The sequence below is a fragment of the Primulina tabacum genome, chromosome 15 (genome assembly GCF_025594145.1).
Source record: "Primulina tabacum isolate GXHZ01 chromosome 15, ASM2559414v2, whole genome shotgun sequence".
NCBI lineage: Eukaryota > Viridiplantae > Streptophyta > Magnoliopsida > Lamiales > Gesneriaceae > Primulina > Primulina tabacum.
The window spans coordinates 4,131,818-4,262,271 of record NC_134564.1 but is presented as its reverse complement, the minus strand read 5'-3'; the positions used below and the strand labels follow the sequence as shown (position 1 = coordinate 4,262,271).

At 36.2% G+C, this 130,454-nt stretch overlaps 11 protein-coding genes and 2 pseudogenes across 16 annotated transcripts; 8 read left to right on the top strand and 5 right to left on the bottom strand.

Annotated features, from left to right (window-relative positions):
* Window positions 1–528: 528 nt before the first annotated feature.
* On the top strand, window positions 529–1,305 carry LOC142525802 (uncharacterized). Its single transcript, XM_075630093.1, has one exon. It carries the CDS (start codon window positions 529–531, stop codon window positions 1,303–1,305), a length of 777 nt encoding a protein of 258 aa, XP_075486208.1.
* An 18,000-nt stretch (window positions 1,306–19,305) lies between these two features.
* On the top strand, window positions 19,306–21,914 carry LOC142526591 (protein CASPARIAN STRIP INTEGRITY FACTOR 1-like). Of its 2 annotated transcripts, XM_075631087.1 has the most exons (4): window positions 19,306–19,439; window positions 19,983–20,035; window positions 21,137–21,235; window positions 21,468–21,914. In XM_075631087.1, exons 1-4 carry the CDS (start codon window positions 19,361–19,363, stop codon window positions 21,588–21,590), a joined length of 354 nt encoding a protein of 117 aa, XP_075487202.1. In that variant the 5' UTR covers window positions 19,306–19,360; the 3' UTR covers window positions 21,591–21,914. The 2 variants fall into 2 exon arrangements, with proteins under 2 accessions (XP_075487202.1, XP_075487203.1); XM_075631088.1 differs by lacking the exon at window positions 21,137–21,235.
* Window positions 21,915–68,129: 46,215 nt separating this feature from the next.
* On the top strand, window positions 68,130–69,921 carry LOC142526593 (protein CASPARIAN STRIP INTEGRITY FACTOR 1-like). The gene is made up of 3 exons (XM_075631089.1): window positions 68,130–68,439; window positions 68,983–69,035; window positions 69,636–69,921. Exons 1-3 carry the CDS (start codon window positions 68,361–68,363, stop codon window positions 69,807–69,809), a joined length of 306 nt encoding a protein of 101 aa, XP_075487204.1. The 5' UTR covers window positions 68,130–68,360; the 3' UTR covers window positions 69,810–69,921.
* Window positions 69,922–72,767: 2,846 nt separating this feature from the next.
* On the top strand, window positions 72,768–76,874 carry LOC142526734 (uncharacterized). Of its 2 annotated transcripts, XM_075631293.1 has the most exons (5): window positions 72,768–72,934; window positions 73,811–74,236; window positions 75,175–75,203; window positions 75,306–76,291; window positions 76,592–76,874. In XM_075631293.1, the coding sequence occupies exons 2-4, from the start codon at window positions 73,906–73,908 to the stop codon at window positions 76,269–76,271; spliced, it is 1,326 nt and encodes a 441-aa protein (XP_075487408.1). In that variant the 5' UTR covers window positions 72,768–72,934; window positions 73,811–73,905; the 3' UTR covers window positions 76,272–76,291; window positions 76,592–76,874. The 2 variants fall into 2 exon arrangements, with proteins under 2 accessions (XP_075487408.1, XP_075487407.1); XM_075631292.1 differs by having other exon boundaries at window positions 75,306–76,874.
* Window positions 76,875–78,530: 1,656 nt separating this feature from the next.
* LOC142526314 (bifunctional phosphatase IMPL2, chloroplastic-like) lies at window positions 78,531–82,567 on the top strand. 2 transcript variants are annotated; one of them, XM_075630611.1, is made up of 9 exons: window positions 78,531–79,019; window positions 79,121–79,199; window positions 79,903–79,997; window positions 80,085–80,134; window positions 80,249–80,373; window positions 80,531–80,597; window positions 81,186–81,275; window positions 81,898–82,009; window positions 82,161–82,567. In XM_075630611.1, the coding sequence occupies exons 1-9, from the start codon at window positions 78,656–78,658 to the stop codon at window positions 82,229–82,231; spliced, it is 1,053 nt and encodes a 350-aa protein (XP_075486726.1). In that variant the 5' UTR covers window positions 78,531–78,655; the 3' UTR covers window positions 82,232–82,567. The 2 variants fall into 2 exon arrangements, with proteins under 2 accessions (XP_075486726.1, XP_075486725.1); XM_075630610.1 differs by having other exon boundaries at window positions 80,249–80,415.
* A 126-nt stretch (window positions 82,568–82,693) lies between these two features.
* On the bottom strand, window positions 82,694–85,008 carry LOC142526315 (26S proteasome regulatory subunit S10B homolog B-like). Of its 3 annotated transcripts, none has more exons than XR_012815221.1 (3): window positions 84,798–85,008; window positions 83,530–83,658; window positions 82,694–83,257 (listed from the first exon to the last, which is right to left on the bottom strand). XR_012815221.1 is itself a non-coding variant. In XM_075630612.1 (3 exons), exons 1-3 carry the CDS (start codon window positions 84,898–84,900, stop codon window positions 82,714–82,716), a joined length of 555 nt encoding a protein of 184 aa, XP_075486727.1. In that variant the 5' UTR covers window positions 84,901–85,008; the 3' UTR covers window positions 82,694–82,713. The 3 variants fall into 3 exon arrangements, 1 of the variants encoding a protein (XP_075486727.1); XM_075630612.1 differs by lacking the exon at window positions 83,530–83,658 and having other exon boundaries at window positions 82,694–83,028; window positions 83,121–83,257; XR_012815220.1 differs by having other exon boundaries at window positions 83,530–85,008.
* Window positions 85,009–85,592: 584 nt separating this feature from the next.
* LOC142526313 (putative receptor-like protein kinase At2g21480) lies at window positions 85,593–89,486 on the top strand. Its single transcript, XM_075630609.1, has 2 exons — window positions 85,593–86,789; window positions 87,660–89,486. Exons 1-2 carry the CDS (start codon window positions 85,851–85,853, stop codon window positions 89,367–89,369), a joined length of 2,649 nt encoding a protein of 882 aa, XP_075486724.1. The 5' UTR covers window positions 85,593–85,850; the 3' UTR covers window positions 89,370–89,486.
* Window positions 89,487–90,172: 686 nt separating this feature from the next.
* On the top strand, window positions 90,173–94,471 carry LOC142527007 (chromatin remodeling protein SHL-like). Its single transcript, XM_075631714.1, has 5 exons — window positions 90,173–90,329; window positions 90,549–90,894; window positions 91,614–91,682; window positions 93,571–93,706; window positions 94,126–94,471. The coding sequence occupies exons 1-5, from the start codon at window positions 90,257–90,259 to the stop codon at window positions 94,150–94,152; spliced, it is 651 nt and encodes a 216-aa protein (XP_075487829.1). The 5' UTR covers window positions 90,173–90,256; the 3' UTR covers window positions 94,153–94,471.
* Window positions 94,472–95,639: 1,168 nt separating this feature from the next.
* LOC142526479 (uncharacterized) lies at window positions 95,640–103,026 on the bottom strand (annotated as a pseudogene).
* Window positions 103,027–113,821: 10,795 nt separating this feature from the next.
* On the top strand, window positions 113,822–115,543 carry LOC142526480 (B-box zinc finger protein 21-like). Its single transcript, XM_075630903.1, has 2 exons — window positions 113,822–114,609; window positions 115,018–115,543. The coding sequence occupies exons 1-2, from the start codon at window positions 114,424–114,426 to the stop codon at window positions 115,540–115,542; spliced, it is 711 nt and encodes a 236-aa protein (XP_075487018.1). The 5' UTR covers window positions 113,822–114,423; the 3' UTR covers window position 115,543.
* An 820-nt stretch (window positions 115,544–116,363) lies between these two features.
* LOC142526481 (mitochondrial import inner membrane translocase subunit TIM14-1-like) lies at window positions 116,364–118,286 on the bottom strand (annotated as a pseudogene).
* An 828-nt stretch (window positions 118,287–119,114) lies between these two features.
* LOC142526590 (protein IQ-DOMAIN 2-like) lies at window positions 119,115–122,619 on the bottom strand. The gene is made up of 6 exons (XM_075631086.1): window positions 122,340–122,619; window positions 121,932–122,031; window positions 121,530–121,835; window positions 120,847–121,068; window positions 120,197–120,316; window positions 119,115–120,082 (listed from the first exon to the last, which is right to left on the bottom strand). Exons 2-6 carry the CDS (start codon window positions 122,004–122,006, stop codon window positions 119,378–119,380), a joined length of 1,428 nt encoding a protein of 475 aa, XP_075487201.1. The 5' UTR covers window positions 122,007–122,031; window positions 122,340–122,619; the 3' UTR covers window positions 119,115–119,377.
* Window positions 122,620–128,399: 5,780 nt separating this feature from the next.
* On the bottom strand, window positions 128,400–130,318 carry LOC142527895 (kinesin-like protein KIN-7M, chloroplastic). Its single transcript, XM_075632889.1, has 4 exons — window positions 129,558–130,318; window positions 129,027–129,154; window positions 128,837–128,937; window positions 128,400–128,684 (listed from the first exon to the last, which is right to left on the bottom strand). Exons 1-2 carry the CDS (start codon window positions 129,912–129,914, stop codon window positions 129,083–129,085), a joined length of 429 nt encoding a protein of 142 aa, XP_075489004.1. The 5' UTR covers window positions 129,915–130,318; the 3' UTR covers window positions 128,400–128,684; window positions 128,837–128,937; window positions 129,027–129,082.
* Window positions 130,319–130,454: the final 136 nt, after the last annotated feature.

The window sequence follows — 130,454 nt, the reverse complement described above, 5'->3', positions numbered from 1 at the left end:
GACCCACAGGGAAGAGATTGCTGAATTGGAATCGGAAAATCAGAGTCTTCAGATGCAGCTTGCAGAGTTCTTAGACCCAGAGATGCCTGAAGATCCCGAAGAGGAAGAAGCCCCACCTGACGTGGCCATGGGGAATGGAGAGATAGCGGATTAGAGCATTTTAGTGAACCATTCTTAGTAGTCTATTTCCATGGTTGCTACATTTTCTTTTCTTCAGTACGATTTGTTCATTCAGTTGTTTCCTTACGTTCGAAAATTAATAAAAGTATGATTATTTATTTATCTCAGTCGTTCATCTATATTCAAGTTATGCGTACTTATTAACTTCAGTTGTGCTAGCATAACTCATTTATCCAATCTTGTCGTTATGCACGTCAAATTCTTAGAAGCGTTTAACTTGTAGGAAATGGCCGGTAGACCACCAAGACAAATCGCAACCCCCGTTACGCTAACAACAACAACAACAACAATGCCAACGAAGAAGGCAACGTACCTCCACCTCAGTTCAGTCTTAATCAAGCAGACTTGATGGCCATAGCCACGATCGTGGCAACAACACTGCAAGGGTTAGTGAACCCGAATGCCAATCAACCACCACCACCTCCACCACACCATGGAGTCAAGTTCCACTATGAATCCCTCCGCAAAAACAGGTGTCCAACCTTCAGTGGGGATGCCGACCCCGAAATTAGCCAAAGCTGGCTAAAAAGCGTGGAGACTCAGTTGCGACTGTTGGAAGTCCCGGATGCACTGAAAGTGGACGTGATAGTGCCTTTCCTGGAAGATCGAGCAGGCAAGTGGTGGGAAGCAATCTCGCCAACCGTGACAGCTGCAGGACCAATCACGTGGCAACGTTTTAAGGAAGCTTTCCTGAAACAGTATTATCCCGCCGAGTTCAGACTGCAGAAACTAAGTGAGTTTGAGAATTTCAGTCAAGCTCCCGACATGTCAGTTGTAGAATATACCTCCCAGTTCAACGCCTTAGGATCTTATGCTCCGGCAATCATGGCGGACGAAGTTCTGAAATTACACTGCTTCAAAAAGGGTTTGAACAGCAGAATACAGTCGGCTTTGGCAGTCTACCTACCTGCGAACTTCTCAGACCTGATGGGCGCAGCTATCCGAGCTGAAGCTGATATCCAGCGCAGAGAGAAGGAGATTAAGAACAAAAGGCCTATGAATGATCAGTCCTCTCATGGCAGTCAGCCGTTCAAAAAACCGAACCATTTCGGTGAACCATCTAAAGGGCCTTTGCCTGCCTCAGGCTACCAGGCCATTAAGCCTTGCCCAACTTGCCACTTATGACACCTGTGAGAATGTCGTAGAGCCAGCGGCGTCTGCTTTGGATGCGGAAAACCAGGACACCGTATGGCAGATTGTCCAGCCGCCAGCAACAAAACAACTGGACCAGGTAAAAGAGACGGATCGAGCTCAGGGGCGAATGCCAATAAACCACGGGAGAACAAACCAAATACCAGGGTGTTTGCCATAACGCAGGAGGAGGCAGATGATGCAAGCGATGTTGTGACAGGTACCATATTTTTTCAGCAAGTGCCTGTTTATGTGTTATTTGACTGTGGCGCTACGCATTCTTGTATATCTAAGAGATTTGGTAAGAATTTAGGACGTAAGCCCGATAAGCTAACCGAACCTTTCCAACTAGCCACACCTACTAGTAGAGCCATTGAGACTGACGAAATTACAGAGATTGAAAGAAAAAAATCAGTATTGGTAATTAGATTTTTAGAGCCGACCTGATACAGTTGATCATGGTCGATTTCGGTATCATCTTAGGAATGGATTGGTTAGGAAGAAACAATGCGGTAGTAGATTGTAAGGGAAAAGAATATCCCTACCTATTTGGAGACCAGGCCAACTCCAGTTTCGAGGACGAAACTTCTCATAAGGAGGGAGGGATGTAAGAACCGATTTTTTTGCATGCAATCAAGAACTATATGGAAATTTTAAGATTTGATTTATTGTATTAAACAAGATATACATATGGGAAAATAATTGATTTTTGGAATCTTAAGTCAATCCAATTAGGACCAAGGCATGCAAATTTCGAAATTTTGGGAAGGGGATTTGCAAGATTGAGATATCCCTCAAAATCTAGAAGATTGAAGCATTATATTACAAGCATTTTCGAAATCCTACAAGATTATATGACTAAATATTGTGATGGGTAGATACATGATAAAAAGGAAGCAAATCATCAAGGGTTGCTCAAAATCCTTCCCATCAAGCAACCATATTTTTAGCCAAATCAAGAGCAATGGATTAGGGAATAAAAAACCTCACAACCTAGTTAACTCAATTTTCGAAATTGGGCAAGGATTTAGAGTCAAATTTGTGAGATATGGCATGAATTATGGTATGATTTGAGTGCCAAATTTAGACCTTTTTCCTCACCTATAAATACTCCATCATCCCTACTCATTCTCTACTCAAGATTTTTGAAATTCCCTTGCTGAAATCTCGAAATTCAGCAGCCTCTCTATAGCCAGACTCTGCCCAAATATCGCCCCAACATTAGCCTTAAAGTCGAACCGAAGCGCTGCCCGGACAAGGAGCGAGGAGCGATCTAAATCCCGAAGCCAATCATCCACGTTTTTAGCAAGAAAATACACTGTAAGTGGGCTGTTTTAAAAATTATAATTTCGGTTTATGCATATGTGAAAATTTTCGGTTTTGTTGTTTTAAAAATACGGTCGAGCACCGTCGTTCCGTCTATACGTTTTTACAAAAATTGTTACGTTATGTGGACACTGTGAGGATTCCCTGAAAATGGGTGGAATTCCAACATATGGCCCTTAACAGTGGGATATAACTGTTTTATGGCCTCGCTCCCTTAGAGGATCAAAACTTAGGGACTGACGTCAGTAAACCGTTAAAGGTGAAAAATCGCAGTGTTATTACGTTATGGAATTTATGTTATGATTATGAAAAGCATGCTGTACGTTTATGATATGTTTCGAAAATGTTATTAAATTGGTTATGTTGTGTTCAAAGTCCCCAATTTACTGAGTATTCCCAAATACTCACCCCCCTTACAACCCTTCCCAGATAATTCCGAAGAACAGATTGAGGAGGAAGAATCCGAGCAGTTTTGGGGATGGTGAATGTTCAAGGAAATCGATTATGTTTAAGTTGTTATTAGTTAGATTTACGTTTCCGCATTAAAACTCTGTCGTCTTATTTAATTCGGCATTGTAAAGACAATTGTTATTTCATTGAGATTATGATATATAAACTTGTTTCGGTTTATACTGTGCTACGAAAGGCTTGTTGTTTTCAATTGTGTGATTGCTAAACGACGCCGGTGTCAATCCCGAGTTTCGGGGTGTGACAGTTTGTGTAAACCAATATCTTCATTGTTATTTATAAGCATCTTAAGCTTCAATTCAAACTTTGACTTCTGAAGATGATTTGTAGATCATCGTCTTATCTTTCCAACGCATACTGAATCGCTTCATTCCAATAATTGAGCTAAGATATATGGCCACAATACCGCAACTATTCATATTTAACTGATTGCTGTTTTCGTGCAATCAGTTTGGTCATTCAGTGATCAGTTTGTCCTAGATAACATCCAATTTGTTCAACTGACGCGAAGTATGACTTGTTTCAAATTGAATTTTCTGGTAAGTCAATTTGTTGAATTGTCATTTGAATCATCCAGCTGAGAGTATCATCAAAACACCAAAGCTCGTCAGAAATCCAATTTGGCTAAATTCAGTTTTAGTTTTCTTCTTGTATTTGCAACTTGACACGTGAGTAAATATGTTAGAAATAAAATAACAAGTTTTGTTAACACCAAAATCAAGATTGCGAACATGGAATATTCCAAAACTGTCTCTGCTGGGGACAACAAATAATATTGAGTTGTTTCATGATTCATCTACCATTGAGTTGTTTCATGATTCAACTACTATTTAATATATTTACAGGTCTCGAGCTGGTTTCCCTGGAATCAAGCTGCATTGCCTTTTAGTCAAGACTTTAGCTAAACTGTATCTTTTTCTAGCTAGCAATCCCAAGGTCAAGTTGGAAGATCTTCAAAAAGATCAAGCCGTTTCCAAAACTCGAGCTTGATTTTTTAAGAGTGATCAAGCTACATATTGGTCTCCAGCTACTATGTTTGTGCATCAAGTTATTCTTTATGCCTACAAGAAAAAAATATTTGGACAAATTATGCACAACAACCAATGTCTACCAGTGATTCAAGAATATCTTCTAATTAGACAAGGATACACGCAAGTATTTCTTTATCATAAATCAACTTTATGAAAGCAGTTAGTTGTCATATTTGAATAGATGCAAAGGTGTATCATGACAGAAAATGAAACAAAAAACACATTGCTTTTATGTCAGCTAAAAATAATATTTGATCGTGAAAGAGATTTGAATCTTAGAAATGTTCAACTATTTAAAGACAAGACTGACCATATAACCAAAGCAATTTACAATTTGTCTTAAAGAAGATTTCGAGTACTATTATCATTTTATCATCTAAGCTACTCAACCTAGCACATGCATAAATCTATATTTGATTATTAAGGATCACTTCGTACTACACAACAACTCAAGTTGTTCAGTTAAAGATGTTTGTTAGAGTGTTGTGTTGTTTTTGTCTAAACTTAGAGTTCAATAGACATTTGATATTGTATTATATTTGTGTTGAAGAGGATAATAAGAGTTTCATTGTAGGCAGTAGATAAATTATAGCTGAAGTGAGTTGTTACAAATTGTTGTAAAAACAAAGACTTATAGTGAAATTCTTTCATTGATCGGAAGGAGAGATAACATCTAAGGATTTTGTCTTTGAACTTCCATTTTATATCACTAATATCAGCTGACTCTTTCCGCACTTTGAAAAACCCTTATCTAGTAGCCCGTTGTGTCCAATTGGTTGAGTAACAGATATTAATAACTAACAACTGGTAAGATCAACTCGAGTTTAGATCAAAATTTTATAAAAATTTATTCATCTCCTCTAAAAATTATCTTCCATCTTAACATTTTATATTTTATGATATATATCATCTAGTAATTAATAACATTTTTTAATTAAAAGATCTTATTTTGTGTCTATTTACATTATATAGATTAAAAAAATATGTTAAAAAATTCATTTATGTATATTTTGTTTTTTTATTTTTTATTTTTTAATTCGAAGAACTGTCATATATAAATCTATCAATCATGAATTTGATAAATAATATTCTATTTAATAAATATTTTTTTCAATAATTATACCTCTTTTAATGAGATATTACAATTATTTTAAAAAAGTTAATTTTTAAATTATAATAAAAATTATGTACATATGGAATAAAAAAAATTGAAAATGTAAGAATGAAACATAACTTCTTTAAAAAAATTAAAATAAAGCTAAAATGAAATAAAAATAATAACTAGTGTCTAATATTTTTTGTGTCTCTTTTTATGTATATTGATATTAACAAATTTTAATATAAATTTTTAAGTAATTACTGTTTTGGATAGGTTATTTTAAGAATTGAAGCTACTAATGAATTTAAAAATAAAAATAAAAAAAAATCATTAAAGGGTATCATTGTTAATTTTTAATATAAAATTTAAAGATATATAACGACTTTAGACATAGAAGTTGTAGCTTAAAAAATATTTAAATAAGCTCAGCTTTTTTAAGTGATTTTATTTTTTTTTAAAAAAAAAAAACCAGAACTGGTTTTGATGATAGAATAAATGTGAAAAATAATGTTATTTTTTTTTTTTAACAAAACAATGTATTTCTTAAAAAGACTTTTTTAAAAAGTGGAGTTTAATGCATGCGCGTGGCATTACCAAATTGCTCGTCTTATCAAATTATATATCATTCACTAAAAATACTGCCTTAATCTTTAATTAATCAATGTTAATCTAGGTAATTAATTATGCTTCGCCAGGTTCAAAGAAAGAAAAAGTATTTGCAAAAGATTAACCAATAATTCGTACAAATTAACCAATAATTGTATCGAACGATCGAATTGTGGTACTTGTACTGTTATACGGTTTAAAATATTTGAGTTGTATCATTTCTATTAGGTATAGAATAATAATGAAAAATTAATAATAATTTGTGTTGTAAATATTTAATTTGTGTGTTGTAAATCTGGTAGTCCTGAGAAAAAAGGATCATGTTTTACAGTACGAAAGTGCCTAGAGATTATTGCTAATTTTTCTAACCTAAAACCTTAATTTATTTGGAATTATACACACACACACACAATCTTAAATCGTTTAATGATTCAATGGTATAAACTAACCATTAAATGGTATTATCCGGTGTAATTCGCAAGATACCCCTAAAATTAAAATGAGTAGGTACGATAGTCTCAACAATGCTCATATTTATAATAAAAAATAATATTTTTTCGTGATTGACCCAAATAAGATATCTGTCTCACAAAATTGATCTGTGAAACCGTCTCACATGAGTTTTTGTAAATTAAAATTGTTGCATTGACTCGCAGAGAACACTAACTTTCTCATATTAATTAAAGTAAAGTAGGTTAGATTAGTTGAGATAATTATGGTTTAGTAGGTCTTCTTTAGAGACTAATTTAGTTCACTTGGTTCCATTAAAGTATGTCCTAACATCACTTTTTCCTATAGCTATCCAAAGACATAAAAGAAAAACGAGATTAAAAATAAATTATTATTTAATCTATATAATTGCAAAAGGTATTGATCGTAGTGCTTCTAAACTTTATTCTCCGCAATTGTCATTTCGTGTGGCGTTTGGTGTATTGTCTTTGTCGTTTTGGATGGTTGAAAGCACCACTTGTCCATAATACCTATTTTAGTGCAACCTAATTTCTCCAGAAAGCGTGTATATAGACAAATATAGCCCGCTTATGTGGGAGATTAAAAATTCATCGTGATATGAACTGGTTTAAGTTTATCCTTCTATTGTCAATCCTACTTTATCAATATGTTCATGAGGCATCGGATATTGTTAGCGAAAATGCTAATAACAAAATCTTGGAAGTGAACTCGTGAAGACAAAACAGTAACCGAAGTAAGTGCACTGTTTATAATATCAGTATCGTGCTAGGAAAAGCGAAACCAAATCGAGGTCTGTAGCAACTAAAGTTTCCTTAAAACAGATTCCTCTCCTCCGGTATGAACTTCGAGGTTTCAACCGGACATTTGTTTCCCAGGATATAACGGACAGACCCGCAATGATGTTGCACAAATCACTACACCGACAAACGAAGTAGTACCTAAACTTTATCAGCAGAACAAGCAGGAGCAGAAGCAGAAAGGCATTCTGGCACTAGCAGAAAGACAGAATAAGCAAAGGAGAGTGGATGGTTGGTGTTCTGTTTTCTGGCCTTGACACATCCCCTATTTATACACCCTGATATAAGCCACACGAAAGGCCAACAGTTGCCATCAAGAGGGCAGCTGAAACACCAAAGTTCGCCATCAATAGGACAGTCGAAGAACCAACAGACAGGCAGATGGAGCACCAATAGTCAAGCCATGTGAAAGGTCTCAAGGGCATATGAAAGGTCTCTTCCGGAAAAAAATTATAAAAGGTTGCATAGACTAGCTAGGCAATTTTTGCCTTGATTGGTCCGACATTCGGCTGAAAGTCCAACAGTTGCCATCAATAGGGCAGCCAAAGCACCAAAGGTCGCCATCAATAGGGTCGTCGAAACATCAAAAGCCAGGCAGATGGAGCATCAACAGTCAGACCATGTGAAAGGTCTCTTTCGGAAAAAAAATGTAAAACGTGGCATATAGTAGCTAGGCGATTTTTGCCTTGATCTGTCTGACATTCGACACATCCTAGGTCGCGCTCGTACGCTTGCATACAATTCAAGCCTTTTCCAATTAAAATCGGGTCCATGATTCGCACCTCCCCTTGCGCCGGCGTGCACGAGAGAAAGCTTCTTGACCAATCTTTCTTACACTTCCATAAAGTGTAACATAATATAAGCTCATTTATACCGGACACTTTATTTTTTTGATGTGCGACAAACTCATCATCTCTTGATTTCCATTCACACATAAAGAAAGCCCCTTAACACACAACCCAATATATCACACACACACACAATCCAACAATCCTTCACATGAATGGAAATTGAAAGTATACGAGAGGGTTTTCTGATAAAGTTCAACAGTTGAGTCTTGCAAAAGATAGGTAGGTGTTACCCTTTGACCATTCCATTTGAAAGTATATTAATTCACTGGTTGACAGTAGACGTGATGTCATTGAACTGTACATCCGTTTGTGTAAACTGTGATATACTTCACATAAGACTCTCCTTGATAATATTAAGTTATCATGATTGTGTTCATTTGGCCATTAACGCATTCCTAATTCTGCAAAAGGGTCTAGAAATGAGAACTGCAATTCCTTCGAAGCAGCCCCACTTTTCTCTCAAATAGGTGATTCTATATTGTTTCTCATCAGAAAAAAAGTCGTAAGCTAATCCTCCACATTCAACGTTTCACAATAAGAATGGACTAGGGATAACTCCCACAAAGATTCTCCAAATTAGTGCGATTAGGTTGTCCCATTGAACTTAGTTCTTAGGATCTCCAGTCAGCATAGGTTGGGTGTTTCTTCACACCAATTTATTTTATAGGCTTGAGCCACATTCTCCTTGACGATTTCGCAACTAACTCTCTGCTTAATACATTGGTTAGCGGATCCGCTATATTATCCTTTGACTTTAGATAGTCAACAGACATTACTCCAGTAGAGAGTAGTTGTCTAATAATATTGTGTCTACGACGTATATGCCTAGATTTACCATTATACATATTATTTTGTGACATTCCAATAGCAGATTAACTATCACAATGTATGCATATAGCTAGCACATGTTTTTCCCATCCTGGAACATCTTATAAGAATTGACGCAACCATTCATCCTTTTCAACACACTTGTCAATAGCTATAAACTCAGATTCCATCGTAGATCTGTTTATTACAGTATGTTTAGAAGATTTCCATGCAATTGTTGTACTTCCTAAAGTGAATACAAATCCACTTGTAGATTTTGAGTCTTTCATATCAGATTCTAGTATGCATCACTGTATCCTTCAATAACAGCAGGATATCTGGTATAATGTAGTCCATGATCACGAGTGTACCTTAAGTATCTTAGCAACCTGATAATTGCTTTCCAGTGTTCAACTCCTAGATTACTCGTGAATCTACTCAATTTGCTTACAACATAGGCTATGTCTGGTCTTGTACTACTCATTAAGTACATCACACTTCCAATTACTCGAGAGTATTCTAATTGAGACATACTCTCACCTCGATTCTTTGATAGATGTTGACTGATATCTATCGGGTTTATAGACAATGCAGAGTCATCCTTTCTGAATTTCTCAAGGATTTTGTACACATAATGTGACTGACTTAGAACTATCCTTTCTGATATTCTATGAATTTGAATTTCAAGGATCACATCGGCTAAGCCCAAATCTTTCATGTCAAATATTGAGTTCAATAACTTCTTGGTTGATTTAATCATATTATCATTACTACCAATGATTAATATGTCATTTACGTAAAGACATAAAATGACATATCAATTTTCAGTGTTCGTTATGTATACACATTTGTCACATTCACTAAATTTAAATCTACTTTCTATCATGGCTTTATCAAATTTTTTGTGCCATTGATTTGGTTCTTGTTTTAAGCCATATAGAGACATCATCAATTTACAAACTTTATTTTCTTGCTCAGTCGCAGAAAATCCCTCAAGATTTCGCAATGCAGCAATCGCAATTATCACACGAATAGAGGTTATTCTCGATACAGGAGAATACGTGTCAAAGTAATCAAGCCATTCACGTCGATACTAACCTTTGATTACCAATCTAACTTTATGCTTATCTATGGTTCCATCTGATTTCATTTTCTGTTTGAAAATCCATTTATAGCCTAGTGGTTTGCTTCCATGCGGAGGATTCACTAATTCCCATGTGTGGTTTTGTAAAATGGATTACATTTCGGAATTGATAGTCTCTTTCCATAAAGGTCTCTCAGATGAACTCACTGCTTCCTTGAAGCTTTGAGGTTCACTTTCCATCATGAAAATGATGAAATCCAGACCAAAGAATTTCTCAGTTGTAGCTCTCTTGTTACGTCTAAATTCAATATCTTGGTTAAGCTCTTGTTATTTTTCAATTGTCTCATATAATATTTTGGATGAACTTGATTCTTCCTTAAATTTTAGTGGAAACATATGTTCAAAGAACAATGCATTTCTTGATTTCATTATCGTATTCTTGTGAATATCAGGTATTTGAGATTCGTGTACAAGAAAACGATAAGAGCTACTGTTTTGAGCATATTCAATGAAAATGCAATCAACAGATTTTGGTCATATATTTACTTTCTTTGGAGTGGGTACTGCCTTGGCAAGACACCCCCACACTCACAAGTATTGGTAGGAAGGACTTCTACCTTTCCATAACTCGTATGGACTTTAATCTTGCTTCTTTTGAGGCACCTTATTTGAAAGATAATTTGCTGTGAGAACAGCTTCTCCCCATATGTTCTGTGGTAAACCAGAACTTAAAAACAATGCATTCTTAATTTCTTTCAATGTGCGATTCTTTCTATCTGCAATGCCATTTTGCTGAAGAGAATAAAGTGAAGTTCTTTCATGTTTGATATCGTATTGAGCACAAAACTCAACAAATGGTGATTCATATTCATCTTTACGATAACTTCTTAGCGCCTTAATTTTCTTGCAAAGTTGGTTTTCAACTTCATTCTTGTAGTTGACAAATTTCTCAATTGTTTCATCTTTACTTTTAAGAAGATAGAGATAACAAAATTTTGTGCTATCGTCAACAAAAATAGAGTATTTATTTCCACCACGTTTTTGCACACTTTTTAAATCAAATACATCACTGTGAATTAGATTAAGTGGTTCACTATTTCTTTCAATTGTTAAAAAAGATGATCTCGTTAGTTTTGCCTCAACACAAGTTTCCCATTTTTGTTGTTTATCAATTTGAAATGCATAATTTGGAATTCATGAAGGCTTTTCATGTTAATTAGTCTAAGAATTATATCGGAATTAACGTGTCCAAGTCTATCACGCCATAAACAAAAGATTCAAGCAAGTAAGCAAAAGTATTAACTTTATTAATCAGAGGCTTAATAGCCATTACATTGAGTTTGAACAAACAATTGCTAACATCGCCTTTGCCTACAAACATTCCTCACTTTTTGACAAAACAACCTTATCTGAATCAAAGACAATGCAGAAACTATGCTCGTTAAGAAGCGACAAGGACACCAAATTCTTACAGATGTCTAACACATACAACACATTGTTAAGAGTCAGCTCTTTTCCGGAAGTCATCTTTAGAGCAATCTTTCCTTGACCCTTGATCTCGGAAGTAGCGGAGTTTCATGTGAACAATTTTTCCCCATTCTCGGATTTCTCAAGATTTGCAAACATTTCCTTGTCAGAGCAAATATGGAGAGTGGCACCAGTGTGGATTCACCACTCCCTTGGGTTAGAACCCACCAGATTAACTTCTGATATTACATCATAGAGATTCATGTTCGAAACCTCCTGAGAAATGTTCTCTGCCACATTTGCCTCTCGGTTTCTCTTTGGTTTCTTGCACTCAGAGGCCTTGTGACCCATACCATCACAGTTGTAGCATTTTTCAGAGAACTTTTTCTTTAAAATGCCTTTTTTAGGTCCCATGTTCAAAATTTTTTTGGAGGAAAAAGTTCTTCTTTTCGAGCTTTGATCATTCTCGACAACATTTACCTCGACAGCAACAGGAGAAAACAGTCGTATTTCCGTACTCTTGTTGTCTTCCTCAATGCGAAGTCGAACAATGAGCTCTTCAACATTCATCTCCTTGCGCTCGTGTTTCAAATAATTTTTGAAATCCTTCTAAGCTAGTGGTAGCTTATCAACAATAGCAGCCACTTGGAAAGATTCGTTCAAAGTCATCCTCTCACCATGAATCTCGTGAAGAATCACTTGATGTTCTTGAACTTGGCTGATAACTGGCTTTGAATCCACCATTTTAAAATCCAGAAAGCGGACTACAAGAAACTTCTTGACCCTGGCATCCTCGATTTTGTACTTTCTGTCAAGGGATTCCCGTAGCTTTTTAGTTGTTTTCTTTTCGCAAAAGACATTGTAGAGCGAATCGACCAATCCGTTCAATACATAGTTTCGGCATAAGAAATCAGAATGGTTCCACGCCTCCACAACACTGACAGATTCAACATCTCCCTCACCCTCTTTGAGTCTAGGAGCATCCTCAGATGAGAATCTGGCCAGGTTCAGCATCGTCAAGTAGGACAGTATCTTCTGTTGCCACCTTTTGTAGTCCATACAAGTGAATTTCACATGTTTTTCACCGTGACGGGCTGACATAGCAACCATAGCAGAACGTGAGGTAACATGAGGGACCACTTGAGACTGCACAGTAGGGACAATATGACCAGCTTTTATTTGCACGTTGGTTTCAGTAGCCATATCTGAAAAAAACCACGTAATGAGTAAAATCTGTTTTAAGCATGTTAGCGAAAATGCTAATAACAAAATCGTAGAAGTGAACTCGTGAAGACAAAACAGTAACCAAAGTAAGTGCACTGTTTACATATTAGTATCGTGTAAGGAAAAACAAAATCAAACCGAAGCCTGTAGCAACTAAAGTTTCCTTAAAATAGATTCCTGTCCTCCGGTATGTGCTTCGAGGTTTCAACCGGACGTCCGTTTTCAGGATACAACGAGCAAACCCGCAGTGCCAGTTATGTTGCACAAATCACTACAACGACGAACAAAGTAGTACCTGCACTTTATCAGCAGAACGAGCAGGGGCAGAAGCAGAAAGGAACTAGTAGAAAGACAGAAGAAGCGCATGAGAGTGGATGGTTGGTTGTGTGTTTTCTGGTCTTGACACATCCCCTATTTATACACGCTGATATAAGCCACACGAAAGGCCAAGAGTTGCCATTAAAAAGGTAGCCGAAGCACCAAAGGTTGCCATCAATAGGGCAGCCAAAGCACCAACAACCAAGCAGATGGAACACCAACAGCCAGGTCATGTGAAAGGTTTTAAGGACATGTGAAAGGTCTCTTCCGAAAAAAAAATTTTAAAAGGTGGCATGGACTAGCTAGGAAATTTTTGTCTTGATTGGTCCGAAATTCGACTGAAAGGCCAACAATTGCCATCAAGAGGGCAGCTGAAGCACCAAAGGTCGCCATCAAAAGGGCAGCTGAAGTACCAACAGCCAGGCAGATGGAGCACCAACATTCAGGTAATGTGAAAGGTTTCAAGAGCATGTGATAGGTCTCTTCCGGAAGAAAAATTTGTAAAAGGTGGCATAGACTAGCTAGGCGATTTTTGCCTTGATCGATCTGACATTCGACGCACTCAGGTCACACTCGTACGCTTGCACACAAGTCAAGCATTTTCTAGTTCAAATCAGCTCATGATTTGTACCCCCCTCCGTCGGCGTACGCGAGAGAGAGTCTCTTGACTAATCTTTCTTATACTTCCATAAAGTGTAACACAATATAAGCTCATTTATATCAATTTATTTTTTCGATGTGAGACAAACCCACCATTCCTTGATTTCAATTGACACATAAAAGAAAGTTCTTTAACACACAACCCAATATATTTATATATATATATATATATATATATAGACACACACACACAATCCAATAGATATATCGATGATATGTTACTGAATATTGCAGATATGATGTCGAGTATTGTTTATGTGCATGACGTCACATCAGGAAGAAAAAAATAAAAAAATTTGGAATAAGATCGAACTAAAGAAAATCAGCTTACTATACGGACAAACGGATTTTTTGATTTTTTCGCAACATTGTCCTCCCCATTTATTTGTATGTCCATTACATCATTTGAATGAACCTTGACTAATCTATGGCCTTGCTTTAATTTTAAATTATTATAATTTGGAAACCCCGTCTTAAATCTTTTTCAGCAAACCTCAACTAATCTATGGCTTTGCTTTAATTTTAAATTATTAGTTTGCATTTGCTGAAAACGATCTAAGATGGGGTTTCCAAATTAAGAAGATGATGTAATACGAAGTGTGTATATATATATATATATATATATATATATATATACAGGGAATTAAGTTATAAGAGATGAAATCACAAATTTTTATATGAATACACAAACTATTAATTTATATTTTCATTGTAGTTATAATTTATACGTCATAGACTGTAAGTGGGGTGGTAATCACATTTTAATTGCATGTATGAACAATTCGCATTAGATGAAATAATATAATTACATAATTAAAATTTTCTTGTATTGCTTATAAATTGTACATAAATTAAGTGTCTGAAATTACATTTCCCTTTTTTCCGTACAAACTACTGAATATTATTGTATTGGGTGCACGTATGATTTTCTTAATCATGTTGAATTGGGTCACACGGTGGCCACTAATATGTATATATACATATATATATATATATATATATATAGTTTAAAGCAACTATATCCTTAAATTCTTTTGACTTGTGTCTCCTTATCATAATTTCTAGGTCTTTGGACCAATATGTCGGGAATCGGAAATCTCATAATAAGATCAGTGTATTTTGCAATTGATTTTGTTTTTTGGTTAATGAGATGCTACAATAGGTTGACAATCATGTACACAACACAAAAAATTCAGTGAGACGAGCTCATAAGTCAATTTTGTGATACAGATATCCTATTTGGGTAACTCATGAAAAAATATTAGTTTCATGTCAAAAACATTACTTATTATTGTAAATATGAGTAGAGTTGATCCGTCTCCCGGATAAAGCTCTGCGAGACCGTTTCTCAATATACCTGCTATGTGCACAATATACAACGATCATCACTGGTTAAAACATTTTAGATTCATGCTTGATTCCACATTATTAGTTTAACAAAAAAATGGATCGACGATGATCATTAGATCTACCAAGGGCATTATGCAATCTTGTTTTTTAATGATAAAAAAAGATGTAACTAGGTAAACGTAAATCAACGATTAATTATTGATTAAATTAGTGCATAATCCTATACGAAATCTTATGCATTGAATAAAAAGACTGGGTACGAAAGACAAGCAAACTAGGGTATCAAGAATCAGTGCACAACGATTCTTTAATCTCATAATAACAATAACTATTTTTATATGATATATAATGTAACAAAAATTCATATCAGAAGCTCTCGTGAGTCAATTTTATGAGACAAATATTTTATTTGGATCATTAATGAAAAATTATTATTTTTGCGCTTTATAAATTTTTTACATAGAATATTGACGTAGTTAACTCATAACAAGTAGAGAATTTATTTTTGGTGACTTTTGTTATATGTTGTTTTTGCATCAAGTATGAGGCATCGGGCCTGAAAGATTGCCGAGGCCATTAGTTAGTGGGTGATGACGAGGACTTCAATTAATACAAAAACTCATGTGAGATGATTTTATTGATCAATTTTGTGCGATATATCTCATATTTGCGTCATCCACCAAAAAATAATATTTTTAACCTAAAAAATATTACCTTTTATGTTAAAAATATTATTTTTTATTGTAAATATGAGCAGTGTTGACACGTCTCACGGACAAAAATCCATTAGACTGTCTCACATGAGACTTATTGTAAGGATCGTGTATCGTATTATCGTAAATCTCATATGATTATCGATAATTCAGGAATTTGATATGTGATTATACATTTGATGTATATTATGATAATGAAATTGAGAAAATGAATATTGAATATGAGTTGACGTGGTAAGAGCTCGAGTAGAAAAGCCAGACGCCAATATTTGTACAGAAGATGTGGCGCCCAGGCGGTAGAAAGTGATCGCCCGAGCGCCAAGGTAGTAATTTTGAGTATTCGGGCAGAAGACATCGCGCCCGAGCGGTAGTTTGCGACACCCCGAGCGCGATGCAAGTGATAATCGGACAGAACATGCCGCGCCCGAGCGGTAGTTTTTGACCGCCCGAGCGCGATGCATTTTAAACTCGGGGGCAGAACCTCTCGCGCTCGGGCGCGAGAAGTCTACCGCCCGAGCACCGAAACGGTGGAAGGATAAGAATGATTTTGCTATTCGATTTCTTCATTGTATCTTTTCATAACTTCGAAGGAACGAGAGATTTCGATTTTCTTTCTTCCAAATCGACTTCAAAACGCTGTCTAAACGCGAAACAAATTATATATTTGTGATCTTCGCGTCGAGGGCTTCTGACTGAGGTAATTTTCTTCTAGTTCCAGCAGCTCTAAATATCAAAGTGCTGGAATAGCATGTATTTGAAGTTGAATTTCCTATATGTAGTAGAATAACCGACAAGAAACTTATATTCGAAGTCAGAATTGAATTATGATCTGATTTTAATTTGATATGAATTTTTGAAGTTTCAAATGATATTTGAAACTCATATTAATGATTTTGGAGTATGTTATTGATTGAAATGAGTATGTAATTGATGTAGATAAAGTGTAATATCAATATCTTCAGGCTACATCAACTGGAAACGAAGAATTGAGGTATGTTGCGACCGGGTAACATACGACAGGTATCTGTATTATATGATATATGTCGGATTGATTTGATTGATTGGAATGAGATTATGTGTCTATATGCCTTATTTGTCGATTGATGTGGCATACATGACATTGAGATTGAGATATCGGTGTATAAAATAAATGTTTTGTTAACACACATCATTTTATGCATACATCGATACATGACATGCACGTTGAGCTATGATCCTTGGATACCCTGATATGATTTGATTTGATTCCGGGGTTTGTGAACACAATCGCTATGCCGGTATTATATGACCCGTAAAACATAGACAATTGTGGCCCCATATGATTGGATATGAGATTTGGGATTTGATGGCGCTTTGCCGACGCTATTATACGAGTATCCCATATTGGCCGGTGTGCCAGCTCGAGCATTGATTTGATAGCGATTCGATTGATTCTGACATGTGCTCAGTGGATGGGCATTTGACCTGATACCTCCACGATACATGCATTGCATACCATATATCATTGTTTAGATACTTGTGGTATATATGATTGGTTGTTCCATACGGAGCTTTGCTCACCCCCAAGAGGGGCTGTTGTTGTCTTTGTGTGTGGAAAATGGCAGGTACTCCAGGATATCAGGAGACCGGAGAGGGTACTTCTGGAGGGAGCCACAGCTTGGGCTGAGATTTTATGTTTATGTCTTGTTCCCAATACATATGTATATGTATCTATATACCGGGGCATGTCCTGAGGATATGAGTTGTTTGTATGTGATTGGTTTTGATTACGTGTGGGCATGTTTTATGATTTGAGATAAATACTATTTTCAGTATTTAAGTTATAGAGGAGATATTTTGGGCTCATTGTAAAGAAATTTTAAACTTGTTTTCCGCTGTAATTAGTCAACCCTAATCAGATTGCATTGTAATAACGATTAGGAGCTAAGGGCCCCACACTTATTCTTCAATTAATTGGTTAAGTATTTGTTTATTATTATTCCTATCATAACTTTACTATAAATTTCATTGAATATATATTTCTCTTTATTTTATTTTAATTGTAATTAAAATAAACAATATAATAGCGTTTATCCAGCTTAAATGTCATACCGTAGCAAATTATTTCATTTTTAAATCTAACACTTACCCAAAAGGACCATTATGAACTACTTGGCCTAATTATTGTACTCACTATCATTAATTTGTATAACAAACACGAGTTCACATAAGCTAATTCTTTTGGTTTTAATTGGACTTGTGGACAGATCCCTTTTCTAGAAAATCCAGCATGAGTTCATTAATTTTCGAATTTTATGTCAACCATGAATGTAAGTTCAATGCTAATTAGAGACAAATTTTTGGGTGTTTCAAACAATAGTAGATCGTGAGAGACGGTCTGTGAAACGGATCGATCGTGTCTATATTTACAATAATAAGTAATATTTTGACATAAAAAAAACGATATTTTTTCATGAATAACTTAAATAGAATATCTGTATTACAAAATTGACTCATGAGACTGTCTCACGAAAATTTCTATGTTCAATCAATCCCATATCAAATATTGTATATCGTGAAGGGGACTGTTCTTGATATGATTTGATGATGATCGAGTAGTCACATTTCTCTAAAGAAAATTAGTGTTTCATTAATTAATGAATTAATCCACTAACTACTTAGACTTGGTGCATGCTCCAACAACGATAAAGCATTGTCCATCACCTTTACATTTTGAAAATTTAAATTCATATATTATATAGACAACACCATCTTCAGAGATTTCCCATATATTCCCAAAGGTTTAAAATTTGAATCTCGTCTAACTTTCCTAACATTTATAGACGATAGTTAACATACAAATCAAATCTTTTATACTGTACAGTACACTATAGATGTCATGTCCCGATTTCGATTTCCATGTATTTATTGGCTTGAAATTTCTTTATTTGGAAATTAGTTGATAAAAAAAGTCAGTATACCTAAAAAATTAAATGTGTACTAAATATATATAAGTTGTCCTATCATATCATATCGTGGAAAAAAAATTATAAAAAATAACAAAAAATATGGGTAATTTGGGTCAACTTACTATGTATGAATGTCATAAAATCGATTGGAAGGTTATAAAAATATCTCGAAAATTGAAGCCAATTTTATATATATATATATATATATATATATATATAAAAGAGAATCGAAGAAATCAATGGAATGTTAACAATATTCCATAATAATACAAGATATGTAATAAATAATAAGAATGGTCAATGATTACCGATATTAAATTGATAAATAATAAGATTGGTCAATGATTACCGATAATAAATTGACTAAAATTACGATAATTCAAATACCATGTATTATTTAATATTTTCGAATTTATTATAAATCGAAAATAAATTCTTATACATATCTATATTTAATTAATTAGATACCCAAAAATTTGGGTTCTCACAATACATGATGACACGCTTAATTACTTATTCAAAAATTAAACTTGGGACGAATAACTTAATTATATCAATATAGCAAAATATCTTGAAAAAAAATCCCATTATCTTATTTTATATTTTCGTAATATCTAATAATTGTCCACTTTTAGATCAATATATAAACTTCTCCCTACAGGTAAATGATCGTGGCCTGTCACATTGAAAAATATTGTTGTTTAGTTGCAAACAACATAAGCTTTTCTAGTGCTACATAATAGAAAGAATCCAATTTCTTTCTTTTTTACAGTACTGAGCTACCCTTCTAAAATCTTTGGAGGAATCTTTTCCTTTGGTGAAGAAGAAAATGAAAATCATTCTTATCAAGAAAATCAGCCTCCTCCTCCTCCTTCTATCTGCAGCTCTCTTTTCGACTTCGTTAGCAGGTACGATTTTATTACAGTAACTGCTCAAGAAATTAGCTTATTTATTGTTAAAGAAGAGACCGAGATATACGATAATAATCTTTCATGTATTTTCACTAACATGCAGCAAAATATTAAACGTTTTTTGAACTTTCCTGTTAAATTTTGTTCTACAAATCGATATTCGCCACGCATAGGCCGCGGAAATAAACTTCATTCACACAAGCAGTTCGCATGAAGTTGGTTATATGTATGTGTGTGTAAATACATATGTCGATAGGACATTTTTCGGGATGTAATTGTGTCACTGGTTTTGAAATTTTTAACCATATAATTTGATATGGCTTGAATCTGATACAGCACCACTGAAGTACTAATTATCAATGATCATGGTTGGCAGGGGTATCATCTATATATATAATTTTGATATGTTAGACGTCTGGGCGCCACAAAATACTCATAAATATCTTCTGAGCATCTAATACAATATATTTCTCCAGGTTGAAGGACTTCTTCCGTTGCTTCGCAAGTTTTATCCAAATTAAGTGAATTTTTTTCATGCAGGGCGACTGCGTAAATCAGGGGAGTCGAAGAAAGTGAGCACGACAGATGATGAGGTACTATGACACTGGTAGATTTACTTTACGTAATCAAACTTGGTGTCTATGTCTTCTTCATCAAATGGATAATAACCTCAGAATCTCTACCAAACAATGACGGAAAATGCCTTGTTAGCACATCGCATGTTAACGTCTCAAATTTGGGACGAGATATCGGGTCTCCAATTCAAAAATATATAAAAAAAAGTAAGGGATCCGTTACCATATTTATGATGCGGTGACATAAAATTCTAGTGACATACCTGATTCAGATTATAGTGAAAAAAACTCTGATCATCATCGTGTAGTTGAAAAAATAAGCAAGGTGGACTTCCTAAAGTTTCTTAGTTGGAAAAAATAATTAAAACTTTTGTATAGTTTCCCAACCAAAATTCAGTGTCCGCAGTACTGCTACGAGGTAACCTGCTCTTTTTGCTCACGATTGCCCCTGCGTTGGAAAATCCTTTGTTTTTTTTACACTTTGGGATCAAACGTTAATTCGAGGCTGCTTGAAGGGGTTTACACTTAGAGCCGTAAATCTTGCCACCTGCCACCAGAAGAATAGGTCGAACCCTTTGGGTAGCACTGAAGATATAATTATTATGCATTTTATATATAATTAAGACTGAGATTTAAAATTAACTCAATCCCTAAAATTAGTTCAAAGCGGAGGATAATTGTCTGATTTTATATATATAACTCTCAAGTATTTAATACAAATAATGTGTGACATTTAACACTTAACACATATTCTTCACGTCTAAGAATAAACAACTAGAGCGTGAAATTTACAATAAATTATCGGATGACTCATAGAGCAGTCCAACACATATATAAAAGCGGGTCTTGGTTCTAATACCATGTTAAGATTGAGACTTGGATTTAACTCAACCCATTGAACTAGCTTTAGGGTTGAGTTAGATCCAAATTCCAAATCTTAACGATTTAGTCTAACTAATGTGACACATTTAGCGGTTAGTCGCTAGCACCCACCCTACAACTTGACTGGAAAAATATTTATTTGAATTTTTAGAAATAATAATGTCTTATAAATGTTGAATTTTTGCTTTTATTTTCGTTGAAAATAAATTGATGCATCTCTCTCTTTTCATACCACAGCTAATGAATTATGGTGCTCTATCACACCAAAATTTAAGTCAACCCCCCAAAGAAAGCTTACCCATGGAGACGAAAACAAAAACATCACAAAATTTTCAAGTACAAAGGGGCGAATATATATTTTATTACATATTTATAAAGGAGAAAAAACTTACTTGATTATAATAATAATAAAAAAAACACTTTATCCCGAGTGGCTACCCACTAACCCATTATCTCTTACTATATATATGTTTTTTATACCTTTATTATTAATATATATATATATATATATATATAATATATATTTAATTACTTTTTATAATTTTTTTATTTTTTAATTTGTTGGCAGGAGATGAAATCATGGGGGCAACTACGCAAAGAAAGAATTCTTAAAGTGAAAACAAACGACTATGGCAAATACGATCCGGCTCCCGCACTCGTCAAGCCTCCTTTCAAACTTATTCCCAATTAATTGTCATTATATATATAAATCACCCCCTTTTAATATTAAAATCATCATATAATATATATTTAAATATATATATTATATATATATATATATAAATAAAATACCTTGTGTAAAATTAAATATGTCGGTGTCGTTTCTTCGTATATATAGTAACGTAATATATTTAATATGCTGAGTTTTTGTGTGTTATAAATAATGTTTGTAACTCATTTTTATTTTTAAGTATTTTACATAAATTAGGTCCATGTTGCGGCTTGAAATGAAATAAAGAAATATAGATATTGGACTATATATTTGGAAAGAATGAAATTAAAAAGAAATACAATCTTTATATATGGGAAGGAGAGTATGGAGACATACAATGAAAGGGAAATAATAATTACAACTCAAACCAATATGTAATTTGCATTAACCAATATTTTTCAAACTTTAATTATGTATTGTTGACTCCATAGTGATTTAATGTGGCAACCTCCTTGCAATAATGAACAATTTAATTTGCAGTAAATTTAAGGGTTTCAAACTTTTAAGTTTCCCATTTAATAATGGACAAAAAAATTTGTGTGAGACGGTCTCACAGGTCATATTTTTTGAGACATATATCTTATTTGAGTCATCCATGAAAAAATATTACTTTTACGTTAAAAATATTACTTTTTATTGTGAATATCGATAGGGTTGATCCGTCTCACAGATAAAGATTCATGAGACCGTTTCATAAGAGACCGTTTCACAAGAGACCTACTCTTAATAATCACCCAGATTCAGAGTCAGTTAATCACTTAATTTGTTTTTTTCCCACATGTTTTAAATATGGCTACGCAAATTCTCAGGGAATTTAATTTAAAGCTTCATAAATTTTTGGATAGATTTTCCTTTTTTTTACATTTAGTTTATAAAATAAAGAGCCGTGGTACAGTTCAAATTAATTCAAGAATATTTTTTTTTTTTCACACGTTGTTTTGAACAATTTGCATTTTATTTTTTGTCACGTAATTAAACTGGATCACATATAATACATATTTTTAAAAATTTCAGGAAAAAAAACATACTGATACATACAATTACAAATATAAAAAAATTTATTCGTCATTTAAAATTTAAATATTATAATTTCAAAAATATTGTTTTAAAAATAATTAAATTAACGACGATGTTTGAAAATCATATTATAACAACGATGTTTGAAAATCATATTATAACGACGAATTTTCAAAAACCGTAGCATAATTAGAGACGATTTTTCAATAATCGTCACTAATGGTCAACGACCGAAATTAGCGACGATTTTAACGATGACGGTTTTAACAACGGATTTTACCGTCACAAACCTTTTTTTAGTGGAAAATTCACAAGCTCTCAAGACAGGATTTTCGCCTTGATCTGTCTGACATTCGACGCACCTAGGTCGCGCTCGTACGCTTGCACACAATTCAAGCCTTTTTCAATTAAAATCGGGTCCATGATTTGCACCTCCCCTTGCGCCGGCGTGCACGAGAGAAAGCTTCTTGACCAATCTTTCTTACACTTCCATAAAGTGTAACATAATATAAGCTCATTTATATCGGACACTTTATTTTTTTGATGTGCGACAAACTCATCATCTCTTGATTTCCATTCACACATAAAGAAAGCCCCTTAACACACAACCCAATATATCACACACACACACACACACAATCCAACAATCTCTCACATGAATGAAAATTGAAAGTTATACGAGAGGGTTTTCTGATAAAGTTCAACGGTTGAGTCTTGCAAAAGATAGGTAGGTGTTACCCTTTGACCATTCCCGGTTGAAAGTATATTAATTCACTGGTTGACAGTAGACGTGATGTCATTGAACTGTACATCCGTTTGTGTAAACTGTGATATACTTCACATAAGACTCTCCTTGATAATATTAAGTTATCATGATTGTGTTCATTTTGGCCATGAACGCATTCCTAATTCAGCAAAAGGGTCTAGAAATGAGCCATGCAATTCCTTCGAAGCAGTCCCACTTTTATCTCACATAGGTGATTCTATATTGTTTCTCATCAGAAAAAGTCGTAAGCTAATCCTCCACATTCAACGTTTCACAATAAGAATGGACTAGGGATAACTCCCACAAAGATTATCCAAATTAGTGCGATTAGGTTGTCTCATTGAACTTAGTTCTTAGGATCTCCAGTTAGCATAGGTTGGGTGTTTCTTCATACCAATTTATTTTATAGGCTTGAGCCACATTCTCCTTGACGATTTCGCAACTAACTCTTTGCTTAATCCATTGGTTAGCGGATCCGCTATATTATCCTTTGACTTTAGATAGTCAACAGACATTACTCCAGTAGAGAGTAGTTGTCTAATAATATTGTGTCTACGACGTATATGCCTAGACTTACCATTATACATATTATTTTGTGAAATTCCAATAGCAGATTGACTATCAGAATGTATGCATATAGCTAGCACATGTTTTTCCCATCCTGGAACATCTTCTAAGAATTGACACAACCATTCATCCTTTTCAACACACTTGTCAATAGGTATAAACTCAGATTCCATCCTGGATCTGTTTATTACAGTATGTTTATAAGATTTCCATACAATTGTTGTACCTCCTAAAGTGAATACAAATTCACTTGTAGATTTTGAGTCTTTCATATCAGATTCTAGTATGCATCACTTTATCCTTCAATAACAGCAGGATATTTGGTATAGTGTAGTCCATGATCACGAGTGTACCTTAAGTATCTTAGCAATCTGATAATTGCTTTCCAGTGTTCAACTCCTAGATTACTCGTGAATCTACTCAATTTTCTTACAACATAGGCTATGTCTGGTCTTGTACAACTCATTAAGTACATCAAACTTCCAATGACTCAAGAGTATTCTAATTGAGACATACTCTCACCTCGATTCTTTTATAGATGTTGACTGATATCTATCGGGTTTATAGCCAATGCAGAGTCATCCTTTCTGAATTTCTCAAGGATTTTGTAACATAATGTGACTGACTTAGAACTATCATTTCTTATATTCTATGAATTTGAATTTCAAGGATCACATAGGCTAAGCCCAAATCTTTCATGTCAAATATTGAGTTCAATAACTTCTTGGTGGATTTAATCATATTATCATTACTACCAATGATAAATATATCATTTACGTAAAGACATAAAATGACATATCAATTTTCAGTGTTCGTTATGTATACACTTTTGTCACATTCACTAAATTTAAATCTACTTTCTATCATGGCTTTATCAAATTTTTTGTGTCATTGATTTGGTTCTTGTTTTAAGCCATATAGAGATTTCACCAATTTACAAACTTTATTTTCTTCCTCAGTCGCATAAAATCCCTCAAGATTTCGTAATGCGGCAATCGCAATTATCACACGAATAGAGGTTATTCTCGATACAGGAGAATACGTGTCAAAGTAATCAAGCCATTCACGTTGATAGTAACCTTTGATTACCAATCTAACTTTATACTTATCTATGGTTCCATCTGATTTCATTTTCTGTTTGAAAATCTATTTATAGCCTAGTGGTTTGCTTCCATGCGGAGGATTCACTAATTCCCATGTGTGGTTTTGTAAAATGGATTACATTTCGGAATTGATAGTCTCTTTCCATAAAGGTCCCTCAGATGAACTCACTGCTTCCTTGAAGCTTTGAGGTTCACTTTCCATCATGAAAATGATGAAATCCAGACCAAAGGATTTCTCAGTTGTAGCTCTCTTGTTACGTCTAAATTCAATATCTTGGTTAAGCTCTTGTTATTTTTCAATTGTCTCATATAATCTTTTGGATGAACTTGATTCTTCCTTAAATTTTCGTGGAAACATATGTTCAAAGAACAATGCATTTCTTGATTTCATTATCGTATTCTTGTGAATATCAGGTATTTGAGATTCGTGTACAAGAAAACGATAAGAGCTACTTTTTTGAGCATATTCAATGAAAATGCAATCAACAGGTTTTGGTCATATATTTACTTTCTTTGGAGTGGGTACTGCCTTGGCAAGACACCCCCACACTCACAAGTATTGGTAGGAAGGACTTCTACCTTTCCATAACTCGTATGGACTTTAATCTTGCTTCTTTTGAGGCACCTTATTTGAAAGATAATTTGCTGTGAGAACAGCTTCTCCCCATATGTTCTGTGGTAAACCAGAACTTAAAAACAATGCATTCTTAATTTCTTTCAATGTGCGATTCTTTCTATCTGCAATGCCATTTTGCTGAAGAGAATAAAGTGAAGTTCTTTCATGTTTGATATCGTATTGAGCACAAAACTCAACAAATGGTGATTCATATTCATCTTTACGATAACTTCTTAGCGCCTTAATTTTCTTGCAAAGTTGGTTTTCAACTTCATTCTTGTAGTTGACAAATTTCTCAATTGTTTCATCTTTACTTTTAAGAAGATAGAGATAACAAAATTTTGTGCTATCGTCAACAAAAATAGAGTATTTATTTCCACCACGTTTTTGCACACTTTTTAAATCAAATACATCACTGTGAATTAGATTAAGTGGTTCACTATTTCTTTCAATTGTTAAAAAAGATGATCTCGTTAGTTTTGCCTCAACACAAGTTTCCCATTTTTGTTGTTTATCAATTTGAAATGCATAATTTGGAATTCATGAATGCTTTTCATGTTAATTAGTCTAAGAATTATATCGGAATTAACGTGTCCAAGTCTATCACGCCATAAACAAAAAGATTCAAGCAAGTAAGCAAAAGTATTAACTTTATTAATCAGAGGCTTAATAGCCATTACATTGATTTTGAACAAACAATTGCTAACATCGCCTGTGGGGACCCGGACGCTAATGCATTCCTTAATCGTCTTTAGGAATAATTCAAACAATTATAATAAACAGGGTCTAAATTTTTTTTTAAAATACAAAGCGGAAACGTAATGTAATTCAATTCAAATTACATATTAAATATAACATACAATTCTTGTATTATCTACAAGAATTCAACTAGGTTCAACTATATCTCAGTGCTGAATCCTAAGTTGCTTCGAAGCCCGGATCTCCACGCTATCTAGTCCAGCCTCTTTCTCTTCTTGACCCTGATCCTATCCCACCTGTTGCCATGCACACATACAAACAAGACAACAGCCGGATAACTCCGGTGAGAATTACATTCTCAGTATAAATCATGTATACATGCAATCATAAAGACAATATAAAAGCATATAACAGATATTTCTAACATGTATTCAAATCAGAATATAAATCCATATCAAGAATGAATCCTATTCTAAACATGTACCATTATCAGGAACATAAATCGATATGTACAATATTCAGGAACATAATCAACATAAATCAATATAACCTGTCAATTAGACTCATGACTCCAAATTTAAGACTAGACTCAATCCTAGTCTAGGGATCCCGGTTCCAGATGTTAGCATTCCCATATCGACCAACAGTAATAGAAAAGACTCTAGTTCTATCCACGTCGATAGGGTATCGATCACCAGTAATAGAAGAAGCTCTGATTCTATCCACATCGATATAGTATCGATCACCAGTAATAGAAGAAACTCCAATTCTATCCACATCGATATGATATCGATCATCAGTAATAGAAGAGTTACATTCTATCCACATCAATACAGTACCGATCACCAGTAATAGAAGAAGCCACATTTCTATCCACATCGATAGCCAATCATCCGATGACAGATTTGGCACTATCGCCAATACACTATCTTGTGACATCGTGTAATGTGCCCGTGGCGATCCCACCACTATCAGGCACTTCTGTCTCAAGATACTCGTCTAATACCTGCTATCTATCAATCAAGAGAACAAGTATATCAATCAAATCAATACAATAAGGTAAAGTATGTGATTTAGAGAAACTCGAGCCAAACCTCACTCGAGTTGTGCAATACCAACTCAACATTAATTTATACCTTTATCTTCTCGGTCCGACGAAGACGAAGTATTGAAGTCAACTATGTTCATACCCAATCTGATAATGACAATCGAATAGATACAATATCAGTATATAACTCAGTTCAAAACCTGTTCTGATCAATACTCAAATCAAAACATAATCGGATCAATGCCAATCGACATACGATACCACAATAAAATCTCAACCAATACTGAATCTGATCAATATCAATTTACGGATGTTTCGACGGCATAACAATACAGTCTCGATAACCCCGTCAATTCCAACACCACAGATATAATATCAGAACTCATAATCAATATCGGTGCAACTCATAATTTCAAAAACAATACAAATCTGATATCGAATCTCAATTAATCAATTCCAAAAATCATAACAATTACATAATCAGTCCGTTTCTTAATCTGATTTCGATTCTATGATGTCTAACATGTCAAGAACATCATATATGACATGTATTCAATTCCAACAACATCATAATTTCAGAACATGTCAAAACGTAACAAAACTTGCGTCCAGTTGTAGCCTGCGTTAATAGGAACACAGTACTGAAGTCGGATTACAATTCGGACAGACGGATTTTGAACGATTGTAATTTGAAGCACCAAAATCAATTTCCTTCGGTTTCCTCTTATTTCAATTCTGAGGATTAACGTTTGTTATATATATATATATATATATATATATATATATATATATATATATATATATATATATATATCATATGTTGCATGCCAAAGAAACGTGGCGACTCCTCAATCTGCATGTCTCGCGCATATGCGCGACTCCGAATGGCGCATATGCGCGAGACCTACTAGTCTCAATGCTCGGCTTCGCAACTACTGCGGCGCATATGCGCCAAAGCTTCTGTTTCAAACGTTGGCTACTGGACTGCTCGCGCATATGCGCGCACCCAAGTCGCGCATATGCTCGAGACCTACTGTCTCGGCATTTCAGTACTCGCGCATATGCGCTCCTTCCGTCGCGCATGTGCGCCGAACTCTCTGGACGTTCCGCGCATGTGCGCGCATTCAAGCCGCGCATGGTTCTGTCTTCCTCGCGCATGTGCGCCCATACACGTCGCGCATATGCGTCGAACTCTTTTTGCACAAAATGTCAAATCTTCTTTCGGCTCTCCCGGTCTGATCCGTTTTATCCATAATCATCTCAATTAATCAATAAATCATTTCAGATTAATCTCGGATTACGGTAATTAAAATCTCAGGCCTTACATCGCCTTTGCCTACAAACATTCCACACTTTTTGACAAAACAATCTTATCTGAATCAAAGACAATGCAGAAACTATGCTCGTTAAGAAGCTACAAGGACACCAAATTCTTACAGATGTCTAACACATACAACACATTGTTAAGAGTCAGCTCTTTTCCGGAAGTCATCTTTAGAGCAATCTTTCCTTGACCCTTGATCTCAGAAGTAGCGGAGTTTCCTGTGAACAATTTTTCCCCATTCTCGGATTCCTCAAGATTTGCAAACATTTCCTTGTCATAGTAAATATGGAGAGTGGCACCAGTGTGGATTCACCACTCCCTTGTGTTAGAACCCACCAGATTAACTTTTGATACTACATCATAGAGATTCATGTTCGAAACCTCCTGAGAAATGTTCTCTGCCACATTCGTCTCTCGGTTTCTTTTTGGTTTCTTGCACTCAGAGGCCTTGTGACCCATACCATCACAGTTGTAGCATTTTTCAGAGAACTTTTTCTTTGAAATGCCTTTTTTAGGTCCCATGTTCAAACTTTTTTTGGAGGAAAAAGTTCTTCTTTTCGAGCTTTGATCATTCTCGACAACATTTACCTCGACAGCAACAGGAGAAAACAGTCGTATTTCCGAACTCTTGTTGTCTTCTTCAATGCGAAGTCAAACAATGAGCTCTTCAACATTCATCTCCTTGCGCTCGTGTTTCAAATAATTTTTGAAATCCTTCTAAGCTAGTGGTAGCTTATCAACAATAGCAGCCACTTGGAAAGATTCGTTCAAAGTCATCCTCTCACCATGAATCTCGTGAAGAATCACTTGATGTTCTTGAACTTGGCTGATAACTGGCTTTGAATCCACCATTTTAAAATCCAGAAAGCGGACTACAAGAAACTTCTTGACCCTGGAATCCTCGATTTTGTACATTCTGTCAAGGGATTCCCGTAGCTTTTTAGTTGTTTTCTTTTCGCAAAAGACATTGTAGAGCGAATCGACCAATCCGTTCAGTACATAGTTTCGGCATAAGAAATCAAAATGGTTCCACGCCTCCACAACACTGACAGATTCAACATCTCCCTCACCCTCTTTGAGTCTAGGAGAATCCTCACAAGGAATATGGCTAGGTTCAGCATCGTCAAGTAGAACAGCATCTTCTGTTTCCACCTTTTGAAGTCCACACCAGTGAATTTCACATGTTTTTCACCATGACGGGATGACATAGCAACCATAGCAGAACGTGAGGTAACATGAGGGACCACTTGAGACTGCACAGTAGGGACATTATGACCAGCTTTTATTTGCACGTTGGTTTCAATAGCCATATCTGAAACAAACCACGTAATGAGTAAAATCTGTTTTAAGCATGTTAGCGAAAATGCTAATAACAAAATCGTAGAAATGAACTCGTGAAGACAAAACAATAACCGAAGTAAGTGCACTGTTTACATATTAGTATCGTGAAAGGAAAAACAAAATCAAACCGATGCCTGTAGCAACTAAAGTTTCCTTAAAATAGATTCCTGTCCTCCGGTATGTGCTTCGGGGTTTCAACCGGACGTCTGTTTCCCAGGATACAACGAGCAAACCCGCAGTGCCAGTGATGTTGCACAAATCACTACACCGGCGAACGAAGTAGTACCTGAACTTTATCAGCAGAACGAGCAGGAGCAGAAGCAGAAAGGCACTAGCAGAAAGACAGAAGAAACGAAGGACAGTGGATGGTTGGTGGTGTGTTTTCTGGCCTTGGCACATCCCCTATTTATACATGGTGATATAAGCCACACGAAAGGCCAACAGTTTCCATCAAGAGGGCAACCGAAGCACCAAAGGTCGCCATCAATAGGACAGCCAAAACACCAACAGCCAGGCAGATGGAACATCAACAGTCAGGTCATGTGAAAAGTCTCAAGAGCATGTGAGAGGTCTTTTCTCGAAAAAAATTGTAAAATGTAGCATAGACTAGCTAGGCAATTTTTGTCTTGATTGGTCCAAAATTCGGCTGAAAGGCCAACAATTGCCATCAAGAGGGCAGCTGAAGCACCAAAGGTTGCCATCAAAAGGGCAGCTGAAGCACCAATAGCCAGGCAGATGGAGCACCAACATTCAGGTCATGTGAAAGGTTTCAAGGGCATGTGATAGGTCTATTCCGGAAGAAAAATTTGTAAAAGTTGGCATAGACTAGCTAGGCGATTTTTGCCTTGATCGATCTGACATTCGACGTACTCAGGTCACACTCGTACGCTTGCACACAAGCCAAGCATTTTCTAGTTCAAATGAAGATCAAGACACGTTCTAAACAATTCAGGATTATGGCTTCAGGTACGCTTCCGCTTAAGTTTTCAGTAAAATTCTTGATGATTTATCATGATGGATTCCGCGGTTTATGGGTTTTACCCAACAAGTGGTATCAGAGCCATTCATGTTTGAATCATTGAGATTTGTGTAAAGTTTTGGATACTATTTGGATCCAGATCTGAAAAATAAAATTTTGATTAAAATTTTTTTGATATGGCTTCAGATCTGAAAAATATATTGATATGTTTTCAGATCTGAAAATATTTTGATATGGTTTCAGATCTGAAAATTAATTTGGTTTAGATCTGAAAATTTTTTTGATCTGGTTTCAGATCTGAAAAATATTTTGGTTGAAAACCAAATCTTTTAAAGTTTCAGTTTTGGTAAAAAGATTTGGTTGAAAATTTTTAAGGATTTGGCATAAGATTTCGATTTTCCTTCCAGTTTTGTTCAACAAAATATTTTAGATGAAAATCGAAAATTTGGATTAAAATGTTTTTTTAAAAAAATCCATTACGGTTTCGGGTAGGGTCGTACGGACCCGGGTTGACCCGACCCATACGGAACCGGGTCGAACCGACCCATACGGAATTTCCGAAAATTTTAAAAAAAAAATTTCGGTTCAGTTTTATTCGGTTAATGTTAAATATTCATTAATTCAAATAATGATAAGGTTATATGTATTTTTAAAATTGATTAATTGAAATAAAATGTCATCAAAGTGACCTCTTTTATGGAAATTAATTTTATTTTGAATTACAAAAGGATTTTGGGTATATGTGATTTATATGAATATTGATCGGCCCAAAGAAAGGTTGATATTTAATATAATCACATATGCAATTGTGGTGGTAAACATGTGATAGTTGTTCGGTTTTCATGTGAATAATAAATCGGCCCAAAGGAAGGTTGTTATTTGACATGATAGTTACTATCAGTGTTTGACTGCTGCGCCAGGATATCACTTACAAGTTAATCTTTTGTCCAAAGATGAAACATTAATGGAGTGCTCGATATTCTGTTTATGGGGGTTTACATTATTTTAATTTATTGATTATTTTTATTTGGATATTTGGTTGAGCTTGTATATTTGGTTTTTTGTTCTCTGTTCAGATTTGACTCATGCAAATATTCATTTCAACATAAATTCTATTCCTATGTTAAATGGCTCGAATTTTAAATCATGGCAAGAGAATTTATTGATAGTTCTCGGAGTCATGGATTTGGACCTTGCGATAAGGGTTGACTCTCCTCCCGCCATTACGGATAAGAGTACCTCTGATGAAAAGAGGGAGTTTGAAAGGTGGGAGAGATCGAATCGTGTATGATGATCATGAAGAGGGCCATTCCAGAAACATTCAGGGTCACAATGTCTAGCGACATTGCTACGGCTAAGGCTTTCCTTCAAGACCTCGAAAAGAGGTTTGCTAAAAGTAAAAAGTCTGAAATTGGTATACTTTTGGCAAGCCTCGTTTCAATGAGGTACAGGGGTAAGGGCAATATCAGGGAGTACATTATGGAAATGTCTCATATTGCTTCAAGGTTGAAAGCACTGAAGCTTGACCTCTCTGAGGACTTGCTGGTGCATCTGGTTTTGATATCTCTTCCTCCTCAGTTTAACCAGTTCAAGGTGAGCTATAACTGTCAGAAAGAGACTTGGTCTCTGAATGAGCTCATCTCGCACTGTGTCCAGGAAGAGGAAAGGTTGAAGCAAGACAAGACAGAAAGTGCTCATTATGCCTCTACCTCGAAGGATAAAGGAAAGAAACGAAAGGATAAGGAAGCTGCGGATACACAGCCTCCGAAGAAACAACAGAAAAATCCTAGTGATTCTCAAAGTTCTAGTTTTTTTTTCTGTGACAGTGATGTGCATATGAAGAATCAGTGCAGTAATTATCACGCTTGGCGTGCTAAGAAAGGTATGCTTCTGAATATGGTTTGTTCTGAGGTTAATTTAACTTCAGTGCGTAGACACACGTGGTGGATAGATTCTGGTGCAACAACTCACATCAGTGTGTCTATGCAGGGTTGCATGGATTGCCAAAAACCAAGTGATGCTGAAAGATTCATCTATGTTGGTGACGGAAACAAAGTTGAAGTTGAGGCAATAGGAAAATTTAGATTATTGTTAAAGACTGGAATATATTTGGATCTTTATGAAATATTTGTTGTGCCGTCTTTTAGACGGAATTTGATTTCCATTTCTGCATTGGACAAATTTGGTTATTCTTGTTCTTTTGGAAATGGAATATTCAGTTTGTTTCTCGATTCAAAATTGGTTGGTTCTGGTTCTTTATCAGGATACGACAATCTTTATTCTTTGGATGTTATTGCTTCATTTAATGAATCCCTGCAAACAAGTAGAGGCACTAAAAGAAAATTAACCAGTGAGAATTCAACTACGTTATGGCACAAAAGATTGGGTCATATCTCTGAAAAGAGAATAAGGAGACTCGTGTCAGACGAAATTCTCGAACCTTTAGATTACACAGATTTTAATAATTGTGTTAATTGTATAAAGGGAAAACAAACCAACAAAAGGAGATTTGAAGCCAACAGGTGTTCAGGCGTCTTAGAACTTATACATACTGATATTTGTGGACCATTCCCTTCGGCTTCTTGGAATGGTCAACAGTATTTTATAACGTCCACAGACGATCTTTCAAGATATGGTTTCATTTATCTCATTCATGAAAAGACACAGTCATTGGATGTGTTCAAAAACTATAAAGCTGAAGTTGAAAATCAACTTGGCTTAAAGGTTAAAAGCGTTAGATCTGACCGTGGTGGTGAATACTATGGTAGATATGACGGTTCAGGTGAACAACGTCCAGGACCTTTTGCTAGATTCCTGGAGGAATGCGGTATCGTCCTACAGTACACTATGCCGGGTTCGCCCACTATGAATGGTGTTGCTGAAAGACGAAACAGAACGCTTAAGGACATGGTGAGGAGTATGATCAGTCATTCTACCTTATCAGAATCACTCTGGGGAGAAGCACTAAAGACCGCAGCATATATCCTTAACAGGGTTCCAACTAAGGCAGCGACCAAAACCCCTTATGAACTTTGGACGGGTAAAAAGCCAAGTCTTAAGCATCTGCACGTTTGGGGATGTCCAGCTGAGGCAAGGCCTTACAAGTCTAATGAAAAGAAACTGGACTCAAGGACGGTTAGTTGTTATTTTATTGGATACTCTGAAAGATCCAGGGGGTACAAGTTTTATGATCCCACGAGTAAGTCGATTTTTGAGTCAGGAAATGCCAGCTTCTTTGAGGATGTTGAGTTTGCGGGGGGGAGATAAAGTAAGGGATATTGTCTTTGAAGAGGAATATGTAAATATTCCCACATGTGTCTTGGACATTGATCAGGATCATATTCCTCACTTTGACCGAGACACAATACAGGAAGACAATATTAGAGATTCTCTCATTCCAGATGAACAAACTCAAGCACCTCCAGAACCTATGCCATTAAAGAGATCCACTAGAGAGCGGAGAAATGCAGTGCCAGATGATTATATTGTATTTGTAAGGACCGTGTGTCGTATTATCGTAAATCCTGTGTGATTATCGATAATTTATGAAATTGTCATGTGATTATGTATTTGATGTATATCGTGACAATGGAATTGAGAAAATGAATAGTGAATATGAATTGACATTGTAAGAGCTCGAGTGGAGAAGCCGGACGCCAATATAGTACAAAAAATTTATATTTGTACAGAACGTGTGGCGCCCGGGCGGTAGAAAATGACCGCCCGAGCGCCAGAGTATATTGAAATAATATTCAGGCAGAACACTCCGCACCCGAGCGGTAATGTTTGACCGCCCGAGCGCGGCACAACTCAACTCGGGGACAGAATGTCTCGCACTCGGGCGCGAGAATTCTACCGCCCGAGCGCGAGTGCGGTTGTGATAAGAATGAAATTTTCTTTCTTTCCTCAATTCTTCACTACAAATTCGAGAGAAAGGAAAGGAATTTGATTTCTTTCGTCCGAATCGACTTCGAAACGCTGTATAAACGCGAAACAAATTATATTTTTGGGATCGTCGCGCCGAGGGCTTCTGACTGAGGTAAATTTCTTCTGGTTCCAGCAGTTCTAAATATCAAAGTGCTGGAATAGCATGTATTTGAAGTTGAAATTCCTATATGTAGTAGAATAACCGACAATAAACTCATATTCGAAGTCGGAATTGAATTATGATATGATTTGGATTTGATATGAATTTTTGAAGTTTCAAATGATATTTGAAACTCATATTAATGATTTTGGATTATGTTATTGATTGGAATGAGTATGTTATTGATGTAGATAAAGTATTATACCGATATCTTCAGGCTACATCAAATGGAAACGAAGAATTGAAGTATGTTGCGATCGGGTAACATACGACATGTATCTGTATTATATGATATATGTTGGATTGGTTTGATTGATTGGAATGAGAATACATGTCTATATGCCTTATTTGTTGAGTTTATGTGGCATACATGACATTGTGATTGGAATATCGATGTATAAAATAAATGTTTTTTAACACACATCGTTTGATGCATACAACGATACATGACATGCACGTTGAGCTATGATCCTTGGATACCCTGATATGATTTGATTGGATTCTAGGGTTTGTGAACACAATGCTATGTTTGGTATTATATGACCCTTAAAATATAGACATTTGTGGCCCCGACTATTGATATGAGATTTGGGATTTGATGGCGCTTCGTCGACGCTATCATACGAGTATCCCTTATTGAGGCCGGTGTGCCAACTCGAGCATTGATTTGATAGCGATTCGTTTGATTCTGACATGTGCTCAGTGGATGGGCATTTGACCTGATACCTCCACGACATACATGCATTGCATACCATATATCATTGTTTAGATACTTGTGATATATATGATGGTTGTTCCATACGGAGCTTTGCTCACCCCCAAGGGGGGCTGTTGTTGTCTTTGTGTGTGGACAATGGCAGGTACTCCAGGATATCAGGAGGCCGGAGAGGGTACTTCTGGAGGGAGTCATGGTTGATTTGAGGTTTTGTGGTCTTTTCCAGTATATATGTATATGTATTTATATACCGGGGTATGTCCCGAGGATATAAGTTTGTTTGTATGTATTTGATCTGAATTATGTGTGGGCTTGGTTTATATTGTGACGTGTTGAGACGAGACTATATTATATACTATTTTAGTATTATAATTACAGTTGACACGTTTTGGGCTCATTGTAAAGAAATTTTAAACTCGTTTTCCGCTGTAATTAGTTAATCCTAATCAAAGTGCATTGTAATAAACGATTAGGAGCTAAGGGCCCCATATTATTTCTTCAAGAACATGAGGCAGACATTGGATTAATGGAGGATGATCCCATTAACTTCCGTCAAGCCATGGAAAGTTTTAACTCTCAAAAGTGGAATGATACCATGAATGAGGAGATAAAGTCCATGAAGGACAATGACGTATGGGATCTTGTCCCATTGCCTAAAGGTACGAAGCCCATTGGTTGCAAATGAATATTTAAAACCAAGAGGGATTCGAAAGGCAATGTGGAAAGATATAAGGCTCGTCTTGTCGCTAAAGGCTTTACACAGAAAGAAGGCATTGATTATAAAGAGACTTTCTCTCCGGTTTCTTCGAAAGACTCTTTAAGGATTATAATGGCTTTGGTGGAGCATTTCGATCTTGAGCTTCATCAGATGGATGTAAAGACTGCGTTTCTAAATGGTGACATTGATGAAACGATTTATATGGTGCAGCCAAAAAATTTTGAGTCCAAAGACACAAATAATATGGTTACCAATTAAAGAAATCCATCTATGGGCTCAAGCAAGAATCTCGGCAATGGTATTTCAAATGTCATCAAGTGATCATCTCGTTTGGTTTTGAGATGAGTTTGGTCGATGATTGTGTGTACCATAAGTTCAGTGGGAGTAAGCATATTTTTCTGGTTTTATATGTTGATGACATTCTGCTCGCTAGCAACGATATAGATTTGTTGCATGAAACCAAGAGATCTTTAGCTAAGAATTTTGAGATGAAGGATTCTGGGGTTTATGAACACAATGCTATGTTTGGTATTATATGACCCTTAAAATATAGACATTTGTGGCCCCGACGATTGATATGAGATTTGGAATTTGATGGCCCTTCGTCGACGCTATCATACGAGTATCCCTTATTGAGGCCGGTGTGCCAACTCGAGCATTGATTTGATAGCGATTCGTTTGATTCTGACATGTGCTCAGTGGATGGACATTTGACCTGATACCTCCACGACATACATGCATTGCATACCATATATCATTGTTTAGATACTTTTGATATATATGATGGTTGTTCCATACGGAGCTTTGCTCACCCCTAAGGGGGGCTGTTGTTGTCTTTGTGTGTGGACAATGGCAGGTACTCCAGGATATCAGGAGGCCGGAGAGGGTACTTCTGGAGGGAGTCATGGTTGATTTGAGGTTTTGTGGTCTTTCCCAGTATATATGTATATGTATCTATATACCGGGGTATGTCCCGAGGATATAAGTTTGTTTGTATGTATTTGATCTGAATTATGTGTGGGCTTGGTTTATATTGTGACGTGTTGAGACGAGATTATATTATATACTATTTTAGTATTATAATTACAGTTGACACGTTTTGGGCTCATTGTAAAGAAATTTTAAACTCGTTTTCCGCTGTAATTAGTTAACCCTAATCAAAGTGCATTGTAATAAACGATTAGGAGCTAAGGGCCCCATATTATTTCTTCAAGAACATGAGGCAGACATTGGATTAATGGAGGATGATCCCATTAACTTCCGTCAAGCCATGGAAAGTTCTAACTCTCAAAAGTGGAATGATACCATGAATTAGGAGATAAAGTCCATGAAGGACAATGACGTATGGGATCTTGTCCCATTGCCTAAAGGTACGAAGCCCATTGGTTGCAAATGAATATTTAAAACCAAGAGGGATTCGAAAGGCAATGTGGAAAGATATAAGGCTCGTCTTGTCGCTAAAAGCTTTACACAGAAAGAAGGTATTGATTATAAAGAGACTTTCTCTCCGGTTTCTTTGAAAGACTCTTTAAGGATTATAATGGCTTTGGTGGAGCATTTCGATCTTGAGCTTCATCAGATGGATGTAAAGACTACGTTTCTAAATGGTGACATTGATGAAACGATTTATATGGTGCAGCCAGAAAATTTTGTGTCCAAAGACACAAATAATATGGTTACCAATTAAAGAAATCCATCTATGGGCTCAAGCAAGCATCTCGGCAATGGTATTTCAAATGTCATCATGTGATCATCTCGTTTGGTTTTGAGATGAATTTGGTCGATGATTGTGTGTACCATAAGTTCAGTGGGAGTAAGCATATTTTTCTGGTTTTATATGTTGATGAAATTCTGCTCGCTAGCAACGATATATATTTGTTGCATGAAACCAAGAGATCTTTAGCTAAGAATTTTGGGATGAAGGATTCTGGGGTTTGTGAACACAATGCTATGTTTGGTATTATATGACCCTTAAAATATAGACATTTGTGGCCCCGACGATTGATATGAGATTTGGAATTTGATGGCGCTTCGTCGACGCTATCATACGAGTATCCCTTATTGAGGCCGGTGTGCCAACTCGAGCATTGATTTGATAGCGATTCGTTTGATTCTGACATGTGCTCAGTGGATGGGCATTTGACCCGATACCTCCACGACTTACATGCATTGCATACCATATACCATTGTTTAGATACTTGTGGTATATATGATGGTTGTTCCATACGGAGCTTTGCTCACCCCCAAGGGGGGCTGTTGTTGTCTTTGTGTGAGGACAATGGCAGGTACTCCAGGATATCAGGAGGCCGGAGAGGATACTTCTGGAGGGAGTCATGGTTGATTTGAGGTTTTGTGGTCTTTCCCAGTATATATGTATATGTATCTATATACCGGGGTATGTCCCGAGGATATGAGTTTGTTTGTATGTATTTGATCTGAATTATGTGTGGGCTTGGTTTATATTGTAACGTGTTGAGATGAGACTATATTATATACTATTTTAGTATTATAATTACAGTTGACACGTTTTGGGCTCATTGTAAAGAAATTTTAAACTCGTTTTTCGCTGTAATTAGTTAACCAAATCAAAGTGCATTGTAATAAACGATTAGGAGCTAAGGGCCACACATTATTTGTTCAAGAACATGAGGCAGACATTGGATTAATGGAGGATGATCCTATTAACTTCCGTCAAGCCATGGAAAGTTCTAACTCTCAAAAGTGGAATGATGCCATGAATGAGGAGATAAAGTCCATGAAGGACAATGACGTATGGGATCTTGTCCCATTGCCTAAAGGTACGAAGCCCATTGGTTTCAAATGAATATTTAAAACCAAGAGGGATTCGAAAGGCAATGTGGAAAGATATAAGGCTCGTCTTGTCGCTAAAGGCTTTACACAGAAAGAAGGCATTGATTATAAAGAGACTTTCTCTCCGGTTTCTTCGAAAGACTCTTTAAGGATTATAATGGCTTTGGTGGAGCATTTCGATCTTGAGCTTCATCAGATGGATGTAAATACTGCGTTTCTAAATGGTGACATTGATGAAACGATTTATATGGTGCAGCCAGAAAATTTTGTGTCCAAAGACACAAATAATATGGTTACCAATTAAAGAAATCCATCTATGGGCTCAAGCAAGAATCTCGGCAATGGTATTTCAAATGTCATCAAGTGATCATCTCGTTTGGTTTTGAGATGAATTTGGTCGATGATTGAGTGTACCATAAGTTCAGTGGGAGTAAGCATATTTTTCTGGTTTTGTATGTTGATGACATTCTACTCGCTAGCAACGATATAGAGTTGTTGCATGAAACCAAGAGATTTCTAGCTAAGAATTTTGAGATGAAGGATCTTGGTGATGCATCTTTTGTACTGGGTATTCAGATACATCGGGATCGTTCTCGGGGTATTCTTGGATTATCTCAGAAAGGCTATATCGAGAAAGTTCTCAAGCTATACGGGATGCAAGATTGTAAACCAACAGATACCCATGTGGCTAAGGGAGACAAATTTAGTCTCGAACAATGCCCAAAGAATGATTTTGAGGGAAAAAAATGCAGAAGGTTCCCTATGCATCTGCAGTGGGGAGTCTGATGTATGCTCAGGTTTGTACACGTCCAGATATTGCGTACGTGACAGGAATGTTGGGGCGATATTTAAGTAATCCAAGAGTGGAACATTGGAAAGCAGTCAAAAGGGTTTTACGGTACCTACAGAGAACAAAAGATTACATGCTCATATATCGGAGGTTCGATCAGCTTGAGATCATTGGGTATACTGACTCCGATTTTGCTGGATGCCAAGATAGTATGAAATCTACGTCGGGCTACATCTATCTCCTTGCTGGAGGTGCGATTTCCTGGAAGAGTGCTAAACAGTCACTTATAGCCTCTTCCACCATGGCAGCTGAGTTTGTAGCGTGTTATGAGGCATCCAATCATGGAATATGGCTGCAAAATTTTGTCACGGGACTGCGCATTGTTGATGGCATTGAAAGGCTACTAAGATTACATTGTGACAATAAATCAGCAGTTATGTATTCCAATAACAACAGGATCTCTGCGAGACCGTTTCTCAAGATACCTGCTATGTGCACAATATACAACGATCATCACTGGTTAAAACATTTTAGATCCATGCTTGATTCCACATTATTAGTTTAACAAAAAAATGGATCGACGATGATCATTAGATCTACCAAGGGAATTATGCAATCTTGTTTTTTAATGATAAAAAAAGATGTAACTAGGTAAAGCGTAAATCAACGATTAATTATTGATTAAATTAGTGCATAATCCTATACGAAATCTTATGCATTGAATAAAAAGACTGGGTACGAAAGACAAGCAAACTAGGGTATCAAGAATCAGTGCACAACGATTCTTTAATCTCATAATAACAATAACTATTTTTATATGATATATAATGTAACAAAAATTCATTCCAGAAGCTCTCGTGAGTCAATTTTGTGAGACAAATATTTTATTTGGGTCACTAATGAAAAATTATTACTTTTTCGCTTTTTAAATTTTTTTACATAGAATGTTGACATAGTTAACTCATAAAAAGTAGAGAATTTATTTTTGGTGACTCTTGTTATATGTTGTTTTTGCATCAAGTATGAGGCATCGGGCCTGAAAGATTGCCGAGGCCATTAGTTAGTTGGTGATGACAAGGATTTCAATTAATACAAAAACTCACGTGAAATGATTTTATTGATCAATTTTGTTCGATATATCTCATATTTGCGTCATCCACCAAAAAATAATATTTTTAACCTAAAAAATATTACCTTTTATGTTAAAAATATTATTTTTTATTGTAAATATGAGCAGTGTTGACACGTCTCCAGAGCCGTACCTGTGTTGAATGAGGCTTGAAACGAAAACTGAAAAATGGGCCCTCTTGTTGCAGTAATAAATATAAAATTCAATTTGCATATAACAAATATATTAATTGTTAGAATTAAATTTATTGTGGAGATGCTAAGAAAAAACCAGTAGATGTTGGATTAGGTACAAAACCAGTAGAAACCAGTAGATGTTGGATTAGTACAAAACCAGCAGAACCAGTAGATGTTGTAAACCAGAAGTACTTGTATCGTGCTAAAACCTGCTTAAATAATTTATTAGCTAAAACCAGAACTAGAAAGATACAAAATTCGAAATATACACTAACAGAATCTTGCGTATCTAAAAGTCTCTAAATATTATCGTTGATCTATTAACGTGATACCAGCATTTATTGCTTCATTAAATGCCATTAAATACTATACAAGAACATTTAAAACGGTATACCATTTTTGGTTTGAACTGCGACTGATTACTTTTAATGTATTCTGCAGGGTCCATTTTTGGCAATAAAGCTGAACCACTGAAAAGTCAAAAGAGCCGTTCAGATTTTAACGTTGGATAAAGTCTATATATATGGAGATGAAGCACTTTTCAAGAGAGAGAAGTGGAATGAATCTAAATCAAAGAATATCATTTGAGCATCGCTAGAACTTTCAGTCAACCCAAAAGCTCAATACTGAAAAAGCAGCACACGCTTCATTGCATACTCTTGATCATTGAGATCATATTATGCTAGCTATTTTCGTTATATCTTCTCAAGCTATTCACTTTATTATTTCATTGATAGAAGAATTTGTAACTGGAAAAGAGGTCTTTTCCAGAACTTAAGATCATTCAAGAAGTTGAGTTGTAAAACTAAGAGTTTCGATAGGCGAAGGGTAAGTCCTGTTGAAGTGGGTGTGTACAATTGTTGTGCTGTATTCACCAAAGTCTTTTAGTGATACCTTCTGGAAACAGAAGAAGGGGAGACGTAGAAGATTCATCTTCGAACTTCGAGAAACAAACCTTGTGCTATCTACTGCTTTTCGGCTTTATCATTTTTCACCCACTAACCAACAGATCGTTTTTCGCACATTATCTTGTGATCTGCTGGTCTTTATACTTGAACAAGAATCGTTAAAATCTCTAACCGGATTTTAGCACATCATTCGAAAAGAATTTAATAAGTTGGCCATTGAGTTTATTCAACCCCCCCTTCTAAACTCAACCCGATCCTCAACAAGTGGTATCAGAGCAAAGTTATTCTTGTTCTGAAAAATATTTAATAGACATGGCTCATTTCAGCAAAGTTCCAATGTTCTCAAAAGAAGATTTCGATGATTGGAAAATCAGAATGCAAGCTCATCTTGCGGCTCAAGATGATGACATGTGGTATGTCATCACTGATGGTCCATTAAAGATCTTAAAGCCAAATCCAGCTATTGCTATCACCGAAGGTGCACCTCAGATGCTTGAAAAACCAAGATATGAATGGACAAGTGAGGACAAGAAGAAAGCCAATCTTGACAACGTTGCGAAGGACATTTTATACAAGACACTCGACAAAAATACCTTCAGCAAAATCAAGATGTGCCATACTGCCAAGGAAATCTGGGAAAAATTAATTCAGATCTATGAAGGAAACGAAGAAACAAAGGAAAACAAACTGTCTGTAGCCATGCAGAAGTTTGAGAATATGAAGATGAGGGCTTGAGAAACTATGAATGAATTTGATGAACGATTCAGCAGTCTCGTCAATGAACTCTCAGCTCTTGGAAAAGACTTTGGAAATAGAGAAATTGCATTAAAGGTAATGAGAGGCCTACCCAGAGAATGGCACGTCAAAACAATGGCAATGAGAGCTTCCAAGAATCTCAACAAGTTAGAACTACATGACTTGTTCTCGGATTTAAAGGCATATGATTTTGTACTTGAAGTTCGAAGTGGAGAAGAGCCCTTAGCAAATCCACCAACCAAAGCTCTCGCAGCTACTGTTAACTCTACTACTACAGTTGCTCCAAGCTCATCTTCTGCTACTGCTTTAGAGAACACTTCTGAGAGAAGTGCTGAACAAATAAGCAATGACGCAATGTCATTATTTGTTAAGAAGTTTTCCAGATTCACGAGAAAGAATCATAGAACATTTCAAAGTCCCAACCGCAATTTCAAAAAGGAATCATCACCTAGTGATATGGCATGCTTTAACTGTGGAAAAGTTGGACACTTCATTGCTGATTGTCCAAAACCAAAGAAGGATGACCAGAGGAAGAAGGGTGTCAAACGCAATGATAAAAAAACCAGAAGAGACAGGAAGGCAATGGTTGCAGAAGAAAGTAAGTCCAAATGGGCATACTCAAGTTCTGAATCTTCTGGTTCTGAAAGCCATTCGAGTGAAAGTGATGAAGATGAGATCAAATGTCTGATGGCAAATACTGATTCAACCTCGACATATGGAGAGGTATTTGACTTTGATTCTGATGAATTTACACGCAATGAGTTAGTCAAAGCATTACACGACATGGTAGAAGAGTATTCTAGACTTTCTCAATCATTCGAGGAAGTTAAGATCGAAAATCAGGACTTAAAAGATCAGAACAGTAAGTTAACTTGCTTGCAAGTAGACAGCTGTAATGATTTACAAGTTGAGATGAGTAAATTAAAAACGGATAATGAAAGAGCAAAAGCAGAATACCAGAAGATGCTTTCTGAAAACCGGAAGTTATCACTACTGGTAAATGTTTGGAACAAGTCCTCTATTTCACTGGAAAAGATGCAAGAATTACAAAAACAATCTGGAGACAGGAGTGGTCTCGGATTTTGTAATAATGAAGGCACTTCTGAAACGAATACTAAGCCAAAACTGGATATGTGCAAAGGGAAGTATATTCATTTTGTAAAATCCAGTGTGGTATAGAAACCGGAAGTACCTACTGCTTCAGTAGAAAGGAATGTAAATCAGATGAACAAAAGGATGCATTATGGTCTGGGTTATGTTGAACCTAAGGAAAAAGTTGACCAGAGTTTTAGAATCAGAAGAGGATTCAACTCAGGAAGACAACCTCCTATGAAGGTTAAAAACTACCAATACTACAATTCTAGACCTGTTCAGAAGAGATACAGGCTAGACAACAGAAACAGAAGGGAAGAACAACATACTAAGATGCAAAATGTTAGAAACAACAGACCCTCTGTTGCACACACCTCCATGGATACCCGAAGTATAAAAATTGTACAAATGTGGGTTCCAAAAGGACTAATAAGGCTTGGACCCAAATAGATTGGGTACCAGATACTAAAATTTGTGCTTGCAGGAACAGGTGAAGAAAACCAAGATCAGTAGCTCAACATGGTATTTGGACAGTGGATGTTCAAGACATATGACTGGACAGAAAAGTCTACTATCAGAAGTAGTAAGTTGTGCTGGACCAGAGATAACCTTTGGGGATAACTCAAAAGGTAAAACCGTGGGTAAGGGTAAGATTATCCATGGTAACATCACTATTAAGGATGTGCTCTTAGTTGAAAATCTTTGTTATAACTTGATCAGTATTAGTCAATTATGTGATAATGGATTTTCAGTAGCATTCCAGAAGCACACTTGCACAGTTAAAAATGCTGATGATTCTACTGTTATAACCAGAGTAAGAAAAGGCAACACCTATAAAATCTCATGGAACATAGATCATATCATTGCTCCTACATGTTTAGTTGCATCTCTAAGTAATAAACACTGGTTGTGGCACAAAAGATTGAATCATCTAAATTTTAAGTCTATCAACAATCTCAAAAAGCAGAACTTAGTCGATGGATTGCCAGACATAAAATTTATTAAGAATCATGTATGTTCTGCATGTCAACTTGGTAAGCAAGTAAGATCTAGCTTCAAAAATAAAGGCAGCAAATCATCTTCAAGATGTTTAGAATTATTACATATGGACTTATTTGGTCCAATCCCTATCATAAGCTTAGGGGGAATGAGATACACCCTTGTTGTTGTTGATGATTTCTCTAGATTTACTTGGGTAATTTTTCTTGCTGGAAAAGATCAAACCAGTAACCTCCTGATCAAACTTCTGAAAAAGATTCAAAATGAAAAATCAGTTTCTGTCATTAGAATCAAAAGTGATCGAGGTACTGAATTTACTAACAAGATTCTTGAGATATATCTAGATGAACAGGGCATTCATCATGAATATTCAGCTGCCAGGACGCCTCAACAAAATGGAGTAGCTGAGAGGAGAAATAGAACACTTAAAGAAGCTGCTAGAACAATGCTAGCAGATGCAGACATCTCTCAGCGCTTCTGGGCAGAAGCTATTAATACAGCTTGCTACACACAAAACAGAACGATGATCAACAAGAGAAACAATCAGACTCCGTATGAAATATGGAAAGGAAGTAAACCGAACGTATCTTACTTTCATGTTTTCGGTTGTAGATGTTTTGTGCACAATAATGGAAAAAATCATTTAGCTGCTTTTGATTCAAAATCTGACACTGGTTTATTTCTTGGATATTCAGCAGTTAGTAAGGCTTTTAGAATTTTCAATAATAAAACTCTTAATGTTGAAGAATCTATTCATGTTGTCTTTGATGAAGACAGCAGTGTTCCCGAAATTACTAACATATCTAATTTAAGTAAAAGATTAGACAGGGTTTATCTGGAATTAGACAGTGAAGATGATGCAGAAGCAAGTGTCAAGGATATTCAAAATCCAGAACCAGACATTCACATTCCAGAACCAGCAGCTGATACTCCAGAACCAGCAGTTGATACTCTAGAACCAGCAGCTGACATTCCAGAACCAGCAGTCGATACTCCAAAACAATCTACTGCCTTATATGAAGACAATCTAAATCCTTTTATTTGGAGAAAATCTCATCCTCCATCTTTGGTAATTGGAAATCCAGCAGCTCCACTAAGGACTAGAAATGCAAGAAGAGCTGAATCAATTTGAGAGGAATAAAGTTTGGTTTCTAGTACCTAGACCTTCTCACCAAGCTGTCATTGGAACTCGGTGGGTATTCAGAAACAAACTAAATGAGGAAGGAACAGTTGTAAGAAACAAAGCAAGACTGGTTGCACAAGGATTCAGACAAGAAAAAAGAATAGACTATGATGAAACCTTTGCACCAGTAGCTAGGCTCGAAGCTATCAGAATATTCTTAGTCTTTGCTGCTTTCAAAAACTTCAAAGTATATCAAATGGATGTAAAGAGTGCGTTTCTTAATGGTCTACTACAAGAGGAAGTCTATGTTGAACAGCCTCCAGGTTTTTCTAATCATTTGTTACCAAATCATGTTTATAAATTATATAAAGCATTGTATGGTCTGAAACAAGCATCTAGGGCTTGGTACGACACACTTTCACAATTTCTCATTAATCATGGTTTCACCATTGGTACTGTAGATAAGACTTTGTTTACCTTAGCCAAAAACAAACACATATTGTTAGTTCAGATTTATGTTGATGATATCATATTTGGGTCAACTAACCCCAAATTATGTGCAAAGTTTGCTAAGTTAATGCAGGACCAGTTCGAGATGAGCATGATGGGAGAATTAACATTTTTCTTAGGACTTCAAATCAAGCAACTTGATACTGGAATCTTCATAAACCAAACTAAGTATACAAAGGAACTACTGAAAAAGTTTGGGATGGAAACATGTTCTGCTGCTACCACTCCTATGAGCTCATCTACTAAACTTGATAAAGATGAAGGGGGGATTTCAGTAGAGGTAACTCAGTATCGTGGTTTGATTGGTTCATCGTTATACCTTACTGCCAGCAGACCAGATATCATGTTTGCTGTTTGCATTTGTGCTAGATTTCAATCAAACCCTAAACAATCACATTACATTGCTGGTAAAAGAATTTTAAAATATCTTAAGGATACTCAAAATGTAGGCCTCTGGTATCCCAAGGACTCGTCGTTTAATCTTATTGGATACTCAGATGCTGATTATGCAGGATGTAAACTGGATAGAAAAAGCACAAGTGGTTTTTGTCAATTTCTTGGTGATAGGTTGATCTCCTGGTTTAGCAAAAAGCAGACTTCCATAGCCATGTCTACTGCAGAAGCTGAATATCTTGCTGCTGGAAGCTGTTGTTCTCAAATACTTTGGATACAGCAACAACTCAAAGACTATGGAGTTCAAGCCTCTGAATCACCAATATTTTGTGACAATACCAGTGCAATTGCTATATCACATAATCCAGTACTCCATTCCAGAACTAAGCACATTGATATCAGACATCATTTTATCAGAGATCATGTGCAAAAGAAGAACATTCGTCTTGAATACATTCCTACTGATCAGCAAGCAGCATACATTTTTACAAAACCTCTGCCTGAGAATAAGTTTTCTTATTTTCAAAATACACTTGGATTAATAGATTTAACTTGATTATTTATTATCATCTGATATTATGGCTTAACTTTTCCTCTGTGATTATTCAGTTTTTAATTTTGCAGAAGGTAAAAGCTGAACGATAGAGATAATCAGTAGACATAAAATTTCATTAAAAATAATAGAAGCGGAGGCGTACATTTCTCACTTCTGTTTTAACGTAAACTCTCCAGAATGCCAACCAAGTGGTCAGCTCTCCAGTAGAGGTACGTAGAAACTCCTCTGAAAAAGCAATCTTTTTCAGAGTCTTTTGCTTCTTTAAGAGAATGAGAAGGTAGACGCCATCATCAGAGACGACGTCTGCACTATCATCACTATGGAGACGTCGATAATATTTTTTCATCATTAACAACTCCTTGGTGGAAGATGCTCGCCCACTCTCGAAGGTGGACTTAAGCTCCTGGATTTTAGTCCAGGTAGCAAGTGTCTTCTTCAGCACTTTGTCTTCTAGTGCTTTCTTTCTTGCAGCGGTCACCTCCCTCATGAACTCATCAGCCAAATTAGGACTATTATCTCTTGCCATTTCTCTTAAAGAATGATTATCTGGTTTACCCCATGTTCATATTTATAGATGAAAATCTGTTGCGTATTTTCATTACCGCAAGTATACGGTGTCAAGTTTTAGTACTGGTTTAGTACAGATATCGATCCCACGAAGAGTAATTATTTAAAATTGTATATTAATTACCATGATTGACATAGCTCAACTTTATTTAGACAAATCAAATGGTTGGTTTATGATCAATTCAAATAAAATAACAAATCCTGTAACTCTAGCACGCAGTAGAAATTCACTGAGTAAATAAATCTAGAGATATGATTTCGTCTGGTTTCCCCTACCCTAAATCAAAATTAACTAACATGTTATTTAATTGCATCATGTTTACTAACCAATAACTCACAATAATTTCTATTCCCTTTTTCAAGTGATAACTAGAACTGTATTACTCATTACCGATTTTAATATGTCTATTCAAAATCAAGTAACACGTAATAAATGCAACCAAGGTTCTCTTATGGATTCACCAAGGTTATACGTCTTTTGCACGTTATAAACATCTGACGATGCGATTTCCCCTGTCCTAATTTTGATCACCTCTCTCGAGTGTTAGATCTCAATTATTAGATCAGTCGAATTATAGCAGTAATTCAAAAGCATTAATGACAAGAAATCACAAATAAACACGATGAATTAATTCATGAAAGTTCAAAACGTAAATAACATAGGATCAACCAAGACTACATCAATCTCTAGAAAATAGAATTAGTTCATACTCGAATTTAAATCAATACAAAACCTGTTTGTAATCATTAAAAACGTAAAAGTAAGAAACCGAATTAAGAACGTGTTGGCGAGAGATGAAAGTGCGTCTCCGTGTCCGGATCCAACGTCTTTTATCTCTGTTCTTCGCGTCCCGTGCTCTGTGCGCTCTCACTTTTTCTCCTCTTCTCGAATGATATGACGGTTGTGCCAAGAATATTCAGAACCCCTAAAAAAAACACGCCGAGACCTATTTAATTCTGAAAATTCGCGCCGCGCGCATATGCGCGACAAAAACTCGCGCATATGCGCGGGTCCTTCTGTGCGTGCCTTCTTCTTGCGCGCCCTGAGCGGCGCATATGCGCGCTGCTCACTGGTCTCGCCTGTTCTCTCTCTCGCGCATATGCGCTACTGTAGTTCACTCGCTTCGGGGCATTGCTCGCACTTCTTCTCCTAGGCGCCATTTTAGCTCGTTTTCACGCACATGTTGTAGCCGCACCTAGATTCCTGCATTCACACCAAAAAAACAACAAAAGCGCGTAATTCTGCCCCAGAAAACTAACAATCCGTATGAATTATAAGGACAATTTAAGTGCACAAAGTGCACTTATCAAATCCCCCCAACTTAAACTTTTGCTAGTCCCGAGCAAAATAAAATAAATAAAACATTAGCTAGACTCGACTAAACACATCCTAAAGAAAGTAACTAAACGAACAAGAATTTTGGAATAAAGGGTAACCACTAGCCTCAGATATTACAGTTTCCATGATATTGAATCTATCACATGCCACATTACTCACAGTTCACGTGCGTGTGTGTTCTGCTATTCTCGTTTACCCACTCCAAATTCCAAGATAAGTTCATAACTTTTCATCTCATAAAATTTTGGACTCCTCGACACACATGTAATTAGCAAAATCATTGAGACCCACATTTACCTTCACAAATCAACAGAACTTATAGGGTAACATTTGGCTAAACAAAGTGGTAGTATGAAGACAACAATTAACCAAATAAAATCCAATATCATGAGATGCGCACATGTACACAATCAAATTCTGTATTTATCGACGGCATTTTTCAAGTGTCCATAGGCTTAACTTTGACAACTCTTCTCCACTAGTATATTGGGTACGTGTGACTCGGTTAATAGGTCTTTTAAGCTTATAACGTTAGGCTACGGCTAATGGCTACAAATGAAGATAGGGAATCAAAAGTGAGAGAAAACAAACCAGTTTATTTTTCAACATGTGTCTCCTTCCTTTTTGTTTCACTTCCACTTGTCTTGCCACAACATATTCACCATTTTGTCCTCTTTTTCACATCACATGTCATACTCTTTTACTCTTTATTCAACTTTTTCTTTCCCCCCTTTTTTTTCAACATCTCGTCTTTTTTTTTTTTAATAGACATTTCTTTCTTTCTTTTCATCTTTTCATCTTTTTCTTTTCGATGATATTCTTATATGCACACAAGGGAGAAGAACTTTTGTAGTGATACACAGGTTCGTTTTCTCTCAGTTTTCGGTAGGTACTAGTGTATATGCTCAAAAGTTGGTAGTTGACGTAGGAGTTTAGAATTGATACGAATGGGGGCTTTTGTGTGCCTTGGCACACTCCATTCGATTTTCATTAAGTTCAAACATGGGACACTAGGGTGTAAATGATGTTATGGGTAGGCTTGAAAGGCTCAAACGTTCCAAGAATCGCCTAAATCATCTCTAAGTCACACAATACCCGTATCTCGCCTCGAAGAGTGCCAAACCAAGTTCTAGACTACTTTCAATTTACCAATCAACAAACACAGACAGATCATGTTTTCGGGTATTCAAACAGAACAAATCACACATCTCATTCTCATTTAGGCTCAAAGGGCTAACAAATGACAATTTTTTCAAGGAAAAACAGGCCCAACATAAATCAAGACTGTCTGAATCATTTTTGTGTTAGTGAACATGTAACTCAACAACAAGTAATCAACATGCAGGTTTTGGAGTCCATTCATACAATTCAAATCACAAACCACATGAACACTCTCTTGACATCGGGTGTATCAACAATCATAGCAATCGTGAATTAATGTGTAAACGGTTAAGTAAAGATAGCATGCATTCGGATTCGTAATCAAGGAACAACATGAATTTCTGGTCAACTCTCCTCATTGTTTGATTATCACCTTAATTCCACAATTCTAAAAAAAAAAAATTAACGACTGCGAAAAACATAAAGACTAAATTAAATATATTTTTTTTAAAATTAAATAAACATCAAAGCATCAGATCGAATCAACTCAAAAAAATCAAATCACCCCCCCAAACTTAAAACATGCATTGTCCTCAATGTATAAACAAGAAAGAACGGGACAATCGTACCTCCCACGACAAGCGTCAGTGCTCGCCGTCATCATCATCGAGATCTTCATCCATGTGCTGGGTTGGGGCCTGTGGAAGAGGTCCTGGATACTGTGGTGGCCAGGCAGGTGGCTGGGGAAACATAGGATCCTCTGGACCTATAGGCGGGAACCGCATAGCAAGAACGGACGTGAAGTCCATCATGTATCCCATGAAATGGTCCGTGCGGTGCTGAAGCGAATCCAGCACCTAGCGCTGCTCAACTAGTAACCTCCTCTGCTCGCCCATCTCTGTCTCAAATCTGTGAAGTCGGTCTCCCCTGCGCTGTCGGGCTCCCTCAGGTGGTGGTGGTGGTGGAAGCTGTGCCTGTGGCAGGTCCTCGTCATCTGGATCATCGAGGGGCCTATAGGAAGCAATGATGGGAGCCTTCGGCTTAAGCACTGGCTCATCAGGCGACCAGGAGACGCCGGCCTGTCTGCATAGTTCGGTAACAATGTGAGGGCATGGAAGGGCGACCGTGGCTAATCCTGTGCCGGCTCTCATGATCGATCCATATATTATTCTTCCCAAGTTAACAGATTTGCCCATCAAAATAGCAAAGACAAGCGCAACTTTGTCTTTGGTTACATCGTGGTAATGCGAGGATGGGAGAACCCGAGCCAACACGAACGATGTCCACGCACTTGCATTAGGGTTCATCTCGGATTTCTTCAGCGAGATTGGACCACTCGAGCTCATTTTCCATACGGCGCCTGCCTGACACACGGTCCGAATGACCTCTGAATAATCAACCCCATCTTCTAAGAATTCACTGTACTCGTCTTCTTCGATGCTTGGCATCTGATAGATCATATTTATCGTCTGAGAATCAAACGATACCAATTTACCTCGCACCAGTACTTTTGACTCGTCATGCCGTTATCCGCAGATTGGCATAGAACTCTCGCACAACAGAAATCACAGCATCTAGAGGAGGTTGAGCAAATTCAACCCATTGTCTTCTTTCCAGTTCACGCTTAATAATACCACGTATTGTTGATAAATTAAATCCCCTCTCTGGGATGATAGACCGAGTCATCGAGCTCTCATACACCTGTTGGGCCTCCTCATTCCAGAATTGGTGAGAATCGAAGCTTGAAGAGGAAGAGGCACCCTTTTTTGACCTTTTTTTCGGCGCCATATCAACTCAATAATCCAATATCACAATCAACACCGACTAAATTTAACAATGAAGAGCCAAAAAAAATCTGGTAATCACACCCCAATGTACGTAACGATTATAATTTCACCAAACCACTTAATCCGGTTAGCAATACGATATATGCCCCAATCACAAACTGATTTAGAACAAAACGAAGTACCCACGTCACAATAACAGAAGTTCCTCTAAAAATCGAACACCAATTCTCAAGATTTGAGAAAATTTCGAAATAAAGCCTTTAACTTCACGAGAGAGTTACTAGAAATCGGAGTGTTGAAGGAGGGAGGTGCTGTGATGTGTGAGGGAGAGTGGGTTTTTGAATTCTGAAGTCGCGATCCCCTTTTTTTTTTTCTTTAACTGAGTCCCGCGCATATGCGCGCCTTGAAGTGGCGCATATGCGCGTCAGCTACTGGCCGGCATGCTGGAATGTGGCGCATATGCGCGCCAGGATTGGCGCATATGCGCCGACCTCTCTGTAAGTTTCGCGCATGTGCGCTCCAGGATTGGCGCATATGCGCCGATCTCTCTGTAAGTTTCGCGCATGTGCGCGCCAGGATTGGCGCATATGCGCCGAGCCCTCTGCCAATATCGCGCATGTGCGCGGAAATTCGTCGCGCATGTGCGCGGGGCACACTGTCCATAACCTTCTCAATTTTTTTTTTTAATTCATGAATAAATAACCTGCAAAAAAATGAAATGATTCAAATTAATACTTGAATAGAGATTATTAAAATTAATAAACTAAATAATTGAAATAAAATAATAAAGGCAAAACGAATGCAAAAATAAATAAATATGGGTTGCCTCCCACACAGCGCTTGGTTTAACGTCATCAGCCTGACTTTCTCCTGTCTACTTTTGTTCTAAAGTGGGATGTTGTCCATGTGTCGCACTTCATTTCCAAAGTAATGCTTGATCCTTTGACCATTGACTTTAAATGTCTGCCCATTGGTGCACTTTAACTCAATTGCACCATGTGGATACACTGTTTCTACTGTGAACGGTCCAGCCCATCGTGATTTTAACTTACCAGGAAACAACCTCAGTCGAGAATTGAATAATAACACCTGTTGCCCTGGTTCGAAATCTCGTCGAAGAATCTGCTTGTCGTGCCATCTCTTGGTCTTTTCTTTGTATATATTTGCATTTTCGTATGCATCATTCCTGAATTCCTCCATCTCATTCAGCTGCAGCAGTCATTGCTCGCCAGATGCTCCCATAGCAAAATTTAGCTTTTTGACAGCCCAAAATGCTTTGTGCTCCAGTTCCAAAGGTAGATGGCAAGCTTTCTCAAAGACCAACCTATAAGGCGACATCCCGATAGGTGCCTTGTATGCAGTCCTGTATGCCCATAATGCATCATCTAGCTTGATCGCCCAATCCTTCCAGTTTGTCTTCACTGTTTTTTCTAATATTTGCTTAATCTCCCGGTTGGATATCTCTGCTTGCCCATTAGCTTGCGGATGGTATGCCAGTGTCACCCTGTGCTTCACATCATACTTAGCCAACAGTGAGTTAAAAATTTTGTTACAGAAATGCGTACCTTCATCACTGATAATGGCTCTAGGCGTTCCAAATCTTGTGAAGATGTTCCGGTGGACAAACTTAACAACAACTCGAGCATCATTAGTACTGGTGGCAATGGCTTCCACCCATTTGGACACATAATCAACAGCAAGTAAAATGTAAGATTGACCAAAAGAGGATGGGAATGGACCCATAAAGTCAATACCCCAGACATCAAAGAGTTCCACCTCCAAAATATTTGTTAGTGTTAATTCATGTCGTCTATAAATATTGCCAACTCTTTGGCATTTATCACATGACTTAACTAACGTATAACTGTCCTTAAACAGATTAGGCCAATAAAAACCTGACTACAATACCTTAGCTGCTATTCTAGATGCTCCAAAGTGTCCACCGTAGGGTGAGGAATGACACTGCTCTAGAATCGTACCCGCTTCTTCCTCTGCTACACATCGTCTAATTATCTGATCAGCGCATCTCTTGAACAAGAAGGGGTCGTCCCACAGATAAAACTTGGCATCATGAAGAAATTTCTTCTTTTGGTGATAAGTTAAATCTGAAGGTAATTCCCCTGCAGCCAGAAAATTAGCTATATCTGCAAACCAAGGATGTGTAACATTTACCTTGAAGAGTTGTTCGTCTGGGAACGGCTCATTGATAACTCCACCTTCAGTTCTTTCTTCCAGCTCTAGTCGTGACATGTGATCAGCCACCTGGTTCTCACAACCTTTCTTGTCTTTGACTTCAAAGTCAAATTCTTGTAATATGAGTATTCATCGTATCTACATGGGCTTGGCATCCTTTTTGGCAAACAAGTAGCGAAGAGCTGCATGGTCAGTGAAAACAGTTACCTTGGTGCCAATTAGATATGTTCTGAACTTGTCGAATGCAAACACCACTGCTAGCATTTCTTTCTCAGTAGTTGTGTAATTCTGTTGGGCTGCATTGAGTGTACGACTTGCATAGTAGATAGCTTTGAACACCTTGTCTCGTCTTTGTCCCAATGCTGCTCCCACAGCATAGTCGCTAGCATCGCACATGAGCTCAAAGGGCTCCTTCCAATCAGGCACTATCATGATGGGTGCGGAAATCAGTGCTGCCTTGATCCTGTTAAACGCCTGCAAACAATCATCGTCAAAAATAAATGTAGAATCTTTCTCTAATAAATTACATAAAGGTCTAGTAATTTTAGAGAAATCTTTAATATAACGACGATAGAACCCGGCATGTCCCAAGAAACTTCTGATCCCTTTTACATTCCTCGGCGGTGGGAGATTTTCGATTGCCACCACTTTGGCCCTGTCCACTTCTATCCCTCTAGCCGAAATTTTGTGCCCAAGCACAATACCTTCTGGGACCATGAAATGACATTTTTCCCAATTCAGCACTAGATTCTTTGCCTGACATCTCTGCAAAACGAGCGTTAGATTCTGCAAACAATGATCAAAAGATGAACCAAACACAGAGATATCATCCATAAAAACTTCCATTATTTCCTCGACCATGTCAGAAAATATGGCCATCATACACCTCTGAAAAGTAGCAGATGCATTGCAGAGACCAAATGGCATTCTCCTGAAAGCAAATGTACCGTAGGGGCAAGTGAAGGTAGTCTTCTCCTGATCCTCCGGTGCTATGAAAATCTGATTATAACCTGAATAACCATCTAGAAAGCAATAATAATGATAACCACCTACTCTATCAAGCATCTGGTCAATAAAGGGAAGGGGGAAGTGATCTTTCCTAGTCGCATCATTCAATTTCCTGTAGTCTATACACACTCGCCAACCAGTCACTGGACGAGTTGAAATCAATTCGTTATTCTCATTTCTTACTACAGTTATACCTCCCTTTTTAGGCACTACTTGTACTGGTGAAATCCAAGAACTGTCAGATATAGCATAAATAACACCAGCATTTAACAATTTTAATACCTCAGCCCTCACAACTTCTTTCATGGTTGGATTAAGCCTCCTCTGATGATCAACATAGGGGGAATAGGACTCCTGCATCAATATTTTATGCATACAAACAGTAGGGCTAATCCCCTTTATATCAGCAATTTTCTATCCCAAAGCATACTTAAATTCTCGCAACACCCTCAACAACCTATCCCTTTCATCAATAGTAAGAGCAGAAGATATAATTACCGGATGTGATGAACTCTCGTCTAAGAATGCATAGCACAAATGACTCGGTAATTCCTTCAATGCAGGGGATGCTTTTGGTACCTCTTTACTTGCATCCTCAAGTAACTCTTCATGTTGGGCATTAATCTTTTCTTTAGGTAGCGTATTAAGAGCAAGTAAATCCTCTCGCACATCCCAGTCCTCTTCATCCACTGTGGAAGCTGACTCCAACAAGCACCTCTCTAAAGAGTCTTTTGTCATCCTACCTGCACTAACATGAGATACACATGAATCAATTATATCAATGCTATTACAAGTACTTACCTCATTTGGTCCTTTGATGGTGTTGTAGATGTTGAACACGACTTCTTCTCCACCTACTCTCAATGTGAGCTCGCCCTTGTGCACATCAATCAAGGCTTTCCCGGTGGCCAAGAATGGCCTTCCAAAGATAAGCGGAGTCTCCTGGTCTTCTTCCATATCTAAGATGACAAAATCAGCAGAAAATATGAATTTGTCTACCTTTACCAGCACATCCTCTACTATCCCTCGTGGATAGGTGAGTGATCTGTCCGCCAGCTGCAAAGTAATAGTGCTAGGTTTCACCTCGCCAAGCTCCAAAGTCCTGTAAATAGAAAAAAGGCATTAAATTTATACTAGCACCCAAATCACATAAAGCTCTATTTACTCTAGAGCCACCAATAACACAAGGAATAGTAAAACCCCCTGGATCTTTGAGTTTCTGTGGTAGTTTCCTCTGGAGTATGGCACTGCACTCTTCGGTCAGCTTTACGGTCTCAAATTCTTGAATTTTCCTCTTCTTGGACATCACATCCTTAATGAACTTAGCATAGTTGGGCATTTGCTCCAATGCATCGGCAAATGGGATGTTAATGTGTATTTTCTTGAAAATTTCCAGGAACTTCGCAAACTGATCATCTAGTCCTTTCTTCTTGAACCTCTGTGGATATGGAAGATTCACCTTTGGTAAGGGCTGCTGTTTAAGTACTTTCTCATGTTCCTCTACTTTCTCTTCTCCAACACTTGCACTCTTTCCCTCATCTTCCTCAACTGTAATCTCTACACTTTCTTCAGCAGGCTTTGGGATTCCGACTTCCTTGCCACTCCTCAGTGTGACAGCTTTGCACTGTTCCCTAGGATTCACCTCGGTATTGCTGGGAAACTGTCCTCGATTCTGGTCTTTTAAAGCATTGGCTAGTTGCCCAATCTGTGTTTCCAAGGATTTCATCGTGGCACCCATATTGCCAATGTGTGTCTCCATGTTATCAAGACGAGACTCAGTTCTCGCCATTCTTTTCCCAGACTCAGTCACAAACGTCCCAACTAGATCTTCAAAAGATGGCTTTCCTTCCCCTTTCTGTGTATTGAACCCCGGTGGAGGATTCAACACGTTCTTGTTGTTTGCATAGGAGAAATTCTCGTGATTCCTCAAACCTGATGATAAGTATTAGGGGGAGGATTACCTCGATAACCTCCAAAACCGCGATTGTTGATGTACTGAGCTTCCTCCACAACTGGCTCTTCCTCAGCAGTCACCAATGCTACATCAGACGTAGATTGTCCTGGCTTGTTCATCGCTGCTATCTGTGCGGTTAATGCCGAAACCTGTGCAGTAAGTGATGTGATCGGGTCTACAGCATACACTCCAGCAGGTTTCCTTGATCCAGATCTCTCACTCGGCCACTGATAACTGTTAATGGTCATCTGTTCAAGCAATTCATATGCCTCATCAGGTGTTTTAGAAAAATTAGTACCTCCGGCGGCTGCATCCACATTCCCTCTAGTCGGCCCATCCAAACCATTGTAAAATAACTCGATTTGTACCCAATCTGCATATCCATGATTCGGACACTTCCTGAGTAATTCTTTGTATCGCTCCCACGCCTCATATAATACTTCAAATTCTCTCTGCCTGAAGTTGGTGATATCTATTTTCAGCTGAGCAGATTTAGCAGGAGGAAAGTACTTTGACAGAAACTTCGTAACCAAATCTGCCCAAGTAGTAACACTTCCCAGCGGTAGAGATTGGAGCCAACTCCTTGCGTGATCCCTAAGAGAAAACGGAAACAGGCGCAATCGAATAATTTCGTCAGAAACACCGTTAATTTTTACCGTATCCGTGATCTCCAGAAAAGTTCTGAGGTGAAGATGGGGATCTGCGGTGGCTGCTCCTCCAAATTGGTTCTGTTGAACCATGTTGATGAGTGCGGGCTTTAGCTCGAAATTATTAGCAGCAATAGTTCCACGAGCTATTCCAGAGTAGTGAGCGTTGATGACTGAGCGGAAATGTTCCCGGATTGGCACCTCTCTAGGGAGCTCATTCTGATTATCTCTGTTTTCAGTCATTGCTTTAATTTCGTCTCTCATTGCTTTCATTAATCTCCTGGCAGTTCTTTCGATTTTTCCGGATCAAAAATCAGCAAGTCGGGATTTTGAAATCTTCGCATGCACTGCAAAACAGAGAAGATTATCAATTAACATAATAAATAAGTAAAATAAAATAAATTCTAAATTAAAGTAAAGACTACTTAGTAATGATATCAATATGCAATTAAATAGTTTACTCCCCGGCAACGACGCCAAAAACTTGTTGCGTATTTTCACTACCGCAAGTATACGGTGTCAAGTTTTAGTACTGGTTTAGTACAGATATCGATCCCACGAAGAGTAATTATTTAAAATTGTATATTAATTACCATGATTGACATAGCTCAACTTTATTTAGACAAATCAAATGGTTGGTTTATGATCAATTCAAATAAAATAACAAATCCTGTAACTCTAGCACGCAGTAGAAATTCACTGAGTAAATAAATCTAGAGATATGATTTCGTCTGGTTTCCCCTACGCTAAATCAAAATTAACTAACATGTTATTTAATTGCATCGTGTTTACTAACCAATAACTCACAATAATTTCTATTCCCTTTTTCAAGTGATAACTAGAACTGTATTACTCATTACCGATTTTAATATGTCTATTCAAAATCAAGTAACACGTAATAAATGCAACCAAGGTTCTCTTATGGATTCACCAAGGTTATACGTCTTTTGCACGTTATAAACATCTGACGATGCGATTTCCCCTGTCCTAATTTTGATCACCTCTCTCGAGTGTTAGATCTCAATTATTAGATCAGTCGAATTATAGCAGTAATTCAAAAGCATTAATGACAAGAAATCACAAATAAACACGATGAATTAATTCATGAAAGTTCAAAACGTAAATAACATAGGATCAACTAAAACTACATCAATCTCTAGAAAATAGAATTAGTTCATACTCGAATTTAAATCAATACAAAACCTGTTTGTAATCATTAAAAACGTAAAAGTAAGAAACCGAATTAAGAACGTGTTGGCGAGAGATGAAAGTGCGTCTCCGTGTCCGGATCCAACGTCTTTTATCTCTGTTCTTCACGTCCCGTGCTCTGTGCGCTCTCACTTTTTCTCCTCTTCTCGAATGATATGACGGTTGTGCCAAGAATATTCAGAACCCCTAAAAAAAACACGCCGAGACCTATTTAATTCTGAAAATTCGCGCCGCGCGCATATGCGCGACAAAAACTCGCGCATATGCGCGGGTCCTTCTGTGCGTGCCTTCTTCTTGCGCGCCCTGAGCGGCGCATATGCGCGCTGCTCACTGGTCTCGCCTGTTCTCTCTCTCGCGCATATGCGCTACTGTAGTTCACTCGCTTCGGGGCATTGCTCGCACTTCTTCTCCTAGGCGCCATTTTAGCTCGTTTTCACGCACATGTTGTAGCCGCACCTAGATTCCTGCATTCACATCAAAAAAACAACAAAAACGCGTAATTCTGCCCCAGAAAACTAACAATCTATATGAATTATAAGGACAATTTAAGTGCACAAAGTGTACTTATCAAAATCAGGCACCAAAGCTCGAGAAAGTCTTGACTACAGTAGATATATATATGAAACATCCCATATCAAGCTATCATCGGTTCAGTTACCAAGTATTTTCATTTAATAATTGCACTAATTTAGGTAGAACTTTATTCTGATCTTCTGTGATTTTGTGTCAGATGCAGAAGGTATTTTTTCTCATTAACAAAACAAGGCTTTCTTTAGTTTCCAGTAGAAGCTATCATAAGACGACTTACTTCCTTCTGAACTTAATCATTTATTCATTTTATTCTTCTAACATTGAGTTGTTTGCAGAAAGGAATAAAGGAACATCAAGTACTTCAACTGAAATTTTATTAGAAATTTTCCAGTACATTAAACAAAGCGAAAGTTACAGAAATCTCAAGACAATCGAAACGTCTTCTGAAATTCTAGACTAATCAAGCTTATGTCTTCAGTAATATCAGCAGCTTGTAGTATTTTTGCAAAGTACTTCAGCAGAAGAAGGAGAGTCTTTTTCGAAAAGAATCTAGCAAGCTTAGGTCTTGCAAAGAATCTAGCAAGCTTGGGTCTTGTCAGCACTAATGTATAATCAGATACTTTACAGGGCATTATAGATGATATTAGCATTATCGATCCACCAGCACTCTCTTATTGCATTAGCATGCTTCTGGAAGGGATCGATGCTACATATCAATCTCAATGAAAGCAAACAATCTTTTTGATTGTTAATATTACAACTCCAGGAGTATGATCCAAGGATCATTATGTGCAGAACGACTTTTTTCCAACATCTTCTTAGAAATCGCAGCAAGCTGTCTTCTGAACATTCTTGCTTCTGCTTCCGGATCAGTTGTTACCTCTTCTTTCATTTGATTTTTATGTTTACTTAACCTTGTTTAACCCTTGCAGGTATTTATAGTGATATTTAAAGGAGATAAGGATCCTTGCGACTGTTCAAATTCAACGGTTTAAATTGAAAGATTGCCAAGAGTCGTTTAGTATTTAATATCCATTACTACTGCATTAATTGAGGGGGAACATCTTTATGGCATTTATATTAGAAACTGATTTGTCCTTTCGATAAAACAGTATACCTACCAGAAGTTGTTGAAGTGCTGCATTTGTTTCAGCATCTTATCCACTTCCAGTAGATATTATCATAAAATGACAAATCAGCTTCTGTTTATTTAGCAACCGCCTCGGACAGCCCGCCAATTTTTAAAATATTTTAAAATGAGTAGAGTAACTGACACTTTTGCCTCTCTCTCTTCTAACACATCGACACGTGTCCCTATGTTCAATGACGGCTGTATATTTTGCTTTAACCGTTCATTTTTTTTTTCACTACGCTTTACGAACTCGGATTATTTCCTTGTCTCTACTGCTTTTTCGCATCTACTGCTAACATACTTCTATTCTCTTTCAAATTTAGAAATGGCCGCAGCATATACGTTGAATGCTTATCAGGTGAATTTTGCTTCTGTTCTCACTATTAAGGATGAGAATCTTGTCAAGATGTTCAAATCATTGAAAAAGTCTGGGCTTCGAATATTCTTGGAATCGTCTGCTGTTATTTACAAGTCTGTTCTTCTGGATTTCTATGCCAAAGCAGAAGTTGTGGAAGGCAAGATTACCTATACACAGGGAGATGCATCGATCTCTATTGATGCTGCACTTCTGGGTTTCACTTTCTTCCTACCGATTTCTGGCCTTTCCGAGCTCTCGGACATTTCAAAGGAAGACATGTCCATCGCCTTGACAAATTTTTCAGCCACTGGAGAAGAACTTTCACCCTCTTGCTTCAAAAAGCTACTGAAAATTGAGTACCAGGTACTCGCTGATATAGTAGCAAAAGCCTTGTTAGTTAAGGCTGGAACCTTTGACAAACTAACAAAAGAAAATGTTCAAGTGATGGTGGCCATCACATCAGAAAAGAAAGTGGATTGGGGACGTTTTCTGTTTCGCATTATGAAGGATATGATTCTCAGGAAAAGTACTGGATTTGCTATACAAATCAGTACAATGTTGAAAGATGCTGGTTTTCCTGGAACAGCAGAAGAGGATGGCTCTTCGGTAACAATGACTGATGCTGATAGCGTGCTTGCTTTAAGGCCAAAGCTAACCGTTGGTGAGTTTGTGGCCATTAAGAAGGAGATTGAAGAATCTCAAATTGAGGGGCAGAAGAAAATTAAACGAAAAAGAGTTGTGGTCTTGTCTGATTCTGACAAAACAGAATCTGGAGAATCAGCAGCACTCACTCAGCAAGCTTCACTGCCTCCCACCCCAGCTAAGAAGAAGCCTCGCACAACAATCCGCATCAAGAAAACAGCGGTTCTTTCTGAACTGGAGAATGTTCCTCTCCGCCAAGTTTTTCCATCTGTTGTTTCATCCACCAAAGCCAAACCTATTGAATCAGGGCCCTCACCTGCTCAAAGCTTCAGACCAACTTCTAGTTTGGTCATTCGAGAATCAGCTACTGGTTCTTCTGCTTTTAAACCAGTAGTCTCTGCCTCTTCTGGAAAAGGGAAAGGTAAGATTACTGAGTTGTTTGAATCACCGGTGGCTCCCTCCTCAATCCAAACAGCAATAAATCTACATCTGGAAGAAGTTGAGATCTCAACCAGAGAAGATATGAAATTTTTTGACGATTGGCTTAAGGTACGAGTCTACCACCCAATCACATTTTTGAAAACTACTGGTGTTTATGCTCAAACAGTAGAAAATGAGAAAAAGGTTTTTGATGCTGCCGGGACACGAAATGTGATAGAAGCTATAAATCGTCGCAATTACATTCTGGAAAAATTCAAAATGCAGAAGATGGACACTGTTCTGAAAACCTTAAAGTCAAATTTTGACTCTGCAAGTCCTACTGCTTTTCATGACCAGAATGTCATTCAAATTTTGTCGGAGCAGCTGACAATTCTTTCTGAACAAATTGCTGATAAGGAAAAGGCCTTTTCTCGGCCTCCAAAGTTCAGTCTCACTTCTGTCTCCGCAATTTTGAAGAATCAGACAGTTGAGGAACCGACCAAAGCTTCTCCTGAAGTCAAGGTCTCTAGTACTCCTGTACCAGTAGAAGTTCCTACTCAATCTTCATCTCTGATCTCTGTACATGATCTGGCCTCTGTTGATGAGGTAATCGAATCGATTATGCCGACCCAAACAACACAAGATGAATTGCTTCAAGCTATTCCTACTACTACTGATCCTTCTCCAGAATCTGCTACTGCTACTGCAACTGCTACTGCCAGTGCTACTGTTATGACTACTGCTTCATCGTCTCTTCCAGCACTTGAGCATTTTTCAGAAGCTCACCAAGCTGATATGGCAATTTTGTTGCATACTTCACCCTCTGTTGTTGAGCCACAAGCTGTATCTGTACCTGCTGCTGTTTTGCAGCAACCAGACGAAGGGCCAATAGAACAGTCTACTGCTTCAGAAGGACCTTCTGCTGAACCAGAACCAGCTGTTACGACTCAAGCAGAAGCTTCACCATTCTCTATTCCTTCTTTGCAGTCTCCTGAGTGCATTGCTCGAATGGAGGAAATTAGACAAAGATTGCAAGCAAGGACTCCTTCCCCAGCTATGGAACCATTTGATCTAGAATTCCAAATTGATGCTCTCCAAAGGGATCTTGTAAATCTTTCAGACTTAGTCAAGCGGATATCTTATGAAAATGCCGCCGAATTTCATGATGCTCAATTCTTCCGAGAACGCATTTCTAAGGAAATACAGAACACTGCGGAATCTCTGAGTAAAATGCATGCTGAGACCATCGTCTTTCGACAGGCCATATCCAGAAGTTCCAGTCAAATCGCGCTTGCTCAATCTGATATATTTACCAGGATCACCGAGCATGATGAAATGTTTTGATCAATCTCCACCACCATGGACCTGATGGATGCCAAGATTGATTCTCAATCTCAAACGCTCACTGCTATTAATGATCGAGTTTCTAATCAGACTCCTTATTTGGAGATGCTGACAAATGGCATTCACAACTTATCTGGGAGAATGGATGAATTACTTGCTAGGGTCCTTCTTGATGATGCCAAAAAGGGGGAAGACGATAGAACTGGAGCAAGTAGCAGCAGACCAACTGGAAGGGATCAAAATCCAGATGAAGCCATCTTCAGGGATATTGGAACAAACTAATTTTTCTTTGTGTCTCTTTTATATTTATGTTTAATGTGATTTTCTCTGGATATAAATTGTTTTGATTATCTAATCCGTTCTTATCTCTATTTTACTAACACAGAACATCTAGGTTTTGGCATCACCACAAAGGGGGAAATTGTTAGAATTAAATTTATTGTGGAGATGCTAAGGAAAAACCAGTAGATGTTGGATTAAGTACAAAATCAGTAGAACCAGTAGATGTTGGATTAGTACAAAACCAGTAGAACCAGTAGATGTTGTAAACCAGAAGTACTTGTATCGCGCTAAAACCTGCTTAAATAATTTCTTAGCTAAAACCTGAACTAGAAGGATACAAAATTCGAAATATACACTAACAGAATCTTGCGTATCTCAAAGTCTCTAAATATTACCGTTGATCTATTAACGTGATACCAACATTTATTGCTTCATTAAATGCCATTAAATGCTATACAAGAACATTTAAGACGGTATACCATTTTGGTATGAACTGCGACTGATTACTTTTAATGTATTCTGCAGGGTCCATTTTCGGCAATAAAGCTGAACCACTGAAAAGTCAAAAGAGCCGTTCAGATTTTAACGTTGGATAAAGTCTATATATATGGAGACGAAGCACTTTTCAAGAGAGAGAAGTGGAACGAATCTAAATCAAAGAATATCATTTGAGCATCGCTAGAACTTTCAGTCATCCCAAAAGCTCAACACTGAAAAAGCAGCACACGCTTCATTGCATACTCTTGATCATTGAGATCATATTGTGCTAGCTATTTTCGTTATATCTTCTCAAGCTATTCACTTCATTATTTCATTGATAGAAGAATTTGTAACTAGAAAAGAGGTCTTTTCCAGAACTTATGATCATTCAAGAAGTTGAGTTGTAAAACTAAGAGTTTCGATAGGCGAAGGGTAAGTCCTATTGAAGTGGGTGTGTACAATTGTTGTGCTGTATTCACCAAAGTCTTTTAGTGATACCTTCTGGAAATAGAAGAAGGGGAGACGTAGAAGATTCATCTTCGAACTTCCAGAAACAAACCTTGTGCTATGTACTGCTTTTCGGCTTTATCATTTTTCACCCACTAACCAACAGATCGTTTTTCGCACATTATCTTGTGGTCTGCTGGTCTTTATACTTGAACAAGAATCGTTAAAATCTCCAACATGATTTTAGCACATCATTCGAAAAGAATTTAATAAGTTGGCCATTGAGTTTATTCAACCCCCCCTTCTAAACTCAACCCGATCCTCAACATTAATAAATACATAAATATATCAAAACCAATATATTACATCAATAACAACTTAATAAATATTTAAAATAACTACATAAATACTACTCGTGTAGTTTTCTAGGTGCGAAAATATTTATCAAATCTATGTAATCCAATTGTCATACTATTTCTTTCTCAATCGACAACATAGTTGGCTCATTTAGTCTATCTTACGATATCGTTGATTGAAGATAATTCTTGTAGAAACTATATTTTTAGTCTTTATGATGTAGAAATTACAAAATCAAATAATTCTTTTAGTCGAAATAACAAACCATAAAATGAAAAGACAAAAAAATCCCAAAAAACAATGAATTTCATCTTTCAACGGTCCACACATTCAAGCTCTATTCACAATTTATTTTATTTTTTTAGACTATTCACTTATTAATTACACAAGTCGCACATTAAATTTATATAAAACTCATAATTCAATTATAAATCATTAAAGAATTTAAATAATGTGATTTGTGCTTCAGTTATATATTTAATTAATATGATCTCTAAGCACATTACACTGCCCATATCGCAAGTAAATTTCATTTTCAATGAGTATCCTTTGATAGATTAATCTACAAATATAAATATAAATTTGTATTTATAAAGAAGATTTGAAATAGAAATAAAGCATAATTCATGAAGAAAATTACTTACCTTCAAGCTTAATAGAGAAGTAGGGGACCATAAACTTTTTCGTTGAATGAGAACAAAAATTAGGGTTGAGATTTTGAGTGATTTAAAGAATAAATAACATATACTATATATATTTATGTATATAAAGGGCCCCTTATTAGGCTAGGCCCTGAGGCAACCGCTTGGTTGGCCTCATAAAAGGTACGGCTCTGCACGTCTCACGGACAAAAAATCCATTAGACTGTCTCACATGAGACTTATTCTTCAATTAATTGGTTAAGTATTTGTTTATTATTATTCCTATCATAGCTTTACTATAAATTTCATTGAATATATTTCTCTTTATTTTATTTTAATTGTAATTAAAATAAACAATATAATCTCGTTTATCCAGCTTAAATGTCATACCGTAGCAAATTATTTCATTTTTAAATCTAACACTTACCCAAAAGGACCATTATGAACTACTTGGCCTAATTATTGTACTCACTATCATTAATTTGTATAACAAACACGAGTTCACATAAGCTAATTCTTTTGGTTTTAATTGGACTTGTGGACAGATCCCTTTTCTAGAAAATCCAGCATGAGTTCATTAATTTTCGAATTTTATGTCAACCATGAATGTAAGTTCAATGCTAATTAGAGACAAATTTTTGGGTGTTTCAAACAATAGTAGATCGTGAGAGACGGTCTGTGAAACGGATCGATCGTGTCTATATTTACAATAATAAGTAATATTTTGACATAAAAAAAACGATATTTTTTCATGAATAACTTAAATAGAATATCTGTATTACAAAATTGACTCATGAGACTGTCTCACGAAAATTTCTATGTTCAATCAATCCCATATCAAATATTGTATATCCTGAAGGGGACTGTTCTTGATATGATTTGATGATGATCGAGTAGTCACATTTCTCTATAGAAAATTAGTGTTTCATTAATTAATGAATTAATCCACTAACTACTTAGACTTGGTGCATGCTCCAACAACGATAAAGCATTGTCCATCACCTTTACATTTTGAAAATTTAAATTCATATATTATATAGACAACGCCATCTTCAGAGATTTCCCATATATTCCCAAAGGTTTAAAATTTGAATCTCGTCTAACTTTCCTAACATTTATAGACGATAGTTAACATATAAATCAAATCTTTTATACTGTACGGTACACTATAGATGTCATGTCCCGATTTCGATTTCCATGTATTTATTGACTTGAAATTTCTTTCTTTGGAAATTAGTTGATAAAAAAAGTCCATATAAATATATGGAGTATACCTAAAAAATTAAATGTGTACTAAATATATATAAGTTGTCCTATCATATCATATCGTGGAAAAAAAATTATAAAAAATAACAAAAAATATGGGTAATTTGGGTCAACTTACTATGTATGAATGTCATAAAATCGATTGGAAGGTAATAAAAATATCTCGAAAATTGAAGCCAATTTCCTATATATATATATATATATATATATATAAGAGAATCGAAGAAATCAATGAAATGTTAACAATATTCCATAATAATACAAGATATGTAATAAATAATAAGAATAGTCAATGATTACCGATATTAAATTGATAAATAATAAGATTGGTCAATGATTACCGATAATAAATTGACTAAAATTACGATAATTCAAATACCATGTATTATTTAATATTTTCGAATTTATTATAAATCGAAAATAAATTCTTATACATATCTATATTTAATTAATTAGATACCCAAAAATTTGGGTTCTCACAATACATGATGACACGCTTAATTACTTATTCAAAAATTAAACTTGGGACGAATAACTTAATTATATCAATATAGCAAAATATCTTGAAAAAAAATCCCATTATCTTATTTTATATTTTCGTAATATCTAATAATTGTCCACTTTTAGATCAATATATAAACTTCTCCCTACAGGTAAATGATCGTGGCCTGTCACATTGAAAAATATTGTTGTTTAGTTGCAAACAACATAAGCTTTTCTAGTGCTACATAATAGAAAGAATCCAATTTCTTTCTTTTTTACAGTACTGAGCTACCCTTCTAAAATCTTTGGAGGAATCTTTTCCTTTGGTGAAGAAGAAAATGAAAATCATTCTTATCAAGAAAATCAGCCTCCTCCTCCTCCTTCTATCTGCAGCTCTCTTTTCGACTTCGTTAGCAGGTACGATTTTATTACAGTAACTGCTCAAGAAATTAGCTTATTTATTGTTAAAGAAGAGACCGAGATATACGATAATAATCTTTCATGTATTTTCACTAACATGCAGCAAAATATTAAACGTTTTTTGAACTTTCCTGTTAAATTTTGTTCTACAAATCGATATTCGCCACGCATAGGCCGCGGAAATAAACTTCATTCACACAAGCAGTTCGCATGAAGTTGGTTATATGTATGTGTGTGTAAATACATATGTCGATAGGACATTTTTCGGGATGTAATTGTGTCACTGGTTTTGAAATTTTTAACCATATAATTTGATATGGCTTGAATCTGATACAGCACCACTGAAGTACTAATTATCAATGATCATGGTTGGCACGGGTATCATCTATATATATAATTTTGATATGTTAGACGTTCGGGCGCCACAAAATACTCATAAACATCTTCTGAGCATCTAATACAATATGTTTCTCCAGGTTGACGGACTTCTTCCGTTGCTTCGCAAGTTTTATCCAAATTAAGTGAATTTTTTTCATGCAGGGCGACTGCGTAAATCAGGGGAGTCGAAGAAAGTGAGCACGACAGATGATGAGGTACTATGACACTGGTAGATTTACTTTACGTAATCAAACTTGGTGTCTATGTCTTCTTCATCAAATGGATAATAACCTCAGAATCTCTACCAAACAATGACGGAAAATGCCTTGTTAGCACATCGCATGTTAACGTCTCAAATTTGGGACGAGATATCGGGTCTCCAATTCAAAAATATATAAAAAAAAGTAAGGGATCCGTTACCATATTTATGATGCGGTGACATAAAATTCTAGTGACATACCTGATTCAGATTATAGTGAAAAAAACTCTGATCATCATCGTGTAGTTGAAAAAATAAGCAAGGTGGACTTCCTAAAGTTTCTTAGTTGGAAAAAATAATTAAAACTTTTGTATAGTTTCCCAACCAAAATTCAGTGTCCGCAGTACTGCTACGAGGTAACCTGCTCTTTTTGCTCACGATTGCCCCTACGTTGGAAAATCCTTTGTTTTTTTTACACTTTGGGATCAAACGTTAATTCGAGTGGCTACCCACTAACCCATTATCTATTACTATATATATGTTTTTATACCTTTATTATTAATATATATATTTATTTACTTTTTATAATTTTTTTTATTTTTTAATTTATTGGCAGGAAATGAAATCATGGGGGCAACTACGCAAAGAGAGAATTCTTAAAGTGAAAACAAACGACTATGGCATATACGATCCGGCTCCCGCACTCGTCAAGCCTCCTTTCAAACTCATTCCCCATAATCGTCATTATTTATATAAATCACCCCCTTTTAATATTAAACTCATCATATAATATATATTAAATATATAGTAATATATTTAATATGCTGAGTTTTTGTGTGTTATAAATAATATTTGTAACTCATTTTTATTTTAAGTATTTTATATAAATTAGGTCCATGTTGCGTCTTGAAAAGAAATAAAAAAATATAGATATTGGACTATATATTTGGAAAGAATGAAATTAAAAAGAAATACAATCTTTATATTTGGGTGGGAGAAAATATAATGTAGAGACATACAATAAAAGGGAAATAATAATTACAACTCTAACCAATATGTAATTTGCATTAACCAATTTTTTTTCAAACTTTAATTATGGGTTGTTGACTCCATAGTGATTTAATGTGTCAACCTCCTTGCAATAATGAACAATTTAATATGCATTAAATTTAAGGGTTTCAAACTTTTAAGTTTCCCATTTAAAAATAGACAAAAACTTGTGTGAGACGGTCTTATTTGTGAGAATGATCCAAATTTGTGAGACGGCTCTCTTATTTGAGTCATTCATGAAAAAATACTATTTTTTATGTTATGAATATTACTTTTTATTGTGAATATGATGGGCATGATAGAATAATCCAAATTTTGAATTAATGGGATAGAATTATCCAAATTTTGAAGCCAAATAATTAATGGCCAACAAGAATTTAGAAAATTTAAATAGATATGAAATTAATTAGAGACAAAAAAAGACAAAAATTAATTTTTTTAACATTAAAACTTGTAACCTTTATTCATGATAAATTATACAAAGCTACTAGCCAACGCAGATGTATATTAGTTTGCTGAGTTTAATGTTTTTTTTAGAACAATTTAATTTAATTTATTTTGTTTGATAAATATTCAAAAACATTATAAAAAATTTCAGGAAAAAAAACATATTGATGCATACAATTAAAAATATAAAAAAATGTATTCATCCTTTAAAATTCAAATATTATAATTTCAAAAATATTATTTTAAAAATAATTAAATTAACCACGGTGTTTGGAAATTATATTATAGCGGAGATTTTTGAAAAACCGTAGCATAATTATAGACGATTTTAAAAAAATCGTCGTTAACGGTCAACGACGACCGAAATCCGCAAACCTTTTTTTAAGTGGAAAATTCACAGGCTCCCAAGACAAATTTTGTTTTTAAACTTCTGTTGTTGACCACATAAATAATATTTTATATTTGTCTCCTAAATTGGGCTCAATTTTCGATGACGTATAGGTCAAATCTGGCCTAACAAAACCCTAACCCTAGAAATGGAATGTGTGGAGTAGGAAGAGTGATGCTGATAGCTTTCCAACAAACCGTGGACTTCCAATACTTGGACTACGATTTTTATTCTTAATAAGTATTTCAATATTTTGTTTAGTTTATACGCATAAATAAATTACTCTAAACTTAAAAAAATATAGGAAAATAAAGCATATAGTATCACTATAATAAAATTTTAGAAAAATGATTACGAAATTATAAATCCGATTAGTAGCTATATAACTATATAAATATTAAATATTTCATCCCGTAAATTTTAAAGTAAATTATATCGTAAAAAAAACATTAAATTTAATTTATCTCCGCGATGTGAATCGAATGGGAGCCACGCCGCGTACCCCGTACGAATTCCACTGCTTCCACATATGAACATATTTGGAGCAAAGGTGCGTCGGTCCACTATATACGTATCCAACAGGTCACTCTATATGCTAATTTTAGACATTATGCGCATAAAGCGAGGCATCAAAATTTGATTACGTTTGTAATAGATATTGATATTCACTAGAAATATAAGATTCGTTTTCAATAGGTGATGCTAGTTCGAATACAGATTTCGAATTCACTCTAGGCCTGAAATCATGAAAGAGGCCGTTAGAAGAGCGTTGGGAGGATGTCCCGACGTAACCGCTTCTACGCTCAAGTCAAATACTATGAATAAAATGAGATAGGAGTTAAGGGTGCTGCTGAAAACTAATATAATAAATGCCTGAAATGGACACTCAAACTTGATATTTATATGAGAGTATTTGGGCTTGTCATGACCACCTACCTTGATTAAGAATGGACCGAGGGTCCAAAGTCTGGTTTGATCATGATCTCGATGGCTCCATTCATGAGATATCAAATATCAAGATTATTATTTTAGTTATGAGGTTTACATAATACATATCAATATAGGAAAAAGGTTTTATTTTGTGGGCTTGTTTCATTTCCAAATTTGCATGCGCAACAAACCAACCACTGCAATCAAAATATTCATAAAACGTATTTTCTTCTACCATCTTATTAATACGAAGTATGTCTTTTGTTAGATAGTTTCATTTACAATAAAAAATAATAATATTTCATGTGCGACCAATATAGAATATTCGTTTTATAAAATTGACTTGTGAGACCGTCTCACATAATGTTTGTGTTAATGGTACATTGACGTAACTCTTTTCATCAAGAGAACGATATTGATTAGAACCGATTTTAAATAAATAATAAAAGCATCCCAATTTAATAATAATCAAAATAAATAAAATAATAAGTAAATAAATGAAATAACTAAAACAAATCGTTTTTATATGCTTCATACGAAATTAAATAAATAAATTCAAATAATCTCTCACTTTATAATGTTAAAACGTGCGAACTTATAAAGAATCTTAAAAATAAAAGAAATCCAGTTATTAATAATTTAATCAAATACTTTACAAATTTTTTTTACAAAAGATCAATCGTTCGAAATTTAATAAATATAAAATGAAAGGGAAAATAATAACTAAATCAATGGAAACACTTTTTTAATTTTTAAAAATACATTAATAATTAATTTAGTTTAACCAAACGTTTCTTATTGACGCCGTTAGAATTTGAGGCCCACCACCGTTTGAAAATGTAGACGGTAAACAACCAACGTCGTCAAATCAACCGTCATCTCCCTCTTTATGGAAAACTAGTACTGCAGTCGAAAGAAACATACCCCTTTTCACTCTGTACGTACACATTGTATGTATATATTTCAATTGCATACAAATATTTATACATAGACTCCATAAATTAAACAAGCGTTCACGCACTCCAAAGTCTTAACACGTATACTCTCTCTGCTATTTTTCTAGGGTTTGGAAGCGGTGAGACAATTTTGACCGATCTTCGGTAAGTTGCTTATGTTTTTTATTTGGATGTTCGATGTATAATTGCTATTTTTGCGATTAGATGGATTGCATCGTGTTTTATTTCGTGAAAATATGATTGTCAGATGATAGTGCAATTTTTTTTGGATCAGAGGTGTTTAGATTGATGCCAAATGTTTGGACTGTGACTTTCAGCTGTTTAGGCCCGAATTTCGGATCTATGTTGACCTCTGTGTTGTCAGACCCTTCGTGTTTTTAGTTTTTTTTACCTGTATTCTCCTTCAAATATAGAGTCACTTTTGAATCGAGTGTTCAATTTTGTTTGTCATGACTTTGTAAAGTCTATTGATTAAGGTATTCATTTAACGGTGAATATTCTTGTTACTTTATGTGAATGTTATGAAGAATTTTAGCTGCAAAAGAGTTGAGCGAGCTGTTTTATATGATTTTCAAGAGATTTTGCATAGATTCGAATTGATAGGAGATCTGGAACTCGGGAAATTCCTTACTCCGAGTAGGTGTGGGCAGTTTGCAAAATTAATAGTGCGATTATTCTTGATTTAGATTATGTCAAATCCTGTTTGTGGGTACTTACATTCTTGTGCTAAGAATTTATTTCTGTTTGGATTATTTAAAGATTATTGTAAATTAATTTACTTGCAGTGTAGTAGTAAGATGGTGAAGGTGATTGTCGATATCATTCAGTTATTTATTGTCTATTTAACTGATGAGATGAAACCTTTGAAATTGTAGACTTGTGGAGTGATAATTGCTGTTCAATGATTTAGAAATCAGACAGATTGATAAATGTTAAATTTTGTTGTTAACATATATGAAGTGAGGGGTTCTCATTGAATCACTGCATGGATGATGGTTTACCATAACTTTACAATTGCAGGTAACTTAAGTTGTGTTCTTTTTTGTGAGATGATTGATGTGAAAGGGGTCCGTTAACCATAAGTTATCGAGTCCTTGGCGTGTGACTGAGGAAGAATGGGGGCAGTTTGTTGTGTTGCAGCTAAGAGTAGAACTATAACGAATGGACCTTCAAGTGAAACTGTGCAGAGGCATGCTCGCTATTCACCATCCTGGAGTTTTCGACGTGATAATCGTGGACGGGTGGCTGGGGAAGAGATACCTGCGAATTGTTTACATGGTGGAGGTGGTGGAAACAGTCGAGTGGATGTCAAATCTGGTACACCTGTCGAAACTGCATTTGCTTCTGATGAGGGCAGTCCGTTGGATAGTTTTCGATCACCTGCGTGGCAAAACCACCCCGCAGTTACTGGAGGAAATACCGTGGTTTTAAGGTTTCCATCTTCTGGTAAGTAACTCTATGGATTTCTTATGTCTTCATTCTTTTCAGCGGTGTAGTTGCTTGTAAACTACCTCATGTTTCTCAAGAGTACTTAGGTGTGCAAATAGTAACAATTTAGGAATGGACAGTAAAGTTTCCTGATTTTGTTGGTGTTGGATTTGTTTGGGAATTTTCTAAAATCAGCCTGGGAAAGAAATTTTCTACTATCTGACACGAGGGCACTTATCATTAACGGGCCTGTAATTTAAATTCATGGTGGACCTCACTCATGTCGATTGTCGATCATAATGTGATCGGTCGTATTTCCTATACTTCTGATGGCTCAAAGTATACATGCACATATCGAAAAGTCGGAGAAGTTGTCATGCAGCATATTAGGATGTAGAGGAGAGTGTGTGTGTGAGAGAGAGAGAGACATGGAGGGATGCTGGAGGCTTGAAAAGTTTGATATGCCAGTGTAGAACTTGAAGTTAAATTATTTAGGATGACATATTTGTTTAAGAGGAGACCAATTCGCATAGAATTTGAGATTAGAGTGCTTTATCCTCACTTGGTGCGTATTGTTTGGTTGAGAAACAACATCTTTATGCACAGTTATTTTATTGATCAAGGAATGTAAATCCCTTAGATCACTCTCTTTTTGAGAAACACAACCCAATGATGAAGATATTTGGCTTTAGAGTGTCTTATTTAACCCGCTTTAGTTAAAAATCTGCCATCAGTGCTTTCTGTTTCTCTTAAATTTTGTGGGTTTTGACGATTATGTAGTAAATTTTAGTTCAAGTGTTATCTGCCTTTTCTATTAAATATCAGCTCTCATTTTGGTAGCATTTGAGTAGAAAAATAGTGGGTGTTCAGTTTCATGTTGCTCTTTTCCTATTCATCATTGTTGCTAAGATGAGATTGGTATTTACTTTCATTCTGTATTTCGATTCTTTTTGTAGATCAAGCTATCTCACGTGGTCTGGTGGAGGTATGTGGGGAGTATTGATGAAGTTAGTTTTTTTTTTAAAAGTCGATCCATGTACTTTTTTGAAGCTTGACTTTGTTTCCATTCCGCTTGTTCACTATTCAGGTGAAGGAGCCAACAGAATCCCCATCTATTTCATGTACATCACCTATTAAGTTCTCTCCTGCGGCACCTTCCGTCTCATCTCTTTCAACATCTCCTTTGTCTTCCCAAGGTCATGTTGTTCCTCCGAACTTGACTCCTTCCAGATGGCATAACCGTTCTCCTGGACGTCTGCTATTACGCCAAGTATCTGATAGCCGAATTCCAGAATACAAATCACCAACATTCTCAATTTCAGAAGAGGCATCTTCTTTTATTCCCCCTGCTTGGGGTAATGATTCGAACCGGGGCTCTAATGGCGGGTCATCCGACAGTTGGTCAATCCCTGGCTTCTCTGAGCTCATGACTAATCGGAAAGAAAGGTTGTCTTTTGATAGTGAAACCTCAGGATTCGGTCGAGACAAAAATACCCGTTCTGTTGGGCATTCAGGATCTCCTTCTTTGGATCTCCAAACTTGTGGTGTTTGTTCGAAACTTTTAACCGAGAGATCTTCATTTCGGTGGAGCAGCCATATATCCTCCAACGAACTAGCTGTTGTTTCTGTATTAACTTGTGGACATGTTTACCATTCTGAATGCCTGGAAAATATGACTCCTGAAATCAACAAATATGACCCAGATTGCCCAGTGTGTATTTTCGGGGAGAAACGTGTCATGAAGATGTCTGAAAAGGCATTGAAAGCTGAACTAGGTTCAAAGGCTAGAAAGCGTTTGAAAAAACTTGTTGTCGACAGTGATCTCAACCGTAATTTTATATTTGATCGGCATAGAAATAGTGAAGTTGAAGGAAGGAGTCCCAAGATGAGCTCAAGTTCGAGCATGAAGAGCTCACAAGGAAAGCCTTTTCTCAGGCGACCTTTCTCATTCAACTTCAAGATCCCTCGATTCATGTCTGAAAATCAATCTACTCGAAAAAAGGTTTTTTTCTGGGGAAGATCGATGTCTGAAAATCAATCCATCAAGAACTGAGCCTTCTTTATGGATTAAGAGTGAGTGTCCATCCTATCTCTAAGGAACTAAATATTTAGATTCTCGTATTCGCACATCACTACTGGAGGCGGGACCAAGTTGGGTAATCGCCCCTCTGCCAAAAAATTTATAATTTCATTTTTAGTTGTTTAAATTGGTAGTTTTCCCCCTCGAAATCCATTGTGTCGACCTTCGTCCTGCCTCACCTTCAACAACATGAATCTCTGGTCTGCCTCTGATCTCTTGCTACTTTGATGTATTGTTTGTAATGAAGATTTATATTCCAGTCTTGATATATCTGGGTTGCGGTGTTTTTGTAGCCTCGATCCGTCGGTTTGATTCCCCTCCTCCATTGTATCGGTATTGGGTTATGTACATGAAGGAGAAACCAGGCAGGGGTCGTCACTTCATTTGAGAAGACCTTCATAGGATAGCTGCTGCAGAAATATACTGTAAAGAATGGGGATAATACTGAATGAAGTTAAATTCCTTATATAATTATATAGGAAGAGGGAGATTTTTAGTATGAGAGTGACTAATTTGTTCTGTTGTGATACAAACTTCTTGTTTAAGCTGGAAATGCAAGGTTACACTTCAGATTGAGCTGCATTTAGTCGTCTATGGGCCTGCTCAAGACCTGGGACTGGGCCATTATAGGCCTCCATGAAAGAACAATAATGAATTGTCATTGGTGCATGTGAAAGATCAATTTTTTTTAATGGAGTTGCTTTTAAATTCAGAACTTGAGTTGTCTGATATCAGTAAAATAGCAACACATCAAGTCAATTGTGGTTAATTCCAAGTGTTGGGTTCACGTGAATGATGATTTTGTTTGGCCCCAAATGAGGAGGGAGTTACGTGTGGGTGTGACTCTGCAAAAGAGACGCACTAAACTGAAAAGCTACACACTGTAATGGCACTTGCACGAAGCATCATCAGGCGATAAAGCATCGGAAAGCAGAAGCAGATTATGAAAGCAAGCCGAAGTGGAAGAAAACCCCTAAAAACAACTTGTATTTTGTCACTAAGTACCTGGTTGCATCATGCCTTCTCTGATTACATCGCTATCTTTCCCAAGCATTATTAGACGATAAAGTATCGGAAAGCAGAAGCAGATCATGAAAGCAAGCCAAAGTGGAAGAAACCCCTAAAAACAACTTGTATTTTGTCACTACCTGGTTGCATCATGCCTTCTCCAATTACATTCCTATCTTTCGATTTCTCTTTTTAGTTGAAGGAATGAATTTTGAAGATTGGATTTAAATAACTTATAGAATTAAGGATTTAAAATACTAAGTTTGAAGTTGAAGGATTTTATTATATGGTTTTTAGTTTAAAACTCACGTATCAAATCTTTTGTATCTATTTCAGCCAATGAATGATTCGAAGTCTTTTGTGTTGTCGATGAGCTTGTTTAGATATAGAAGTTGTATCTTAAAAAACACATTTAAATAAGTCAAGTTTTTTAAAATGATTTTATTAAAAAAAAAGATTTTGATGTTTGGATAAACATTGAAAAGTGGTTTTGTTTTTGTTTTTAAAGAGAATCAACTTCTAACATATTTTGCAACAAAACAATATCTTTTTTAAGGAATTTTTTTTTAAAATATGTTTTGAATTCATTAACTTCTCCAACAAAACAAACTCTCGACACATATTATTTTGGTTCAATTCAAATTCACTCTTCAATCTAATCATTTGAAATATCATTTGATTGCAATTCTCTGGCAATCTAAACCATTCCATCCAAATATTATATAAGATTGTTTTTGTATCTGAGAAATCATGCGTGGAAAATTTTAAAAAACTTTAATGTTATAAAGAATTTAAAATCCATTAAAATGATTCAAAAATATATATTTTATAGATTTAAAATCAATTGCCAAATTGTTTTACTCGAACAAATTTGAATGGAGAAGGTCTCTTGTGGGACGGTCTCATGAATCTTTATCTATGAGATGAGTCAATTCTACCGACATTTACAATAAAAATTAATATTTTTAGCATAAAAAAATAATATTTTTTCATAGATGACCCAAATCATAGATCGTCTTATAAAATGCGACCGGTGAGATCGTCTCACACAAGTTTTTGACATTAGAAGAGTATAGATTTTGAGGAAGAGATTTAAAATTATAAATTCGTGTATTTAATTTCCAGTTCGATCCAAACATTGGATTCTAATTTCTGAATCACTTTCTGATTGGTTTAAACTTTGAATTTAATTTATCAATCTTTCAATTTCTTTTATTAGTTCAATTTGCACTAATTACATCGCTGCCTTTTTCCCCACCTCCACGCAGAATCTTACGTCACACACACTCAGCGTGTTCGTGCGTGAGATCAGAACCCCATTATCGCTACGCAACTATATAAACCCCTCAATGCACACTCATCTTCTTCAAATGCTCTCGTACTCTAATTTACTCTCTTTACACCATTCTGCAAACAATAATACCTTCACCCTTCGCGCATTTCCGCAATTTCTGGTCTCTCGTCGTGATTTTTCCCTAAATTTTGGCTCGATTGGGGTGAATTCAAGTAAAATGTCGTCATTTGATGCTGTTTCCGTTGATTCCTATGTTTGTAGGAATCATAGTTATGGCGTTCAGAGTGCGGGTATTGAATTCGACAGTTTTGACCTGGATCGCTTCGCTGACGTCGGCAATCAGCTTGCTGACGCCGCAGGGGATGTCATCCGCAAATATTTTCGGAAAAGCTTTGACATTCTGGACAAAGAGGATTTGAGTAAGTTTTTTTTTTTTGTTTTTGAATGGTGGTGTTAAGTTTTGATCAATCGAAGTTCCTGTGGTCTGTGTTTTCTAAGTGATTGATAACTTGTAAATTAGGTCCTGTGACGATTGCTGATCAAGCTGCAGAGGAGTCTATGGTTCAAATTATTCAAGAGAAATTTCCTTCTCATGCAATGTGAGTTTCTGGGCTGGCTGTTTGGCTTGGATGAGATTACATTTATTAGATTTTCGGTAATCATCATTCTGAGTAAACATTCGGGTTCTACCTCCAAGTTAGTTAAACTGTCAACAATAACTTCGTATCAAGTTTTCTCTTCTTTTTTTACCTGCTATTCATTGTGTCTCCTTTAATTTCCTGGCTTAACGTGTTTAATCGGACCTCGACTTCAATCATGATCCGAATATGTTAAAGTTTAATAGCTTGACACCTGCTGCAATATTGCATTGCACGATAGCCTGCTGAAATCTAAATAACTGAATCTTTAAGGAATCCTGGAGTCGCACGAAACTATGGATGGATTCTTCCTATCATCTTACGAAGTTGGTCCAATGAGCTACACGTTCTCAAGCATCCCTTCCTTTTGTAATCACATTCCAAGATTTCAGAATTCCTTACATTTAAGTTCAAATAAATATAAGATTCTTTCCCCCTTATATATAGTGCTGCTAAATTGGCCCTTGAAATTTGGCGACCTTGTGATATATCAAGGGAGTGAAATTTATGCACTAATTTTATTTTAAAAATATATATGTTCAAATTTCACTGCCTTTTTATCAAAATAATGGTCAATATACCCAGAACCTTTCTGTTTTCATAAAATTTAAGCTGGCTGGTTTAGTTTCTTAGAAAAAAAAGGACAAATGGTTCTGATTTTCAGATATGGAGAGGAGAAAGGATGGAGGTGCAAAGAAGAGGTTGCGGACTATGTTTGGGTTTTGGATCCGATAGATGGAACAAAAAGTTTTATAACTGGTATCAATTTCTATGGTCTTTGTCGCTCTTGGATTGAAGAAGTTTTGCTCATCAGCTGATTGATTTTTCTTATTAATTATTTTATAGGTAAACCCTTATTTGGAACTTTAATTGCTCTACTCCATGAAGGTAGACCGGTAAGGATCCCAAGATAGCTGTTTCATTCAGGAAGGCTTTGCATGGTCTTTCCAATTAGAAATTTCCCCAGTGGTTGTTGCTTTGTGTTTTGAAATATTATTTTTCCTTATCAGATCCTCGGCATTATTGACCAACCCGTTCTGAGAGAGAGATGGATTGGCTTAAGAGGAAGGAAATCTACTTTGAATGGGCAGGAAATCTCCACTCGCAACTGTTTACAGCTCTCAAAGGCCTACTTGTCTGTCCATCCTTTTTCCTTAACTGATCTTTATTCGCTAAAGTATTTCATAATTGAAGATTTCATGAGAGCTCAAGTTAAAACATATATGACTCTGGTATTTATTATTCTAACCGACCTGTTTTTTTGTTGCGTAACATTTCTTACTCATTATCAGGTACACAACTAGCCCACATTTATTCAGTGGAGATGCTGAAGTGGCCTTTACTCGAGTAAGGAGTAAGGTCTGTCCTTTTAGCTGGCTATGGTTTGGACATATCTAGCCCTTTTGCTTAAGATTATGGCAAAAAAGAATCACATGCACTGTTTTATTGATTCCGAGTTGTCATGAATAGTCTGTTACATCATTTATTCTCGTAGATTCACGCGATTATGTGTCCAAAAACACACACTGACAAACTTCAAAACACAATCAAAGAATTGTGGCAATCTGTTTCAATGATTTTTGCATCCACACATCCAGTGGTCCGTTTTTCCATGTCCGTTAGTTTTGGTTTCTTGGACTCGGCTGACCTCTCAGATTTCTGGGATCTCCAAATTTCTTGTCGACGAAGTTGCATTCTTTGAAGACCCTTTCTCAGATTATATTTATCAATTCACTGTTGAAGAAGTGAAAAACTTTATTTTGATCTGAATTTTACTCCAGTGTTCCTTTTGGTACTCGTGGCTCTGTCATATTCCTATCGTAACATGTTCTTTTTAGTAGTTTTTATCTGTTCGGAATCCCGAGTTCAAATTTACTTTTGTTACTTTATATTGACGAAGTTGTGCTTTTAGTTCTGTTGTTCAGTTTGTGTGTTTATGTTTTACAGGTGAAAGTGCCTCTATATGGCTGTGATTGTTATGCCTATGCCTTGTTATCCTCAGGTTACGTAGATTTAGTGATAGAGTCGGGTCTCAAGGTACGTTTTATAATCTAAATTCTATCATATTTTCGTAGATATATTCAATTATGCCTTCAACCATTGGGTCCTTTTGGAATTCACACATCTTATTTAAATTTTGGAAAAACAGGATCAATATATCCTTAATCACAAGCTAACCCTTTTTTAAAATTCAATTTGGAGTTTTAGATGGCAAGGTTTGAATTTTCCCAAAACTGGATTCACATACTCTGTTTCAAGTTTCAAACTTTAGTTTTAGGCCAATTGGAGACATTTAACAAACAAATTAGCTCTTTAAGAATCGGAAAAAGATTATCTTTTGAATTAATAATACACAGTTAACAGGATCAAAATGTGTCGGTTCAAGATTAATTATGAAATTATCATTAGATAAAAGAGTGGATTGCAAGGATAAAACGGCAACCTCTTATAGCTAGATATGGAAAAAATGCAATTTTGCCTCAGTTATGCTTATGGTTCTCTATCCCTTCTCTTCAGTCATCTACTGCAAATACTAAATATTACGGTTCCTTAGCTATATTGCCTTGTGCGTATACTTGTGATGAAAGCTAAACTGCCGGTAGAATTTATAGTTTGTAACATGGACAGACTACTTGATATTGAGCTTCTTTTTTTCCAGCCATACGATTTCCTTCCCCTGATACCTGTGATTGAAGGTGCTGGTGGAGTTATAACTGATTGGAAAGGCAATCAACTTCACTGGGAAGCTTCTGCAAACTCACATGCCACGAGTATGTAGTCATGTGGATTCAACTGCTTTTGTTCATAATCTGATTTTGCAACTATTTAAATCTGGGGACAATGTATGATTTATTTATAATAGTACTCAATCGTGCTATAAGATCTGTAGTTCTATCACGTGTACCATCCATTTTTTGGCAGGTTTTAATGTAGTGGCAGCAGGGGATAAAAAGGTTCATCAAGAATCTCTGGACGTTCTACAGTGGCACTAATGGGGGCATTGCCTCTGCTCATTGGATATTATTTAATTTCCTGTTGATTAAAGTTGTTTGGGACGAGAAACTCAGCTTGCTTAGTCGCTGCAATTTAGAAAATATCACCGTGGTTCAACACCCAGTGATAGAAACATGGGAGTAGGAACGACAACAGGACAACAGCCAACAGGAATAAAGCTTAGACCCTTATTTCTAAAAAAATTCTAAAAAATTGTGACTGTGTTTTATTATTTATCCAACTGTTTAATTAGTCGATAGTCAGATATTTTGTTTGGTTTTTGTTTTTGAAAAGAGACAGCTATTTTGTTATATATTAGAAACATATGTTTCGAACGTTGTATTGTGATAGATAAATTTTATCTCCGTATCCATGCAAGCTACATTCTCTAAATTTTTGTTATTGGTTGATGGTTTGAAGAGAGAAACATCCATTGCGAGATACCAGAATCTTTTGTGAATGCGGACAACCTTTATTAATACTAGAAAAATATGCACACGCATTGAACATTAATTTCAATGCTCTGGCCAACAATGTCTTTCCAGTTCCAGGAGGTCCATATAGAAGTACACCCTATAATTATCCATGTGATGGACGAACTCAAAATCCAAATAAACATGAAAGTCATCCACAGCGTCACAACAGTCAACAGGTAGTTAGTTGCCTTTGGAGGTTTAATGCCAACCCTCAGAAATAGTTCAGGGTTCATTAAAGGTAATTCTATAGATTCTCTTCGTTCTCGGATTTGATCTGAAAGACCACCCACAACAGAATAACTCACATTTCCAGGATCAACCTGAGCCACACAAAGTCGAGTCGACTAATCAACCTGAAACATAGCCTGCAGCCAGCCAAAAACAAGCACTTGCATAGAGCACGTCCATGGACCTCACGAGGAAGCGCTCGCATGATTGTGAGCGTGGTCATATCAAGAACAACCCTCGTGCCTGCAGTAAGTTTCTCTCTATCAACCTTATTGCGGCAGCCCACCACATACCTTGGTCCGCTGCTGGCTTTCACTATAACTGAATGGATAACAAACAATGTCTATGAGTAGTCCAAATAAGAAAATAACAAAAAAAAGGCCAAACAATCCTGATAATAAAAAGAATCGGTTGAATTCCAGAGCAAACTCTGAAATAAGAACCATTCGCAATCGTTAACAAAGAATTCAGTCGTTACAGCACCAACAAATGGGTGAAAAACATCAAGAAGATAGAATGGCATTGGGCTATGAGAATAAAATTTGAAAGCAGCAATCGTTTCCAAAAAATTAGATAAAAGATAGAGATCCCACATTCCCACCCAGCGTTCATTGTCCAAAGGCCTTAGAACTTCGCCTATGATCTGCCCGACACTCTGGAGTGACTTCAATCATCTTCTGTTTGGGTATATTCCTTCTTTGTAGATCTCAAATTCTCCCGTACTACAGAAATGACAATGGTCATTTAGTAAGTGTTTTTCTAAAACAATCTTTAATACAAACAGAGACTTTATAAAATACGGCCAAACTCGCAGATAAGCTAGTTCAACATCTGATCTATCATAAGTAATTAAGTACTTCTCTCATAAATTGAGATATATGAAACTCCAACTGCATGAAGCACCAGATAAATACAGATGGGATAAACACCCCTCCCACCCAAAGCCAAACTCACACGTCCCAACCAACAATTAAAATCAACGAAAAAACTTAAAGAAATTTTTTGCTGAGTGAATATGACATTTTGATCTAGTAATTACAAAACTTGCTCCTGGAAAGCCGATGAAATCGTGGGCCACAGTAGTAAGAAAATCTCAATGGAGGTAGAGATTTACATAAATGAACTACGATTACAGACCCAATTATATTTAAGTTTCATGACTAATGAGTGAGAATCCTCAATCTAGCTCAGCAGCATCAAAAGGGAAAAACCTACAGCTTACTGTGTTAAGATTTGGACATGTGTTTTGGAGTCAAGAAAATTGTGCCTATGTTCACATTGCATTCCAACGCGAATGTTCGCACTACCGTCCATATGGTGGCTAGCAAAGTTTGAATCTGAAGAGTTTGCTATATATAGAGCTCATTTGCTCATTTTCTAGACATCTCATCCTAGCTTTCTAAGCATCCCAAGTTCAAGAGAGTAACTCAAGTGAGAAGAAAAAAAATTGAGTGTTATTCTTGGATGAGATAGAGAAAATATTTTCCCGATTATACTCGGGATTGAGCCTTTGAGAGATTGAGTGTTGTATATGCTAGTAATATTTTCTCACTGTAATAAAAACTTATGCTAGCTCCGTGGACGTAGTCTATCTTGGTTCTTGCTGATTATTTTATTCAGCATATTTTTTATCATCACGATCAACATGGCTTCCGTGTAAAGTGTAATTTCCCAACCTACTGAATATTTTACACATCATGTCATTGAAAATAAACCCTAACACTGCAGCATTAGATTGCACCTCTTAAAATTTCAGAATAGCAAAATACTAAATAAATCAATAAAAAAATCAGCTCTACCCAAACGAAATGATGTTAAATTACAAAAAAACGCAGCAAATTAAGTTTTAAGAGAGCGAAACCGGATCGAACGCGGCCTTCGAGTTCTTTATGATGAAGAAGCTTCTTCCGGTAATCCGCTATCGCCGATTTCCGGCTTCCTCCGTCGTCGCTCTCGCTTGCCATTGCCGCTCTCTTCTTTCCACCTTTTTTTGGGATACAAACTTTTCTCCTGAAGACGATTCAGCTTGGTGCGCAAGTAAGGTGTTATTTTCTGATGATTAGTTTTGGGAATTTGGGCCTAAATTAGACGAAGCCCATTAGAAGGCCCAATGAAAGATTGGTTAAATCGACCAAGACCCAAATACTGACGAGAAGCAGAATGCAATCTGACCAACCTAAGTTGAATTAGAAATAAACATTAGATAAATTATCATGAATATGTGTGATGCTATTGATTACGTAAGTCGATCTATTTGTTTTTTGATCATGTAAGTATTTAAACGGCTTTGTGTTTTTATTATTATATCACAAAGATTTTTACATAATGTCAGATATAGTTGACGTGACATCAAAATATTGTTTATTTGTTAGATGTCATGTCATCATTCCGATTAATATCTGAACAAAGTTTGTATTGATAAAAAAAATGTCGATTCATATATTTTTGCGAGTTAATCTATAATGATCTATCTAATTATATATATGATAAATGATGTAGTTGGTTCCATTTTCTTATACTTTTTAGACATGGTTCAATTTTTTAATAAAAGAATCCATGTAAGATAGGAGGAAAATGAATTAACCATGGGTTAGTTTTTATATACTGAGAGAATTTCTTTCAGTATTTTAATATCATTACAATATGTGAATCATTCGTATATCTGCTAACCAAGAATAGGCACCAAAAGCTCAAACTAAGCCTTCTTCTCCCTCCACCCCAGAATCATCCGACAACATTGGATATCACAAAATGATTTCGATTTGAACATTAATTTCCTGAAAAAAACATTAAAAAGTTAATTAAAAAAAATAAAAAAAAGGTTCAGAATCAACACAATGCCGATAACTTTCTCCCGATTTCTTCCATAGTCATCCTTCCAAAATTTCATCCTCCCAGGAGGGCAGCTGCAGATATGGAAAATGCATATCCACGGCGGTGTATCGCCGATCTCCGCCACTCGCCACTGTATTCCGCCGTGGCAATCCTCCTGGTTCTTTCAACATTCGTTTCAAACGCTGTCGTCTCAACCCACGCCGCAAGAATCAACGCCCCTGCGAAATCAGACTCGTTCACCCCACCGGACAATTACCTCCTAGACTGCGGCAGCTCCGCCGCCACAACCCTTCCCGGAAAACGAGTTTTCCTCGGCGATTTAGAAACCAGCAACTACTTATCCAACAACGGCCTCGATCTCAAAGTCTCCGCCCCGGCCACAGCTTTCCCCACCGCCCCCTCTCCGATTTACCTCTCCGCTAAAGTCTTCGAGACCGAAGCCACCTACACTTTCCATGTCGCCCGACCCGGCTGGCATTGGATCCGGCTCCACTTCGCCCCCGTCCCAAACAACGAAAAGGACCTGCAAAACGCAAAATTCAAAGTAAAAACCAGCAACAACCTCGTATTGGTCCACGAATTCCAGCTCCCCGAAAATCGAACGTGGGAATTCAGAGAATACCTCGTCAATGTAACCACGGAGCGTTTCTCTTTAACCTTCGAGCCTTCTCAAGGCGGCTTGGCTTACATAAACGCTATCGAGTTCGTTTCAGCGCCTGACATATTGATCGGAGATGTGGCCACCGCTGTATCTCCCAAGGGCGATTACTCGGGGCTGATGAAAAACGCATATCAGACGGTGTATCGGCTCAATGTCGGCGGCCCCGTGATCACGGCTCAAAACGACACGTTAGGAAGAGCATGGGACTCGGATGAGCCGTACCTAGAGCCGAAAGTCGTCGGGAGCGACGTATCTGTGGACCCGAGCGTGATAACGTATCCTGAGGGTGAGTCACCGCTGATAGCACCGCCGGTGGTTTACGCCACCGCTACCCAGATGGCCGACGCCAATGTTCAGGTGAGTGAAGCTGATTTTCTTACAAGAACTGATTTTGCTCTTTGAATAGTTGGGAAAATATTTCGAACCACGGTTTAAAAATGAAAAATATTGCAAACGTGAGCAATTTGCCAAATGAATATTCTTTAAATTTTTTATGCAAATTTATTAAAATATAATTTCAACATCATATGTTAGATTATGGTAAAATTCCATATATAATTAATAACTTTTATTTAACAAATATTATAAAACAACATTAAATTGATATACGCATGAATGATAATAAATTTGATATATATATTTGATTAAATATTATAAAATAATAAGGAATTTTTGGCAGGTGTAGAAAAGTTGAATCAGATATGTATTTAATTATATATTTAAATATATCTAATGTAATGTTGGTAAAAATTGGTTTTTGAGATATTTTTTTTTTCAAAATTTGGTATTGATAGCTAGCTAGTTTTATTTTCGGAATGAAGAATAAATTCTAGAAATTAGTACAAACATTGCACAGTAGGTCTCTAGTGAGACGGTCTCATGAATCTTTATTAACTGTGAGACGATTTAACCCTACCGATATTCACAATAAAAAGTAATACTCTTAGCATAAAAAGTAATAGTTTTTCATAGATGATCCAAATAAGATATCCGTCTCACAAAATACGACCCGTGAGACCGTCTCACATAAGTTTTTTCAACTTTGCATTAGTTTTTTTACGTCAATGTTAACGGAGTAATGTTACACAAACAACTAAATTTTTAAACATAAAAAATTCAATACAAAATCTAACGATATAATTGTTGTAGGATTAAATATAATTTTTTTTTGGCATCTTTATCATTATTCATGTTATTCTACGTATCTAACAAAAATGCCATATCCAGGTTCCCAATTTCAACATCACATGGAAAATGAAGATTGATACTTCGTTCCAATATCTCGTTCGACTACACTTTGCAGACATAGTGAGCAAATCTCCTAATGACCTGTACTTTAATGTATATATTAATGGTAAGCCGAGCATCACCGGGCTCGATTTATCCACGGAAGCAGGCGGATTAACAGCAGCCTATTATGCTGATTTTGTCCTAAACTCATCCATGGTCACGGGTTTGGACCCATTGACAGTTCAAGTCGGACCGATGGGAGAAAATGCCGGTACCAAAAACGCGCTTCTCAATGGCCTAGAGGTCTTGAAGATGAACAATTCTGTTGGAAGTCTTGATGGAGAATTTGGTGTCAATGGGGAAAAGGCAGATGGTAATAACCAAGTTAAAGGAACAGTAGCAGCCGTTGGATTTGCTATGATGTTTGGTGCGTTCGTTGGATTGGGTGCAATGGCTGTGAAATGGCAAAAAAGACCTCAAGATTGGCAGAAAAGGAACAGTTTCTCTTCTTGGTTGTTACCAGTTCATGCAGGGGATACAAGCTTTATGTCGAGTAGTAAGACTTCATTAGGGTCTCGAAAAAGCCAGTTCTTTTCATCTACTACTGGTTTAGGCAGGTACTTTTCTTTTTATGAGTTGCAAGAAGCCACCAAGAATTGGGATCCCAGTGCGATTATAGGCGTTGGAGGATTCGGGAATGTTTATCTTGGAGTGATCGACGATGGCACGAAAGTCGCGGTGAAACGAGGCAACCCGCAATCAGAGCAAGGGCTCAACGAGTTCCAGACTGAGATTCAGATGCTTTCGAAACTAAGGCATCGTCATCTGGTCTCGTTGATTGGTTATTGCGACGAAAACTCGGAGATGATTCTCGTGTACGAGTTCATGTCGAATGGACCATTCAGAGATCACCTGTACGGTAAGAACTTGCCCCCTATATCATGGAAACAGAGACTCGAAATCTGTATTGGGGCAGCTAGGGGATTACATTACCTTCACACCGGTGCCGCACAAGGGATCATTCACCGCGATGTGAAAACTACCAATATTTTGTTGGACGACAACTTCATCGCCAAGATGGCTGATTTCGGGCTGTCTAAGGACGTAAACACGGAGCAAACGCACGTGAGCACGGCAGTGAAGGGTAGTTTCGGGTACTTGGACCCCGAGTACTTCCGGAAGCAGCAGCTTACGGATAAATCAGATGTGTACTCATTTGGCGTTGTCCTCTTGGAGGCGTTGTGCACACGTCCCGCCATCGACCCTTCCTTACCCAGAGAGCAAGTGAACTTAGCAGAGTGGGCGATGCAGTGGAAGAGAAAAGGGCTATTAGAGAAGATCATCGATCCAACATTGGTCGGTCATATCAATCCCGAGTCGATGGACAAACTTGCTGAAGCTGCCGAGAAATGCTTGGCGGAATACGGGGTCGACAGGCCGACTATGGGGGATGTGCTGTGGAATTTGGAGTCAGCTTTGCAGCTGCAAGAGAACTGGTCACATGGTAAAAATGGCGAAGAAAACGGGTCTTTTTCGACCCCAGCTTCTCCTCCTATTGTTATGCCTACTCCTCCTGCTGTTTCTGCCTCAGATAACAGGTCAAATTCTACACCGGAGGTTGGAAAAAGCTCTGCTGAAGTTCAAGTCATCGATGAACATTCTGGAACAGCTATGTTTGCCCAATTTGCTGCACTGAATGGCCGTTAAATCACTTGTTCAAAAAAAAAAAATGGATTGATGCAAAAAAATCTTGCATCATCCTTGTGTATCCATAAGCACACCTCTCTGTTTTGGTGTGTGTATCACCACTGTTCAATACGTACTGGAAATTTTTATAGTATAATTACTGAATGTCTATGAAACTTATTTTCTTTTCTCTGGTTACAAGTAATATTATAATTAGTGGTTCCACATTTTGTCAAATCTTTTTTTAATTATGTGAGCATTTTACCATGTTTCGCGGATCATATCATATAACTAACCATATAATTGGCCATTATTAAACGTGTCCAATTACTTCGTATCCAAGTTATTAGGAGTAGATGAGTATTTGATGAATTGTGGAGAGTTCAATCATCAACATTTTCTCGAGTGATCTTGTCGCATAAGATTTGTCCAACGTGAATCATCTGGATGACGTAATTTACAAACTATTGACATTAATTCAAAGATTTACCAAGTCCGCAATTTAAAAAAAATAGAAAAAAGAAAAAAGCAGCGGTCCTAATATATATATGAGTAAGTCTTTTGTGAGACGGTCTCACGAATTTTTATCCGTGAGATCTGTCAACCCTACTGATATTCACATTAAAAAGTAATATTCTTAGCATTAAAAGTAATATTTTTTCATGAATAACATAAATAAGAGATACGTCTCACAAGATACGACACATGATTATCCAATCATGCATCCGTACAATTTTGTCCCAAATTGACCTCTAATCTTCTTTCAATTCACAAAAATCCCAAAAATCAATCGTGACCGTATTGCGCGAAGCATTAAAACACATCTCCTATATTATTAAAATTAAAGGAAAATACAATTAAAAGCGGCGTTCTATCATTCTCTCCGCCACTTCTCCGCCGTATCGGACATGACTAAACCCAAATATGTGCGCCATACTCTCGATTCCATCACCGTCAAGCACATCGGGAAAACTATTCGCCGTTAGTTTTCTGATATTCCTCTATTTATCATCTGAATTTGGTCTTAGCTGAGCTGCTTATCTGTCTGCTTCGTTCAATTTCAAATTGGAGCTGTTCTTGAATTGATCGTTTCAATTTTTTCACGAATCGCAAGTCGTTAGCTCTGTTGTTTTTCTACCTTCGTGTCTGATGCCGAAATTGGTGTTACTTACTTGTACGGTTATTTGTTTGTTTGTCCAGCTGGCGACTGTGTTTTAATGAGGCCTTCGGACACATCAAAGCCGTCGTACGTCGCGCGTGTGGAGAGGATCGAGGCGGACAGCCGCGGCGCGAATGTGAGGATCTATGTGAGGTGGTATTACCGGCCGGAGGAGTCTATCGGAGGCCGGCGACAATTCCACAGCTTAAAAGAGGTGTTCTTGTCTGATCACTTTGATTATCAGAGCGTCGATACTGTTGAGGGGAAGTGCACGGTGCACAACTTCAAGAGCTACACTAAGCTGGATGCCGTTGGGAATGATGACTTCTTCTGCCGATTCGAGTACAATTCTTCTACCGGTGCCTTTAATCCCGACAGAGTTGCAGTGTAGGTTTATTCTTAGAGTACATCTTGTTTTGCCTGAGTTAAACTGTTGAAATTAAGGGGCTCCTGGTGAATTTTTTGTAAATTTGGACTGTATGTGAATCGAACGATAGTACTGGTTTCTTAGAATTGATATTGGAACACTGAAGTTAATGTTTTTAAAATTTTTGTCATCACCTAATCTACACTAGGGGAAGTTTTAGATATTTTGAATAATACCTGCTTTAATTGATAAAAAAAATTGTTTTTGTCAAGAATCTATAATTCTTCTGGCTCGATTCTAAATCCATGCTGTAGTCATCACCTTATATAAAGATTCTTAGTGGGTCAGAAAGTTTCTTCTTTTGGCTGCTTTAAACGATTATCTGGTGTGAAAAAAGAAACAGGAGTGATAACTGGGAAGAGATAAATTTATATAGTTGACTCGTTGATTTTAATCATGAATTGAGTAACCGAAAATATACTTCAGGGGAGCAATTAGGATGGTTCAGCACCTCCAATCGTTACATTTGTCCAAAATTATGGCTTTGTGTTGCTAAGTTCAATTGTACTGTGAGTAAAAACTTTGATTTCGGGGAATACTGGACTCCAATATTTATTTTCCTATGTGCACTAAATAAGGTAGCATTTTTGGTTTCTAGTATGTTAGTTTTAGTTATCGATCCATGGCTCAGGTTTTTGCATTATGTTATTTCATTTTCCATCTCATTAAATGGCTGCAGCTACTGTAAATGTGAGATGCCTTACAATCCCGACGATCTCATGGTTCAGTGTGAAGAGTGCAGTGATTGGTGAGTTCACATACCCCTCAGAATCAGTTGATGTTGGTTATTTGGCATACACTTGTACTATATAATATGCTGATCGGCTTCATGCAGTGGAAAGAGTCATGATACAACAATATTATTTATGTGGATCTTCCTTAAGCTTTTAGTGTCACATTCTACTCGTTCTAGCTTCAGTTCTATTGTGTTGAGCTAAAAACTATATTGTATGCATTTTTTTATGTTACGCTATTTTCAAAATGCACCTGTTCATGTAAAACTGGTATATTGTTCTGCTATGCTGGTTCCTCTCCTTCTGGAATTTGTTTGACGGGTTATCTCATCTCCATAGCTATATGGCAGGTTGTGTTCGTTTTTAAATGTTTCCAAAGCGAGACATGCATGTACGTGTGTCTTGTATATATACAGACGACATGTGTAGAATAGGAAATTATATGGAAACTAAATGTTTCCAAAATGAGATAAGTAGGTTGTACTAATAGAAAGTGCCTGTACCATGGGAGCATGGGGGTGACTTGCCGCACCTAAAGGCGAAGGAATTCGTTCCACTCCAGCTATGAGCTATGTATGTGTACTCTCTTTGTGCTTTGTGAAGTGACTTATCTGATATTCAAGAGCTAATGAGAAGGCGCTGTAATGTTTTTCCTCAATCTTAGTTTAGGCATGAAAATTTAGTTGACTGTTCTCTAACTTCATAGAGTAAGACTCTGTCTTATACCTGTTTAGATGAAGCTCTCGATTACTTTATTTCCAGTTATTCAGCTTTTGTCTCTTTTTTTAAGAGTTCACTTTCTGAATGACTCTCTTGGACATTAAATTTTTTGGTTGGCATCGCACTTTTTGATTATCCATTTTGGTTGCACCGTTACTTTTCCTATGAGCGTTTGATGTCGATCTAGTTTGTTCATTTCAAAGTTGTTTCATCATTTTACTCTCAGCTTTTTAATAAATTGTGGTTGAGCGACGGTAACTCCTGTTAGTTCCTAAGAAGCATGGCTTTCCTAATTCACAAACAAATTTTTTGTCACATCCCATTCGTAATGTGAGGAAAAAAACGAAAGACTAAGTATGCTTGACAGTTTTAAACATATGACCTACACAAATAAATCCTTGGCAGCTCCATTAGGAATCAACGGTTTTTAACATGAGTGAAATATAAATAGAGCTACTTTATGGTGGGGATGTAACTTGAAAGCTCATAACAGATTGCATTGTTGTTTCCACTAGTTAATACATTCACGTGCATCCTCATCTACAAGGAAAATCTATCCCTCATAATATGTGGAAACAGGGTGTGCCCAATCAAGTACAAATATAATTCTCTGTTGCTAGCTACTAAACATTGGGATTCCTGTGTATGACTTCTGAACTTGGGTATCGAACTGCATGGGACGAAAAGCTGGTTTTAAAAATTTTCAGAATATATGTGGGATCATAGAGGTAGATGATTATCCCTTGTGATGCTCCTAAGCAATTCTTGGGATCCTGTTAGGTAATGGATTTACATAGTGTTTCTTCTAAGATTAACTGTTTTTTCCCCATAAGAGGACTCGAATATTCATGGTCTCAGACGTGAGGTGTTAAATTAGAAATTGCTGAAGTGGAAATGCATATTTTTTTACCTTTAAGACCATGCTACAACCCGGTTTATTAGAGCTATCTTAGTTGCCGACTGGAATGGTGAACGCAAATTATTACCATAGTTGTGAGGCCTGAGGGGAAAGAATTTGGTCTTAACATTAGATATTTATTGCATTGGACTGTAACAATAAAAAGTAAAAACTTATGCCATGGGGGCCAAAATTTGTTTCGAATTTAGTGTCTAAATTGAGAGGATCTATCATTTGATTGTTTCATACATGGCAGTGAAATAAGCATCCGTGATCTTGTTCAGGTTCCATCCAATTTGTATAGACATGACGCCTGAGGAAGCCAAAAGGCTTGACCACTTTTTCTGTCATAATTGTTCGTCCGAGGATCAGAAGAAATTACATAACTCTCATGTTTCTACCAGACTTGCTGATGCAAAGGTAATTCAATCACTGCTGCAATCTTTGATCCCCTTGTAATTCTCGTTTTCAAAATCCAGTCTTGATTGATCTCCGCAGTTATGAATAATTAAACTTGAGGGTTTAGCCTAGAGTGAACAAGATGAGTTTATCTGGAGTAGAAGTTGTAGACACTACCTCGTCTTGCCAGTAAAATACATTTTGGGATGATTTCAAGTTAAAATGCAATCCATCTTAATTGCAAGATCGTTTGGATTCTGTAGGCGTAAAATAGTGAAATATTTTGATCTTTGAAGTCGATAAAACCTATTTGTATTACTTATTCCCGGACAGACATCTTCTCAACACACAGCAAAACATGCTTAGATCCTCAAATCTTATATAATAATTGTGCTTGGGTTTTCTGCATTTTCAAATATGAGTTAATTTGGGTTTTTCAGGTGGATACAAAACGCCGCCGGAGGTGAGAAGATATGAATATGTATGTTCCCATAGGATGCAAACAAACACCAAGTGAGTGATGGCAATGTGTCTATCTTGTTAGAAAGACAGTTAAACTCTGTTCCCATTTGTGGGTGTGTGGTTGTGTGTAATTATGTTATGTAGATACTATCCCCCCGCCCCATATTTCTCTTTTTAATCCATCTTTCAACTCCAATGAAGTCATAGATGAAGGGGTCTGTGTTGTGTAGTATGCTTGGTGATCTGTTGTTTCTATGTATTAGTTATTTATACAGACAATGAGCAGCGGGTGTATATTTATGGATATTTGGGGTTCTTTTTCAAGTTCATGTTTCAAGTTTCAGAATTTAGGATTTGAATCCGTTCTTAGGATTTGCCAGTATCGAATTTATATTGGCTATTACTATTAATCTTTCATCCCTTTTGTTTTATCTACGTAAATTCTTGTTTATGGTTACATAGAACAAATTTTCAGAATGTGGATTTATGAACTAAGACTGAGAAATCAATTAGCATAATTCTGAGGTGGACCAACGTATTTTGATAAAGTGATTGAGCTATTTCAAGTGTCAAAATCAACAATTCAAGTAATTAGATTGGATATGAAATCTAAAGAATGGGATCGAAGGCACCGTAAGGCTTCTGCGTGAGCCACTGGTGTGTGAATCAAATTTCTTTCAGCTGGCAAGACTCCCGGGTGAGTACGGAGTGTCCTAACCGACAAGACTACGAATGCATTGTTAGTAATCAGCGGTGTCCAACTATGATTTGGTTCAATTTTAGATAAAAATTTGAATCGAATTATATTTTCTCAGTTGTCCAACATTTCAAACCAAACCAAAACATGAAACTTTTATTACCAAATCACGAATTTCAGTTTGGTTTGGTTTGATAACTAGTCTTAAGTTTCTTAGTGAATTAGTTCATAAAATATAGTGATTTAGTAAAAACTGTAATTAATATAAGACAAAAGTTGAGTAAATATTTTATTTGATTGTGGGTAGAATGGTTATAAATAAAAATCATATATTAAAATACTTTGCAGGTTGCACTATTTTGCGACTGGTAAAAAAGTCTAAGCTTTTAGGGTTGTATTCATGTTTATTTGAACTAAAATCTACAATAAATAAATTGCAATGTAATTGTATAGTTACAAAACTCTCTAATATATAATACAAACTAAGAATCAAACATAAAATACATATATTCAAAAAAATCACACTAAATTAACAAAATTTATTACATGATTTTTTTATGTTAATGTAATCGATTTGAATAATTTGGTTTGATTTATTTTTATTCAAGATTTGAAGCAATCCAATTTTTATGATTTGTTGTCAGCAAAACCGATCCAAATCATGAGATTTGGTTTGGTTTTATAATTTGATTCAGTTTCTGAACATGCCCACCCTACCATAATTTGCTTAGCAGTACGCATAATCTTTAGTATTACTTTGTTCAAAGATTTAGCCGAGATGATTACGTAGGTCAGTCTCTAGTGTACCTACGTTTTTACTGTTCAATCCAACAATACAAACCCCAGCGCAGTCGACAGCTTCCGATAAGGCAAAATACCGTTCTTGAAATAAACTGAAGACGTGAAAATGCAAGTGAACAGATGGCTGATGGCAGATCCAATATAGCGATTGCCAGCTCATATGCAAAACTGTTACCTACGTTGATCACTAAAATTCCAGAAACAAAAAGAAAAGTATAAAATATACAAACTAAATTTGCCGTCCTCATTTGGGTTAAATTTTAATATTCCAGCTTAGTAATTCGTTATCCGTAGTCTTCATTGAAACCTTTTCTTTTGCTTTATATTCTACTTTCTAGTCCTACTATAGAGGTAGGAGATTTACTGCTGCATGAATATTAGCATACATTAAAGCGATAGGGTCATTTTCTTTGGGTGGTAAAAGGGTACAAAAGAAAAAGAATGGATAACTTTCTTTTAACCTGTCTTAGCTCTCTTCCATACAATCACAGTGCCGCCAAAATCAGAAGAAGCTAACAAATTCTCCCCATGATTCCAAGCAACGGGTATAGCTGGGTAACCATGCCCTAGAAATTTTTAGTCGATCATCAATATATATATGTGGGAATGAAAACAGTAAAATCTAGAATACGGTAAAAAAAAACCTGTAATTTGTTGACACGCGTGCCTTGGTCGAGTTAAATCGTGGAAGTAGACATTAGTATCCTCACTTCCAGCAACTACAATGGTGTACAGATCAATCTCAGGAATCAGAAAGGTTAAGATCATTCAAATATGAAAATTTCTGAACCATAATGATTCAGTACTAATCTTCACTTACACTAAGTACTACATCATTTGCTACCGATTAACTATATCATTCCTCGAGGTTCTAAAATTCATTAGACGCTAGTCGGGCATCAGACCAGCTCCTAGGCCGCCTAGTCCCAACCCTAGATGAGAATCACTGGTTCCAATCGTTAGCATCTCCTCTCTCATAATGCCTATAATATTCGCTATTCTCCAGCACGTTGAAATTTCGAAAACTCCAGAATATTTCCACCGCCACGGTTATAACAGGTAAAATTGCTATTGCCCAGACTACTTCCCCGATCTACCACACCCTAAGGCCGCCTAGGCTGGCCGATTAGCACATTTTCGGTGCGGTCGGCCAACGCCTATGCACCGTCTAGGAGGCTGCGTAGGGCAATATTTAGAACATTGTCTTTTTCCTACGCGTAACATAATATGACACTAGCCAATAGGAGACATTATGTCAACATCCGTCAATACAAGACATTTGGCAAACAAGTCAGTATAAGCCATTAGACATACTTTCAGTTGGTATACAAGATAATGTAAAACCGACTGTAAGGATGTATGCAATTGTACCTATATATTCTCCTTTTTCGAGGGAAAGCAAAGGGCAGAAAGAGGCGCGAATACTATGCAAACGAGCCGACAATTTCAGCGCGCGGCGGAGGGTCAAATATCCCTGTATCTCCAAAGACACACTGCAGAAACAAAAAAGCGTTCAAGCAAAATTGAGATTCTAAAATTACATTGTGAATTCTGGAAAAATATATTTAACCTGAAGAAAGATAAACTTCCATCTCGAGAAAAAGTCAGTAATACTGGACCACTTGCGAGCAAGGAAAAGGTTCGGTACTGAACCGTAGTGACAGGAGACTTTTGTTTGCCACTGCTTCGATAGCGGTGAGACCGGGATAGAACACCAGTATGCGAATTCATTGTAACTGTGTAAACGCATCCCTGTAGAGTCAGTTGAAGAGGGGGGTGTCATAGAAAAGAAGATTAAAAAAAGGTTATTTGCAGTATAAAATCATCGTAGCTGATGGTGTACCAGAGCATCACCACAGAAGATAAGTTGACCCGTGTGGTCATGATCCATAGTGGCAACGTCACTGTTGAAATTTGATTTATTGATCATTCTGCCAGTGCTAAAGTTGAACACCTAGAATGCGAGAATGTGGTAATACAAAGATTAGAGATCCTGTGGAAGTAAATTGCAACAAAAAGTGCTACTTTACTCCCAACATCGTGAGGCCCAAAACTTTTTCCAAAATTTTAGCAACCGTGGATGTGAAATTTTAAAACATCCGAGAAAAACATATTTAGTGAAACAGACACAAAGCATTACCATGATCTCTTTATTTGAGTTGCCAACAGAGAGGAAATTATTGTTCACCTGCACAAGTTAATAGTAATAATTGTTGGATATTTTGAATCTACTAGTAGCGAAAACGTTGGAATAGAATGTTATCATGCACTTACAGGATGAAAGCGAATACAAAGTTGTGAAGAAATTCCATAAATCACCCTCATGCAAAGCCCTTTTGACGTATCCCATACTCGTACCGTTTAATCAATTGAGGAAGAAGCAATATACTGATTGTTTGCTGAGAAATCAAAATCTGAACAAGGAATACACTTTAGATCCAAATAATGCGAGAACGCTTGGCAAATTTAAAGTACAGATGTTGACAAAATATCTAAGTAAATAACTTAACTCAGCAGCAAGAATCAGCCTATCATAGGTGCACTATGATAAAATTATCAATACAATTTACTTAGCCCTGGCCAACCCAAACTACAAGTTCTCATTTAATTATAGGTAAATAAATAAATCAGTCGCATTTCTCTATATAGTTGAAGCAAGATAATAGGACCCATATCCGTGTATCCTAGCCCAATACATTTGTTACTATGATTTTAGTATTTTCTTTCTTTCCTCTATCTTGACATTGTAAAATCTAATGTAAGTGATTTTTATAGAAGCTCCCGAAGTATTTATGACAAACACAGAAGTAAAAAGAAGCATAGAAGTGTAACAAGTTTATATAGTCAGTACCAGTTAATCCAACCTGTGACATCTTTTGTATGCCCTGTTAACTGCTTCAGAACTGATGGTGGTGTCGAGACTGTGCATACAGTCAAGCTTCCACCCGATGCTCCATAAACAAGCAGATCAGAACTCATATGCCGGAGCTTTATGACCGTAACTGTGAAGTTTATGTTCTTAAAGACATTTCAACAATGAAAATAAGCACTAGAAAAAAATAGAATTTTTGCTCTCTTAGTATTATTACCCATGGCCTTGCACTAGTCAAATATGCAGTGCATCCCTACAAATGAATACGCGGGTTCAACCTTTTTTCTTGGGCGCTCTATATCACTTGCATTAGAACTAAAACTTGTGCTGTGACTCAATGCTTGACTAGAACTTCGAAGATCCTGGAAATTTATGGACAGTAAAACTGATATAGCGCTGTTAAGGATGAGATAGAACAAAAAAAATGAGGCTATTGATAAGCAACTAAGTTAACTTCTTTTTTTAGTCTAATACTTGGCTCCAGGCCTCATTGCTAATGGCTGAAGCATGGTGCATGCCGATAATCTATCACCGATTCTATTAAAAATTTTGGTGCAAAAGATATTCATAGGACAGACTGAAATGACTCAATACTCAATAGATTATTGTCCCATACCCTGCTAATACTCCAGCTGCTCACATCAAACAAATGGGAGAGAGGCGGAGAAGATGATATCCATCGTCCGCTGATGCATCAAAAAGTAAATAACCTGATGTGAGAGTCGTATGGAAGAAAAGCTTAAACAATAACCATATATCAGGAATGCAGCAAGCTCATAACTTATTAGCAACATTTAGCTAAAGGTTCAAAAACAAAAATACTGGCATTGCATAGTATTTACAATGGTGAGCAAACACGGGTTAAAAACTCATTTGGTGAAAAGTTGGTGTGTACCTAAATCAAGTCAGGTTTTACATACCTATCTCCTGGAGTGCTTGGTTGACTTGGTGTCTGGACACTGTCCCAAATTCTTGGCCTATTAATAAAATTACGGTAGGTGATGTCACGCCCGAGACCGGGGTTAGTTGACACCGACATTGTTTTACAACCACACAATTAAAAACAACAAGCCTCGTAGTACAGTATAAACCAAAAACCAGTTTATTACTCATAATCAATCATAAGATTGTCTTCACAACGTAGATTCTTAAAACGATAAAAATATGCGGAAGCGTTTACAACTTATTAAGCGAAAACTAAAGTAAATTTATTGATTCTTCTTATTATCAGCCTCAAAATTAGTCTTGTTCATCTTCCTCGATTTTCTCTTCTGATTTATCTAGGGAGGTTAGAGTAAAGGGTGACTGATATGATCGTCACTCAGTAAGCGGGGGTCATTCGAGCACATACATAAAAAATACACATGAATTTCGAAAATCACATATCATATCGTGCATAACATGATTCTGATAACATGTCATCATCATAACCATAAACATAATTTTGACCAAGGCACTGAGATTCCTCAACTTTCCATGGTTTACTGATATGAATCCTTAATTTTTACTCCTCTAAAGGGACGAGACCATATAACAGTTACAATCACACTGTGTAAGGGCCATAAACATATCATGCATATTGGGATTTTCACCCATATCCAGTTGAATTCTCACAGTACCCAAAACATAAAACATATGATAATCATATCAAGAAAGGGTATAAACAGAATAAAGGTGCTCGATCGAAACATTCAAAAACGAAATAATTCATATACAACACATTTAAAACAAGCCCACTTACGAAAGACAAGTGTGCAAATTATAATATAACAAAAACCCACTTACCTTAGATCTAGAAGAAAACGTGAAGAATTCGGAAACCATAGAATAATCATGCAACCGACACTTCGAAAACGCAGCAACACATCTACCTAAAAATCAGCCGCTTGTAAAATTCCTTGTGCCTTATTGAACCGTTGGATCGGGCTTAAACTTTTACAGTACGTTCACAAGTAAGTCAAATAAATTATGAAGGGTGAAGATCGGGTTTGAAAGTCGTTTTAACCTACTTATGGAAATAAAATCGTAGGTATGTTGTTCCCGCCTAAAATTTGAGCATTTTTCTTGTGGAGGCTATAAACGAAAAACTAACCGTTGGATTTGGCTGAAATTTGGATATGTTATTCAAAACATATGAAAGCATATTCTGAACAGTGGAGATCGGATTCCGGGTACCCGAACGAGAGAAACGAAATTCTGAATTTGAAAAAAATTTTCATGGCTCGTGCAAAATTTTTGGGAGGAAATTTCGAAAATTGGAGAGGAAACTCGAAATTTTCAGTGTAAATTTTGAATTAGAGCTTATCCTAATTATAGAGGGGTGGTAAAAATCTTACCAAAATTCGATTGATATCATTCCATAATTTGGAGATGCTCCTTCCATAAATTTCGAGATACTCCTTCCATAAATATTGAGATGTTTCCCTGTTGAGAAAAATTGTCTTGTATGTAATATTTCCTTGCAAATTTGATGGATATCCAGCCTTAATTTCAAATTTACTATGTATCTTGCACTGGATTTCAAATTTCATATATTTATTGGCTTGTAATTTCAAATATTATGTATTATTTAATATTTTCGAATTTATTATTTTTACAATAATACCATAATTCGAAAATAAATTTTTATACATGTCTACATTTACAAATTACACTCCCAAAATTTTGGATATCACATCCCTCCTCCTTATTGGAAGTTTCGTCCTCGAAACTTGAGTCGGCTTGATCTTTGAAGAGGTAGGGATATTGCTTGCGCATTTTCTCTTCAAACTCTCAAGTAGTTTTCTCGTTCTTTGTGGTTTGACCATTGCACCTTGACGTAGGGAATGATACGTCGTCTCAGTACTTGATCCTTGGTGTCCACAATATGAGTAGAGACATCTTCATATTTCAGCTCTTCCACCAAGTTACTTTTTGATTATGAGCAGTTCAATTTCCATAACATGACTTGGGTTCGGGATGTATTTCCTTAGTTTGAACTTGTGAAATACATTGTGGATTCTATACATATCTGGTGTCACTGCTATTCTGTAAAGCAATTTGCTAATTTCTCCAGAATTTCGAATGGTCCTACGTACCGAGGATTCACTTTTCCAACTTTATTGAATCTAATGATTCCTTTCATTGGCGAGACATTTATACAAGTTTTTTCACCCAATGTGAATTCCACTAGTCTATAAACCAAAAACCAGTTTATTACTCATAATCAATCATAAGATTGTCTTTACAACGTAGATTCTTAAAACGATAAAAATATGCGGAAGCATTTACAACTTACTAAGCGAAAACTAACATAAATTTTTTTTTTTGTATTTGGCGCGTGCCATACACTTTGTGTCTTGCACGCGCCACAAAACGCGTGGGGCAGCCGCCCCAGGCGGGCCCCACGTGTTTTTTGGTTTTAAAATGTTTATTAAGCGGGCCCCACGTGTTTTGAATTTATTTTTTTTTAATTTTTTAATTTTTTCAATTTTTTAACGGTTTGTTTTTATTTTTTTAATACTTTTTGTTTTTCATATCGTTGTAAATATTTTTTTTTAATTAATTCGAATTAAATTATAAAAAATCCAAAAAATTTGTAACGGCTATTTAACGGCTAGTTTCAATTCTCTTTTATAAATACCCACAAATGTGTACACATATTTTCATTCCAACTCACTACACTCTCCAATTCTACTCTCTAATATTATCCCATCTATTTTTTTTAAGTTCCAAAAATCTTATTTTCTATCCAATATTCTCACATCTCAGGTCACCGTAATATTGTTTTGGGCTGTGGATAACTATACCCTAGCTAACTACATACAAAAAACTTCTTTCTTTATATGTTCAACTGAGTACGAAGAATAAGGAATCCAGTATTTGATTTTTCATCTGATGGGGACGTTAAGGTGATCTTTCCACATTTTGAATCTATGTATAATAAGCTGAATGAAAATATAAAGATGGCTTGTGTCTATGTTTAGCTAGAAAATGAGTATGTACAACCTAAAAATTGATTCTATGACAGCCAAAGCATCAATATACCACCTAAGGTATGATCAAAATACAAATTTCACTAGTCATCAAACATCAGCAGACATTCCAAGACATTTCAATCTATCCAAAAGGCCATTGATATGCACAACATTTTACCAAGCCAATCAATAAATATAACTTGTCACTAGTTGTCAACTTATTCGACACTAAATCCCCAAAAGTATCAGCCAAAAAATCAGTGGATATACCAAATCCAAAAGATTAACCATTTAGATGCAAAAGTTTAACAAATTTATTAGTGATTCAAAAATCACTGCGCGGTTAAGGTGACACATAACATTATCCACCCCTAGAGAAACAATTTCTCAAAGTGTATTAGGAAGAAGTAGGAACTTGTGTGAGATCTTAGCACAATCAACATCAAGACCAAGGCATGTAAAGATCCAAATATCCATATTGATTCACATCAAGAACCAGATATCTCCATTCATATATCCTCACAAGTCACAACAAACAAAACAAAACAGCAAACAACTTGATGGACCAAGATCACTGAACAAAACTTTGTGAAAATGTATCCATATTTGAATCCAATCATATGAATGATGAAATTAACTGCTTAACAACATATCTTTAAAAGTCACAGATATCTGAATTAGAAATCTTCACTTAATTAGATTGTCAAATATCCATATTTTATATTCATATACCATAAGCACATCAACAACTGATAGAGGGAACAGATTAAGCAGTAGCAATATCAAATAAGAATAAGCACTAATCCCAATCTAACATACAGATTTCCCCCAATTAGATGTAGTAGTGCTGCACACCAAGGTCATGCTTTCCATACAAACATCCAGGCCTGTTGTGGTAATGCGGCAGCCTCTTCGATTTGATGACTTTTGGTCCACCCCGCTTCCCCATCTTCCTTATCCTCTGCTTCCCGAATCTGTCCTTCAGTTTCCATGGAATCAACTCATCATCCACGTCGTCGTCGTCGTCCTCCTCCTCATCATCATCATCACCACCACCACCACCACCACCATCATCATACACATGAAGACTCATCACGTCTTCAACAGGAAACAACACCATGGGCTGAGGTGACACCGAAAGCAACTGCATGGAGATGACGTCATCCAGATTCGAGACATCGCGCGAGTCTTCCTCTTCCTTGTGATCCTTCTCGTGCTCCCCGTCAATGACTTCGTCACCCCCGCTGATGATGTCATCACCGCCGAAGGAGCAGAGGTCGTCGTCGTCGTCCGAAAGAGAAGGGCTGACGAGCTCCCAGGCGGCGAGGTCCTCGACGGCGTCGTAATGGTGGGTGGGCCTGGATACTCCTCCGTTGTTCCTGGCCATGGATTTCCTCAAAATACTCAACATTTTTCGATTCTTCCGGGCTGGAACTTCTCGCGGTTTCTCGGTTTTCCCTCCTTCCCCCAGCTGTCAGCTGTCACGGTCGGTTATGGAAAATGTTAGGGGAGACTTTGCGTTCAATCCCTGTTGAAACTCATCTTTATCTTCACTCTCCTTCTTCCCAAAATACCCCTCAATTTTATATTTTAATAATTGATTTTTCTATTTGATTAAAGGCACGTCATGTTTCCGTAAAATAAACTAAATCTTTTATCTCTTTGACCAGAGTGCCATCAGGTTATGTCCACTGTATTTTACGAACTGCTCCTCACAGTTCAACCACGCGATCGCAACCGATGGTTACTGACGCAGACTCCTTCAGCAGCATTTAGCACAACCCTAATTCGTTTCCTATCTTAGGGTGTACAATAAAAGATAAAATTTTGAAAATAATACATGAGAGGGAGTAAGAGCAAATATCTCTTCATTCAAACACAAACATTTTTATTACATTGAAATCTCCTGTAGAAGAGGAGAAACTTGTTTAGCTACTAATAGTAGCTGAACTCACAACACACATAAACTTGAAAGATTACAATTTATTTGTTGAAAGAAATGAGGAAAATGTTCGATGATCTTCACTTCTTCCTTCCTGCCTTATTTATAGAAGGCTTCTTCGAATTTGAAATTCAAATTTCAAACCTTGATAAGCCTTTACATCTTGCATATGGACCATGTAGTGGTTGAGTGGTCTCTTGAGACTGTTCTTTCTTGAACTGTCTTTTTCTTGATAATTAATCTAGTAATCAACTTCTCATCTTCTTTTATCTCATCGAGATACCAGTAGCGATGAGTCTGTAAGAGATCCGCTGTAATCTCATTTCCTTTTTCCTGGAAATGTTGGACTAGCCATTTAAGAGCATCCGCCTGTTTTCTCTAATACTTGATTCTTCTCTTTAAAACCTTTAGATATGCATAATACATTTTCTTTAGGTTTCTTTCTGGTGTGGTTTACTGGTTCTCATTTACCCTTATTTATAGTATGATTTTTGGGTCTAGTTTTCTTGTATTTTTATCAGATTCCCTTTAAAGAGAAGGAATCCAATGTTCTTTGTCATTTTCCACCGATTATTGGTGGTCCTGTTTTTCCACTCACATGGTGGGTTTTCTTTTGGTTAGTGGGTTGATCACATGTCCACTTTTAACTTTGTCGAGGAATCTTTGGCTTTTGTATCCTCGAGGAAAATGTGCTGGTGGTCCTTCCCCACTTGTCCTTATTTCGGTAAAATGTTTTCGATCAGATCTCGGTTTGAAACTTTTACAGAACTCCGGTTCTTTCTGATTCTGGCATTCAAGGCAGATGTTTTCTGACCATCTTCCTACATGTGTCATATTACAGAATTTTCGGCGAGTTTCTTAAGGGAAGCTTGAAGACCAGCAATCTTCTCCTCGTGTAGCTTCTGAACCCGGGCAATTTCTCCTTGGAGATGGTCATGAATTTCTTGAGCAGCCCGGGCTTGCTGACATTTCTTCGTGGCCACTGCCGCCACCTCTTCAAAGGCCGAGACTATCATCTGAGCAGCCTGAACAAAAAGAGTTTAAAAAAAAAAGAGAGAGAAAAGAAAAAGATAGAGCATAAAAGCTTACAGACAGAAGCCAGTTTGATCCCTTCAGGAACCTAACACTGGCAAGAGCACTTTTCAACAATACCGCCTCAGCACGGCTAAGTATCTGCTTGAGGCGCTTAACACCAGTGGCAGTAGCCCCCTCAAAAAAGATGTTAGCCTGGGTAGGCTGATCCGTTTGAGGGAGCTCTTGGCCGGGTTCACTTGAAGGTTGTTGGCGAAGGGGAGTTGACTGAACTGACCGGGAAGTGTCCTAGCCGCCTTCAAGAATGATCAGCTCGGGGGAGGTGACAGCTCTTCTTTTCCTTTGACTAAGAGGAATGAGATCCTCGGCCTCCTCCCCCGTCTCGGTCACCAACCGAGGCCCGAGCCCTTCTTGATCCCGGGGAGGCTTGCCGGCAGCTTGCTGTTCCACAGAAGATTTTTTTTCTTTTCAAATATTTCTTCTGCAAAACTGGTGGTTTTTCCTATCATTGTATTTAACAGGAACGATCCATTCATAGAATTTTGATAAAACTTGAATGAAAATTTGGCTTTGTTCATCTAAGTGAGACAGACTCATAAACCTAATGCTCTTCTGGTTGACATGTCGTCTTCTGTTGTTGAAGCAACCAGGGGTGTTTCTTCTGTCGGAGGGTCCTTGATAAATTTCTGAATATTTGTATCTGGCCTCCTTAACTTGATAAAATGAAAGGTTTCGTGTGAACCTTTCTCTGCTGGTTCTGGTGCTGCACTGAAAAAGTATAGCTCCAAAACATCTCCCTTGGACAAATAATCGTTATTCGCCCAAGTTTCACGAACAGTTTCATGAATCCATTTAGGTAATCCTGAAATTTCCGGAAAGCTGGGTGAAGTGGTATAAACTGAGGCAAGAGCCCCGAATTCATACCAGGCTTTGATCTCCTTGGGATATGAATTATGTTTCATCCATATCCTATGATATTTCCCTGAAACATCAACCCTATTAGTAACTGGGTTAATGTCAAATCTTGTTTTTAATTTCTCCCTGTTCTATTGGTAAACCTGAAATGGAGAAATTGAAACTTCATTAGTACCAACCTTAGATTTGCCTTTGTCAGTACGAGGCCTAAGGTTGATCTTTCCCTCTTCAATCCCCGAAGTGAAGGGTTGACTTGAGGACTCAAGATAAGGATCAGGAGTCTCAATTTTTGTTTCAGCCGACTCATCTGGAGATGATCCCGACTTAACACTTGTGCTAGGGGTATTTGAATCCCCTGCTCCAGGTATAGAGTCATGTACTCGAAAACTCTCCATTTGGGAAACCAATGGCTTCTCAATGTCTTGGAGGATAGGCCTTTGTGTTACAGACAATAACTGAGTATAAGCATGTAAACATCCTGTAATTCGATCAGAGACAACTCTCTTATCGGCTTGTTGTAGTCTTCCCGCAACTTCTGCGTTTAAGACCAGCTTGTTAAACTCGTTTTGAAGCATTTCAAGGTGTTCCCTCAAATGCCTCTGCATCTTGATGATGACGTCGATATCACCGTTGTCCATCTCTTGTTAAAAAATCTGCAAGAATATTTTCATGAGATTTTATTATCACAATATCAAAAATATAATTCTGACATAGTGTCTGCCATCTTAATAATCTTGCCTTCTCATGTTTAGACTCAATTCTATTCCTTAAGAAAGCTTTTACATGTGTGTTATCAACTTTCAAAGTAAATTTCTTTGCAAGTAAAAATAATGGTCATTTTTCAAAAGCCCTTTTTACTGCATAAAATTCCTTCTCGTTGATATGTCATCTGATGGCTTCTGCATCTGAGAATAAACCACTACAATATCTGCATGGTTGTTCTCCATCTGGTGTGAGCTTAGTAAGAACTGCTGCCCACCAATGATCACTGGCATCGGTATATAATACCAGATCATCTTCATCTTGAGGAATAACTATTTTTGGAAGATTCTTACAAATCTCCTTTAAATAGATAAGTTCTTCTGTGTGTTCTTTTGTCCATATAAATCTTGCATCTTTTTTCAATAATGGACTGAACACTTTTCTGTGTTTTGCTAGGTTTTTTATAAACATCCTAGCAAAATTAATAACTCCCAGAAAACTTTGAAGTTGTTTCTTGTCTTTGAGACTTTCTGAAAAATTCTGCATCTTTTCTACTATGTGGTCTTGCAGAATTATTCCTGACTCGTCGATTTCAATTCCGAGGAATTCAATCTTTCTTGTTGCAATGACTGCTTTCTTTTCGGATAAAACTGGTCCTTCTTTTTTACAAACCTTAGAAAAAATCTCCAAGTGTTTAACATGTTCATCCATATTTTTTGATGCTATTAAAACATCATCAATATAAACAAACATAAATTTAAAAATAATCTTTAAAAAAATTATCCATTTTTCTTTGAAATATCTGGGGTGAATTAGCCAATCTCATTGGTAATACTTCCCAAATATAATGTCCTTGCGGTGTGGAGAAAGCTGTGAATTTTTTGCTTTCTTCCTGCATCCGAATTTGATAAAATCCAGACTTACAGTCGAACTTAGAGAATATCTTGGCGTTGCGTATGCAACTAATCAAGTGTTCTCTACTAGGTATAAAATACCCATCAAACTCCAGAACCTTATTAATTTCTTGATAATTAATAACTAATCTGGGTTTTTCTCGTTTTATTTCACCATGATTTCTTACCAGAAATCCTGGACTGCTATATGGTGACATACCTGCTTTGATCAAACCAAGGTCGAAATGTTCCTTGACTATAATCTGCATATCCCTTTGATCAATGATATTCATTGGGATAGGCTTGCAACGGACAAATTCATACTCTTTGTCTTCCTTAATTTTTAGGAAAACTTTGAGTTGATTTCTGTCCCACCATGCCAAGAGATCTTCATTGTAATTTTCCTTGATCCTTTTATTGACATCTTCTAATGATACCTTAGATTCGAACTCTACTTCATTCGTTTGTAGAGTTATCTTCAGGCATTCAATATCTTCTGGTTGGAGTACTTTGTCTGCTCTTAACTGGAGCATTATTTTTCCAAACCGTCTAGAATCCTTCATTTTTGGGTTCAGAAGTTTTCCTTCATCACCACGCTTGCTGCGAAACTGGATCGGCAATTTTCTGTAAAATGCCTCTCGTAGTCTCTGGACTATGATTTTATGATCACAAGGTGTTGTGAACACTAATCTTCTAGTCTCATTTTCTTTATAGGACTTGAACATTTGTAAGAAATTGTTTCCTAACAATATGTCAGCTCTTGTATCATGAAAATAAATTGGTGGTGTTTTTACCTTATACCAAGGTGTTTGTCCAGCACCGCCAGTCATGATTTCGGTCATCTTAATCCCTTTACATAAGATTAAGATTCTTCTCGAAAAATCTCTTCCAGTAATCTTTAGTAATTCTTCTTCCAAATTATGTGGAAAAACTCCTCGTTTTGCTGTACAGATTACAGCACTGAATCAATATAAGCAGCAAAATATTCTGCTTTATATTGTTCATATAACATTCCTACTGGAATGTATATGGAGAATGGACTTGTGGTCATTGGATTTTTCACATCTTATCATCTGTCATAAACTCCATTCCATACTCTAGTCGTTTCCAAGGTTTATGTTCCTCGAGAAACTCTAGTCCAAGAATCAGGCGATCTGATTCTCTTCCTGGAATTCCTTGAATATGAACTTCCAATTCTCCGATATTAATCAGTCCTTGTTAAGTTTCTATCATCGGTTGTTCCAAATAGTATATTGAATTACAAGGAAATTGATTCCTTTGTTTCGTAATATCAAATACTATTTCTACTTCCTTCCACCCTTCTAGGCATCTCAGCTTTCCTATTGTAGAAAAAAATTTTAGCTCATGTTGGGTTTCTATGACAGGCGTTTTTCTCCACCTGTAACTTGTAATTCTATCTCCCTGAAAAGATAGTCTTCTTGATTCCAATCTAAGACTTTGATTCCTTTGTAGAATCGGTTTGTCTTGTATTTGGATATCTGTTTCTTGTATTAAAGGAAACTCAACTCGTTCTGGATAAATTGCCTGGGCAACTTTTCCAAATATCTCGGGTATTTCAATGAACTCATTTCTAATAAACAATTCTGAATGATGTGTATTAGATAGAGCATATGCAATTTGATAGGTAATAGAATATAGTCTATTACCTTCTTTCATCAGCTTTTTTTCCTTGAAATTTTGATGTAATGTCAAGGCTCGGCTGAAATCTCGATCTGTCAGGTTGTAGGCTATCTTTGGATAGATTACTCCTACAATTTTTCCTGCACAGAGATTTCCTGAGATTGTTCCCAGTACTGAATCTTGTAGATTTCTCATTCTTTTATCGCATATAGCAATATCGATAGGCGAATCTATTTCTTCTTTGAAAGTAGCGTTTATCATAATCTGGATTGCTCTGATATGAATCCAGGACATAGTCCTTGCTACTTCTATCTTGAGTTTTTGTAATTCCTCCTTAATTTCTTCGGAAGAAATTAACTGCATCTACATTCTATTTCCTGTAAGTTCCATCGGGATTGCCATTTTCCTTCTAGAAACTTTATAGATTAGATGATACTTTCTGTTTCTTAGGCCAAGATTTCCTAAGAACTTTTCTACCTGTCCTGCAGAGAATCCTTGATATCTCTGTAGACTAGTATTTTCTCTCATGATCCTTTGGACCATATTATGAGATATTGTTGTCTGGCTAAAAAATCCAGAAAAATCTTCCTGTGTTTCGTGTCGAAACACCTCGTCCTCAGTCAGATTCCGATTCTATTCCATCATATTCTCCCTGACTTAAGACCTCTTCTTCTTCATATATACTTTCATCTGAGGCAATGTCCTCAAATCGGTATACCTGAATAAGATCTTGGTAATAAACTGCTTCTTCAATATCCGGGGTTGGATCGAAGCGTTTAATACCTCTTTTTTCATTTTCTGGACAGTTGGTCGAGATATGACCTCTTGCTCCACATGTCCAGCAATTACAATCCTTGAAACTTTCATTTGCTCGAGTATGAGCTCTTCTGAAAGTTTTCTTCGTAGGTGTTCTTCATGTGCTTCGAGATGTACTCGATACTTGGGATGATATCCTACTTCTTGAGGGTCCACTTCTTTGCCCAGATTTATAAGATCTGGCTTTTTGTCTAGACCAAACAGTTCTTGGCTTCCAAGAACTTCTTCCACTTCTAGCATAAGGATGAGTTCTGAAACTTTTCCTCTTATGCTTCTGTGGTTTACTTCAAATAATTGTTGGAAGATCATTTTCCTTACAACACAAAGGAGTTCTTTTGTTTATACCCCTTAAGCGTTTGTAATTCTTTTGTAATGCTGCTATATGGCACCATTCTGCCAATTTTCCTTCAAGGAAAGAGGCTCTTCTTGCTAACGTATCTGGATTTCCAGGTACGTATTCCTTTATGAGCATTTCTCTCCAGGGACTTGGCATTTTTGCGAAGAAAAGCTGCATAGCTATATCTTCTTCGACTCTTGAATTACATCTATATTTAGTGAATAACATAATGTATTCATCCACTAAACATATATCATGTAATTCAAGACTATACAGAGCTTGGTTGTATTTTTTCCTCTTCTCTGTATCTTGACTGTTAAAATAGTCTACCCCTATAAATTGTGCTTTAAATAGGGTAGCCATTTTTTCGGCTATCTCGCTTAGAGATTCTCCGGCCAGGACTGACTCTTTCATTTCTACTGAAGTCATGTCCCAAGCAATTTTCAGTGACCCCATGAGACTCATTTCTAAAAGTTTAATGAATCTTTCTTTGTTGAGATCTAGTGTTCCTGCTGCGATTCTCATAGCATATGTCCAATCATCTATGAGATCTTCTCTGTTTTTGAAATCTAATACATCAAGGTTAAGCATAACCCCGTAAGGATGTATAGGATCTAAAACAGTCTTCCCGTAGGGTGTTTGGTGCAAGGAAATTTGAATTCTCCTTGTCCTTATACCTGCTGGTTGTGATCCTCCACCAGTATGGAAATCAGATTGGGATTCTCTCATGTTAACATTCTGAGATCCCACACTTTCCCTTGGTGGTTCCTGAGTCAATGACCAGGTTATAGCATGTATTTCTCCTCTTGCTGTATTCATCTTTAGATCTACAACTTTGATATTTGCGAAAGATTCCGCCAGCTCTTGTAGATCCTCCAGACCAATCCTTTCTAAAGTTGTCATCAGATAAATTTCTTTTGTGAGACAGATTTAATTAGATTGATCATCTTTTCTTCTTCAGTTAATGGTTTTGACACCACTCTGGCCTTCCCTTGTTGATGTAACAAAGGTTCGGTGCCAAATGATGGTGGTAACCATCCTCCTGAAGTTCTTTTACTAGAACCTGATTGTTGTTCTAGTTTTTGAATTATTGTTTGAATATCCTTTAATATTCCAAGAATTTCTTCCTGGTTTTTAAGGATTTCTTCAACTCGTTGGGGTACAAAGTATAGCATATTGCCATAATTTTGTACTGTTTTTTGGATTGATCTAAGATCTAAAGAGAGCTTAGATGAATCTGGTATTATCTCCAGAAGCTTATTTGTTTGAATCATAAGTTTACCTGAAAGTTTACCTGAAGGTGCTGTAGCGTCCCTTTCTACTCCTGATATCTAACAATAGTTAAATGCTCTTGTGTATATTCAAAAATATTCGAATAAATCTTGTAAATTATTTTTCTCGAACCTAAGTTCGGATTCATAATTTTTTGAAAATTCTCCTCCTCAAACATTTTAGTTTCTTTATAATAATAAATCATGTGTTTGAAATAAATCAACCTAAAGTTCTGATACTATTTTCGAAAGCCCGGGGATCAATTAAAATTACATAAAGAATAAAGGGTAATTTTGGTATGTGTAAAAAGATTCTCTCTCTCCAGGGAGCTAGGATCAAAAATTGTTTGTTTTGGAGACTGACCACCAATTCCCCAAAAAAGTTACTCCGGAATTCAACTTTACACCCTTGCAGTACTTTAATTTGCATTTGCACCGTTGTAATTTGTTATCTATTTTTTGGTTTTTCGAACTTCACCAAATTATATCATCAATAAAGTTTAAATAATTTCCAAATATTATGGTATATTTTAATACAATCTTCTTAGTTAGGAACTCTTCTTTCCACCATTCATATCATCTACAATTTCTTTCTCCCTTGATCTCTCACCTACACGTACGCCATCTAACTATTCTTTGAAATTTTTGACAAAAACTTGTGTGAGACGATCTCACGAGTCGTATATTGTGATACAGATCTCTTATTTAGGTCATCCATGAAAAAAATATTAATTTTTATGTTAAAAAAATATTACTTTTTATTGTGAATATCAGTAGGGTTAACCGATATGTGAGACCGATTTGTGAGAGACTTACTCAAATTTTTTTATGTTGCTATTTTGTATTTGTTTAGATTTTTATGTTGCTATTTTATATTTTTTGTTTTTTTATTTTTTAGACTAAACCGAATCCTACCAGCCCGAATGTATTTAAAGCCCACTAGGATAAAGTCATTAAACTCAGAAGAATGAGACGGTTTGAGGACTTGATCCGCGCATGACTGAAGAAGTTGAGTCATGATCTACGACCAAAGAAAGTGGAAGATGGATGAAACTGTCCAGAGGAACGAACAAAAGCAGATGGAACATCATCAAAAAACTCTCTCAATAATTTCATCAATAATTTACTCAAAATTACAGCAAATGTTCTCTGCAAACTCTAGCCATTTAAGCTCATCTCATATCGCAACTTTTCTAGTGTCATTATCGTAAATTCCTTAGTTTTAGCATATCCCTTCAGTTTTTTCAATTCTAGTTGTGAAATGTTATTACAATTCATAATTATATGTTGTTCATGAATTTCTTCTGCAATTTTCATTAGATTGTTCATTTAAATTTTTATCTTTGTGACTCACCGAAAGAGTTAGAACTAACAACCGAATCGAGATTCGCATCGCTTGATTGTAAAAGTCAAATTATTCACGAATTTAACCTGACACGTCATCACAATTTTTATATACAAACACAATTTCTCCAATAATATCTTTAAAATAAACTCATATTTGGATTAATAACAGAGTAATTTCATGCATAACTTTCTAAATTTAAAATTCTTATAAATTAATTGATTGAAACAATTCAATTTCAAATTTTGTTCATAAATATAATGCACCGACACGACCCGAGTTAAATATTTGCGCGGCCCAAACATAAAATGTACAGGGGACAAAATTGGGTAAGTGTGCATGTACATTACCCAATGCAAAATCAAAGTATGGTTCAATTAATGAACAAAATAAAAGACCATCCAATCCTGTACAGCCATACTCCCATTCCATTCCATGCCACTGCCAAACAAACCAACATTAAGAATGAAGGCTTATGTCATAAATATCAAATATGTAGCTTTTTCCCCTACACTCTCTATAAGCCAACTTGATCTTTTCCCTACAGAACTATAACAAGATCGTACATGGGTATAACTTGCTATTGAAGCTGATTCCTCTGCTCATCTTTAACCCTACAAATATTGATCATGCAGTTAAAAACACCATCTCACATTTTGATAGAAAATAAAGTCTTGATATTTACGTAAACGCCTAGACCGTCGGGCTTCAAATTATTTGTTGAACTCAAGTGGCAAACTCTATATTCTCTCCTAAAAAATGGTACCAACCAAGATTTTGTTGGAATCGTAGTTATTAACAGAGAAGCTGACTGTATCTTCTGGACTGGTCCACTCTTACACCCACCCAAGTGGGAGATATGCCAAATTTGCTTGAGCTTTTTCAAGAACTTTATTTTTTATATTCAATGAACACTGATATCTTAATCTCTAAGCTGTGCTTTTCCAACCCATATGCCCCCATAAAAGTTCGAGCAACCATCACTTTATATCTCTTAACAATACATCACAATATACCCCAGACACTATTCACACCAAAAACAGACAGTGGAAAACAATGAAGATTCTATGTGATATTTGCCGGAAAGAAGAAGCCTCTGCTTTTTGCCCTGTGGATGAGGCTGCCCTGTGTCAAAACTGCGATATTCGAGTTCACAGAGCCAATAAACTAGCCGAAAAACACCCTAGGTTCTCTCTTCTCCATCCTCAATCTCAAGACTCACCATTATGTGACATATGCCAGGTAACAAACGTGCACATGTTTCATACTTTATAATGTCCCATCATATCATCCAAAAATTGACACTCGAGAAAATAAATAATAATCACATTGTTAGTCTATAACGTTTACCGTTAACTGGTTTTGGTTAGCATGCTTAGCAAATTACATTTTCAATCTCTTTGAATTTTGAAAACACAACTAATCTGATAGCATAATTTTACATTTTCTGATAAGAGTGTATACAGAATACCCAAAAAAAGGCTAGATCTAGTTTTTTTTTTTGAAGTCGAGGGACCAAATCTGCTAACCATTAAACATGGACGACAAAATATATTGAAATGACAAATTTTAGAGACAAAAATATAAATATCCCGAAAATAAAACAAGCTAGTTAATATCTTCCCAAATTTTCTTGATTGGTTTTCACAGGAAAAGAGAGCACTATTCTTCTGTCGAGAAGACAGAGCATTACTTTGCAAAGAGTGTGATAGTTCAATACACAAAGCCAATGAACATACAAAAAAGCACAATAGATTTCTACTTACCGGGGTTAAGCTCTCTGCAGCTGCTGCTTCATTTAATGTGGCAGCCTCATCCAGCGAATCAGGATCAGAAACAAAGATGAAGAATTTCATAGCATGTAAAACTAATTTCCAGCCAAATTTGATAACCAATTGCTCAGAATCATCATCAAATCCTTGGGGAGATAAGAATGAGTCAAGCAAAGCCGCGAGCCAAGTTTCAACCAGTAGCAGGACAGATTATTTAATGGCGACTTTACCCAGTTGGCATGTTGAAGATTTGATGGATACTTCTTCTCATTATGGTTTCTGCAAGGTTTGTAGCATGTTTCTCGATTTTTTGTTTTTAGATTTACCAATCCTCAGTTCCTTACTAATTAAGAGACTTAACCATCATTACTTGGAGAAGCAAAGGAATTCAAATGGCTCGTGAGCTTTTCAAATCAACAACAACGATATTCACTTTATATTTAAAATTATCGAACTCAATCTATTTTTTTTTGTGTGTGAGCGTTCATTTTATACAAATGTTTAAAATTCAGCGAGGTTGCAACCTCAAGCTATAATTCAAGCTTCTACATGATAGAAATTAAGTTCATACCAACCGAATCTCATTAGAATTCGAGCTCTAATTCAAACCAAAATTATTTCAAATTTCGAGATTCAATGCTGCTAAAAATTCGTGCATGAAAAAGAATATGCCAGTAGCATTTGAGTATCTACATCCTTAGTAACTAATAAGATTAGATATGTAAAAAATTCAACTTCAGATAACCACTTACATTTTATCGTGTGTCAAGTGCACAAATTATGTGTTGAAGTGCTAATATATAATACTGAAGTACAAGAAATTAAGCTACTAGCAGGAAAAAATCTTCATCCTCACTTGTTTATAATGCTATAAAAACCTTCTATTAAAGTGCTCGTACACTAATTTTGGAGTTAACTGCAGATTTATGACCAGATGTCCCTCTTTACAAACGAAGAATTTGAACGAAGCCTCTGAGAAAAAGAAAGTGGTGAAATGTAGTAGTAGTAAATGGTGTGAAGAAGGTAGCTTCAGGATTGAAAGTGATTAGTCTACTGCTCCTGATAACTGAAAATAACAAAAAATGCACTACAATCTATTTGAATTGAAATTTCTCCCATTTTTTGACCTGCAAATGAAGGTTCTTACCTGTATACTTCATAAAGAACCTCAACTTGGATGGTAGGAACCATCTTATAATACTACTTTTCATGCAATATAGCCTCCTTCAAACAAGTGGAGTTACTCTTCAAGAAATCCAATAAAAACAATATAATTCTTCCATCTTTCCTCCCATAACACAAATCCAGTACACTATGCTCCTTGAAAATAAAGCATGACAACAACAAACAATGCACACTCACAGCAATTTAAGGAATTATTAAAATGTAGATTTCTTCAAAATTGAGGAGAAGATGTTATTGGATCGTCGATCTGTGGTGATTAGCTTTTTAGTTGATCATCCTCAATTTCAAAACTCATAAAAATTGGCAAAAATCTCGGTCGATTTTAGAAAGCAGAATCGCTGTTTCTGCTCTTTCCAAGAATAATGTCTTTAGCTTCGTAATTTTTGAAGCAAGATAATGGCTCCCACCTGCATCGGGATGGTTTGCTACCATCACCCGTCTGTGTGCCTCCTTAACCTTATCTGCTGGAGTGCTTTCCCTGAATCAAGTTAAAATTATGTTAAAAACGAAAAAAAAAATCATACATGATCCTGTTAATATTAGGCAGTCATTGGTAAATTCGTATTTTATGGAACCTAGAGCAAATAAAAGGTCAAACATGAATCAAAAGCTTTATTATTAACCAACTTGAGACAAGGCATATAGTAACATAAACGGATATAAAATAGAGATCTAATTTGGTGATAGTTAATTGCCAAAATTAACATACTTGTGAACTCTAAGTCACAAAATCAATGAAAAGTTTTGAATCACCTGACTCCAAGAATAAGAGCCGCTTCCCTCCTGGTCATTGTTGGCTGGAAACCTCCTTCATAAAATTTACGCATTCTAACGGTTGGCGACCTTGCCTTGAATGCTTGCCAGGCTTGAATTCCATATCTACCAGCATAAGCAGTAGCAGCGACGGCTATTCCTACTATTAAGGGTGAAGTCTGCCTCGAATTTCAACTTTCAATTTTTTTATAATGTGTATTTATAACTTCAAACAACAATAAAAGCAATCGCTATAGATAACCGATCTATCTAATTAGAAGTGATAAAGTCATGCCATTGATGATGAAGTAAAGCACAGTGATACGATCCTGACTGAGATTGATGAGCAAGTTAATGGAGGATTACTCGCGCATTTTATAACTGAAGATCATATGTTATGCAATTACAATTTCATAGTAAAGATGTTGAAAGACTATGCCTGCACATTTAAAATGGACAAACAAAATCAAAATCCAAGACTGATTCATTATTAGTGGGCTGGCTTTTCTCATCCTAACATAAATAGGCAGTTCTCAACATTCAGACTTCTTAGAGATTAAAAAATTTACTCCCTCGGGAGTTGCATAAATATCATCATTTCATGGTATCAGACAACAGAAAACGGTCGGCATAGATCTATAATTAATTCCCATTCATTAATTTAATGCCTGTACTGAAGAACCAACCAAGATTCTACATCAAAACGGGTGTAAACAACCTTCTCTAGACAAATCCGCATGCAACTTCTAAACCCTACAAATCAAGTATGCAATAAGAAAAATAAAACAAAAGAAGCACTTGCATTCATGAAATGGAGAATGGGAAAACACGGAATGCTTCTCAGTAACTTATTCTTACATTCACAATCCTTAAACAAAAATATATATTAATTCAGTGCCGCCAAAATAGTAAAATGCGAGGCATGTATTGATACAATCACAGCGATTGTCCACCAAATTCGGATGTAAATTGTGGTGGATAAAGAATTTCAACGGCACTCACCATTTTTAGACGAAGATGACTCAGTATTGAACGTTCAACGCGGTGTGATATCCTCTTCCTTAGTTCAGATACGCTGCCGAGTTGCCCTTTAAATACTCCACTGCAGAGCTCCCGACTTGAACAATTAGGGTTTGGAACTTTGCAGTAATTATCTTTCCTCGATTTCATTATCGTTTGGGAAAACTAGTGATAAAATCTTATATCCAAAAGTTCATATATTAAAGTCAATACTTTCAAAAAAAATTAATATCTAATTTCCTTTTTATTGAAATATAACATAATTTGAAGTGGTTAATATATTTAAATGAAAAAAAATTATACTTTTAGTCCGATAAGTTGGCATGTTTTGATTTTTACTCATATAATTTGTCAAAGTTTGGTTTTGATCTAATAACTTGGATTTTTTTGTTTTGGTATTTTTTTCCTCAAAACGACTATTGCTTATTTGACAACGATATTCCCATACGTGACCTTATATGACAAGAATAAAGTTATATTTCATATATTAAAATGTATCTAAATAAAAATAATGAAAATGACAAATTTTTTTCCATATTTATAATATTTGGGGTTGTTTTGATTTTTTTACCTTTTTTTAGCTGAGATAAATTTTAATGTATATAATATAAATTTTATTCTCACCTCATAAGTCATATAGGGGATAACATTGCCAAATAATTATAGCCAAAAAAATGACCAAAATTAAAGAAAAAATCAAATTAGCATATGAAAATCAAATTTTCACAAGTCAGATGACTAAAGTTCAAACCATATCACTTTACAAGACTAAAATTACAATTTTTCATATTTAAATACAATAATTATTTTCAAATTTTATAATCATTGTAAATTTGCTTTTAAATTATTTTTTGAATAAATGTGAAAATACAATTTTCATGAAATCAGGTTCAATTAGTTTGATTTTTATAAAAATTTCATATAGTTCGATAAGATATTTGAATTCAATCGATAAACAAGTCGCGTCAATAGTGTAGAAGTTATAAAATTCTTAAATAAAAGTGTATAAGAAACATGTAAGCAAACGACACTCACAAGTTTCACTCAAAGCATAATAATTATGTCCTCTACAATTATTTATCAATATAACAATCTTGATAACAGTAACAGAAGGAAGCCAAAAAAATTTATGAGTAACAAATGTATAGCAAGACTCACTCAAGACTGAACAAAATCAATCCCAAACAAAGCGCACAAATCAATGAAAAAATAAATAATTCAAAGTATGGAACTTCACAAATGAAATTGACCTCTTCATGCTCATGAAATGTGATTTAGTTTTAATTGATAACTTCATCCACATTATTGTCACCGATTGAGCTAGTGTCGATTTTCCAGGGCCCTGACTGCCTCCCCTGTCTGGCAGGCGAAGGTGGATAGGAAAGCCGCTTCTTGACAGTTCCGGTTGAACCCTTTTCAGGTGTGCTGCCATTGTCGATTCCTAATGGACTTGGGAGCTTCGACTTAACTTTTGCTGACTTAGTGGATGCCATGTAACTCGGAACAGACATAGAACTTGCCAAGCTCTCATCGTCCCTAATCGTTGAACCAGCAATACTATGCCTCCTGTTTCGCTCTGATTGTGCACTTATATTACTTTTTGAATCATCGTCTTGAGTAATTGTACTGACTTTCGGGCTTGCAGATTTCACCTTTCTTGCAGTTATTGAAGACTTAATGGCCTTTGAAGGGGGTGTGGCAGGGGACTGGCGGCTAGAAGGCGGTTTTTTGTTGGATGGAGAAGATGGATTTTCAGGATTTAGCTGATGACGGGCAAAAGATTTAGTAATTTCTCCTCCTGGAGCAGTTCCAGGATTAACACTTTTGATGGATATATTATCCGTATTAAGATCTTTATCCAGAGAGCTTTGTGTCTCCAATGGCCGATCAGCCATCCATCGTTCTAACCAGCTCCAACCCCAGTGAGGATTAGTCGGGTCCATGAAAAGCAAGCTGGAAGACTTTGCCGATTTCTTCCACGTTTGCTGTTTTCAGTTTAAATGTAGAGAATTGAAAATGATCGACTAAACATCAAGAGAAGGGTATATTTTTTAATGTTCATACCGTTTCTATGCATATACCAATAAAGACTCAATTACCTGATGAGTGTATGAATAAGCTAGTGCTCTTTCTCGCCTCATTGTTGCTTCGTACTTCTGAAGCAAGCTCGCCTCGATTTGCTCTTTAGACTGCAAACTGTAATCCCATTCCTCTCCCATCTATAAATGAAGCCTCGAAATAAAAACTCGATGATAATCAAATGACGGATAAATAAAGCTAGCTAGTCAATGTACAGGAATTTGCAGAGACCCATTGTTTTCAATTTATAACCTTATGCATTGTATGTCTAGACGAAAACAACCAACAAATTTAGGAACATGACCCAAGAAAAAAAAACTAAAACAATAACCAAAGAGCTAATTCGCTACACATTAATCCGTAACAGAAAGCTAACTTTAGCTTCATTCTTATCATAGCACCGAGAAGTGTTTGTTAATTAATAATACTGCTCCTATTTTACAGCATTCAGCAGTCCCAGTTCTATGCTTTGAATACTGCGCCATGCTTGACAGTAGGACAATTGTACTTCCCAAAAAGACCTCCCAATAATTGCGTCGATTTGCAAATGGGAAATAACAAATGATCTTAACTATTATGCCAATCATAAAACAAAACTACAGCAGCAGGAGGTGCAAGTTCCTGCACACTTGTTTATAAAGAAAATGCTTGCATTAGTAAGAGAACTAACTCTCAAGCTCTCCAGTTCTGTAGCACGTTTCTGTAAGAGCTGTCTCTGAAGTGCTCGATTCTCCTCTAACATTCTGAGTCTTCTTGCTTGAATCTGAGACTGCACACGAGATAAACTTTGTATGCATTTTAGTGTGTTTGCAGTTTGGCGTTTCACAATCGGTCCATCAACAAGTGATTTCAGTCTCACAAGCCCTCTTAGAGCTCTCAATGCCCTCCTCGCCTGAAAAATAAAAAGACCAAAAAACTTTCATGGTATACTTTGTCTCCACCCCGATGAACAACGATTCTTTTGAATAAGATAAAATAAAAATGAAATGAAGTATAAATGATGATTACACAATAATACTATCGGTGAATCAGAATAATTTTCTAGGACTATCATGATATGATTAATAGGAACACCTGAATGCGTGACGTTGATAACGCTGAGTAATTTGGTACATTGAATGTACTAACAAAATTTATATCTATATCTATAACAACAAAAATATCAAAGGCTCGTACTTCAGGTCTGGAGTAAATTAATCCCAATTTCTATATGAAAATGAAACCATTTTCAGCCTCCTTGCCATTGCCGGCACCACCCACTTTAGATCTTATGGTTAAGGATAAATCAACTTCACTTTGAACTACTCTCGAGAGTATATCCATATCCTGTCAGTATCCAATAAACTACCATACCAGATAACCACGGAATGCGGTCTGAACTTTGATTGCTGCCACTTCCTCCTCGGATTTTCCTGAAAACCGTGTCACTATTTGGGGCTGGACAAACTCTTCAGCTGCTACATCTTCAACATCAGCTGATGAATTGACAGAGACAGTATAAGCATTGTTTGACGGCTCATTCTCCGTCTCTCTTGGCTTCACATCTTCCAATTGGGGAAGAGGGTGAGGATAAGATGCTTCAATGGTCTCGGGGATCGGAGAACTCGATGCCAGTGGCTTTTCTTTCCCGAACCATCTTCGCTTTGACTTATTTCCACTCTGAATCCAGAAACCAGAACAGAAGTTAATGGGAACAACCAAATCTAATCGTCAAAGTTTTGTCACAATACACTGAATCCAATTTTCTTTGCGCACCTTAGCTTTCTTTTCCTCAGTATCTGAGCTTAGGGCCTTTTTCACCGACAGAAACCAACCTTTTGTCTTGCCCATCTTTACTTACTATTCCTCAATCTGTCTGTAAACAAAGAAACCAATTTATTTTCAAGATTTCATCTCTCCTACGGGACAAGATCATACGTGTAAGAACACAAGAACCTTGATAAGCAATTCAAATAACCAAACAACATTAACAAATGACAATTCTTAATAACATTTGATTACCTTAACAAACAATCATTCAATATGCAACGCCGCAAAGCCAGAAAGATGAATTTTTTATAAACAAAAACTCAAATTTCTTGGAAAAAAAATATGGGATTCATGAATTTTACACCAAGAACCTTGCTTTATTAAAATCTCAAGAAAATAAAGGCCGAAAATCACCTGAAATTGTAGCTGCTCAGATCTCATACAATTGCCGCATCATCCCAACACATACAGCCGATTGAAGTCACAGTTCACATTCCAACTCAAAAAATCAATCAAGAAAAATAAAAAAGATAAGAAATTGGATTGTTCCACTCTTTGTCTAACGACCCGTTTGAGTACACGAATTTTGGAAAGTGCGTTGAAGATTGGAACCAGATCTTGGCCAACTGAACAATTTCATTGGAGGAAGAACATCTAGTTTTGCAAAACCGTGGCCCACGTTTACATAATAATACAGGACAGCCAATTTATTACTTTTAATACCCACATTATTGCTTGTTAATGGCCCCTTTCTTTAATTTTTTTCCATGTTTCGGTTACATGCCAAATTATTTCTTACTTTATCCTAAAAGAAATTCTCGTTTTTTCATTAAATTCTATGACTGGATTAACATAGTTTTAGCTTAAATTATTCAAGTTGTGTTTAGTATTGCAGACATTAGTTTAGGCATAGGTTAATATTAATATGGTAAATTGATGCTCTAAAGTCTAAACTTCTATCTTTTGAGAGAGACAAATGGAGTGATATTTACTTATTTAGGACAAAAATAAAATAAAAGAAAATTAGAGAGAGAGAGAGAGTTGTTGGGTTTAGCTCCAACTTCGATTTTTCTCACTATACCAATTTATGCACAGGAAATAAATAATTGCGGCATTATCAAATATTTAAAATTCAAAAGGCATTCCCATTATACATATTTGATAATTTTCAGTGAGTAGATTTTTTAAAATCTATTTTAACAAAAAGATTTCATATCATATATGATACATCATGAATGAGCCCATTAAGATTAGGCTTAAACCAAATTTTAGACCATTGGCTCATCCCAAACCAAGGTAGAAGGCTCATCACATGCTCAGGTATTCTGCTATAAATACCATGTTTGAGTGTTCAATTCATATATTCACTATATTATTTTTCAGCAGCACCCTTAGCTGCTCTCTCTTTATATCCTCAGTCTCTGACTTGAGCGTCGGAAGGGCTACGTCAGGACACCATCCCGCCCCCTTCTAACGGTCTTCTTCGTGATTTCAGGCTCAGGGACAAATTTGAAGCATGTGTCTGGATTAGTGTCATTTACTAGAATCAGACCCTAAATTTTCAGTGAGTATCAACATAGAAGATAATTAATACGAGAAAATAAATCTTATTTGAAATAAATTAATTTCAAATAAGCCGAGTTTTTTTTTTATTTCTAAATAACAAAAATAACTAGAAAAAGCGCTATTTTATAAGATAACATGTGATGATAAAAAAAAAGTAAAAATAAAAATTACATTTGATGACAAATAAAATCAAGAAATAACAGATCCGACTTAAATTATTTTTATCCTATAGAGTTTAGATTTCTTCAATAACTTATTATTTTTTATTACAATCTTGGGTAGGGTGGGGAAAGGGGTTTTTATTTTTATTTTTTGTTTTTACATGAGATCGAATTCACGTCTCTCTCTCAAATTGAACATGTTTATGAAACTTTATCTAAACGATGAAAACTCAATACATTAATTTGTAAGCATGCAAATTATGTAATTGGACCAACTGATAAAATAGGAAATTCTTTACCCTTCGGGTTAGCATGAATTTTTTTAATGAAGGTATTCACATTCATTGGTAATTTTCTCAAAGTAAGTATTTCATTTCACTTGTTTGGACTAGAAAACTCTAACGTCCGAAAAACCAACCTACGTAAATCATATGCATGCAAATTATTTTAATTGTTTAATTGTTTTTAAATGCTTGCATTATATTATTATATGATTGAATGATTAAATGATTATGTGACATGTTTTCATGAAATTCAGGATTTTACTCAAATATTCGATAATAGGCAGAGGAAAAGAGATCGGAGACGACCAAGACAAGAATATGTATTTTTATTTAAATAATGGCAAGGCTTCCTAATATGATTAAAAATGATTTAATTTTTCTAAAAATGTTATAGCTCGAATTATTTTACGAGTCGAGCACGATTTTTTTCCCGGGAAGCAGGTTTTGGGCAAACAAGGAGTTTTAAAATATCAAAAATATTATTTTATGGAAACTAATTTTATAAAATTTTATTATTTATTAATTAAGTGTTATTGGGTACAATTTAATTAATTTAAGTAGTCTCAATTATCCTTAAGCATGCAAGCCCAAAACCAAAGCCCATTTAACTTGTTAAGTAAATTATAAATAACTGTATTAGGTCTTCAAAACCTCACAATACACCTTCAATCAGCCGAAATCCTCCACTTGCACACACAATATTTTCGAAAAAATATGGAGAAGAAAGCTTGTGCTCTTCGTCGCCCATATTCGTCCTGCCTCGCCGACGATTGAAAATTCGAGCCGTTATAAACGCAAAGGCACGTTTCTTAAACTCTTTTAACATCATACAAATCATAATATGTTTGATTTAATTGTTTATGCATGATAAATATGATGGTTGGATTATTTTTACGGTAGAGCGTATATTTTCAAAAACGCGAAGATTTTACGTTTATTTGAAAAATGTTTTAAATCCAACGGACACGCTGCCCATACATGATAAAACATGAATAAAACTTGACCAAAACATGATAATATTGAAGGAAATAAAGCTGGAACCGTGGGCAACAATCAGAATTAAGGGCCGAGAGTTTCTTTTGAGGTTGTGTGCATGTGGTGGTCATGGACTCGTTTCTTTGCATGGGTTGGTGAGGCTCGTCCAGTGTCTCGTCCAGGGGCAGTGGGTGGTCTCGGTCTAGGGTCAGGAAGGCTAGGACCCCTCGCGCGCAGCCTTGAAGGAGTCCTACGGAGAAGAGACTCCTCGCGCGATCTGTTGCAAGGGACAGCAGCCAAGGGGGCTTGCTGCTGGGGCTGGGTGGCTCAGGGTAGGTCCATCAGTGTCCAAGGGTCATGGGCAGGGGGTCGGGCCAGAGCTGGAGCGGCTGGGTTGGCTGCTGGCTCGAAAGAAGATGGAAACCGTGAGAGAGCAAAGGAGTTACGCGCGCGACTTGTTTTGGTTCAATGCTTCGTGCGTGGGGTTTTTGGGGCTGGGATGCTCTGGGTAAGGTCTGGCCGTGGTCCAGGGATGTCTAGGGTCGTGGGGGCTTGGTGGTGGCTCGGCTGGAAGAGCCCTTGCTAGCTGGGAGTCTCGAGTGAATTAGAAGCAGGTGCGCAGGTTTTGGGGTCAAGTTCTAGCAGGGTTTGAGCGACTTAGGGCTGGTTCCTTGGGCTGGGCTTGTTCAGGAGGGTGCCTAGGTGGGTTGGCTCGGGTTTGGCTCGAGCTGGCTTGGGCCTGGCTCTAGTAAATTGGGAGATGACTCGGGTGGTTCGATAGGTGTCAAATTCGAAAATTTAAGGAAGAAATTCGAACCATGGGTCCACGGGGGTGGCTCATGATTTGAAGGATAGAATAAATAATAAAAATGTTATTTTTAAAATTTGGGAGCAAAATAATAAGTTTTGGAATTATCCGGGATTTAATCGACTCATGAAACGCTAATTAAAGAATTAATTGAAAAGCCTATTTTATGCTTTAAAAATTATGAAAAATTATATTTAAGCTTAAATTATTATTTAGAATATCCCATGTCATTAATGTGAGAAAAGTAGAAATCCGAGAATTTTTACGTCCAGCGCAAAACAGTAATTTTACACTTAGGAAAATACGTAAACGCTTGGCACACCGTCCCGAAGGATCATAATGCTTGTAAAATGATATTTTATGATTTATTATGATGATTTTGATGATAATAATTATTTTATGATTTTGGAAAAGTGTGCATTTTACTGTCAAAATGCTATTTTTGGAAAGTTATGATATTTTATGATTTTTAAAGAAAATGAAAAATATTTTGAGGGATGTGAATTGACTGTGACATATGATATATGATTTGTGGGGGATCCGTTTATGTGAGGACAGTGAACTTTACAGCTTTGGGGGATGTCGTGAGGAGAAAAGGCCCTAGAAGGAGCCAATTTACAAGATAAAGCCTCATAAGGAACCCATGTATGAGAAAAAGACCCCAGAGGGAACCCGTCTATGGGAGAAAGCCCTCGAGGGAACCCCGACGATCGTATTTCCAGGACGGTGCCTAGTGCCCGTCCCATGGGCCATGTGGAGCTAAGACTGCAGTCGACCAAAAGATAAAAGCTAGTCATTTTCAATGATCAAAACTTCACCCAAATGATATATGATTGAAAGTTTGTGTTTTAAAAAAAATTTATGATTTATGATGATGATTAAAGCTATTTTTTTAAAATGATTATTATGCTCAAAGCTTATTTTAAATGATTTTTTCAAAGGATTATTTATGCTAAAGTTATTCTAAAATGATTTTATTATTTATTATTTAATTATGCTTAAATGATTTATTTATGTTCAAAAGTTATTTTAAATAAAAATATTATTTTTAATGCATGTGATTGTATATGTATTATTTTCTATCCATGTTTAGAAACGTGCTGAGTCATTAGACTCACTAGATTTGTATGATGCATGATTTGATGATTTATGCGAGGTGCTGACGCTTGAGTGGATCGAGTGCAGCAATAGACACCCGAGGGACCTTTATGTTTCCCCGCACTAGCTAGATAAATAATAATTTGAAGATTATGTTAATGATTTTTATTAGAGATATTTAATATGCTTTATTTTTATTGTTAGTTGATCTTCTAAAGGTCAATTTAGGAGGTTTGTTTAGGTGATGATTTATAATTTATTTTATGCACTCGAGATTTAAATTGTTAAATTATTATGATTCATGATCATGTTAAATTATTTTATTTAGTAATTTAGAATTTATGATTAAGATAAAAAAAATCGAGGTTGTTTCAAAAAACTTTTCGAGATTATAGTGGGAAAAAGACATAAAATATTATTGGCTATATCTGACATTTTGTTAAGCTACAAGTAAAAGTTTTGTGACGAGATTTTAATGCAATTTAACACTTTTTTACCGATGATGGCACATATGTAATTTGAACAGTCCTGCAAGCAAGCATTGTATAGTTAATAATAGTACAATACTACCCCGCAAATAAAAGATTAAATAAGCAAATAAAAGAAATAAATAACTAGCAAAGTCATTAAATCATAACCAACTCTCTCATTATTGCAAAATCTTCAATAATTGACGTATAATTTAATTTAAGAGCAACGCGGCGTACTTGATAATGATTAATGAGGCGCATCCAACGTAATGTACAAGAAGAACAAAACAAAAACCATGTTCAACTAAATCCTTAGCAACGCGAGGGAGGGAGATCAAGTGATTGACGGGAGTCACGGACGGCAAACAATTCATGTATTCTTTTATTTTTTTTGTCATATCAAAGTTTTTAAAACTGAAAAAAAAAATTTTAATCATTATCCGATTTTTTGAATTTTTAAATGATTATATCATTTTTATATAAAAAAGTAAATTCAAAATAACAAAAAATATTATTGCATGGAAAAGATTATTAATATATATTTATTATTAAATTTGAGAATCTTGAAATAACTAACTTTTGGTGTTATAGACTTTTTAATAATTATTATAGTAATAAAATGTTAAAATTTTAATTCAAGTCACATGTAGCTTAACAAATAAAATTATTATTTCTAAACATCAAGTTCGAAGTCCAATTCCTATTTTCTTTTTTCCTCATCTTTATCTATTTACTTTTTTAATTCATATAAAAATTACAATACAATCTCTCACTATTTCTTATAATTATATTTTGATCATCATTTTAATATGAACCAAATGAGTGCACTACTATGTATTAAAGTTGTTCCCAGGACCCAGACTCTGATTTGCATTCCCGGATTTTTTTTATTTTATTATCAAAAAGCTTGGACAATGATATATATATATATATATATATATAATCGCACAAGGAACAAATATGATATTTCGTAGCAAAGGCGACTCATTAAACTCGAAAACCATTATAGAATCACGCCTACATCCTACCAAAAACTGCCAATTAATTATTTTTAAAATTTTATAATTATTACACCAATTATCTAATCATTTCAACCATGCAGGAGTTTAGCGGAAGAGTCAATCGCTGCATCAACAAATTTGATTTAACAATGAATTGTTGTTATATGGATACATTACAACATGGAAGAAAATAGGACGCGATTGGGAACACGTTCTCTTCTTCCCTCCCTCCCTCTTTCACAAACACCCCATTTTCTGCTCAGCTTAATTTCACAGTCCCTATGGGAATGATAAAGATGACGCATAAATACATACAGTTTAACTAATTAAAGAATGGCACCTGCCATTTGAGGAAAATAACGAGCAGGTAATTGACGGAGGTACGATCTCAAATCCCTGCAAAAACAGATATAAATGCAGGAAATATTAAAATCACAAGAATTGAGACAGCTCCAAAATTTAGATCCCAAATTTTGACAAGGTCTGAGAAAAAATTTGCAGAATAAAGCAGGAGCAATGGAAAACCAAAAGAAGATAGATATCTTCACCTTGAGTTTGAAGGGGAGTCAAGTAAAAGCAAAAATCCTATCTGCAATCTTTGTTCGGCAAATGGGGCATTCAGAACAAGCAAGAGAACAAGATTTACACACTGCAATGCAACGAATGAAACTTAGTCGGTAATGTCCCAAATGAATAAAAAAAGAAACGCATTAGGATTCAAAAAGGAATGGAACATACAGCAAAAATGGCGACATGGAAGAAGCATTGCAGCTGTAGGTGATTCAAAACACACTTTACACATGAGAATTTGCATCTCCATTCCCAGTGTACCTATGTTCTTTGTCCTTCATCTCCTGCATTCGAGCCTGAAGGGATTTGAAGGAAAGAATAAGAGCAAAGTAGTTTTTCTTGCCTACAGAATAGCTTGTTAGCAAATCGATTAACAGTACAGCACACAAGGCATATATTCCACTTTTTTTACTTCACCTCAACTGATAACTAAGAGTATCAATGTTCACCGATTCAAGCAAATAAAATTGAACCATCCACAGCTTTTAGGTCACACATTATTTACTATAAGAATTATTTACTAGTAAGACACAACAAATATATATCCAAGAAGATAGCTAAAAATAGCGATGGCTAGTTTCAGCCAGGCTCAAGATAACGAGCAACGACATAGAGTAGTAAAACCAACATCAACACAAAGATGTTAATGGACAAGTCAAATGAACGTCAAATGAACAGTTTAAAAAAGTGAGGAGTTACTTTCAGCCGGACAACAAGAGGTTCTTCTTTGGGAATGTCAGAAGCAGGTGTTAAATTATCTTGAGCTTGCCGTTCCTTGAGAACTCGAACCTCACAGTCAACATCATCAACTTTTAGATCTTTTACTTGGTTTATATCCTCATTCTGCATGTCATTCATCTTTGACACTTGAGTGATACTCCCCTCTTTCTTTAGCTGCGCAACCAGCACCCACATGTTTGCCAAATCATTTTCTAGAGCCACCTCCCTCTTCTTTGCCTCTTCAATTGTTCTTCGGTATTCATCTTCCTTTAATTCCTTCTCAGCTAAGGCAGCATCAAGAGTGGCTTCCCGCTGTCTCCTCCCTTGCAACTCCATTTTCAGATCATCCAGATCAAGATTCCACAAGTCAAAATCGTCATTAACCGTACCAGAAACATCATTTGAGCGACCAGAAAATCGACCTCTCCGACCAGTTCTTTGGACATCATTGTGCTTTCGGTTCCCACCATTAACAGCATGAATGTTGGAACTTCTAGAGCTCAACTCCTTAGCGGCCTGTAATTCTTTTTCTAATTTGGAATTTTGTAATGACAACTTTGTAACCTCACCAGCTAAATTCTTTAGCTCAACGGCAGCAGCAGATGCTAGTTCCTTAGCATAAGAAGCTTCCTCGGATAATTTCTGATTTTGTGAAAGTAGCCCACTATGCTCCTCTAGAATCCGAAAGCGTTCTAGCTTTAGTTTCTGATTTTCAATTTCCTGTTCACCAGAAGTAAATTAAATCAAATTCCAAAAGAACAATCAATGTTTTGACAAAAAAAGAAGACATCCATCAGAAGAAGATGAAAGCACAGAAACATAAACAGATGAAAAAAGCTACACTATATCATCAAACATCAAAACCAAATCTTCACC

Excerpts from the sequence above, each read along its gene's own strand:
- LOC142527007 (XM_075631714.1), top strand. The coding sequence starts at position 90,257 with ATGACTAAACCCAAATATGTGCGCCATACTCTCGATTCCATCACCGTC. Across the intron at positions 91,683-93,570 it reads TGTGAAGAGTGCAGTGATTG|GTTCCATCCAATTTGTATAG; the intron begins GTGAGTTCACAT and ends GATCTTGTTCAG. Across the intron at positions 93,707-94,125 it reads CCAGACTTGCTGATGCAAAG|GTGGATACAAAACGCCGCCG; the intron begins GTAATTCAATCA and ends TGGGTTTTTCAG.
- LOC142526313 (XM_075630609.1), top strand. The coding sequence starts at position 85,851 with ATGGAAAATGCATATCCACGGCGGTGTATCGCCGATCTCCGCCACTCG. Across the intron at positions 86,790-87,659 it reads TGGCCGACGCCAATGTTCAG|GTTCCCAATTTCAACATCAC; the intron begins GTGAGTGAAGCT and ends TGCCATATCCAG.
- LOC142526734 (XM_075631293.1), top strand. The coding sequence starts at position 73,906 with ATGGGGGCAGTTTGTTGTGTTGCAGCTAAGAGTAGAACTATAACGAAT. Across the intron at positions 74,237-75,174 it reads TTTAAGGTTTCCATCTTCTG|ATCAAGCTATCTCACGTGGT; the intron begins GTAAGTAACTCT and ends TTCTTTTTGTAG. Across the intron at positions 75,204-75,305 it reads TCTCACGTGGTCTGGTGGAG|GTGAAGGAGCCAACAGAATC; the intron begins GTATGTGGGGAG and ends TTCACTATTCAG.
- LOC142526591 (XM_075631087.1), top strand. The coding sequence starts at position 19,361 with ATGAAAATCATTCTTATCAAGAAAATCAGCCTCCTCCTCCTCCTTCTA. Across the intron at positions 19,440-19,982 it reads CTTTTCGACTTCGTTAGCAG|GGCGACTGCGTAAATCAGGG; the intron begins GTACGATTTTAT and ends TTTTTCATGCAG. Across the intron at positions 20,036-21,136 it reads TGAGCACGACAGATGATGAG|CTAATGAATTATGGTGCTCT; the intron begins GTACTATGACAC and ends TTCATACCACAG.
- LOC142526315 (XM_075630612.1), bottom strand. The coding sequence starts at position 84,900 with ATGGCAAGCGAGAGCGACGACGGAGGAAGCCGGAAATCGGCGATAGCG. Across the intron at positions 83,258-84,797 it reads CGAAGGCCGCGTTCGATCCG|TTATAGTGAAAGCCAGCAGC; the intron begins GTTTCGCTCTCT and ends TTATCCATTCAG. Across the intron at positions 83,029-83,120 it reads TGCGAGCGCTTCCTCGTGAG|GTTGATCCTGGAAATGTGAG; the intron begins GTCCATGGACGT and ends TGTGTGGCTCAG.
- LOC142527895 (XM_075632889.1), bottom strand. The coding sequence starts at position 129,914 with ATGGAGTTGCAAGGGAGGAGACAGCGGGAAGCCACTCTTGATGCTGCC. Across the intron at positions 129,155-129,557 it reads CTCTTGTTGTCCGGCTGAAA|GCTCGAATGCAGGAGATGAA; the intron begins GTAACTCCTCAC and ends AAATCCCTTCAG.
- LOC142526480 (XM_075630903.1), top strand. The coding sequence starts at position 114,424 with ATGAAGATTCTATGTGATATTTGCCGGAAAGAAGAAGCCTCTGCTTTT. Across the intron at positions 114,610-115,017 it reads CATTATGTGACATATGCCAG|GAAAAGAGAGCACTATTCTT; the intron begins GTAACAAACGTG and ends TGGTTTTCACAG.
- LOC142526590 (XM_075631086.1), bottom strand. The coding sequence starts at position 122,006 with ATGGGCAAGACAAAAGGTTGGTTTCTGTCGGTGAAAAAGGCCCTAAGC. Across the intron at positions 120,317-120,846 it reads CAGAACTGGAGAGCTTGAGA|ATGGGAGAGGAATGGGATTA; the intron begins GTTAGTTCTCTT and ends CTTCATTTATAG. Across the intron at positions 120,083-120,196 it reads CTTATTCATACACTCATCAG|CAAACGTGGAAGAAATCGGC; the intron begins GTAATTGAGTCT and ends AACTGAAAACAG.
- LOC142526314 (XM_075630610.1), top strand. The coding sequence starts at position 78,656 with ATGCACACTCATCTTCTTCAAATGCTCTCGTACTCTAATTTACTCTCT. Across the intron at positions 79,200-79,902 it reads AAATTTCCTTCTCATGCAAT|ATATGGAGAGGAGAAAGGAT; the intron begins GTGAGTTTCTGG and ends TCTGATTTTCAG. Across the intron at positions 80,135-80,248 it reads TACTCCATGAAGGTAGACCG|ATCCTCGGCATTATTGACCA; the intron begins GTAAGGATCCCA and ends TTTCCTTATCAG.
- LOC142525802 (XM_075630093.1), top strand. The coding sequence starts at position 529 with ATGGCCATAGCCACGATCGTGGCAACAACACTGCAAGGGTTAGTGAAC.
- LOC142526593 (XM_075631089.1), top strand. The coding sequence starts at position 68,361 with ATGAAAATCATTCTTATCAAGAAAATCAGCCTCCTCCTCCTCCTTCTA. Across the intron at positions 68,440-68,982 it reads CTTTTCGACTTCGTTAGCAG|GGCGACTGCGTAAATCAGGG; the intron begins GTACGATTTTAT and ends TTTTTCATGCAG. Across the intron at positions 69,036-69,635 it reads TGAGCACGACAGATGATGAG|GAAATGAAATCATGGGGGCA; the intron begins GTACTATGACAC and ends ATTTATTGGCAG.